At 40.9% G+C, this 144,179-nt stretch overlaps 5 protein-coding genes and 2 long non-coding RNA genes across 21 annotated transcripts; 2 read left to right on the forward strand and 5 right to left on the reverse strand.

Annotated features, from left to right (window-relative positions):
• Positions 1 to 15,444: 15,444 nt before the first annotated feature.
• LOC133745434 (uncharacterized) lies at positions 15,445 to 20,156 on the reverse strand. 8 transcript variants are annotated; one of them, XR_009863618.1, is made up of 11 exons: positions 19,371 to 20,156; positions 19,012 to 19,231; positions 18,768 to 18,869; positions 18,501 to 18,585; positions 17,627 to 17,822; positions 17,488 to 17,552; positions 17,213 to 17,346; positions 17,037 to 17,129; positions 16,164 to 16,794; positions 15,907 to 16,032; positions 15,445 to 15,810 (listed from the first exon to the last, which is right to left on the reverse strand). It is a non-coding gene; the product is annotated as an uncharacterized LOC133745434 (long non-coding RNA). The 8 variants fall into 8 exon arrangements; XR_009863617.1 differs by having other exon boundaries at positions 15,445 to 16,032; XR_009863613.1 differs by having other exon boundaries at positions 15,907 to 16,794.
• A 34,624-nt stretch (positions 20,157 to 54,780) lies between these two features.
• LOC133746170 (sterol 3-beta-glucosyltransferase UGT80A2-like) lies at positions 54,781 to 58,529 on the reverse strand. 5 transcript variants are annotated; one of them, XR_009864002.1, is made up of 7 exons: positions 57,920 to 58,524; positions 56,745 to 56,808; positions 56,338 to 56,395; positions 56,052 to 56,229; positions 55,384 to 55,557; positions 55,201 to 55,302; positions 54,788 to 55,076 (listed from the first exon to the last, which is right to left on the reverse strand). XR_009864002.1 is itself a non-coding variant. In XM_062174333.1 (5 exons), the coding sequence occupies exons 2-5, from the start codon at positions 56,753 to 56,755 to the stop codon at positions 55,033 to 55,035; spliced, it is 291 nt and encodes a 96-aa protein (XP_062030317.1). In that variant the 5' UTR covers positions 56,756 to 56,808; positions 57,920 to 58,529; the 3' UTR covers positions 54,781 to 55,032. The 5 variants fall into 5 exon arrangements, 1 of the variants encoding a protein (XP_062030317.1); XR_009864003.1 differs by lacking the exon at positions 56,052 to 56,229 and having other exon boundaries at positions 54,791 to 55,076; positions 55,384 to 55,552; positions 57,920 to 58,519; XR_009864001.1 differs by lacking the exon at positions 56,052 to 56,229 and having other exon boundaries at positions 54,795 to 55,076; positions 57,920 to 58,517.
• A 15,170-nt stretch (positions 58,530 to 73,699) lies between these two features.
• LOC133745254 ((-)-isopiperitenol/(-)-carveol dehydrogenase, mitochondrial-like) lies at positions 73,700 to 74,689 on the reverse strand. The gene has a single exon (XM_062173313.1). It carries the CDS (start codon positions 74,648 to 74,650, stop codon positions 73,835 to 73,837), a length of 816 nt encoding a protein of 271 aa, XP_062029297.1. The 5' UTR covers positions 74,651 to 74,689; the 3' UTR covers positions 73,700 to 73,834.
• Positions 74,690 to 77,669: 2,980 nt separating this feature from the next.
• LOC133746286 (uncharacterized) lies at positions 77,670 to 81,283 on the reverse strand. The gene is made up of 3 exons (XR_009864050.1): positions 81,111 to 81,283; positions 80,917 to 81,020; positions 77,670 to 77,960 (listed from the first exon to the last, which is right to left on the reverse strand). It is a non-coding gene; the product is annotated as an uncharacterized LOC133746286 (long non-coding RNA).
• A 6,888-nt stretch (positions 81,284 to 88,171) lies between these two features.
• LOC133743449 (uncharacterized) lies at positions 88,172 to 97,267 on the forward strand. 4 transcript variants are annotated; one of them, XM_062171388.1, is made up of 12 exons: positions 88,172 to 88,320; positions 88,585 to 88,726; positions 88,904 to 89,021; positions 89,344 to 89,440; positions 90,722 to 90,828; positions 91,359 to 91,481; positions 91,598 to 91,751; positions 92,367 to 92,427; positions 92,529 to 92,908; positions 93,826 to 95,440; positions 95,813 to 96,214; positions 96,671 to 97,267. In XM_062171388.1, exons 2-11 carry the CDS (start codon positions 88,599 to 88,601, stop codon positions 96,069 to 96,071), a joined length of 3,042 nt encoding a protein of 1,013 aa, XP_062027372.1. In that variant the 5' UTR covers positions 88,172 to 88,320; positions 88,585 to 88,598; the 3' UTR covers positions 96,072 to 96,214; positions 96,671 to 97,267. The 4 variants fall into 4 exon arrangements, with proteins under 4 accessions (XP_062027372.1, XP_062027373.1, XP_062027374.1 ...); XM_062171389.1 differs by having other exon boundaries at positions 88,189 to 88,320; positions 88,575 to 88,726; XM_062171390.1 differs by lacking the exons at positions 88,172 to 88,320; positions 88,585 to 88,726; positions 88,904 to 89,021; positions 89,344 to 89,440 and having other exon boundaries at positions 90,732 to 90,828; positions 91,351 to 91,481.
• Positions 97,268 to 99,609: 2,342 nt separating this feature from the next.
• Positions 99,610 to 112,699, forward strand: LOC133743160 (isoamylase 3, chloroplastic). Its single transcript, XM_062170987.1, has 25 exons — positions 99,610 to 99,825; positions 99,898 to 100,107; positions 100,346 to 100,400; positions 100,499 to 100,567; positions 101,046 to 101,200; positions 102,520 to 102,613; positions 102,811 to 103,047; positions 103,421 to 103,525; positions 104,214 to 104,318; positions 105,283 to 105,417; positions 105,492 to 105,578; positions 105,764 to 105,818; positions 106,076 to 106,139; positions 106,954 to 107,053; positions 107,408 to 107,508; positions 107,886 to 107,937; positions 108,347 to 108,409; positions 109,263 to 109,352; positions 109,437 to 109,509; positions 110,208 to 110,287; positions 110,641 to 110,745; positions 110,823 to 110,921; positions 111,015 to 111,076; positions 111,486 to 111,594; positions 112,288 to 112,699. Exons 2-25 carry the CDS (start codon positions 99,914 to 99,916, stop codon positions 112,396 to 112,398), a joined length of 2,400 nt encoding a protein of 799 aa, XP_062026971.1. The 5' UTR covers positions 99,610 to 99,825; positions 99,898 to 99,913; the 3' UTR covers positions 112,399 to 112,699.
• A 5,836-nt stretch (positions 112,700 to 118,535) lies between these two features.
• Positions 118,536 to 119,773, reverse strand: LOC133745804 ((-)-isopiperitenol/(-)-carveol dehydrogenase, mitochondrial-like). The gene has a single exon (XM_062173939.1). It carries the CDS (start codon positions 119,622 to 119,624, stop codon positions 118,785 to 118,787), a length of 840 nt encoding a protein of 279 aa, XP_062029923.1. The 5' UTR covers positions 119,625 to 119,773; the 3' UTR covers positions 118,536 to 118,784.
• Between the last annotated feature and the right edge of the window lie 24,406 nt (positions 119,774 to 144,179).

Consider the following 144,179-nt stretch of genomic DNA (forward strand, 5'->3'; position numbering starts at 1 on the left):
TTTGCTTCCAAACTGATGTATTTTATCTTTTCTAACATCGATTTTTATTTTCAAACTGATGTAATTTCTGTTTTTTGACATCAGTTCTTCATCAGTAACTAATGTTTTTTTCTTTTCTTGACATCAGTCTGTAAATTCAAACTGCTGTTATATCCCTTTCGTGTTGTATTTGGTACTAGAAAGTTGATCCACAAATAACATGAAATTCAAATATTAGGTAATTGCATTAATTTCTATCCAAAATTAGAGCTTGAGGTAGCTTCAAAAGTTTTGCACAATAAACCCTAACCTACTTTAAGGCTAGTCTAGAAGATACCACTACTGCAATAACTACATGCAGTATAATTTGTTCACAATTCATCCTGATATCACTACATCTACTGCAGAATGGTCAGCAAAATCTAGTCTTACTCAAAATCATATTGCTCTGCAGCATTGACACATGACTGTGAACTAAAGAAACAAGTTCATGAAGAGCATGGACGGCAACCGGCTCCAGTTCATGCAAAGTAGTTTCTTGCTTTAGCTCCTTTCCTTCAAGATCCTGCCTCTCACTTGCCCGATCCAAATCCTTGTCATTATGATCTGGGTAACATATAAAATCATGGCTGTCAGCAAAAAGAGAAATGCCGCTTGCATAAACATGCACTTCATCTTATATGTTAGCACATTCCAAAGAATAGTTTAGACAAAAATTATCCTAGTTTACTTGAGTTGATTATCACGGTACCAGAAACTAACAATTTCCAGTGCTCCATTTGCCTTTTTACAGGTGTTCCAAACTATATTCATGTGATCATGTCTATTGCATCAACTCCCAACCAAAAAGGCCGTAAACTAATATTTTTTCTTATGGTAGTTATGAAGAAAATAAAGGGTACAATTGAAAACCTGAAGTCGTAAGAGAGGTACTTCAAAAGGAGTGTTATGGATGCTATGGTCACACATATAATGGAGCAGCTTTAGGCAGTAGAGGATGATAGCGGTCGATCGTTAGTTGTTACTATAACTTTCACTTCTGCATGTCTGCACGGAGGCTGTAAGAACCAAAGCATAAGAAAGCAAGTTATATATTTAAACAAAGCAAATCTCAAGTGGGAAGCACTAAATTAATATCAAAGAACATTGGAATTATGAAAGGTTAGTCAGATATCAAAACTGTCATCAAAGATTACAAGAATAGTATGGAAACAGCAGAATAGATAAACATGAAGAGAACAAGGAGACTTAAATTCTAAACTACTGAAAAATACAAACATGATGTATATGACAGTACATCACACACCTAACCCCTATTGCCCCTGAACTGCATGTTGTGATAGTCATGAACAAGCAATTCATGAAATGTATGAAATACTAATGCGTTTTGGGTTTTTCGTTTTGCAATGAATAATTTTCACAGCAACCTCTGTGCGTGAAAGCTACTTTAAGTAACCTAACACCATATGCACATCGATTATGTAGCAATGCAGAGAGCAAGTATGGTATAGGATTTCAAATATGTTAGGTTATCCATACAATACAGGCCAATACGATTTGACAGCACGATCAATTTAATCATACATACAATACAAGAGCAACTCACCAATAGTTTCAGAAAGGAGCTTTAAGCTTGAAGAATCAGAAATCGAACACAGAAAGTAACCTAGAATTTCTGCATTACTGCTTGAGGAAGAGAGCAACCAAGAGTTCGAGGCTATTCGACTAGAAACAGAAAATCATGGAGATGTTCATGAGAGATAGATCGATTGAAAACCCAGACAACTATTCGACTGTCAGTTCATCTTACCGATTTACTGTCGAGGAGAGCGAGGGACGTCGACGCCTCGATGGTCAAAGAGAGGGGCTGAGAGGGAGAGGCCCATGGAGAGAGAAAGGAAACTTAAAACAGATTATATAAATATATCTAATAGGGTGGCAAAAGCTTAAACAGCTACTGACATACCTCAGATTGTTCAGAGAATCAATGTCCAATGAATACAACTCCTCAACCTGCAAGGTCGTACCAAGGCATATTGGCATAAATGAAAGTGAACTAGCCACTACACCAATTTTTCAATCAGACGACAGTTTTTCACTGTCGTCTGAGTATAAGGTTTGCTGTTGTCTATCTCAATGCCGTCTGATACATGAATCAGACAATACCAGAAAACTGTCGTCTGATAAAATTTAATACAACAGCAGTTACTACCCAGTCTGTTGTCTGAACACCACAAAGAACAACAGCAATTTGTACCAGAACTCTTGTGCAAAGTAATTTCAGTTGGCAGACCCTGGAAGAATATTGACGTGTAATGAATATTTAGAGAACATTGATTTGTACAAAAACTGTTGTCTGAATGAAGCTTGTAGATCAGCAATGTAATTGAATACTATTGTCTGACTTTGAACAAGACAACAGAAAAACTATTAAAGCTATTGTGTGTCATTGCTTCAGACAACAGTTTTTTCTTTCTTTTTTCTTTATGTTCGTTTGTTAGACAATGGTTTGCGATTGGTATTGAATTGTCTGAGATAGAAAAGAAGATATACACAATTGAACAACATATCCTTGATTCCAAAAACCATTTCATTCCAGTATTCGTCCCAACATTTACACAGGAATTAACCTTGCCCAAGTGCCTATATCTTTTTCATTAGCTTAACAAGCTTTCAAGTTTCATGAGCTTTACATGATAATAAAAAAGAATACAATTTGCTCGATCTCTCAAGATATAGTTGTAAGCAAAATCACTACAAGCTTGAAGCCTATTCCTTTGGTGTTGTACCACTAAGATAGTTGTAAGCAAAATCACTGCAAGGAAAGAAAAGTAGATGCAATTAATAAATTGTCAAGGTATTGAGAGCATCATGATCAAATACTAAAGCTCTTATAAAAAGTAGATTGACACAAGTCAATCAAATAGTTTATGTGCACTCGGGACTGATAAACTGGAAAACCCGGAATTGTTATAAACTACTCAGAGAAAGACAGGAGCCATGACCAGCATTTTTGTAGCAAGCATTTTAATAAGGACATGCATGAAGTGAAGGTCCAGCTGTGTCTTTGAATGGGTCTCCCACTCTGCAAAACAAACAAGAGGATATCATTTTTGAGAATTCAGAGACTGGTAAATGATTGACAGAATATTAGATAAATCATAATGACGAAAACAATAAGAACTTGGTCAAATCTACTGCCACAGTACCACTAGACATCTCCAAATTAACAGAAAAAGGAGGACAACAGGACTTACATGTCTCCTGTAATTGCAGCCTTATGACAATCACTTCCTTTGCCTCCGGATAGTATCCAAATATCCGGAACGCAATACCTGCAAGGGATTCAAGCAATAATTATTCCTTCATGATCTAATTAATATGGAAGCAACAACAAACTTATCTCCACTCCATGCCCAAATTTATAAAAACATAATTGACCCACCAACTGCTATAGGTGAAATAATAGCCAAGGCACCAGGTTTTATCATCTCCCTCAAAGATGCATATGCTACAATAGCAACACAACGTGCATAATCTGGCTTCTCCTTATATTCCTGCAGCAACATGTTAGAAAAGGCATTACTAAAAGGAATGCAAAACATCAAAAATTCACACTGTACCTTGAGCAATAGGTGAATAGGCAATCAAAGTGATCCCAAGTTCGTCACAGGTAGCCTTACCTCCATTCTCCTCTGGTGCCTTGTATATGAGACTGTAATTCACTTGCTTTGATGCTAGTGGGATACCTCTCTTTTTGAGTTTCTCGTATGCATCATGCAATCTCTTTTCTAAAATAAGGAACTTTATGCATCATGTTCTAATTAATTAAGGAGGGCATGCAGTTTCGTAAAATTGATATCTTTTCAGTGTGCCAATATCTTCTATACTTACTAAACTAAAGAAGAAAATAAAATAGACAAGATGCTTATAATGTAGAGAAAGTATTTCATTGTTCGTTCTGCTAACTTATATCAATAAGAACAAAACAATAGACCTGTCTTTCTTTGGAAGAAGCACAAGATAATATATAGAAGTCATAGAACCATGACAACTACCAAGAGCACTACCGTCAAATTCAATCAATCTAATGCTTTTATACATCAACAAACCCTGAAAATTTCACACAGCCACTCATCAATATCAACCCGATTATAAGAAAATAAAGAGGAGAGAATACCAACATTAACAATCGGAACCAGCACAAAATCTAAATCAGGAAGGAAGAGAAAGAGGGATTGGGTACTTTTTCGTGGATTTTCCCTGGCTTCCACTGCCTTTATCCTTCTTCTGAAGGAATTGTTGAAGCTGATGATAAATGTACATGGACCAAATATTAAAAATCAGATCGATCATTTGTCTCTCTCTAGTCGTTTCTATAACAGTTAACAAAATGAAAGAAAACACCTACAGGCATTACAGGATTTCCCTATCTATCTAAACTATACCTAATAACAAATATACTTCGACAAGTTACAGTTCAAGTGTGTGGCAAATGAATTAAACCCTTGAGCTCTATTTGCTAACACAGCAGCCGAATTACGAAAGCTAGTGTGCTTTGAGCCAATGTGTATGTACCTTTTTACGGCCAGCAGGGAGCAGATCGGTACGGCTCTTGTCCTTGTCCATCCAATCCACTCCGTTCTTGCTCCCCACTGTGACTCCCCAGAATCACCGCGGCCACGTCTCAATCACCATTAAACTCCACTTTCTCCACCTTCAACACAAACACCATTACATTTGCATAAACACTCGATTTGTTCATTCATAAAAATGCACAGAAATAGCAGACAACCATAACTTAAGCTGAGCTTCGTGCTCAAAATCACAACAAATTAGGTTTCAATTCGATTGGAACGTAGCATCAATATGAAATCTGATTCAGAAGATCTAGAACCTGATTCGCAAACTGAATCAAGGAGAAAGGTGTACCTGGATTTAACATCAGCTCGATCTCGTGGTTTTGGTGCGAATTGCTAAATTGCTAGTCTCTTAGGCCCTTCTCTCTTTCTCTTCTCTCTTCTCTCTGGTTGGGACTGTGGGGACGTGTGGTTGCTTCCCTTGGATCCAACGCAACCTTCGTTTTCCCTTGGTCCGATGATCTCGATCGATGGAGGGGTGGCTGGGGTTTTATTCTTCATCGCTTGGGCTATCTTTTGGTGGTGGCGGTGTCAAAAGTCGACGACCGGAAGTCGAGCTTTCCGGCGTGACAGATAGAAGGTGAGAGGAAGAGAGAGAGCAGAGAGAAAGAGGCATGTGCGGCTGAAAGAGGAAGAAGGAGAAAATGAAAAAGACTAGGGTTCTTTTCTTTAAATACTAAGTCGTGAAATGCAAAATTTGGTAGAATGGAGGGAAGTGAAAATTGAAACTTTGGCCAAGTCTTGAAGTCAATTAACTAGGGCGCCAACATGTTGAATCCTAAAATTCAGACAACATCAATTCAAATACATTGTCTAAAAGAGAGTGGCACAACAGAAGATTAAAAACTGTTGTGTGAATCAAAACAATCAGACGACATCTTTGTCAACCATTGTATTAATAGTCATTGCATAACAGAGAAGTAATAACTGTTGTGTGATTAAAAACAATCAGACAACATCTTTTGCCAACCATTGTGTTAATCAATCTTGGACAACATCAATCTAATAACTGTTGTCTGAATTGATTGATTCAGACAACATCGGAAAAACAAACCATTGTCTGATTTACAATTGCACAACAGCAGCGTAACAACTGCCGTCTGATTCGAAAAATTGGACGACAGAAATTTTTTTGTTGTCGTCTGATATGTGTTGTCTGATTCCGAAATTGGTGTAGTGTAGTCACAACATAATACTTTGACTAAAATCCCAGGTCATCTATTTGGTTATGAAATAAAAACTATTCATAATAAATAGATTCAATCCATATTCAAACATGATGAATGTTGTGGAGAGTAAAAATAGATATGTTTGGGACTTACTCTGCACTTCTCTCATAGGAGCAAACTGTACAATGTCTCTGGTAGCCACACGGCCTGTTGAACTTGATAATGTAAAAAGTGATGCTGATTCGGATAAGAAGACTACAAGCAAGAGTAGGAAGACCAACTTGATGTCGAGGTTGTTGGCTGCTGAAGAGGCTGAGAACGGTGATGGTTCCAACCCGATGGGGAAGGAACTAGTGCTTTCTCAAGTCTCTATGTTTTTAGACATCTGGTTACAAGCCTTTTAAGTTGGAGTAATCTCTATGAGCTTTTCTAAGATACTTTTATTTGTTTTTTGTACCACAATTAAGTGATGATTGACAGATTAGACAAGATGAATAATTTTTCCTTAGGAAGCGAGGTTGTTCTTGTTTGGTTCGGCTTACTTTCCAGCGAGCGTCCCTTTAAACTCATTAGAGTTTAGTGTTAGCTACCTATCTTTGCTGGATTTTTTGTGTAAGTACATATTAGACTCTGACCTATTTTATGACTTGGTTATCTAATGAAATCAACTCTGACCTAAATCCTAAAAAAAAAAAAAGAAGAAGAAGTTGTTGCCTTGTAGGACGCACCCTTAGGGTTGTAAATAGGCTCGATACAACTCGTGTTCGACTCGTATTCGGCTCGATTTTAGCTCGTTCGGTTCGTATTCGTAAGATAAATGAGCCGAGTTTGAGCTCAATATTAGGCTCGACAAAAAAACGAGCCGAGCTTGAACAAGGATATATTCAGCTCGTCTAGCTCATGAGTAGCTCGAGTTTGTTAAAACTCGACTCATGAAAATTTATAGTATAAATAAAAAAATAATTTTTCTAATCTTAAATCTTTAATTCTTTTTATTACATTCATTTTCAATTGGAAGAGAATCTAAGAATTTAAGTAAAATATATTACAATAAACTCAAAAGTGTTTTAGGAAAACTGAATTAGGAGAGAATTCAATCTGACTTTCATTGATAATATGGGCCTCTTTATATAGAGGATTACAAGCATATATAGAGATAGAGTTGTACATGGAAACATAATCGTACATTGATTGGATATCTCCTAAGATTCTCCGAAAATATCTCTAATATAAACCCTATTTCAACTAGAGCAAGTAATCTCGAGTTTGGGCCAGACACATATTCTAGATTTACTTGAACACTCCCCCTTGTGTCGCCCAAACGTGGTGCTTCTCTCGTTGCCTCAATAAAAACTTTGCCGAGTAACAAAAACCCAGTGGGACAAAAATAACCTCGGTAGAAGGGGAAAAAGAGCACAACACACCCTTCACGTTTCGAGACCATACATGTAGACACCTTCCCCTGATGTCTGCATCTCCCCCTGACGACTACGGTCATTGGAGTTCGGATAACTTCCGCAAACGATGCTACCAACATGTTTCTCGAAAGTGGAATTTAGGCAATGACTTAGTGAGCAAGTCTGCCATATTGTCCTCAGATCGAACCTAGTTCACTTTGATCTTGAGGAGAGTTTGTTGTTGCTGATTATACTTGGTGTGGTCGCTTTTGATGTAGTCTTGCTTCAAAACAAGCAGCATTATCCTATATGCTCGTAGGCTCATATGTGGTAGACTTCAAATCACAATTGTTCGAACATGCGTAACTATGAATCCAATCCATATACATTCACGAATCACTTCGTGAAGAGCAATAATCTCTGCATATATTGTTCGAAGATATAGCAACTAGGGTCTGTTCTGTAGACCTCCAAGATATCACGGTCTTTACCCATAGTGAACACTTAACCAGTTTGGGAATGACCTTTGTATGGGTCAGAGAGATACCCAATATCAGCAAAACCTTCCAAAATACATGTCATTTTGGGATGGGGATAGAGGACGCAGGCCAGTGTTAGCGGCGTTCCTGGTGTGTGATGGGTCTGAATCCATCATCTCTCTGTAGGGATAGAACAAGCTCATATCAATCGTACATCTCAAGTAGCAAAAGATATCTTTTACACCAATCAAATGGCGACGCGTTGGCGCAGAGCTATACCTTAGCTAACAAGTTCACTGCAAATGAGATGTCCGGTCTTGTGCATTGAGCTAAGTACAATAATGCGCCTATTGTACTCAAGTAAGGCACTTCTGCCTCTAGCACATCTTCGTCATCATCCTTCAGACGAAGAGGATCCTTTTCAGGATCAAGACTATGGACGATCATGGGGGTGCTTGAAGGTTTGACCTTGTCAAAATGCCTAAGCATCTATCGACACGATGCTCAAGTTCCAAACCGAGACATAATCGTGTTCTCCCATAATCCTTCATCTCAAAATCGGATTTCAAGTGTTCAGCGGTTTCCCTAACTCTTTAAGGGCTTCTAATGAAGATCATGTCCAACATGAACCGCGATGGAATCCGAAACTTGTTATGGAAACGCGTGGGCATATCCCTTCCCAATCAAGTAGTCACTTTAGTGAGCGTTTCAATCTTATTGTAAACGCGCTCCGTGGTCTAGAGCCACTTGACTTGGGTAGATGATGTTCACCATGAACCTTCATGTATATTTCGTATCTAGATCCCCATATAGATACGTAGTGACCACATTTGTAAGCTGCATGTTCAGTTATTTGGAAACTACCAAACTGACAAGGTAGTGGAGTGCAATGACATCCATTACGAGAGAATATGTCTCATCGTAGTCGATTACAGGGCGTTTAGTGAGAAGCCTTGCGCCATAAGGCGAGATTGCCATCTCTTTTTCTCATCACGCTTTCTAACGAAGACCCATTAGTCAATAGGTTTATGTTAGGAGGTGTTGGCATCACTGGCTCAAAAACCTTCCTCTTCGTTAGAGAATCCAACTTAACCTGGATCGCATCTTTCCATTTAGGCCAAATCTCTCTATGTTGGCATTCATTCATCAACGGAGCGTGGTTCGATATCATCTGACTCAACAAACTCATGCGCAACGAAATACGCAACTACATCATCAATTATGATGGAGTTTCTATCCCACGTCTCATGTACACTAGTGTAAGTTTCATAGAGCTCTATATTCTCAGGAATAGGTTCTGACGTTGAGGTGTCCCCCAACGATAACCATAACCCGGAAGATTCTCATGAGACGGATTTTGAGTGTCGATGATCAAAGGTTTGGAGTGTGCCAAAGCATCCTTCGAACCCACGGGCCTCCCACGCATCCTAGCTGGGGCCATGACCTGTAACGCCAGAGTGCCACTCTCTTTGGCGTTGGCGCCATGCCTACCTCCGTGTAGGGTGGTGCTACGTCCTCTCGTAGGGACATCCATCCTTGCATGCATGTTTGCAGCATATTTGTGTGATCTCGTCACTTTAGTAGGGATCGAGATGAGACATAGTGGGGACAGACCACGACAATTCCTGTCGTTCCTGCTGAACATCTGTGTTCTGATCTCCCCCTAACGGCGGGAAGAATTTCTCATCAAAGTGACATCCGCAAATCTAGCGGTAAGGAGATCGCCATGCAAGGGCATTAAGTGGCGGACAATTGTTGGAGTCTCAAATCCAACTGAGTTGCTCATTCATCTATAAGGACCCATTATAGAGCATTGTGGCAGTGCAATTGGCACATAAATGGCACACTCAAATATGCGTAAGTACGATATTTGTACCCAGTGACTAGCTGTAACGCAGAGGTAGATTGAGTGGCAGTGGGTCGTAGACGAATTAGCATAGCTGCATGCGATATTGCATCACCCCAAGCGGATATAAGGAGGTTGGTGCGCATTACCAATGTCCGAACTACCATCGTAGTGGTTTCTGCGAGACCATTTGGGTGTGCTCATGAGAATATGATGTCCAACATCAGTCCCAAATGCAATAACCATCGAAAGTCTTCGATGTAAACTCACTAGCATAGTCAAATCCAATTGACTGAATAGGATGATTCGGGGAGTGAGTCCGTTGTCATATGATATGTGCTAGAAGTGTAGTATAAGCAGCATTTACAGGTGGACAATGGCACAACACGTGACCAGCGTGTTTGCGTATCAACCAATATCATGAGATATTTAAACGTCCGCAAGTTGGTTGAATCAGTCCAGAGAATCCCTACGGATTCTATGTAAGAACATAATGAGTATTTTCATATCCTTTGCATAGGACGGTCTCAGTCCTAGTTTCCCTAAGGATTGGGCTTTGTAAAACGAGCGAGAGGCTTTAGAAGTAACCAATGAAGATTTTGGTTGGGTCTGAGCGTCTGAAACGCTATTTGAAGCAAAGTTGGTAATTGCAGCATCACCTGGGGCGCCATCACCATGATGTACGCCATCCATGGCATCATGGATAGGGACTATGCCAGCCCTAGGCTGGTGGTGGACGGAGGCGGTGCCCTAGGCAGCAGCGTCGGTCACACTTAGTCCATGAATCAACTTTTTGATTCATGCTTCATTTCGCTCGAGAGAAAAGATGTCCATGTGAAGTCTTTAGTAGACGGATCATCATATCATGACCAGGATGACCTATCCTGTCGTGACAAAGCCAATATGTGTCTAAATCCAAGAGATCTTCTCTCATAACTTTATTGGATTTAATAGCTCGAATAGTGACATAAAGTCCACTAGAGAGATACATAAACTTCTCTAAGATGCGCCTTTGTTCGCAATCATTAGGGGTAATAGCAAAGGAACTCATTTCCGTTTTCTACATGCTTTTTCGCATGGAATCCGTTGGCTATCCATAGGTGCGATTTTCCCTAGGAGCGTAGAGAGTTTCTGTGACATTAATCAAGGTGCCATTTGGCAAGGGGAACTTGGGCTATTCCATGTCCTTGAATTAATACTGATGGCCCAGCCATTGTAGTCACAAAGTAACATGCTCAGAATTAAAATGGAGTCATAATGAAAAGAACTCGAAATTTTATTCATAAGCCAACGGAGTTACATCATTGTCTCTTTGACCAAAGAAAATCTAATCCAGTAAACTAGCTAATGCAAAACAATGGCAGTCGTCTAACTTCTTTCGGTAATTCCAATGCAAATATGACCAGGTGAGTAGAGAGATGTCGGTGGAGCAAGGCTCACTTAAGTACCACTTATCTCAAAACCTTCCTAGACATCACATTTTCATTGAGTACGCCTACTTTGAAGAAAGACTAATACCATTGGCATCTACTACAAAAATATATGGCAATTGCCTATTACATCTCTTGGAAAATAAAAAGACTTAAACAGAATTGGTGATCTATTGATCCCAGCCAGATTTGTAGTCTTCAACCCTTCACTATAGATCATCTTCTTGATCTTCTTGTTCCACATAGTGAGCTTCTCTTGCTTCACAATATGCTTTGTAGGCGGTGACAATTTCTTCACGAGCTCTACAAATGTGTGCCCAATGATCAGACACTCCACATCGAGAACATACATCTCTTTGCTCAAACTCCATTGATTGAGGCGCTTTGAAAACGTCATTTAGATGGCTCTTAGTGTTGGTGGCGCCACCAACATGGCCAGAGGCATTGCCTTCCTCTCTCTTACCACATTGACCTCTTCGGTTCCGTGTTCGCCTATTTTGGCGATTACCTTCCCAAGTAGAGCGATTATATGGACCAGAACGTCCAAATGTATTCCTAAGATTAGGGTTTCGCTCTTGGCGCCCTCTCTTTGGGGCGCAACTATAATTGGATTCCGGAATATGCTCTGTTCCCACGGATCTCGAATTATAGTTCTTCACAAGGATGTTGTCATGATTTTCAGTGACATTCATAGCTCCAATGAGCTCATGAAACCTTGTGATTCGTCTTGCAGAAACATCGATTCGATAGTTCTTAGCAACCATCAATGCAGAGACGGGGAAGGTAGAGAGAGTCTTCTCAATCAACATCGCATTTGTGATCTCTTTACTACAGAATTCTATTAAGGATTTAATGCGAAGTGCTTCCGAGTTGTAGTCAAGAACTGACTTGAAATCACAGAAGCGGAGGCTATGTCATCTCACTTCTAGGTCAGGAAGCAGGGAGTCACGGACGTTGCCAAATCTTTCATCGAGTGAGACCCACAGCCTTCTGGGGTCTTCTTCATTCATACACTCGTACTGGAGCGAATCATCCATATGACGAGTCATTAGGATGATGGCTTTCGCCTTATTTGCCTCTAAGGCTGCTCTATTTGCTTCCAAAGCTTGAGCTTGCTCAACAGTTAGCACGTCCTGGGTAGGCTCGAGAATCGTATCCAAGATTCCATCGGCTTTGAGATGCTGGCGGATATCACGAACCCACCTGTGATATTCAGAGCCAGTTGTTCCCAATGGAGCAAAGTCCAATTTGTTCAGGTTACTCATCCTGAAAGAGAACAAGAAATTAGGGTTAGTTTCGGAGCAAAAAAGGCTACCACGAAAACAAATAAAATTTCTGAGCGTAGTTGCTTCCAAGAAATTCGATTCCAAGAGGGGTTGGATTAGATCGAAACAATGATGTTTGCGGTCGATCGTTTTATCTCAACAAACTCTAAGTTTGGAGAACTCTACAAGCTCCAAGCTTGGAGTGAGCACGAACCCCCACAGTTCGGCTTAAATAGGTCTCTCCTATGATGAAGAAAGGGGGGTTGAAGAAAGGATGTTGCAAGTCCCCAAAAAAGAAGAGAAATTGAATTAAAAAACTCTAAAAAAATGGGAATGTTTAGTAAAAAATACCTCTAAATAGGTCGCCGGAAAATTTGACCGGAAAAAGTGGTCAGAAAAAGTCGCCGGAAAATGGCCGGAAAAGTAGTTGACCGGCGTTGACCGGAGGGCTGACGTTGCACTGATGCTGATGTGGCAGTGGGTCTTGCTGCTGACGTGGCAGTGGGTCCCTGATGTTGACGTGGCAATGGGTCCCTGATGCTGACGTGGCAGTGGGTCCATGTGATGACGTGGCAGTGGGCCTGCGTTAGTGGTCCTCTGCCTTGGGCTTCTGGGCTTCTTTTCCTTTCCCTTTTTTTTCTTTTTTTTTTTTTTCTTTCTTCTGCCGGTTTTTGACAGGCCGGTTCACCTATTTCCGGACCGGTTTTTGGGGTTTTGCTTCCGGTTCCGGAATCCTGGGGTTGAGGCGCTACTGGTGGAAAAATTTGGTAGCAATCGGAGGTCCGGAAGGTGGTGAACCCTTGCAGGGATCCCTCTTTTTTCTTCTTGGAGGGCTGGTTCGATACTTCCGGTGGCCGGTTCGGTAGTTTTCCGGCCAGTTCTGGTGGTTCCGCCGCCGGTTCTGGAATCCTGGGATTGAGGGCTTTAATATATGCGGCGGTGGCGTCTAGAGTTTGAAGGCTACGAATTTAGGGTTTCGTGCTGATAACGTGTTTTAGGAAAATTGAATTAGGAGAGAATTGAATCTGACTTTCATTGATAATAGGGGCCTCTTTATATAGAGGATTACAAGCATAGAGATAGAGTTGTACATGGAAACATAATCGTACATTGATTGGATATCTCCTAAGATTCTCCGAAAATATCTCTAATATAAACCCTATTTCAACTAGAGCAAGTAACCTCGAGTTTGGGCCAGACACATATTCTGGATTTACTTGAACAGGATTTGTGTGATGGTTAGACATCAACTTTTGGATTATTATTTTAAATTTTCTTTCTTCCTTTTTTTAATTTTTAAATTTAAAGTCAAATGAACCCAACCGAGCCTATTTAAGCTCGAGCTTGTCCAATAAATCGAGCCGAGCCGAGCTTGAGCATGGAAAAAAAAAAATCAAGCTTTAGCCAGGCTCGAACTCGATAAAAAACAAATGAGCCGAACATGATCACCCTGGTATTCGCTCTAGCTCTACTCATTTACACCCCTACACACCGGTCGCACCCTGTTCTCTATGTTAGCTCTTTATTTTTTTTTATCGAGAAACTTAAATATACCCGACCCGGATCAACCCAAGTTTCACTTCTAGCAGACGAGATGAAACCCGGGTCAACGGTTTCAGAACGGGGAACCAAAATAATGAAAATAGTTCACGCCTGCTAAAATGGAAAAATATGAAATTTCAGAAAAATTGGACGTTGCAATTCCTCATATTTTCACTGCTGAAAGCTCAAAATTTGAAGCCCTAGGTTTTCACTCGGTCCACCATAGTCATCTGCATCAGTTAGCTCCAACTCTCTTCGTCTTTCTCTTCATTCACTCCTACAATACACTAATCCATCTCTGCCATCACTCATTCTCATTCTCTGATCCGAAGCTCTGAAAATGTAATACCAAATTGTTCTACTTCCTCTTATCATTTTCTGATTTCAACAGCACAAGAATAATATCTTTACGAAATCAACGTAATTGTAAGAAACTACTATTGTTTTTTGTTCTAGATCTATTTTTTGTTGTTGTGATTTTAGTGGTTCGTGTAATAGGCATTGATTTTGGAAAGGTGTATGAGTAAGTCGAATTGATGATTGGAATTGTTTTGAATGTGGTTGTAAACTAGTAATGGATTTTCAGTTAATCAGGATATTGAGTGGAAATGCATCATGCTTCAGTGACGATTAAGGAACAGTTGTTGCTAAAAGCAATCAAAGAAGAATGCCCCTGGGAGAGTCTCCCGAAACGGCTCCAAGCCACCTTGTCTTCGAAAAGAATGGCACAGAAGGTTTGTTTGATGCAATGCGCGATTCATGCTTCATTGTAAAGTTGGACGGATGTAACATAACATAAGAAGTTTAGACTTTTGGATATACTTTGCTTCTGCCACCGACTTAGATTTGTAACAAGAAACCATGAGATATAGCACTTCCAGATTCCGGTATGTAGAGTTGTTGTTGTTGTTTTTTTTTTTTCTTTTTTAATTTTTTTTCCCCCTGGAAGTTTCAATACAATTCTTTGTAATTTATGCTTTTGATTGTGACACTGAATTTAATAACTAGAATGACGTCACTACTTAATTAACTACGTCTCTCAAGTTTCATATGAAATAAGATATCATTCATATTCTTGCTTACGGCAGTGTATGCAGTCACTAGGCCAAAAAAGCTAACAGACAACGGACCAAATTCGTTGTGTGATTTGGACGATTTCCGTTGTGTATCGGAGCGTTGTGTGATTAAAAATCACACAACGGTGGAAACCCGTTGTGTGAATTACAAACAGTCAACACTTATTTGGTTAAAACCGTTGTGCCTTCTCTCGGCAGATGGCAGCCACAGTTGCCGCGCAGTCATGCTGCACATGTCATTGGCATCATTCACACAACGAAAGTTGTTTCCGAGCCGTTGTATGAAAGGCAATCAGACAACTGCATTTTATTTTATCTGTTGTATGAATTATCCTCACACTTCACTTTTGGAAATTTTATTGTTGTGTGTTAGTTTTAGATAACGTATTCTAGTTATTACAGTTGTGTGATTGTAAATCAGACGACGTATGTTTGTTAGAACCGTTGCATGTTATATAAGGATTCATTGTGTGAACATCCAAATTGTTACTTCAGACAACATTATTAACATTAGAAATTATGTTGTGTGATAATCGTCTTTTCTCGATTTTGTGCATTGATAATAATGCTCCATTTTACCTAATAAACAGTGACTAATTGTAAAGAAAAGACACTGGAATATATGAAATGAGTAATCCAACTCATACTATTTGAAGAAAAGCATTCAAATGTTAAAAGGGAGGATTTCCCAATCATCCAAGCCAACATTGAAAGAACAAAAACATTCAACTGCATGCCCATCTACTTGGGACATCAAAAGCTATTACAAATACAAACTATTTGTTACAAAACATGCCACACAGTGCATGAATATTGTACCAGCAGAGAAGCACAAAAATGATGCTTTCCTTCAGCAACAACCTACTTCCTCTTATGCTTTCCTTTAGCTCCTACACATATGCCTTCATGACATACTTTGCCTATTTATTTCGCATCATATATATCTATATCTGCTTGGGTATATTGACTGTTGCCTCTCCTCTTCCACTGAATCAATTTATTATATGAAAGTGAGGCATGGACATAAAAGAGTCAATATAAACAAAGTTAAACAGACTACATTTATAAACTACACTTGTTTACCAAAAGAAGTCAAATTTCTCAAGCAAGGCTTCCCAAAACATGCAATTGTTTACCAAAATTGAAATATGGTAAATATGTTGTGAACCTGGAAGACAACCAAACTTCGAAACCTATCAACAACAAAGACTACAAGTACAACCACACAAAGAATCAGACGAACCCCAATTTCAAGAGACTAAACAACAGCTGCACTGCAATATCCTCAATAGATAAAAAATAGGTGCAACAGAAACACAACTAATAGCAAAAACACTCACCCATTATCTTAAAGCCCCGATTCCACTGTCAAAAGCAATCACTACAAAACAAAATCTTATTATTCTTTCAGTGACTCATTCACAGACATCTAGCTACATTTAGAGCAATAAATATTATATAGCTTTTCAATAACCTTCCTATGTATGATGCTATCATCCACAACCAGAATATGGAACTAAAAAGACATGGGAACTAAAACATCAATTAACAAATGATTCAACCATTCTGCAATTTCAAATAGGCATTCTGCAATTTGTGGTTTGTGCACCATATGCATCATAAGCATCGCCGAAAGTTACAAAGTCATAACTCAGCTCATCTAATCCGGGTGTCTTTGCCTGCTCGATTTGACATATGTAATATATGTCTTCATTCCACCCACATATTTACCATATTATATAGCAAGATGGTTTGTAATTCTAGCTTACCAATCATATGTATACATATATAGGGGGTTCAACATCTCCACAGATTTGCAATATATATATGCAGATTATGCGCTACCTGTACATTCTGACCTTCTAATTTATTTTCAGCTCAAACATGCACCATATGCATGTAACACAAACTCCTTATGCAAATAACCAAACTCAAAAGGTTTCAAACAAAAAATAAGAAGAACTAAAAAAGCTAAAAACAAATTCAAGAGTAAAAAAAAATAAAATTAGAAAGCAACTCACCCAAATAGGCAAAGAAGAGCCAATCGATGCATGCAGAGCGAACAACGAAACCAGAAAGCAGCAACAGCAACGGGAAGAGAATGAATGACAAAAGCAAAAACAAAGTTTTAAAAAAATGATTAGACTTGAATCCACCAAAATCAAAACAAAAAGAATATCATTCCAATACAAAATGGAACACTAACTACTCACCGTAATCAACAAATAGGAAGCCCCAAGAGACATGGCTATCTTGTCAAGTTCTCCCATGACTTTGGGCCTATATCGAACTGCAGACCCTTGCATCTAGGAATTAAAATATGTATTTGAGATACAGAACTAGTAATCACAAAGAAGGTTCATATATGAGTAGAATGTATAATCCTTACTGATGGAGCAAGTTCAGTTTACGAATAACAAGATTTCGAATTTCTTCACGAGATCTTCTCAATGCTGCTTCTTTGTGCAAAGTAGCAAGTTCATCCACCAACCTCATGAAGCGAAGCGATGAATTAAATAATACCTATTATAAGGGAGACTTTATAAGTTAGTAGTCTTAATTGCCTATTTCATTTGGAGGCTAGTAAAAATAATTACTTCCCACATGCCACAACAACCATCTAGAAAATAAATGCGAGGCCCAAATCATGATTGTGTTGTTTACCTTTCCACATATGGTGTATTCCTAATCCATGTTAGCTTTATAACTGTTTCAATCTGTTTGAGAACCTACAAAAATATGAACGTTAATACTTATTAAAATTGTAAAGTCTCAACACACAAACAGAAGGACATATGCTCACTAGTAAAACAGTCTCATCGTCATCAGCTTGCATCCACTTAAAGAAAAGATGGAAAATGCGCCTGAAATGAGCTAGTAACACCAGACCAACACCATTAAAAAGCGGCTCTACGTAACGAAGCCATGCAACACAACGCTCCTTATTCCTAGGCTGGCGCTCCACGTGACTTAACATCTCATCTAGAATTTTATCAAACCTATAGAAAATAATGAAAAGACTGATAATTGATGGGATAAGAACATGCAGTAACAAGACAATAAAAGTATGTAAGCTGAACTCTCATGGTTGAATAGATTACAGGGTGCAGACAAGAATTTAAAGTATTTTAACAACATTGGATTGCATGACTCTGTTCAAATGAAATGGTGCATGAAGTTATCAAATTGGACATGATGACCCAAAAAAAGTATCCTTACTGTACTGTAAAGTATTTGGTAAGGATTGCCAAAGTAAAAGAAAATGCAGTTTACAGGAATAAGAAAATTGTTCAAACATAAGTGGAATCTCAAAAGCAAAAACTGAATCTAGCCATTAAGAGGTGATATTTCATTTTCCCATATAAATTTTTCCTTCATGCTGTCAATTTTTCTATAAAAACTTCACCGTCTAGCAGTATAACTATAAACCTCCAGAGTTAAGAAAAGAACTTGTTGCAGCTTATGACACTAATAAAATGCTATCAAAGTGACTTAACAAGTTACCTACATAAAAAAAAACAAAAAACAAAAAACAAAAAAAAATGCCTAAAGCACCTAATATTGCAAAGGTTATTTTACTTGTTGCCAAAAGTTTACAAAGTCAGGTGCAAAAGTTTAAAATTAGAGAAGGGAATAAAAAAAAACATAGATAGATATAGAAACATATAGACAATTACCTGATTTGCTGAAGTGCATGATCCACTTATTTCTCCACTAAAAATGCTTTAGGCTTGCTACATAAGAAGCAACCACTCATAACCCCTGTAAGCAAAACTCAAATACATTCACCTACTAAGAAGCAATCCAAAATGGATGCGGTATACAATGAAAAGACATATCTTGCAAAGTTGTAAATTTGCATAATAAATTTGTACCATGCATAATGGCTTTCTTGGCTGCCTAGTATATACATGAAATCAAACCAAGTAAACAAACCAACTCACATGATAATGCAACTGAACGTAGATATTTATCCAAATCCTTCTTAGCATATTCTGCTGCTAATGAACCTCCTATGCTCATCATGAATTGCAAAATGTGCACACCTGAATGGTCAAATTTCAAAACATTACGAAACAGCTCTCAACAATACTTCATTCACAGTACTATATCAGACCTAAACAGTGAGCATACTAAACAAAACCAAAGCATTAAGAACCTCAATTTTCTTTAAAAATCCAAGCTTACATCCAGGAGTAGAACCTAAGTGTTATCCATGGTGTGCCTTAACCCCTTATCCTCTGGTGCATCAACTTCAATTTTGAAACTCCCACTTCCCTCACATCTGAATTTGGTTCACTGACCTTATTGTCCTTGTTCCTTTACTGCAATTTATGTGCTTGAAAAGGATAATTTCATTGCTTTTGAAGCTTCCAGCCAAAATAATGAAGATAATTCTATGCTTGCCCTGCATAATATAAAAGGAGAGCATAGAATCATTCAACCATTCTGATTCCACACAAAATTGCAATGAAGAACATCATTTCTAATCACAAATGAAAAACCCAAAACTAAATTGAAAAAACCATTAAGATCCAGAAACTCACCAAATGATGACGAACAACTGCTGGAGCTGTTGAGCCTCAACGATGAGCCAATCAAATTGGGCTTCTCTGCAGAAGGGGGCGAGCTCCATTGAAACCGGTGAATAATCGAGCTCTGGTAACGACCTTTCTGGGCTCAAAGCCCTAACTGCCGTAATCGGACCCCAGCTCAAAGCCCTCATGCCACAGCTTGGATATACTACTGTTCTTCCGGCCGATTCGGAATCGTTCCCCAACTCGAGGCTTCATAGCCCAAGAAGCTGCTTCTCTTCACTGCTAGGAGAACGAGAATTGAAAACTGAGAAAACCTTAAATGAAATCGAAGTCACTTCGGCTTCAGCGATAGAGATAGTGGAGAGTTTGAATCGATCTCTGAGAAGCTCACTCACTGAGTCGGAGCGAACAGAGGGGAAGACGAGGCTGGAGAGGTGGGCTGTCCAGATGCCAGGTCAGAGACGAGCTTCAGAGTATGGTAGAGTACGAGGGGGTCGTGAATGAGTTAGAGAGAGCGAGTTAGGGTTTTGATGATTGAAGAAATTGTAGGGGCGAGAGTTGAGAGTTTGATAATTAGGGATGTGAGGGATGCAAGTTTCAGTGGAGAGAAGGTGAAATCCACTGGACGCTCAGGCTAGGAGATGGGTGCTTCGATTGGATGCTGAATTAGCTTTTGAGTCAGACGCGAAGATTGGCTGTGGACGAAGAGGTAATCAGTGACTTGTGTTTCAGGGAGAGAAGAAGACTGTGGGAGACATGGTCTTACAAAATGGCAAGGTGTATTGAGTTTGCCCTGATGGGAGACATGGTTTGTTTTCTATTTTTTATAATAAAATCAGACAACACAAAAATGATGGTGTGTTGTGTGATTGTATACACTTTAAACTTTCAGCTGAGGGACACAAAATGAAAACTCCCGCCTACTATGTGTAACAAGCTCATTTTTGGCGCTCGGATGGCTTTCCCATTGACACAACAGAAAAAAGTCATTCCGTTGTAGGAGCCTGCAAATCATTTGCCAAAATTTGGTCATTTTGGGGGGAATGAAACTCATTTTGGGACACATTAATCTTTTCAATGTTATCTCCCTCAATTGGACAACACAATTAATATACATGTTGTGTGACAATTTCCAAGTTTCGATCCTACAACACATATAAGTATTCTGTTGTGCAAAGTAGTACTTTGGTAGTGCATTTGAGTCAGAAATTGGAGCCAAATATGAGTAAAGGTAGAGGGAAAATGTCCTGCTATTTTTTTTTCATTCAGACAACATAACATTCTTTATAACTGTTGTGCAATATTGCTCTATCTGAAATTTATTGAACAGTAGCATCTTTGTACAACGAAAGTTTCTTAAATGTGTTGTATGAAGTAATTCCCATCAACACACAACGGAAATTTTTTTTTCGTTGTGTAAAAAGTGTTGTATATTGAGCTTATTGGCCTAGTGAGTTGTTGACAACCATCCTCCCTTAAATAGATTAACTGCCAAGGGTCAGTGATGGAAGTTTGAAGTGAAGGGACCGAATGTGATGGGAGCTTGAAATGAAGAAATTAGAGTGGAGGAATTGGGTAAGATTATTTGATTGATGGGTTTGTGTGATTTTTTCCAATGTAAATTAAAATAGAAAAGACCGGTGACATTTGTAAAATGGTAGTTTTAGCCATTGTATTCACTTTCGGTCTTTCTAAATGTACCCGGTAAATATCATAGTGCATCTAATAAACTTTTTACACCCAGCAAATTTTTTATTTTCATCATTATTTCTAAATGCACCAGCAAGTAGTCCTAACACTACTAGAATTATGCTTATAGGCACTACTAGAATAATGTCATTAGATAAGCTTGGAAGGTTTTTTAAACACATCGTGAGACTCAACTAATCCTTGCGGATATCATGTAACTGTCATCTCTAAGGAAAGTTATCTGATATGCAATCATAACCATTCAAAATGCAGATACGATTTCCTGAACTTCTTTCCTTAAACGTTATAAGATAGCAATTAGTTTAGTCCCACAATATATGCATCAATCACATGCAAATTGATATGATATGAAAATTAAAAGCTCTCTAAACCTAGACCATATTTTCAGAATTATATGGAGGAAAAAGAATCATGTACAATCAATGCGCCTAACCCTAATTGATTCCTATTAGGAAAAATCTTTTTAACAAAAGATTGCCAATTAAAATAAACAGACCTAAATCAATTAGGTCTTCAAAGGGATGTGTTTTAACTGGTGGAAAATATCTTTGGATAATAAAACTTAAGAATAGAAAGATACTTTCCAAAAACAAACTTCCTAAAACCTAGAACTGACTCGAGGATTGCAACAAAGGTTGCAATCCCAATGCATATGCTGACTCATGAGATGCATTTACCTGTAACGTCTCTGAGATCAGTATTAGGCCCTTTTCCAGCTTCTTCAGTGATGAATTGTCATGATATACTTCACTAGCTTTGTATGGGAATGCCAACAAATAACATGTACAAAATCTTGTACTTACAGTGGCTTTTTTCAACTCTATTTGTTTTTCCCATGTTTCTCAGTTATACTGCATTCTGTGTGTTTGCTAAGGCAAATAAAGCAGAATAAAGACAAATGATGTTGTTCAAAGTTCTATGTCTTTTAGGCACCTAAAAGATAGAATGGTGAGGTGCAAGAAAAATTTAACCTTTTACAGTTTTCATGCATGTTCAAATTACCTTTTTCTTGTCTGACTTAACATGGATCGATCAGTGAATATTTGAAACGGATAAATTTGTATCGCCAAAGAGTTTGGATATGGAAGGTTTCTGAGAGGCATTGCTATCAGAAATGATTGGCATGTGTGCTTACAAATATACCATAAGTTCAATAACTGTCTTTTTCCTCATATTTAGTCAATCCTTATCCCATATCCTTCCTTCCCTCTCATTTTTGGAACCTACTTTATATCTGTTTTAATTAGTACTCTGTTTTGTAGTTATGAATAGGAAAATCATTACAATTACCATATTGAAGTTGTTTTGCGTGTATCTATCTTTTGTTGTTGGGTGGCACCGTGGCAGTATCTGTTGATGTATTTTATATCAAAACTCATTGTAAATTATTGTGTTGTGCAGAGATGGTTCAAACATCATCACAACTTTGGACAAAAACAGCAAAGCTGAAGAAGCGAAACCGAATAAGACAGATAAGATCTACAACAGAATAAGAGCTCCAATTAATTTTTTCATGTATGTTGCTATTTTGGTTGTTTACTTGTAAAATTCTTAAGTAGAATAATGAACGCTTTTTGTTTGGCTTGCTTAGAAAATCCGAAAATAGAACTGACTAGTTTTGGGAAGGGCTATTACTTTGAAAGCTCAGTTCATTATGAGCTGAGAACTTTAAAATTTGCTAAAGCTTTGGTTTGGTACTGGTGTTTGACACGAAAATCAGTGCGGTACAAACTGTCTCTTTTGAACGCGCGAGCGTGCCAGCACCGTGGGGTGCAGTTGTCGGGGCGTCCCTTGACCTGACTTCTTGATCAAACGATGTGGACGAGGAGAGCACCAACCTCGTCACAAGGTTCTTTTCTCTGCCTTCCGGAAAGGACTTCTTGTCTTACTGGTAAGGGCTTTGGTTGTGGTCTCTTGCGTTCACCGAATCGATACTTAGTGTTGTAGACTAAGCACAGCAATCACTGGGAAGTTGGGAGAAAGCACAGGGTTTGCTAAAGCGTGACTTTAGCTTCGCTGGGTTGCGAGGGCGTTACCCTTGCTTCGCTGGGTGAGATAGTATCGGTAGCAGTGGTACTGGCAGTCGGCTCTTAGGGAGGCTGAGACTGGAAGTACGGTCGCCGGGTTGGTTTGGTGGCGCTGACAGTCGGCTCTTGAAGAGACTGGGACTGGAGCGTGGTCACCGGTAAGAGAGGTTGCTTTGGGGAGGCTTTGATAATCGTAGAGATTAATTGGAGAGAGTCGTCGTTTTCTGTATCGTCTTTAGCCTCTATATATAGGCTGCTGCAGATTTTCCTTCCTAATAGGAATGAAATACTATATTTTAGGCCACAGTTATTGGCCTGAATCAAATCAAAACTCTTAATACTTTTGATATCTATCGTAAGCAATAAAAGATTAACTCTGTCGTAGCAATCTTCTAGGCAAGGTTAATTACCTTTTGGAGTCCTGGACGTAATCTTCCTCTTGGATGCAGTAGGATATGCACGTATCTTAATTGTAAATATGTCGTCGCGAGGACTCTGTAGCTCGCGGCATGTAATTATATATATATATATATATATATATATAGCCCACGTACCCTTGATTCACGAAGCTTGTATGTATATCTTACTTAGTTGGCCCACCACTTAGCAATCATATATACTCCTTGATTATTGCAATTAAGGTGGTTGATTCCTTCCCCAACTGTTCACGTCCATTGCATGGGAATCTTGTGCATTGTTTGCATATATAGGACAATTGAATCCTTCCTGAATTGGTCCATGTCTACCATATTAATTGTCGCATGAGTGCAGCTTGCACGTCTCCCCTCTTGCGCAATCTTTAAGCAGACAATTAACCAATATTTGATAATAAATTAAGGAATATCACGGTATGCTCTGAGATTGCTTGATCTTCAAGTAGGCTTTATTTAGCCTTTAAATAATATATTCCGAACTTATCGCAAATAAATAGCTTGGGCCACGGATCTTGGCCCGGTTTTCTTCGAGTCCCCTTCCGTCGGGAAAAAATATTAATTTTGGGTTCAAACATTTCCCCCCAGACCTCGAAGTCAAAGTTCCCCGTCTTGACTGAAGAGGTCTTGAGTCAGCACTAGTCTTGCAATAAAGTTGCTCTAAAGCCACTTGCACTCGCTTAATTGAAAATTGATAATTTGAAATCACTTGACTGATTCCATATAGGCCTCTAATTAGTATTACAAGAATTGAAAATGAAACCTGTCTTTCAACTCAAATCAACAATACAACACTCTTTTACAGTTATCATTTCACAAAGTCACAATAAGTTTTCCATGCATCAACACCACACCGAAAACTAAATCATAAAGACAATAGAGCATACATCATACCACCTTAGAACACAACATCATGCTAAGGTCTAGCCTCAACTAACCCACACACGAATTATCACCTGTCATTGTAATTACAATCAAAGTGGTATAGATCCTCTACTACCACAACAATGACCATACCCACACATAAATCAACACATAACATTACACACATAATCATTGTCACACAGACCACCACCCAGTACTGCCACACAAGTACAACCAGCACTGCCACACAGGCTGCTACACAAGCACTGCCACAAAGGCTGCTACAAGCACTGCCACAAAGGCTGCTACAAAAGGCACTGCCACAAAGGCTGCCACAAAAGCATTTCACTACCTAAACAACATTATAGTGAAACCATTCCAACTCACAAGGGATTTGTTTCACCAATCAAAACTACACCAAGGTCTCAATCACCATCAAAATAAGGCATGCACAATCACTCATCAATTCCTACCATCTCATAACCAAAATCACAGTAAGGTTTAGCCTCAGCTAACCTACACATATCAAGCAAAAATCCAACACCTCACAATCATAAAGATGTATCACCAAAACAATTCATTCTCAAAAGCACACCAATAAAACAAGTCACCCAGTGATCTAGTTAGAATCATCTGAGTCAACCAAACACAAAACAAATGTGCAGAAATCCAATGCTCCACTAAAATCGAAGAACTAATAAATGCTAAACACCTCCCATTCTGAAACATCTCAAGGCAATACCTGCCCAACGAGTGAAGTCAAACTAAGTTCAGCAGCTACACCAATTGAAGTCTACTTATGGGTCCTCTGCCCTTTCCAGGACCCACCCTACGTACTTGACGCACTACTGCTCTCTGTAACTATCTTTCCCCCCTTTCTTGGAATTCTCCGTAGTTGTCATCTCCTTCCAAGACGTCTAGAGTTCCTGTATAATGCCAAAGCACTGGCAAGGATGAGTGCTACATGATGCAACTGAAAAAGAACCACTCCCACTTTGATCACTAGACTCAGTTCCCCCTTGGGACTTCCGAGTCAAGAACACTGGATCTATCGGCCAAACAAACCGATACAACCACAAGAACCTGGCCTCATAGTCCCTGACACTCTCAATCCCTTGAACTAGAGTAATTGATGTCAAACTCCAAATTCTCCATCACTGGAGCAGAAAGGCATATGTCCCGGAAGAGTTCCACGAAACCCTCCCAAGTCATGGTCGATATATTCCTAATCCTAAACAACAACTGAAACAAGTTGTACTACCTTCTCCACAAGATAGAACTCCTCCTAAGAGGAAACCATGCCTTCACCCCTGGCCCAGCCTCTCTAAAGATTCATCACCTAGTGGACATAGCGTCACCACAAAACATTCTCAAAAACTACACTAAGAACTCAAATCTCACACTAGGTTAGCATAGATACCTTGGAGTCACCTTAAACACATAATAGTATGCCGAATAAAATGCTCCACTAAGACACCACGCTATTAAACAAGATGACTATCCCTTGATAAGCACCTTCCACCCAATACCTCTATCGATCCAACTTAGGGAGACACAACTACAATCGACCAAACACTTGTACCGACTTTACATACAAGCATAGTTCAAACGTCATGACCCCAATAACCAAACGACTACTCCGCACAAAGGATACGATTTTCCATGAAAACCATCCTCGACTACTCCATCAGAGTCTAATCTAGAGGTTCCCATTCCTCAAAAGACTACAACTCAAGAAGCTACTCAAAGCTCCTACACTTCACTTACAGAGCAAACCTATGCTCTGATGACTTAACTTTCTAGACGACACCTAACACTCCACATACCCAATGACTATATCAATACTGAAGAGCATCAGATGGGGATCCGCTGCAGACGGGCCATCACTCGGGTAGTACTGACAATCACCAAATATGTACCTTACGCTCTGATACCAAACTGTCACGCCCCGAATTTTGAATAAAGGAATTCAAATCCGAAACGCGAGAACAAACACAAGAAAACACACATAGAAAATTATTCATTTAAACTAAGCAACAAACAAACTAAACTCACAATGTCAATACCGACTCGTTCTTTAGAGTCACATATTACATTACAATAGTTTACAAATTAAACTGAATATCTATTCAACGTGTAACCACTCTCACCAACTCACTACACAGCGGAAGACTACAAGTAAAAGCGCCCTTCTACACCACGTGATGGAAAGTCCACCTCAGCTTCGATAACGATCACCCGATATTCTAACCTGCACAATAACCCCTACACCATAGAATAGTGCACCGGGAATGTAAACAACAAACCCGGTAAGCTTTTCAGCCCGTATGAGTAAACTCAATAAAAATGACTCACGTCACTCGTGCTTATAATTTCTCAATTCGTGAGATAATTAAAGCAACAACATTTAATTTCACAAAACACAACCAAACATACAAAACCATCCTTCAATATCTTGCTCACGTAAGTTAACTCATATCAAAATCAACATGCTCTGACTCTCGACTCAAGCATCCAATTTCACAATACTTCAACGAATCAATTAAACTCAATTATGTTTTAAACATTTTAAAACACAACGAACTACAAAATCAACCTTCATTTAACTCAACAAAAGTAGTAGTCCCCTCAGTGACGTTTCAAATCATTTTCAGTCTGGACAACACAACCACGAAATCACACTTCTTTCCTCTCAACATAAAGCACTTATCACCACAATGACGTGATAAAACATTTCTTGACTCACCACGAGTCTCAACCACAACTGCACTCACATCATTAAAGTAAATAAAACCAGTAATCCCTGCTTAGAAAATTATTTCAGGAGATCACTACAAACACACAAAAGAAATCATATAAATCCCTGCATATAGTTTAGTTCAGGAATTTACATTAAAACAAACAATACATAAAGCAGTAATCCCTGCATATAACTTAGTTCAGGAGATTACAATAAAACAAACAATACAAAAGGCAGTAATCCCTGCATATAACTTAGTTCAGGAGATTACAATAAAACAAACAATTCAAAAGACAGTAATCCCTGCATATAACTTAGTTCAAGAGATTACATAAAATTCGACAATTAGAAGGAAAAGGAAAATAAATGAAGAAGTCAAACAACTCACAACAAAACATTCAAGTTCATTTTCAAAGTGTATTCATGATCACGAGTAATCCAACTCGCTTTTTCATGTCATACTATGGTTTTCAAAGGTGTATTCATGATCACGATAACTCGCTGTATTCATGTCATACAATAATTTTCAAAGGTGTATTCATGATCACGATAACTCGCTGTATTCATGTCATACAATGGCAGACAGACTAGAGCTCTAACTAAATCGTAGCCTGTCACCTCGGCCGAGGTTCAAACCTACGATAATGATTGCCTCTGTCACTACTTGTGACCCGGATCCGTAGACCCGAAAACATTTAAAGTCCCACGTGACTCAAAACTTTACCGAACTCAACTACTCATTCAACACAATAAGCAACAATTCAAAACGATATTCTGAATAAATCACAATTCATTCATATCACAAAATCATCTTTTAGTTCCAAAACCATATATTTTCCACAACATCACATTGCACAACAATAGTAAACTACACACTCAATTCCACCAAGATATATATTTCCGACATAAGTAAATGCTCGAAATAATAATCCAAATAAAGTCACCATTATTTCTTCACCCCAAAGCCACACCATCCAATATAAATATTCCACGTAAATATATATATACGTAGTCATTCACGCAGGAATGACCACTAATACCAACTATAGTTTTACAAATTATTACTCTCGAAAATCATTTTATATCAAAACCATGTTTTAACTTACCCATGAACCGTTGCCGATCAAGTTCATATATTTTAAAACAAATAATTTATTTTGATAAATATGATTTTGCATGTTAACAATTAAACATACTAAATTAAAACATATCTACTTAATCAACCGAAACACCGTGAGATTTACTCACCTCTAAATCCAGCTGCGTCTTCAATACAGCCCAAAATCACAATCACAACCTTTCGCTCAACCAAAACCGTTAATAACCTAAACAAATACGACCTTAACTTAGCAACCGATTCATAAAACACACTTAAATAACGATCCCACGGTCGGATCCTCATCCGTGACCACACAAAGTCATCGGAACAGCTCTACGATCAACATATCACAATTTGAAGTAAATCTGACGGTCGGATCCTCTCGGATCGCAAACCGAAGATAACGCGTAAAACCGTAAATCTAGCATGCATCAACCTTTTTCCAAATTAACCTTATAATATATCAAAACGACCGTATCGATGCGTAGATGTATAAACTGAAAACAGAACACAATTTAGATGTCCTACGCGCCGCCACAAGCGGTGGTTCAGATTGTGGTCAACCACGGCGGTCAACGCCGGATCAACCACCTCCGATGCCAAAGTCATCAACTACTAACTTGTTCAAAATGAAGAGATGAGCCACTTTCATACCTAGAGAAAAGTGAGATTCGGTCTAGATCGTCCTAGATCAAGCTTGGAAGTTGGATTAATCCCGTGCGTCTGATCAGATCCTAGATCAAATCAGGGACGTCTAAAAAGTCAAACCTTGATCTAGCGTTCTACACTCAAAATCGTGATGAAAGATTTACATGGGGATGATCAGGAGGAGGAGGACAACCCAAAACTGAGGAGGATCGGCCCGTGCAACGCAGGCAAGGCCGAGATCCGATCGGGTCGGTTTCGCTTGGATGGGCGTCTTCGATCCGGGTCTGGGGGCAGCGGCTCGGCAAAGCGACGGCAGAGAACGGCTGGGCGTGGAGCGACGAGCACAGTAAGGGCCGGGTCGTGGCCGGAGGACACCGGAGCAGAGAGAAAACGCCGGGTCGGGTCGATCGGAACCCGAGGGTTCTGAGGAGAAAGAACGGAGAGAATCTGGGGAGGAAAATATAATTTCCGAAACTTTTGAGATTTATGAAAATATCTCAGATTTTTCCATATTTATAGAAAAATCTCAAAACTTCAATCCTCCATAACTTCTTCATACGAACTCCGATATTCGCGTTCCACATGTTCACGAACTCGTATCGACGCGCTCTACGACTTTCGTGAAAGAAGTTTTCGGAGAAACCCAACGTATAAAAAGTCAACCATTGCCACCCCCCTAAAACCATATTCTTCGATTAATAATTCGTCCGAAACACTTCCGCTCCATTCACGAGCCACGAAATCGTACAAACGAACACTTTACTAATTCCCGGAAACCATTAGAAATTAATAACGAATTTCCGAGGTCTTACATTCTACCCTCCTTAAAGAAATTTCGTCCCGAAATTTAAGCACGCTACCCAAAAATCAGGTAAGGCTAACTCGTTCTCAAATCCAGTCCACGCTCTCCTGTAAGTAATGCTCTCGTCATTAAGCCTCCACCCGATATTGAGCAAGTCAATATCCCTCGACCCAAGTTGCTATGTAGTCCCGTATGGAAAAACAAGCCGATCATCCACAATGGTTGCATCGACACCCTTTCCAACAGCACCACGATCAACACACTGGATCCATTGTAGTCATCATCTTCATCATAATCACCTCATGTGTTCCGCATAACCAGAACACTAGGAGATAAGACAAACCTAATCGTCGAATCTCCACCCTTCACCACCACGCAATAGGTCTAACAGACCTCGGTCTTAACTTCACGCTGAAGTTAAAAACACATGTCATTAACATAACCTCCATCCAACAATTCTCCATAGCTTTCTAGAACAGTCTTAAATCATTGAAGTAAGACATGTCTAGATCAACAACAGTTACAGGTACAATACCTAGCATCACACCATGGCTAATGCACTCTACCACACCACTTGGTTGCAACTAAAAACATCTGATGAATTTCATCCCTGTACACAACACCACAACAACTGGTGCAAATCGTGAATACAATTCTAGAGCTAGGGATGCACAAGGAAGACGCGATAGCCATTTGTCTCTAAATGAGTTTGAATCACTTTCTTCAAGTCTTGACTCAATAGACATAGGAACTCAATATAGTGATAACCCTAACCCATTCCATTCTCATTATCCTCATCATGAAATGAGTTCTACCTCAGAAAGTATTTACGGAATTGGATGAAGCTCACAAGGTGGAAGCACATATGGCCTTTTTGATCATTCTTCATCCCAAATGTCGTATGCTTCATACAATGAAACACCATATTGGGTAATTCCACAATATCCGATATATGGATTGCATGTGGGAAGAGATCAACACACATACATTACCCATGTGATGAAGTACCAAAATCATTTCCAAAATTCATGTACTTGGGAGCAGTATGCCACTATTGTATGATACTAAATGGGACCAGTTCAACCACATGGATCGAACTACATCGTAGTAGCTCTTATTACTAATACTTTATATTGCTTTTGTTGTACTTGTTCATTTTCATTCATGGGGTTTTTGTATTTTTCTAATTATTAGTGAAAAAGGCGTGATGGCCAAACCTCCCACTGGGTTCCAACCATTAAAAAAAAAAAAAGTAAATCACATTCACATTGTCAATATACAGAACAGTTATAATTACATATAGATAAAAACACTAGTTTAGCAACTTACTACAGTTTTAGTTAATTACTCGTCTATATTAAATAGGGGAATTTGATTCTACACCCAAATTCACACACCCCTTTTAGAATAAACTCATCCATAAGAGTGTTTTAATATACACCCAAACCAATTAATTAGGTTTATTGAAAATAAAAAAACCTATTAAATAGGGTAAATATTAAAACCCAATGTTGTTAAGAATTACTGAAGCTGCCATTATCAAATTCCCCATTCACCTATTAAATAGGATTAATAGTCAAAATCATCTAGCAAATATTATGGAGTTTGATTGACGTTATTGTTGGTATTACCTTCATTTTAGGTTTTTATCAGTACTTAATTTTAGGTGTTTACATTAATGTCATTATTATCATATAATGATGAATTTTTGGTATGTTTCTTCCTATATATAGAAGCTAGTGAATTCATTCGTCATTTTTTCTTTGGGTGGAGACCTTTCACAAAGTTGCATATGATTTCAAAGGATGATTTCAAACGACCTATTCATGAGGTTTATTTCATCATTTTCTTATGGGTTAGAGACTTTCTTTCAAATAGGTACATATATCATATTCGTAATTCAAATTACCTATTCATCAGATTTATTTAGTATAATATATTTGTTAATCTTTTGATTTTGTGTAAAACTTGAATTGGATGGATTTTTAGTAATTAGAAATTTCAATTTATGAATCTGGTACAAAACTTAGTTTCATTCATTCAAAATAGAATCGTTGTTTCTAATTACCTGATACTTAGATTGCTTTAATATGTAATACCTATGATTTAGATGTTTGTTTTTGTAGTTTTAAATTATTTGTGTGACTCTATATCATAGGTTGTTTATTCCATAACCTATAGTATTGACAATTAATATACCTATATTTTGGATATATGTATATAAATCCTAATAGAGTTTTACCTTTGAAATAGATCTATGAAGGTAATTTGCAATTGTATAAGGAATCGCAACATGCAGGGCACTAGTAGTTGAGAGATTTATGAAGACTACATTGCAAAGTGCTAGTCGAGATGACGGATGAAGTGTTATAATGTTTTTTATATTAGGTTCGAAAATGTAAAGTTTATATTTCAATTGTAAAAACAAATTTAAAATTGTTTATTTCAATACTGGATGAACATCATTTATGGTTGTACTCATTGTCCCTATTTCAATAAATTTTTAGGTTTATTCCTTCAAAAAGAATGTGTATTTAAATTATCTTGATATTAGAAATAAACTTCTTAATATTGTAAAGTTCAATTTCAATTGTAAAACAATGAATGATAATAATGAGTTTGCTAAATTATAGTGCAAAAACTCTTGCACATTCAAAATTATTCAATGTGCCAAAATTAAGGGATAATTATATATTAAGCAAACTCTACAGTTACACATAACTATTATGTGGTCCTTGACCACCTCATAGAATCAGGCACCTATGTGGAGAAAAATGTAGGGGTGGAAAAAAAAAATCTTAAAGCAATCAATCTACATCAAGTACATTTTACATGGGCTAATTACATTAACTCGACCATTTTAGAAAATTAATGAATATTGAATGATTGTATAACTACACCTATTAGAACGGATAAGCAAAATAGCATAACTTAATGAGAGGATGTTTAATCATGTCGAGAAAGAGAAATATTTATATAATAGGAATATAACAGAATCTGATGATACACAATAGCAAATATATAGATGACATCGGAAAGGAAGAAATATAGGATAATTAAGGCAATTAATCGTTTCAAATAAGAGAAAAATCAAGGATTAAATTGATTGTATTAAATTCTAAATATTTAAATTTAAAAAATAGTCAACAGCTATATATGAGGAATATTTTATTTATTCAATCAGAAGGGCAAAAAAGTCAAACTAAAAAATGTGAAAAATGTTAATTATAGATTTAAAACCTATAAGGAAGGTTCAATTATGTGAATTGGGTGTAGATTAAAAGAAAATATATGGATGAGTTTTTCTTAATAGGAGCTTTGTTTTTTGGGTTTTTATCTAATTTTCTCTATTAAATATCACAATTCTGTTATTTATGTATAATTTTAGAGAGGTTATATTGTAAATAGGTTTATTATAGGTTAGTTTAGTCTATAAAAAAGTTTCATTCAAAAATATCATTTTATAAATGCAATTAATGTGATTTCTTTATTTTTAACCGAAATTTCCACCAAAATCGAAACTTTCTCCAAAATTTCCTTAAATTTGAAGTACCGAAATCGAAACCGAAACCGAAATTTGAAACCTTGCCCCCAGAGGCCCAGACAAGGGACTAGAAGAGGTCTTTTTTGACCGCGAAGGAGTAGCTTTCGCGGCCCTTAATATGCTGGTCGCGAATTTTTTATTTGTTGCGCTTACTCTCTACCTCATGAAGTCTTCAAACTGCTCGCGACCCTTCGCGGTGATGAGAATGGGCTTCGGTTATGAACGCTCGCGAACTTACTGACACAGGTGCGCACCTGTAATCATAATGCATGCCCACTTTTATAGAGGCCACGTGCTCCTTGTTTATATATATATATGTGAGCAGCGAACATACATAAATGAATCACCAGTCTTCCTTCGCGAGCTGTTCGCTTCCATTTCTTCGCGAGATGCATGCTTTGCAAATATGCTAAATGCACTGTCTGAGATCATGATTGAATCATGGCCGTCCACGTTGTGATACGCGGCCAAGTGAATCCAACACCCTAGCACATGGAGGTGCCACACTTGCTGCACCGCTACAATCAAAACCGCATTGGCTTTACTCAAGCTTACTTAAAAGCATCAATTGGCTATACTGGCTCTATGTTTTCCTATGCCGTCAACCCAGATGGAGTTTTGATATTTAGGCCACTTAGCATCTTCTTGGAATGACACATATCCCAGGAGATTGACATATATATATATATATATATATATATATATATATATATATATATATATATATATACACACACACATTAATCTCCAGACTTCGATTCCCCATGGCAAATTGCAGTGCTATGTATGTCAAAGCCCCTTCGCTGGCCCTAAGAAACAGAACGGTAGCTACGCGATGTATGTATTGATTCAAAACTGTAACTTTTGATTTCACCACAATTGGTAAATAGCAAACACAGCAGTGTGTTTTCTTATCGTTAAGCCACAAGCTGGCAATAAGAAAATTCCATCAAACCTATATTTTGCTCCTGCTGCAATTATAGCCACTGTAATTGGCATATACTAAAGCCACTTGCTGGCTTAGCTAGATCGTCTTCCAATAGTGCTTCAGCCATGAATGCAAAGCAAAATGTGATATAACAGACTACTGTGAGGAAACTCTGAAAATTTCTTGGTAGCTTCACTTCGCGAGTTCATACTCCTCTTATGGCATTCACATTTTGTTTCGTATCCAATTCAGAGACTTCACGTAGCTGGAGTCAACAACCTGAGATGTCTACCATCCTTCAAATATTCTTCTTGCATCTATCTGCTTCCAATGCCACTGTGAAGTTTGGCTTAAATCGTGCCCCAAAATGTGTGCCCCTCCCCCAGCGTGAGCTAGGTGCATGTTAAGCCTCTGTTCGTTGCACTTGACCAAGGAGGATTGATATTTTCTGGTAATCTCTCAGGGACACACTAACATGAGGATTAATAGTTCTGCCCCCCAGGTCTGCACATGTCACTTCCACAGAACATTTCTCTCAAGCATTCCATCAAACACCTTGTGGGCATATATCATATTCTCAGAGTTTTTATGAAAGCTCAACAGAATGACCCACGAAAGATTAATTCACCAGCAAACAGAGTCCCAACAATGAAATAATAATTACTTCCTGAGGATTGCGCTTGGTTCTTCGTAGAAACAGTGGGAGATTACTCCGGATTGGACATGTAGTCCCCTGCAGTTCGATTTTGCTTCTTCTCGCCGGCAGAGGAAACCCTCCCTGAATCCGCTCTGGTATCGAAAGTCTCCCTATCGGCTCTGCCTGGACGTTTGCCACTGTGGTTGGCATATTCTCCATTAAAGACCACTCAATGGCCCTTAGATCGACCTCGTCTCAGTTGAATCTTGTTGGTGCGGTTTAGGCGAAGTCGATCAGCGAATTCCGCTTCCTGTCTCGCCAGAAAAGTGTTTGCGAAGTGTTCCTCGCAAACATTCGCTTAATATTTGGCCTAGGGCTGGGCGTTTTCACCCGAGAGACCGAAAACCCGACTTGATCCGGACCGAAACCAACCATTCGGGTCGGTTTTGAGACACAAATTCCTCGATCGATTAACGAGTCATTCGGGTCGGCCTCGGTTTCCATATTCACAGAACCGATTAGGCCCGATCCGGACCAATAATTTGTACATGTCTACATGTCGAGTTTTAGTTGGTTCCCAGACAAGCCTAAGGAGCACAGCCTAAACTCATTTTCAGGCAATCACCCGAAGTCTTCGACCTAAAATCCCCAATTCCCCATTTCGATTTCATTTCAGCCGTCCTCTTCAGTCTGAGAAAACCCTATTCCCATTTCTTCTGTTCTTCACTCTCGAGTGTCGATCACTCATCACTGTGTCTCGATCAATCACCCAAGGATTCATCCACTGGAAACACACTACAAACCCAATCTGAATCCCAATCCGAATCCAATTCAAATTCCGATTCGGAAAATGCAAATTCGAATTCCAATTCTGATCCCGACACCGAAATTGCCGAGAATGCTGTCATCCCTGCAAGTGCTGGTGCTGCAACAGACCAACCAACTTCTGCTGGAACTCCATCTACGATGACATCGTCCCGACCACCAAAACCCATAAAGAGAGAGAGGAAGAGTACATCCACAGGGTCGATGGAGCTCCACAACTTTGCATAGTTTTCCAGGTTTCACTTGTTTTGTGCAGCTCCAGTAGCTTTTATCTGTTTAATTGATCTGAATTAGTCATTTCTATTGTACTGAGGCTGAAAATGAAGGTGTTTGTCATGTGGAATTCTGAAAATTGGAAGCAGGTTACCTAAACTCTGAAAGCTGGAAAAATAGGTTTTTTGGCCCGGAAAACCGAAAGACCGGACCGATTGTGTTCGGATCGGTTTCTCATCGGTCCTAGCATGCTTAAAAGACCGATCTGGACTGAACCGACAATATCGGTTTCGGTCTCGGTTTCCAACTTTTTCAGAACGGACCGATCTGAACCCAGCCCTATTTTGGCCTCCTTCACGACCACCTCCTTCGCGGCCATTGCCTTCGCGGGTGTATGGCCTCGCGGCTAGTCGCTGATGTCTCCGCGACGCATAACTTTCTTTTTGTATTCTTTTCTTTTTGTATTTTTGTATTTTTTTTTTTTAACTAACTAAAAGAAATATGCAAACTGAAAATTGACAGAAAATTAAAAGTAAAGAAAGAACGAAGCTAGCAGCAACATGTTTGGCTAACCTCTAGAAGGCCATGGGGGAGGCCATCTATGCTTCACTCCAAGCTCCGATGCATCAAAATTTATCGCATGAAAACCCCTCTTGCGAGAGCTTGTAGGAAAATAACAAAGATACTTTGCGTCGAAGACTTGGTAGAAATTTGGCTCGCAGGAAGAGTAATCTTGCCCCCCAAGTATCTTTGTTGGTTGGCGAAGCATGATCTTCAATTGCAATTCTGGAGATGATGGTGTCCCAAGATCGGCTTTGTCGCCAACTACCATGTCATAGAACATGGTGTCTCTAGAATAAGCCACGAATTGGCTTTTGCATTTGACCACTTGTTGGTTTGAATCCTCATGCTCAAGAGCCTCACAGAACTTGAACTCCTGCATATGATTTTTGGAACCAATAATTAAATTATAATTATCATCATATTCATCATAGATTGGCTCCATGTTGAGATCATATTTAGAATCACCGAAATTTGATGAATTGATCTCCTCTGCAAAAATAGGCATATCAAACATTTGTTTGCCTCTATTTTCTTTCCAGGCATCATATTGAGACGCCTCTATGGATTGTATAGTATCATCATAGAAAAATTTATTTTTCAAGAAATTTGGAGTTGAATAATTATAAACAAGAGTTAACTTGTATTGATGATACTCAAATTTACAGTCACGAAGGACAAATTGGCCACTAGAATAATTATTCTGGCCATTCTTGCAAGGTGGGTTGCAGATGTATCCTCCACATATATCAAAGCCACCGTTTGGCCTTGAAGAATATATGAAGAACTTCAAGTTGAATTGATTAATAAAGCCACAGATTGGCTTTTGTAGACCACACCTTAATTGATAATTAAGTTGGCCATGATTGTGGCCACCTTCACCATTGGGCGTGCCAAAATGTTTGACACGAAAATCAGTGCGGTACAAACTGTCTCTTTTGAATGAGCGAGCGTGCCAGCACCGTGGAGTGCAGTCGTCGGGGCGTCCCTTGACCTGACTTCTTGATCAAACGATGTGGACGAGGAGAGCACCAACCTCGTCACAAGGTTCTTTTCTCTGCCTTCCGGAAAAGGACTTCTTGCCTTACTGGTAAGGGCTTTGGTTGTGGTCTCTTGCGTTCACCGAATCGATACTTAGTGTTGTAGACTAAGCAGAGCAATCACTGGGAAGTTGGGAGAAAGCACAGGGTTTGCTAAAGCGTGACTTTAGCTTCGCTCGGTTGCGAGGGCGTTACCCTTACTTTGCTGGGTGAGATAGTATCGGTAGCAGTGGTACTGGCAGTCGGCTCTTAGGGAGACTGAGACTGGAAGTACGGTCGCCGGGTTGGTTTGGTGGCGTTGACAGTCGGCTCTTGAAGAGACTGGGACTGGAGCGTGGTCACCGGTAAGAGAGGTTGCTCCGGGGAGGCTTTGATAATCGTAGAGATTAATTGGAGAGAGTCGTCGTTTTCTGTATCGTCTTTAGCCTCTATATATAGGCTGCTGCAGATTTTCCTTCCTAATAGGAATGAAATACTATATTTTAGGCCACAGTTATTGGCCTTGAATCAAATCAAAACTCTTAATAGTTTTGTTGTGAGTCATAGATTTTTAGGATTACTCCTATTAGGAATAGAATTATACTAGTTGTATAGAATCAGGATTATTCTTGTGACTTGATTACTTTCCTTGTTTGTCCAGAATTAGGGTTGTATAAATATGGCTCTGTATATTGAATGAAAAGTGTGTGAGAATTCATCCTCAAAAGCTTCTTAGTCTCTAAAGCTTCTTATTCTCTAGATATTCTTAATTTCAACTTGGTATCAAAGCCAAGAATCCGATCTTGGATTTTTGGTCTTGGTTTTGTGTTCGTTGCTTCCGCAGTGTAAAGAGAGAAGATTGTTGCAGTTCAAGTATCATGGGTGGTGAAGAAAGTTCCAAGCAGATTGTGACTTCTGACGTGCAGAATGTGGAGGTATCTGTGAATCAAGAATCTTCAGGAGGGGGATTTGGGGGTGCCAAGTTGAATGGCACGAATTATCGTACTTGGAGGAAGATGATGACTGCTCATCTTTGCGGTCTGGACAAGATGGGATATGTGAATGGATTGATTCAGACACCGGATGAAAAAGATGTGGGATATGCAAAGTGGGAAACTCACAATGGTGCCGTGATGTTGTTTGGACCCAAAATGAGCATTTTTGCCTGACAAGGCACGTCTTGGAGAAATTGAGCCAAAGTCAGTGGCTCAAGCTATATATTGTCGACAAGTTCGAAATATATATTTAGAGGCTAAATAAAGCCTACTATGGAAGCATGAAAAGTCAACTTTAGCACATTTTCCTACTTCGGCTAGGAGAAACCGAGCTAAACAGAAGGAGCGGCCGCCTGACCAAATGAACTCTAAATGAGCTGAAACTCTGCAGATCCATTTTAGATACACCAAGGATCATTTCGTATGAAGAGTGCCAGAGCTAGTTTTGAGTGGAAGGCCTTCAAACAATCAGTCCAATTTTCTGCAGAAGCAAAACTGGAAAACTGGACCTGTAAAAGGTCCAGCAGCGTTTCCGGCCCAACCACATGAAAGAAAGCTCTGAAAATTTGCCACAATGATCTACACTCATTTTGGATCATTTGATGTGAAGAGGTCGAAGGCCCATTTTGAGTTCTTGGTGGAGATATAGCTGCAGCAAAATTGGAGCAGTAAGTGCTTAAACCTAACATTCCATTAGTGTTTAAGTGCTTAAACCTAACATTCCATTAGTGTTTTAAGTGCTTAAACCTAACATTCCATTAATGTTTAAGTGCTAAAACCTAACCCATTATGAGTTGTTTAAGGACAAATAGTGTTGCTTGGTAGCCTATATATAGAGGCTACAACAAGTATCAAAAGAACAACAACACAATTCAACAAACATCTCTAAGATTATCTAAGTTCTCTCTAGAGCAACCTCTCTAAGAGCAACTCCTTCTCTTTCTCTTACCGGTGATCATACTCCTAGTCCTCGTCTTCTCAGAAGCCGACTTTCAGTGCCACCAAACCCTCTGTCAACGTACTTCGGTCCTAGTCTCCTCGAGAGCCGACGGTAGTGCCGCGACCAAAGAACAACAACACAATTCAACAACATCTCTAAGATGATCTAAGTTCTCTCTAGAGCAACCTCTCTAAGAGCAACTCCTCTCCTTCTCTTTCTCTTATCGGTGATCACACTCCTAGTCCTAGTCTTCTCAGAAGCCGACTTTCAGTGCCACCAAACCCTCTGTCAACGTGCTTCGGTCCTAGTCTCCTCGGGAGCCGACGGTAGTGCCACGACCACAACGGTTACAGAACCAGCCAAGCAAGGGTAACGCCCTAGCAACCCAGCCAAGCTAAAGTCACGCTTTAGCAAGATCTCAATACTTCCCGGTGATTTCGCTCTGCTCAATCTGCAATATTGAGTATCGACTTGTGAACAAGAAGAAACTTCAGCAAAGTCCTCACCACGAGGCACAAAGAATCCCACGACGAGGTTGGTGCTCTCCTCGTCTACAATCGCTTGATAGAAGTCAGGTCAAGGGACACCCCCGACGACCGCACCCGAACGGTGCTGGCACGCCCGCGCAGAAAAGAGACTGATGACCAGCTGCAACAAAAATTGGAGCCAAACAGATGTCTGTGCTCTATAAGGCCATGACGGATGAGGTAGTACAGTTGATCATTGGGTGTGAAACTGCAGCAGAAATTTGGAGTACTCTGAAGCAATTGTATCTGAATGACTCAGATTTTGCTCAAATACATGAGCTCCATACCAAGGCGTTCATGATGACTCAGGATGGGCGGCCTGTGGCAGTATATTATGCTGCCCTTAAAGGCTTATGGCTAGAAATTGATCAAAGACGTCCCAACAAGATGAAGAATGCTGATGACATAAAATTACACAATGAAGAGAAGGATCTAATGAGGCTGCATATTTTTCTTCATGGTCTCGACAATAAACATGCTAGTGCAAAGGGTGAATTGCTCAGACGTGGAACTCCACCTACCCTTGAGGATGCCTTTGCATATATACGCAAAGATGAGACTCAACTTGATAGCACCAAATCAATCCATTCGGAGTTATCAAGTCTCACTGTCCAAACCAAGCCTTCACCGTCAAAGTATGTACCACCGCCTCAACAACTTCGACCACAACAAAGTTCTCAAGGAGGCACATGGCCTTACTGTACTTTCTGCAAGAATTATGGGCATTGGAGGACTAAGTGTCATCGATTGAATGGGTATCCAAATCAACAAAATACCTAGAATAAATCAGGACCTAACCAACAGGGTCGTACCACTGCTGCAAATTTAATTCAGAATCCGGACTACCAAGGTATGGAGGAAAAAGATCAGAATTCGGGTAATGCTTCAGTCTCTTTCATTGGAAGAGGTAAGTTTGGTAAGGCTTTATTTGTCTCTGACTTTGTTGGGGAAGATACTTGGATTATTGATTCTGGTGCATCTGATCATATGACTTACAATAAATCATTTTTTACCTCTCTCTCAATCCCACCAGTGTCCAAAGTCACTAATGCTAATGGTGAAGCCTTTCCCGTATTAGGAATAGGAACTGTGAGAGTCACACCAAACTTAGAGCTTAGGAATGTGTTATATGTTCCTGATTTGTCACATCACTTAATCTCTGTTCCCCAATTAAATACTGAATCTCATTGCTCTGTGACCTTTTTTCCCATGTATGTGGTATTTCAGGATCTTCAGACAAGGGAGATAATTGGCCGAGGGGATTTTAGGGGGAGGTTATTTCATCTAGATCGAATGTATGCAGGGCTAACACCAGGGAAGAAGGCCCCAGTAGCTTTGATTTCGAGTTCTGAGCAGCGGTTGAATGAAATATGGTTGTGGCATCGTCGTCTTGGTCATCCTTCCTTTAGTAATATGAGAAAGTCTATGCCCTCTTTGTTTTTGGGTATTTCAGAGTCATCTTTTAAGTGTGAAACTTGTGTTCTGGCCAAAAGCCATCGAGTTAGCTACCCTTTGAGTATTTCAAATAAAAGTCTTGTGCCTTTTGAATTGATTCATTCTGATTTATGGGGACCCTCACGGGATCCTACTCCTTCTGGTTTGCGCTATTTTGTATCTTTTATTGACGATTGTACTCGTGTTTCTTGGATTGCTTTACTAAAGTCCAAGGATGCTGTGTTCCCAGCTTTTAAAAATTTTCAAAAAATGATCCATACACAGTACAATGGTCAGATCAAACTCTTTTGGTCTGACAATGGGGGGGAATATATGAGCAATGAGTTCCAGGAGTATCTTTGTACACAGGGTATACTACATCAAACCACATGTCCTCAAACCCCAGAACAGATGGTGTGTCTGAGCGTAAGAATCGTCACCTTCTTGAAATTGCTCGTTCAATTCTCTTTAGCGCGAATATGCCCAAATATTTGTGGGGAGAAGCAGTTCTCACTGCCTCTCATCTAATCAATAGGATGTCGTCTAGTGTTCTCCGAAATCAGATTCCAGTTGAGGTCCTCTCGTCCCATGTATCTCTTCCGTCTTTCCATAATCTTCCTGCCCGAGTCTTTGGATGCATTGCCTTTGTTCATATTCCTAAGAACCAACGCTCGAAGTTAGAACCTCGTGCCTTGAAGTGTGTTTTTGTTGGGTTTGGGACCCATCAGAAGGGATATAAGTGTTTTCATCCTCCTACCAAAAAATTCTATGTGACGATGGATGTTACATTTTTCGAGGATGCTTGCTATTTTTCTCCCACTCACCCTTCTCTTCAAGGGGAGCAATATGTTTATTCCGAAGAGATGGTTAGTGGCAGTGGCAGCAATACAGAGGACAAAGATGGAAATACGACAGAAGAAAAAGAAACAGAAAGAAGGGAAAAAGGAAAAGAAAGAGCAAACAAAGAAAACGAAAAAGAAAGAAGGGAAAAAGAAAAAGAAAGCGCAGACAAAGAAAACGAAAAAGAAAAAGCAAAAGCAAAAGACAAAACAGAAAAAGACAGAGAAGAAACAGAAAGAGACGGAGACAAAAACGAAAAAGAAAGAGCAGAAGGAAGAGACAGGAACGCAACTGATGGAGGCGCCGAACCAGAAGGAGATCGACTGGCGGGCCGGAGTGGGCGGCCTGGAATGGAGGAACGACCGCCGGTTTTGGGTCGAAGGCATGACCGGCGAGAACTGGAGAACGCCTCTGGTTTGGACGCCGATGGTGATCTGGAGATGGGGAACGACGCTGACGCCGGTGATCTGGAGACGGGGAACGACGGGCGGCCGGGAATGGAGGAACGAACGCCGGTTTTGGGTCGAAGGCACGACCGGCGAGAACTGGCGAACGACCGGCGAGAACACAAGAACGCCTCCGTTTTGGATGATGGACAGAACGATGTCGTTTCAGATCAAGGACAGAACGACATCATTTTTGGCAACAGTGAACCCGACTTGGAAGACAGAACTTCTCCCTCTTCTTCATCTCTCCCCTCGAGCCAAATTCTCCAAGGTCCTGAAGGTCAAAATGAGGTAATACCTGAACCCAATTTGTCTGTTTTACCTTCTCGTTCTACTCGTGGTAAACCACCAAAGAAATATGAACCTAGTCTTAAAGCTAAGTCTAGGTACCCGGTTGCCAATTACGTATCTACACATAGGTTGTCCAAGTCATATGAGTCGTTTGTGCATCAGATTTCCTCCGTATCTATTCCTAACAAAGTGCAGGATGCTCTAAGAGATCCAAAGTGGTCAAAAGCAATGGAAGAAGAGATGGAGGCTCTACAGAAGAATAACACTTGGGAATTGATAGGGTTACCTAAAGGAAAAAAAAACAGTCGGATGTAAATGGGTCTACACAATTAAACATGATGCAGATGGCTCAGTTAGTAGATACAAGGCGAGATTGGTAGCAAATTAAAGGGTTTACACAGACATATGGTGTAGACTATGATAAGACGTTTGCACCTGTAGCCAAGATCAATACTATCAGAGTGCTTCTCTCTTTGGCGGCTAATCTGGACTGGCCTCTCAAGCAACTTGATGTGAAAAATGCTTTTCTACATGGAGATTTAGCTGGAGAAGTGTATATGAGTCTACCTCCTGGATATGAGACTGCTGATAAAACGGATGTTGTGTGTAGGTTGAAGAAGTCACTCTATGGTTTGAAACAATCCCCCCGTGCATGGTTTGGGCGCTTTACTCAGGCAATGAAGCGGTTTGGTTACAAACAAAGCAACTCGGATCATACTCTCTTCCTTAAGCATCAAAAGGGTAAAGTAACGGCGTTAATCATCTATGTTGATGATATGGTAATTACAGGTGATGATCGAGAGGAAATTAGGAGGTTACAACAGCAGTTAGCTTCGGAGTTTGAGATGAAAGACCTTGGTGACTTGAGATATTTCCTTGGGATAGAGGTAGCCAGGGGGAGTAACAGCATCTTCTTGTGCCAACGAAAATATGTTCTAGACTTGCTGTCAGAAACGGGCATGTTAGATTGCAGACCAGCTGATACACCAATTGAACAGAATCACCGGTTAGCGGAGTACCCTGATCAAGTGCCAACGGATAGGGCTCGGTATCAAAGGTTAGTTGGCAGATTAATTAATCTATTTGGGTCACACTAGACCTGATTTGGCGTATGCAGTAAGTGTGGTGAGCCAGTTCATGCATAACCCAAGTGAAGACCATATGGAGGCAGTCGTGCGAATCCTGCGGTAGTGCCGGGGTGCTCCTGGGAAAGGCATTATGTTCTCAAAACATCACTGCCTGGAGGTGAGTGGTTATACTGATGCTGATTGGGCTGGTTGTATTACAGATAGGAGGTCGACCTCGGGTTACTTTACATTTGTTGGAGGGAACCTTGTCACTTGGAAGAGTAAAAAACAAAAGGTGGTGGCGAGGTCTAGTGCAGAAGCCGAGTATAGAGGTATGGCACATGGAGTATGTGAGTTGTTATGGTTACGTAATTTATTGCGTGATTTGGGGTTCAAGCCAAAAAGAGCTATGGAGTTGTTTTGTGATAACAAAGCAGCTATTGAAATTTCACATAACCCAGTGCAGCATGATCGTACAAAACATGTGGAAATTGACCGACATTTTATCAAAGAGAAGCTGGACGCCAATCTGATTACCTTCCCATTTGTACCAACTGAGGAGCAGTTAGCAGATGTTCTGACTAAGGGTGTGTCAGTCAAAGCATTTCATGACTCACTTGACAAGTTGGGCATTCGAGATGTGTATGCTCCAACTTGAGGGGGAGTGTTGTGAGTCATAGATTTTTAGGATTACTATTAGGAATAGAATTATACTAGTTGTATAGAATCGGGATTATTCTTGTGACTTGATTACTTTCCTTGTTTGTCCAGAATTAGGGTTGTATAAATATGCCTCTGTATATTGAATGAAAAGTGTGTAAGAATTCATCCTCAAAAGCTTCTTAGTCTCTAAAGCTTCTTATTCTCTAGAGATTCTTAATTTCAACTAGTTTTGATATCTATCGTAAGCAATAAAAGATTAACTCTGTCGTAGCAATCTTCTAGGCAAGGTTAATTACCTTTTGGAGTCCTGGACGTAATCTTCCTCTTGGATGCAGTAGGATATGCACGTATCTTAATTGTAAATATGTCGTCGCGAGGACTCTGTAGCTCGCGGCATGCAATTATATATATATATAGCCCACGTACCCTTGATTCACGAAGCTTGTATCTATATCTTCCTTAGTTGGCCCACTACTTAGCAATCATATATTCTCCTTGATTATTGCAATTAAGGTGGTTGATTCCTTCCCCAACTGTTCACGTCCATTGCATGGGAATGTTATGCATTGTTTGCATATATAGGACAATTGAATCCATCCTGAATTGGTCCATGTCCACCATATTAATTGTCGCATGAGTGCAGCTTGCACGTCTCCCCTCTTGCGCAATCTTTAAGCAGACAATTATCCAATATTTGATAATAAATTAAGGAATATCACGGTATGCTCTGAGATTGCTTGATCTTCAAGTAGGCTTTATTTAGCCTTTAAATAATATATTCCGAACTTATCGCAAATAAATAACTTGGGCCACGGATCTTGGCCCGGTTTTCTTCGAGTCCCCTTCCGTCGGGAAAAAATGTTAATTTTGGGTTCAAACAACTAGAAAACTCAGTTCATTACTTTAAAATTTACTTTGTTTGGCTTGCTTTTACTTTATTTGTAATTGGACATTTTGAAAGCTCAGTTCATTATGATGGAGGTACTTTTGAAGGTTAATTAGTTGAGCTGAGTATAGTATCCAGTTTGTTGGGTTAGTTGAGCTGGGAACTTAGCTTATATATCTGTTGGGGTAGATTTGTACAGAGGCTGTTAGGATTGCTTGATTAGGTTGCATCTCCTCTGTTTACCCCTTCTGAGTTCAGGAACTGGGTCCAAAGCTTCAAGAAGCTTTGTAGCGTCTTTCCTTATTCCCCGCAGTAAGGTTGGCCAGCTGCGGTGACATGCTTCTGGTGATGGTGAGGTAGAAACTTCCTATAGCTTTGATAGATGAACTAGAAATATATAAAACGGCTTGCAAGAAGGCATGTAGCGTGGGAGCTGGAAGCACATGAGTTGCAAAAGGTGAGAGCTTTGCTGCGGTGAAAGGTTTGCTGCAGTGAGAGGTTTGCTGCGTATCATCTACTGCAGTGATGAAGGAATGGATTTTTAGGGATGGATTCTGGGTTTAAAGGTCGTGTAAGGCTTTGAATTGGTTTTGGGTTGGAGGCTGAATGCTTGGCTTGTTGCTTGAGGCTTGCTTGTGGGATGTACTCCCTGGAGGTCTCTCTATGAGGTTTCTCTTCTCTCTTTCAGAAGGTTGTGAGTTGTATATATATAGAGGGAAAGTCCTGAAAGAAGGAGTGGACGCGGGCCCGATGTTGCACTATGTTATAGCACCATGATTAAAGGGATATAGCATTTCCGGCTTATAAGGCTTTTGAGGTTGCTGCGGTGGCTTTATATAACAACAAGGCTTAAAACATGGAATTGTGTCTATGTAGTGTAGAATAAGATAACTACTGTAGGGTAAAAGAAGTATTCACGTTTGTGTTGCTGAAAAGACTATTAGGTAGATAATTGTGTTTAAGCTTATGGGTTTGGATTCTCTCATCTTTTGCATGCTCATGTAAGGATTTAAATTGTCGGGCCTGGATTTTGGTCCCCAAGTCCAAAATCTCCAACAACTGAAATCGATAATGGGCCTCATGTACTTCTGTAACCTTCCACACCACACCCAATCTTGTACGCCCCAAGAGCATGATTGCGGCTTGGGTCCACGTGCGTGGCATGACACTTACTAAAGTATAACGGAAAGTGAATTAGAATATCGAGAGTTCTTTCTAGCATAATGGGCTTTAAGCTATTAAAGCCCATAATGTGTAGTTTTGCATATCTATATTTTTGTATTGTGCCTCAAATATTTATTGGGCATGAATATTGATTTTTTGGGTATCAACATTAGCCCCCTTGATTATGTAGGCTATGCAATGACTATGAAAATAGGCTACATAATCAATAAGAAAGTAACCCAAGGTAAGCATGAAAGTCAAGTCTATAGAAGCATGAAATTTGAAAGAGTGTACATGCATCGAGAACTTGAAATTTTGGGTGATTAGATTTAAGAATATGTGGAAATTGAGTGCATGTTTTACCATAATTGTGATAAAATAAGTAGGCATGAGGTTGAGTAAAAGTAAAATTGATAATGAATTGGTGTAAAATAAGAGTGAACTTGAAAGTAAAGCATGTGCGCGATTGAATGAAGAGTGAGAATAATATGGTAAAAGCTAGTAGAATAATTGTGAACACAAGAAGATGATCAAATCTTTAAACATAATGAAAAATGCGTGAATGGTCAAGTATAGCTTGTGGAAAATAAGTAAGCAATGAGCAAGTGAGGATAATCACGAGATTTAGAAAATAATTGTTCTTTCGAAAATGAGTATTAGATGAACGAGTAATTTGGCGAGTGAGAATAATAAGCTAAAGAAGAGTAGAAATGATTTTTGACTTCAAAGTTGATGACAAAGAGCATAACAACAAGAGTATTTGCAAAATAATTGACAAATGAAAAGAAAGTTAAACAAAGTAGGTAAGTATGTGTGTGAAATATGATACGTGGTAAGAGTAAAGCAGGGTGTGCAAATTGAAAATAGTGAGCATATAAAGTAATTTAAAAGATAGAATAGGCATTTGCATTTGACTTATAGATATGCTTGATGGTTTGCGTCACACAATGTGTAAAAATATGCATTTTCTTTGCTTGGCTTATACATGCTTGATTATGTGTAGAATGAGAGTTTGTTTTATGCTTGACTTAAATTTGCTTGAGCTTGTGGCAACTATGCTTAGGCATGTGCATTGATAGTTTTAGCTTAATGTTGCCTTAATCATTTAGCGGACCAAGGGAGAGTGCGTGGACTTTGAAATGTACATGCTTAGGAGAATAGGCTTGGCATGACTCTCATATGATCTATGATAGATGCTCGGCCTTGACAAAGAGATGCTCGGCATCGTTGATTTAGCAAGTGCTTGGCGTGAGCTTGAATAAGACTTGGCATGTCTCTTTTGGTCGTGAATCCGCTTGGCATTGTGTTTAGCTTGACGCGGCTCGGAGTATGCATTAGCTTATTGTACTTATGACTTAGCATATGAATTAGTAATATGAAAGTGTGATAAGTGTTCTCTTAAATATATTGATTTAAGAGAGAGTGCATGGGCATGAGCTTCAGGAGGTAAGCTGAGTACTCATGGCAAGTGCGGGCTTGAATTTTGAGTAATTGCTTACTGCATCATGGAATTTTGAACAGATTGCTCACATTTATGACTTCCATTAGATTCTGCTTTAGGATTGTATATGAATTATGAACATTTTTATGACTTCCATTGGATTCATAAAGCATGATTCAATTATGTGCATAATTGAGGCATGCAAATTTCAATTGACAAGCAAGTAGCTTCGATGTAGGTGTGGATCTTCACTGATTGCGGTGATCACCGCAGCAACTGATCGCCTTAATTGTATAGCCCCCAAGTGTCAAAGCATATTATTCTGATATACTGGTTGTTTTTAGAGTGTGATGATGAATACTGCCTTTTGCTTGGAATTGGCTTGACTGAGCATTGATTGCTTGCTCTAATGGTTTTGGCTTAATTGAGTATTGGTTGCTGCTTGATTGAGTATTGTCTGCATGCATTAATCGTTTCCTGAGAAATCTTACACCGATTTGGAGTTAGCTCAAATCATGCTGGAGTTGTCCAATCATGACGCTCCGTTGATCCGGCAAAGTTCCTTAGTAGAAGCCTCATTAATTAAAGCGATGTCTCCCTAACATAAGGTAAATGATTAGCATTTTATTCATATCAATGAATTGACCAAGTAACAAGATGGATCATTTGTGTGCACTTGAGAGGCGAGAAGCATGAGAAATGTTGCACTTCAAGTGACAGGAGTGTGATTAAATTGATCACATATAAAAAAGGGTACAATGTAATTGTACGTTCATATAGTAGGGCTATGATGATTTTAGCTAGCACCACTACCTGGCATGATGTTATTTAATTCGAAATTCCCTCATAATAAAGAAAGGAAATGATTAATCTGGAGTGAGGCAGACATGCTCTGATGTTGCCATGTGAATTGTGTCTATTATGCTCCCGAAAATATGCAGTCATTGTGATTCAAGAGGATAATTTCAAGTATGAATGGTTATAGTAATTGACATGTCAGTGCATGTACATTTAGAAATATAAGCAAGATTATTGTAAAGGTATGAACCTAGAATAATGTGTGTGTTCTGCAAGCTAGTCATGTGAAGCTAATATATTAGCATGGAGAGCTAGGTGTGCATTAGCATATAAAGGTGTGAACCAAGAGTAAAATCATAATCATGCTGGTCATGTAATTAACTTATAGATGTGGTATTTGATAAAATTACATGTGAGGAGGCAGCATGACTATGCGCATAAGACAAGTATATCATGCACTTTGATATGTGGCACTATACTAAAGCATAGCTGATTGTTTAATGAGCAAAGCATGGCAGATATATACTATATTGCAGCATAGCAGATCGTGTCTAGTGAATAAATTTTATATGTGGCACTATACTAAAGCATAGCTAATTGTTTAATGAGCAAAGCATGGCAGATATATACTATATTATTGCAGCATAACAGATTGTGTCTAGTGAACAAATTTTGAACCTTTAAAATAAGAGGCATATAAGTCATGCTTTGACTTTAAAGAACCGTGTATAGATTGAATACTCATCTGTTTTTGCTTATAGCAAGCTGAAAGTTTTGGAGTGTGCGTTGTCCGATACCGGGCCAAGTTCTCGGTGGTTCATGGCTGGTGGCTTAAAAAGCGATGCTCGGTGAGTGCCCATCGTTAAAGATGGATTGATGGGGATGACCTTGCCATCATGCTCGGCGCCATGAGGAGGAACCGTTGGGTCTGTCCGGTGCCAGCGTATGGAGGAGAGGATCGAATTGGGATGTTATGGTGGCCCATAGCAGTTGGGGTAAAGAATGATTATCCTTCCACTCATATAGTTTTCCTGGAGAAAAGAAGCTTATTTTGGTTTAACTATTCGTGTATTGAGTTGTTGCGGGGACAAAAGGTGCGATATAGATTGCTGTGATCCTTTCCCCTCTGCTTCAAATCTCATTTTATAAGTTCAATTGGGATGTTATGGTGGCCCAGAGCACTTGGAGTAAAGAATGATTTTCCTTCCACTCATACAGTTTCCCTGCCTTAAAATCTGGAGAAAAGAAGCTTATCTTGGTTTAACTATTCGTGTTTTGGGTTGTTGCGGGGACAAAAGGTGCGATATAGATTACCACAGGGAAAAATGTGAGATATGGATTGCTGCAGGGGCAGGAATAACCAAGAAGAAAAAGGAAGTTTACCCCCACTTCTGCAAGCCCCAATATAAAATAAGAATGGTAAGATATACACTTGACAGCTACAAATTGTGCTATAGAGTCTGGGTTGGACATGTGCGCATGTTGAACACAACAGAAATTGTGAGCCAAGGTATGCTCTTGCAACACGTCTAGGCATAGGAAAATATAGCTCATATATAGTTTTATGAAATATGCTGTAGCTTTGAAAATAAGGAAATTGATCATAGTGATGACCACCAAACAAAGAATACATGTCTACGTGTAATTGTGCATGTTAGTATGTGTTATGTAGTACATATGCTTCATGCTTGGTGAGCTGTCATAATGTTTATGTATGCCGAAGGGATAAGCTAGTATCATGATATAATTAAGATTAAGAAGCTGAGATAGCTTAGCTTTGTTTTAGTTGCTTTGTTCTCGATTTCCAAGCAATCACAAGCAAAGTGAGTGCCAAAGTGGAGTTGCAGGGAGGAGCTACTGCCTGCTCGATTCTTATATAGCAAGTGATGAGTGCTGCCATATGGCCCAAGCAAATAAATATAGACTTGCAGATTGGTGTAAATCAAATTCATCATTGCTTGACATGCAAACTTTTAGTATACATTATATGCATGCGCACTACGTAGTGCTGAATGACCCATCATGTATAATTGAATATATATATTAGTTAATGGTCAACTAGCAAATCATGCTTATATATGTAGTGCTACCAAGGTGTCAAGTGCGTGGTCCTGTTTTCAGCCTCAAATCAAGGGCGGCGAAGGGTGCCACAAATCCATTATATATAAAAAACAGAGAAGGCACCAAGATGGGCAAAGTGGCAGGTGTATGTATCGTGCATTGATGGGTGGCCTGAGATTATAATTTATAAGCCATATTCTTGTGTCGCCATGTGAATTGTGCCTCTTATGCTCTCGAAAATATGTAGTCATTGTGATTTCAAGAGGATAATTTCAAGTGTGAATGGTTGTCCATTAGTAATATATGTAATATATATTACTGTAAGGGTGTGCATCTAGAAGATTATATAAGCTGGACATGAAGATAGGCAAACTAATGTTTGTATTGATGATGCCATGTGCATGCATGAATAGGCTAAGCATATTTGGGAGCTGCCAAAGAGCTATATTGCATGGTCTAAGTCATGGTAATGAATAATGCCATTGATCATGCATGGTCTATATTGATGAGCTCTATGTATGTGACAAGTCATGCAGCAAGCTGAATACAAAGCCATTGATCATATATAACTCTATTTTAAATTTCTAAATGGCGGAGGGACATACAGAACTTATAGTGTTGTAATAATTGAAACAAGGCAGCCATGCTATGAGCATAGGTAATAAGATGCATCCATATATAGTATGGAGAATGTGTCTGCTGTATGACATTAATGATATATGCATATATGCGCAACGTGTGTGTCATATGTAGTGAGATCAATTAAGTGAGTCATTTATGAACAATGTCATGCCGATGAGTTTGTGCATATATATATGACATATCTTAGATAAATCACATGAAGCTGCAACTGCTGAAGGTGCACCTCGATAAGAGTAAAAGAAAAACAACAATACATGTGCTGTGTTTGTATCAAGACTGACGAAGTGCACTGAGTAGGCACGTGGTGTCTATATTTTCATTTATATTAATAAGAAGATAAGAAACAAGAGGCAAGAGGCAAGTGCTTAGCTTTTAGTGACTGTTGTGGGCTAGCTCTTGAATAAGAAGCTTCAGATTCAGAATATGGCGGAAAACCAGTGGCTAGAAATCCGGCGGCAGATTCAGCAAGCACCCAGGGATCGTTGATGCGGTCAGATAAGGAGGAGGGCCTAGTGTTGTGCGGTGAGGCCGCTAGGCCTGGGTAGTGCAGATTTGCGAGGGGAGCTGCAATGGTGATGACTGGTTTCTGCATTTAACGGTTGGCAGACAGTTGCTGCATTTAGCGGTTGGCTGTGCGTCAAAGACCTTGGCGGTGACAAGCTGCTGCATATAGGTTGGTGGTGATTTGCTCTAGTTCGGGAACTGATGATGAAGCTTGACGGATGGTGGACGTCGCTTGGCTGCCGTCAACCTGTATTTGACGGAGAAGATCGATGAAGCTTTCGAATTGGCAGGAAAGAGAGTGGTGAAGTTCGGTGTTCGAAGACAGCTGCGTCAAGACTGATGTCAGTAGTTGGCTAGATTGGCTGTAGAACACTGAAGCCTTTGTCGAATTGATGATCTAATTGATTGTATTCATTTATTCTATTGAAGATGATGACAGTGATTAAAGGAGATGAATTTGATTCTTGCTGATTCGTGACAGAAGCAACTCTGGGTGTCCAGAGTATTGCTGGGTGCGCATGGTGATGGTTCGTGGTAATGGCTTCCGGCCGTCACTGGATGACGCAGAGACCAAGTTGACTCGTCGGAGGTCAGCGGATACCGTGGTGGTGGAGGTGAGGCATGGTGGTGCCGGAGAGTAGGTTGCGGAGGTGAGTTGCGGTGGTGACGGAGAGTAGGTTGTGGAGGAGACCGGAAGTAGGTGGTGGAGGAGAGAGGGAAAAGCCCCGATCTATTTTCTCTCTCCTCAAACTCTCTGTAATTTATAGCTCGATGCCAAAAACATTACTGGAGTGATGGGTGAGAGGAAATAAGGGATGTAAACCCAGTTCCCCAGTGAAGTCGCCATTTATGTTGGGGTAGATTTGTACAGAGGCTGTTAGGATTGCTTGATTAGGTTGCATCTCCTCTGTTTACCCCTTCTGAGTTCAGGAACTGGGTCCAAAGCTTCAAGAAGCTTTGTAGCGTCTTTCCTTATTCCCCGCAGTAAGGTTGGCCAGCTGCGGTGACATGCTTCTGGTGATGGTGAGGTAGAAACTTCCTATAGCTTTGATAGATGAACTAGAAATATATAAAACGGCTTGCAAGAAGGCATGTAGCGTGGGAGCTGGAAGCACATGAGTTGCAAAAGGTGAGAGCTTTGCTGCGGTGAAAGGTTTGCTGCAGTGAGAGGTTTGCTGCGTATCATCTACTGCAGTGATGAAGGAATGGATTTTTAGGGATGAATTCTGGGTTTAAAGGTCGTGTAAGGCTTTGAATTGGTTTTGGGTTGGAGGCTGAATGCTTGGCTTGTTGCTTGAGGCTTGCTTGTGGGATGTACTCCCTGGAGGTCTCTCTATGAGGTTTCTCTTCTCTCTTTCAGAAGGTTGTGAGTTGTATATATATAGAGGGAAAGTCCTGAAAGAAGGAGTGGACGCGGGCCCGATGTTGCACTATGTTATAGCACCATGATTAAAGGGATATAGCATTTCCGGCTTATAAGGCTTTTGAGGTTGCTGCGGTGGCTTTATATAACAACAAGGCTTAAAACATGGAATTGTGTCTATGTAGTGTAGAATAAGATAACTACTGTAGGGTAAAAGAAGTATTCACGTTTGTGTTGCTGAAAAGACTATTAGGTAGATAATTGTGTTTAAGCTTATGGGTTTGGATTCTCTCATCTTTTGCATGCTCATGTAAGGATTTAAATTGTCGGGCCTGGATTTTGGTCCCCAAGTCCAAAATCTCCAACAACTGAAATCGATAATGGGCCTCATGTACTTCTGTAACCTTCCACACCACACCCAATCTTGTAAGCCCCAAGAGCATGATTGCGGCTTGGGTCCACGTGCGTGGCATGACACTTACTAAAGTATAACGGAAAGTGAATTAGAATATCGAGAGTTCTTTCTAGCATAATGGGCTTTAAGCTATTAAAGCCCATAATGTGTAGTTTTGCATATCTATATTTTTGTATTGTGCCTCAAATATTTATTGGGCATGAATATTGATTTTTTGGGTATCAACAATATCAAAGATGTAGCAGAAAAGGACTGAATTGTTTGAAAAGAATTCACATTGAAAACGCTGTGATTTTGATTAGATATTCCATGTAGACAATCACACCAATGAACTTAAGGTTCAAATAATAGCTTGGAGTTGATCATAACTGTGGTGTTAATAAGACATAGGGTTCAAAGTTTTGGTGCCTATAATGGAAGGGATAGCTAGGCTCAGACATTAACTCTTGCTGTTTTCTCTGTATCACTACACCAAAAATCTTATCAGACAACGGCAGAAAACCGTTGTGGGATTTGGAGACCCACCGTTGTAGAGTGAGTTGTTGTCTGATGAAAAATCAGACAACGGTGGAACACAGTTGTGTGAGAAACACACAGACAACAAGTATGTGTTATAACTGTTGTGTGATAGCTCGGCAGATGGCTCGGCAGATGCCAAGCGCTGCGCAGCAGCAGTTGAGGCGCTGTCTTCAGACAACAGTTCCAGTTTTAAGCTGTTGTATGTTAAGCGTGTCAGACAACATTTTTTTATTTTGTCTGTTGTCTGATTGATCTTCAAACTTCAATTCTTGGACTATATCTGTTGTGTGATTAACTTTAAGACAACAGAGTTCAATTGGTTCTGTTGTGTGATTAACTTTATTACTCTATCAAATACAAACATTGCAAACCATCAAATGATTCATATAACCAATACTTTAAACTTCAAGCATTGTAGTGCATGTCCATCTACTTGGGATATCAAAAAGCTGATACACATATATATTGTTCCAAAACATGCCACACATGGTGCATGACAATGTACCAGTAGAGAAGCACAAAAAAGATGTTTTCCTTATCTAAAATATACCAGCAACAAGTGCGCTACTTCATGACTCGTGCACATATGTGTTGACAACAAACTTCCCCCACTCATTCCGCACTTGATCAATATCCACTTAGGTGTATTGGCTGCTGCCTCTCCTCTCCCACTGAAATCAGTTTATTATATGAAAAGGATCAGTTAATCATTTTGGTGAATGAGGCATGGATATAATAACACACTTAATAGAAATTGAGTCAAGTGACTATATTTATAGCTATATATGTTGATACCTTGGAAGGAAACAATGACATGTCTTTATCCTCAATGATATCTCTCATGTATCGCATGATAAAGTACCCGCACTCCTTGTTGCTAGGTTGGGCAGGAATGCCCTAAACAGAAGCAAATGAATGAACAAGTGAAAAGTCAAAATGAAATACTGTTTTTTGAAAACCACAAGTGGTGAAACTTACAGCCAAATTTTTCCAATGGAGTGAACTCCGGCTTTGCTTATTCTTTGCATCAGCAACTACAGTCGTTTTCTATCCTGTTTCTTGCATTGTATATGTATGTTCAAGTCTAGTAATACTTCCATCCTCCCTCTAACTGAGGGTCTTCTTAGTTGGTCAAGGTGGTATATATCTACCCTAGAAAATCATGTATCTTCAGATTTAAAGTCTAACCAAGAATCTGAGCAATGGCAGAAGACACACTATTGCACTCTTTCTCAATATGACATCAAATTATGACTCTCTTTGATATTCAATATAATGACGTTAGCTCGTACATTCAGAAGCTAGAGGAGAGACCTAGTAGACACTGATTATGGAGTCTACTCATAATGGCCAAATTAGGTTACCAACAGGAAAACAAAACATATGAACAGTCGGGCTGATCTTTAACTCATGGAATGATGAGGAACAGAAGATTGACAACTCAATAGATATTAGCAATTGTTAGTCCCTCAGTACCTAGTGCACAGTGCATTGAAGAAAACTGTGACGCTATATGAAAACAAAACCTCAAACTTAATCTCTGTATACCATTTATCAGTCAACTTATTGTACCAGTAACCCCATGACCTAATATCATGTCAATTCATATAAAGTTTTCATCTGAATGAAAGAGATTTAAATATGACCTTTAGGTTTGGGAACAAGATGAGGACTCCATCTATACCCATAGGGAACGTCAGGAGGAGTACTATAGTATCCACTTAAATATGTGGTACGTCTCAGCTTCAGCATTTTCTTCCTAAACTCATTTATCATGTCTCGAATTCCTAGCCAAATTAATGCATCAACTATTTGATATGATAGCTGGAAAGAAAAGAAAAAATTGTTCAACAGCAAAATAAAGAACTGGCCAACAAAAGCACCAATGCAAATCAAAATCAGTAAGATATTTAAGTTTGATATGAGACTCACTCTATATCCAATATGTTGCTTGACACGGGATAGAGGATGAGGGAATTCACTGGTAGGCCTAAGAAAAAGTAAGCATATTATCAAGAAATATAATATACAAATCTGATATGAAGATAGGAAGCTACATACGAACATAGAGTCATGAAAGAATGTGGAAAATTATCCTTTGTTAGGATGAGGCACTTATTTGAGTATTTAATCCTAAAACGTCCCCATTGAAAATGAGAAGGGATAAAGAATAAAATTAATAAAATTTACCAAACTTTAGAAAAGCTATATATATGTGATGAACATTCCCTATACTGGTATCCATTATGTGTCTTTAAGAAACACATAGCACCAAAACAAACAATGGACACAGAAAGTCTAAAGCAATAACAAGATAATAGTTAATTAGAAATACTTACGTCCATGGCATTGTGAAAAATATATGAAACGGTATTTTTAGTGCCTCAGCAACATGAGAGTGCCCTGGACCACGATTTGCAAAGATTAAGAGTCCACAAAATAATTTCAAACCACATAAAAATAAAAGATCTTTTGGTTATTATTATTTTCCAATAGAACATAAGCATGAAGCCTTTTAAAGAAGTTCAAGACATTGAGCTAATTAGCCAAGCAAGGGAGTTTGGTTCCAAAGGAAAGGTCGTAATTTGAAGAGAATAAAAGCACTATAACTTCTGGCAGAGTTTAGTTCATAGATATATGTTCAAATTTTGATATAAATTCCAGCTTGTTACCATTTATGGACAAACCAAAAACAAGTGTACGGAGCCGAACAAAGAACATTTCAAAATTGATACAGAAGGACAAGCATCAAGACAATGCAAATTTTTAAGTACAAAAACTTTAAGCATCCAATAAAGAATGGCATATTCCCAAAATCCCAGTAGATTTGTAACATTGAGTTTTATTTATCAAGAATTCATATCATGTGGCTCACTGTAGAATTCAAAATCCCAGGAAAGCCATCATTGGATATTTCATTAACAGATTCATATGTGTGAAGCTTGTGATTCTCAGCAATTTCCAGAATTATGTTAGAGACTACCAAGATAGCACTTGGAATTTGGACGGTGAAGTAGATATCCATTTCAGAGGTGAGCTGTATGGAAGGTGCTTAGTAAAAAAATAACTTCAATGAGAAACTTACAGAAGGTGCAAACTGAGATTCTCCTATACATATTTGGTTCAATCTCACAACCAATTCTAGCATAAACACCCCCATTGCTGACTCTATTGATTGAAGCCTTTTGAGACAGTTAGGTGCACATTTGTGTGTTCTTGAAGGAACATACAAGCAAAAAAGCATGAATCTTCAATTCTAACATATCCAAGTTTATTTCCGGCACCAAAATACATCCAGAATTACTCAATAAAGCAGAACAAGAAAGGCGAAAGTTAATACTTTACACGCTATGAATAAGTCTGATAGATCACAGTTGGTAAATACCTTGTCCTTCGTTAAAAAGAACATAAGAACCTATCAATCACCAAAATTACCAGAACAAAAAAAAAAAAAAAAGACTCATCATGTAAGCAGGATATCCAAAAAGAAAAAAGTTCAAAAATATTCACTTACATTCGGCAAGAACTTTTGGATCTCCACCTAAAGGAAAGAACTCCAACCCAGCAGTAAGGACAAAATCTTTGAAATTTGCATGAGTTGCTAGCCTAACCCTATGGCCATATATATTCCTGCAAAGTTGAGTAACATCTCATCATTTCACAGATAAGGTTCTCAGATATCACGACCAAGAAAGCTCTCTTTATATATTCTCATTCCTGGCCTGTGAACTTCAATTCCATATAAATAAAATTTCTCAAGTACTCATATTTATACAGCCGACATAAAGATGAATTGAAAATAACTAATAGATCATGTAGTCAATTTCCAAACCAGCCTTTTTTAATAGTGAACACCCAAGATTAACAACTCAGGGGCGAAATAATATCGCCTAAGCAACAGCTAAGTACCAAAAACCATCAGATGGTTTAATAATTGCAATGCACAGGAAGAGAATGAACAAAGATAAGGAGATAAGGTAGAGGGAGAGAGAGAGATTTAGAGGAAATTAGAGAGATGAAAGACAGAGCACTCATGGTAATCAAGCATCAATCATTCAGAAAACAGTCGTCCTCCAGAATCTTTTTGCGAGAAATCCGTTACAACTTTGTACTTAATTATCCAGTTTAATAAATTCACTTTTTTTACAAAGAGATAGAATTAAAAAAACACATGTTGCCATATCAGTTGGAGGGGCGCATTCGTTGTTCTTTAAGAGTGTGTTTGGATGAGGGAAAATATGATGGAATTTAATTGAAAGTGAGGATTTCATAATTCCTACAAGCTAATTCCCTCGTTTGGCATTATCAAACTGGAAATTTTAAATTTCTCTGTGCAAAAAAACGAAGGAATTCATCATTTAAATTCCCCACTTCAATTTCCACCAAAATAGGTGTCATTTACGAATTCCCTTGCAGTATTCAATTTTCATTTCCAAAACAAGGTTTTTTTCTATTTTATTTTTTTATTTGTTTTAAACTTTCTTAATTTATTACACATTTCAAATCCTAAATGGATACAACCAAACAACAGAAATTGCAATTAATGGAATTTTAGATTGATGGAGTTAAAGATTCCATCGTTTATAAATTCCTATGGATTTCATAATTTTCTCATCCAAACGCACCATAAAGAGGATCCCCCAGAATATTGAAGTTAGATTTTGCTTTCAGGATATTCAATATCATGCAACTGTTTCTACAAGAACTTCAAAAACATAAACAGTAGCTATTTTCGATTGAACCTGCATCTCATTACTCAACCTAATCAACAGTAGCCAGCACTAGATCACCAACATATTACCATTGAAGTGAACAATTTCTAAAGAAAGTAGACACAAAATCATACAAAATTTAACTGAGAAAGCCTAAATAACCTGCAATTTCTTTCCGAAAAAGAGATGGAGGCACTTGGAATACATACAGAGATTGAGCGACGGGACTTGGCGGGAACTGCAGGGGAGAATAGCAACGACAATTGTTAATGTCTAAAAGTTCGGCGATGGCTGAACCTTAGTTAACGCTGATCCGGTGAGCGGATCTATACTTGTGATATTTCCAAAGTCCCCCGTTACCTGTCAAGTAAAATACAAAGGGCGTTAGAGGGAGACCGCGCTGGGCGGTCTTCGACTCTCCGATGCCTAAGTTAGTCAATGTATTTATGTTGACAAAGTAACAATAGGTAAGTATTGAATGCGTAATTAATGAGGAGAGAGGAGAGAACCTTTTATAGGTGAGGAGGATGTTGATCTTCTCTTTGTTTTCGATGTAGGACTGATAAGCTTCAGTTCTCAGTAACGGAAGCTTCTGATGCCATCTTGGCACGGCGCGTCGTCGCCGATCTGGAGGTGATCCGACGTTGGGGTTGTAGCCCGCCTGGCGGTGTGTCTGCATGCCATTCCTTTGGTTGGAATTAATACCTTTGGCGGTACAATGAGCGTAGCCCATTAGAGCTAATTATGCTTGCAAATGTATATGTATGTACAAGTCCCCCAAGTCCCCAGTCAAGGAGGGCCATCTTGGTTGGGGAGTTGATCGGCGGTTTGAAGCGTTTCTTCCGCTAGACTTTGCAACAGCATAATTAGCGTCAGTGCGTTGTCAACCATGGATTTATTGAGCAAACGCTTTATACCCTTTCGGGTGGGCCCCTGTAAGGCCCCCTAGGGAGTCCCCCACTCCCCGGCTAAGATGGACCTCCGGCAGGTCGGTAATTTGTTTGTTGAGGGGGAGCTGCACGGAGCAGAGGGTGTTGGGTAGCGAGTCCAATCTTAGTACCCAAGTGACGGGGGTCAACGTACCTGATCAGGGTCGTCGCAGACTGTTGACTAGTCCCCGTGTCCCGTAGGGACAATCTGACTAACGCCGCGTGGCGGTCGTTGTCAGAGTGAGGCGTGGCCTCGGGATCCGCCGCTGGCGGATGTCCCCCCGCTGGTTTGAAGCAGGAAACAGCGTCCAGTGGACGTGCTTGGCGGTACGTTATTGAGCGGTACCGCGCGGAATAAAGTACGCGACTTGCCAGATGAAAGAGGGTTCCGCTAGCGGTGTGTGGTGTAGCGGGAAGTGCCCCGTTTGCAGGATGACAAGGGAGAAGTTCTGCTGGCGGGGTTTCGCTCAGCGGAGATGTCGTGACGAAGAACAGTGAGAAGTGCCGCTGGCGGGGTTCCGCTCAGCGGAGACTTCGTCACTAAGAACAGTGAGAAGTGCCGCTGGCGGGGTTCCGCTCAGCGGAGACTTCGTCACCAAGAACAGTGAGAAGTGCCGCTGGCGGGGTTCCGCTCAGCGGAGACTTCGTCACCAAGAACAGTGAGAAGTGCCGCTGGCGGGGTTCCGCTCAGCGGAGACGTCGTCACTTGGCGATGTCTCCCTAGGTGGTTGCTTCTATTAGACGCTTTGTCTGATGGTGGCCGACACGTGGCAGACTGCCAGAGGGTTAGCGTCCGGAGGCGTGATCTCTGCAGCCCGGCCGTTTTCTCGCCATTAATGCGAGTAATGATGGATTTTGTAACCGAGGCGTCGCCTCGATTAATCCGGAGAGTTATTGTGGACGTGGGACACGTGTACGGCTGGTACGTGATGTCGTTTTTTACTCGACGGCCCAGAATCCCTTGATGTTGACATAAAACGGGGGGAACGGAGCGAGATTTGTCAGTTTGCCAAAACTTCAAACCCTACTCATCTTCAAGCTCTGCTCGTCCGAGATTCAAGAAAGAGGCTGCTGTGATTTTGCGGAGTTCTCGTGCTCGGAAAGACGAAAGTTTCTGTCGTCGGAGATTAGCGCGCACCACGACCCCAGAAAGTTCACCACTGAGGTTAGTATTCTGGTTCTTTGTCCTGTTTGATTGGTGTTGTCGATTTCTGGGTTATGTGCTAGTTCTGGGATTGGTGTCTTCTTTGCTGTCGTGGGAGGGTATAAAGTTTGATGTGGGGGTGTTGTAAGGTGTTTGACAGAGAGTTGGTATATAGGGTTTTGCTAGATGGCCGAATCTGGGTTAAGTGTGTGTTCGTGTTTTGGTATTTTTCTGGGTAGTTGTTGTTGGTGTTCTTGGCTAGAACTGGTGTGGGGATAAGTTAGATCCGTTTTTGAGCTAACTGATTTGGGTTTTAGGGTTTTGAATGGCTAGCGTCGTAGAGATTTCGAGCAGTGAGGACTCCGGGTCTGACGTGTCGTTCAGCGCGGCGGATAGAATTTTTATTGACTCGTTGCGTCCGTCTGCCCGTGCAGGAACCTCACTGCCAGAACCGCTAGAAGTTGAGCCGCTGCAAACCATTCCCTGGGAAGTAGTCATGGGTCGTGGGTCGCGTCCGGAGAGTTCTAGGGCGGGGGAGGCTGCCGCTGCGCAGGATAGACGTGAGGAGCGGTTGGCGAGCAACAGCGCCGCCAGTGGTTCCGCTGAAGGGGTAGATGTGACGAGTGAGGATACCGAGTCGGCATGGGTTCTCCAGGATGGGACCCCCGTTGATGAGGCTGGAGGGAGGATGAATGTCGTCGCCGTCAATCGGTTGAAGCGGGTGTATCGGTTGCCTGGCGTGGTAAAACTGCGTCCACCGACGGTGGATGAGAAGGCGTCCATTCTTCCAGCGGGGTTTGCCGCTGTGCATGAGGCCATATTTCGTCAAGGGGTGACATTGCCGCTCGTGCCCAATCTACAGATCTTGGTGTGCGAGTTCGGCCTAGCTTTTGGATAGATCTGCCCCAACATGTGGCGGCTGATGTTGGCGATGAACTCACTGTGGCGGCTGTCCGACTGCGAGGGGCCAACTGTGGCGGAGGTACTGCACTTCTACGAACTGGTGTACGTGAAGCGCCAAGGTTGCAGAGGGCAGGTGAATTTGAGTCGCCGCCAATGAGCGCCCAAGCTGATTGAAAACTTGAGGGATTCGATGTCGTACTGGCGGGGAACCTTCTGCGTTGCCACGGCGGGTTGGGAGTACCAAGCGGAGTCCAACGAGGGGGAGCCGACGTTTAGGATTAAGTCGGAGTTTCAGCCGATACGAGGTTGTCTGGCGGTCTCCGCTGAACACGTCTGGTTTTACGTTACGTATAGCATTTGTACCGTATGCTAACCATTATTCTTGTTTTGTAGCGGGCTTGCGGTATACCCTGACTCGTGAGGAAAAGTGTCGCGTGGCGCGCATCAGAGGCTGTTGGCGGAATCGAAATTTGCTGGACTTCCGCCTGCTGACCGGTTGGGAGTTGTTGGTCGATCTGCAACTGACTCGCGCCGTTGGTAAGACACCTCCACCAGACAGTTCCTTTTGCTAGGTTGTTCGAGGTTGACGTTAGCATTTCGTGTTTGTTGTAGAGACTCCGCCAGGGAACAAAGCTAGCCGCGACGCTTTTGAAAAGGCCATGGACCGTGCTGAGATCAACAATTTCCTGGAGGCCATGTACACCTCAGGGCAGGCGACCCAGGAGACGGTGGTAAACTCGGAGACACTGGCGCTGAGCCCATCCGAGGTTCCGGTGGTGTTGCCCATGCCGCACCACTCCCACCTTGGCCCCGACGGCCTGCCAGTTGTCCAGGCTGGTGCTACTGTGGAGGGCGGGAAGAAGGGGCCCGCTGCCCCTGCTCCGCAGAAAGAGAGGGTGGTTGCCCTCAGGCGTGGCTCACAGAGGGCGGGGCAACCGGCGGGGACTGCCACGGTGCCGGCTAGAAACACACGGGTGCTCCAGCGGAAGCGCCGGCAGAACGACTCCGTCGAGGAGGATGAGGATGAGGATGAGGACGAGGTCATCCGAATCCGCCAGCAAAAGAAGGTTCGACAAGCTCCGCCAAAGGCCCCGGCGGTTCCTGAGATAGAGGCGATTGTGAGCGATTTGGACTCCTTCGCCGCCTATGCCGAGTTCATGACAGACAGTGAGCGGGAGTTTCTCTTCCATCTCTGCGAGCGGTTGGGCTTTGGCGGTCTAGCGGGGATTTCGCGCCCAACGGCGATTGACAAGTCGCCCTTCAGCTCGGCCTTTGGTCACCTGGCGGTTGGGCTGAATGACATGTTCCTGGCGGTGTCGAAGCAGCCCCGGATCGAGGTGCAGCTCAGGGAGGAGGTCAAGAGACTCGAGGGGGAGCTTGCGGATGCCAAGGGCAGGCTGGCGGATGTGGAGCGGCGCCTGATGAAGGCTGACTGCGATGTGGCGGACGCTCGCGGTAAGCTGGAAGTCGCCATCCGACGGGATGTGGAGCGAAATGATCACGTCTCCAAGCTGGAGCAAGACAAGGCCCTGCTGCAGGAACGGGTGGCCGCTAAGGAGAATAAGATTGATATCCTGCAGCGGGAGTCTGCCGCCAGGCAAGGGGAGGTGAAGAAACTAGAGGGTGAGGTGGCCCGCCTGCAGGACGAAGGGAGCCGCGCCGCGGCCGCCGCTGTGGAGAAATTTAAACAGTCGGCGGAATACAAAAAGGCGATGACTGACGCGGCGAAGGCGGGCGCCCTAGCCAATGTGGAGATGCTGCGCCAAAAGGGTGCCATTGACTGGGCAAAGGCGTCTCAGCCCGCGGTGCCGCAAGCGCAGAATGTTCCGCCGGTGAAGAATGCCCCGCCAGTGCAGAAAGTCCTTGACGCTGGCTCAGGCAGCGGAGAAAATACTGCTCGGCCGGTGGATGGTGGCCAGCGGACTCCGCCCACCCAGTCGGATGTGTCCCGTGCCGGTTTTATGGCGGCGCATACTCGGGCGGATGGGACTATAGAGACTCCAAGTCCTACTGCCCGAGTGTCTGAAGAAACAAGCCGGGCGCAGCCGCCGTCGCATGCCGCCCAAGAGGATGCGGAAGCCAACCCTTGAGATGCTGAACTTTCCTCCTTTTGCTTGTTTTTGTTTTTTTTTTTTGTAGCCGCTGAGGCTGAATATTGTGTGGATGTAAAGAATATTTTTGGGTGGGGAGTCCCAGCCCTCAATATATGAAATGAAATTGGAATTTTGGCTAGTGATGATATGCTTGTACCGCTAGAAGCTTGACTTAGAATTTTCTTTTGCAATCAATGAAACATTAAAGGAATTAAGATTGGTCCAAGTGCACAACGTAGCGGACGTAGTCCGCTGACGATTACTGGCGTTGCCAGTTGCCCTCAGTGCTAGACTTGGTAACAATGGTTTGAATAATTCCTCGTTTCATTGATAACTGAGGGATCAGTGTTTACAAAAGTGGGGATGTACCCGCTGGGTAGCTTCCCTTAGCTAAATATTGAACAAAAATTTAGCTAAGTCAAGATGCTCCTGGGCAGTGACATGATTACTTATAGTAATACCGAAGGTGTTCGGTATTCCAAGGGTGGGTAGTTGTGACGCCACCCTTGTCCATTAAGTAGAAGGTGCCAGGGCTAACGACTTCTACTATTTGATATGGACCTTCCCAAGTTGGGCGGAGTTTTGTTGGCGGTGGAATGACTTCCTTCATTACCCAGTCCCCCAGTTGGAGGTTCCAGGCCTTGACCCTGGCGTTATAGAAACGTGATACCCGCTGCTTGTTTTGCAGGTTGTGCAAATGGGCCTTGTGTCGTTTTTCCTCTAGGAGGTCCTTGTCCAGGTTGATGCTGTCACTGTTGGTTGCTGGTTGGTAGCCTTCGATCCTAGCGGTAGGTTGAGTTACCTCAATAGGCAGGACAGCCTCAGTGCCGAACATCATACAAAAAGGAGTTTCACCAGTGGCGGAGGTCGGAGGTCGGAGTTGTCCTTATGGCCCATAGTACCTCTGGTAGCTTTTCCGCCCATAAACCCTTGGCGGTGTCGAGTTTCTTTTTTAGCAGCTTCTTGATTATCTTGTTTGCTGCTTCGACCTGGCCGTTGGTTTGGGGGTGTGCGACAGATGCAAAACTCATTTTGGTGCCAAGGTTGGCGGTGAAAGAGATGAGTTCCCTGTTGTTGAACTGTGTGCCGTTGTCTGTAATGATTGTATGTGGGACACCATAGCGGCAGTAAATGTTCTTCCAAAGGAAGTGAATAACTTTGGCGGTAGTTATTGCCGTCAGTGGTTCTGCCTCTATCCACTTGCTGTTGTAGTCGATGGCAACGATGATGTACTTGAACTGTCCCTTGGCAGTTTGGAATTTTCCCATCAAGTCGAGGCCCCATGTAGAGTGAATCCATGGACCGATGATGATTGAAAGTGGTTCCGCCGGTGCATGTGGGAGATCAGCAAACTGCTGGCACTTGTGGCAAGATCTTGATACCTGCCGGGCGTCATCACCGAGCGTAGGCCAAAAGTAACCCTGTCGCATTGTGCGATTGGCCAGGGATCTGGAGCCCGAGTGGTTTCCGCACTCCCCGCCGTGGATTCCTGCCAGCACGACCTTTCCCTCCTCGGGGGTTAAACAGCGGAGGTTGGGGTGAGTGAACCCCTGGCGTTAAAGTTTGCCATTCTGGATATTGTAGCGGGTCGCCCGCCGTTGAAGTTGTCGTGCCCTGACCTTGTCTTCCGGCAATGTCCCGTTGCGCTTGTATTCGATAATCTCGTTCATCCAGCTGGGATTGATATCAATGTGGAAGATCTCCGCCAGTGTTTTTGTGATGCTAGGCTTATCAAGACATTCCACCCATGTGTCCGCTGAACTTTGGTGTGGTTGGGCGGTAGCCAATCTTGCCAGTGAATCAGCCTGGGCGTTCTTTTCCCTGGGGATTTGTGTGATGGTATGAAATTTGAATTTTTTCAGCAGTGTTTTGACGTACCCCAAATATGCCGCTAACTGCTGGTCCTTGGCTTGGAAGCTGTCGTTGACCTGGTTAACAACTAACTGAGAGTCGCTGAAGATGTTGACGCTGTCAGCGCCTGAGTCAATGGCGAGTAGTAGGCCGGCGATGAGTGCCTCGTATTCCGCCATATTGTTTGAAGCTTTGAAGTTGAATTTCAACGCGTATTCTGCGTTCAGTCCCCCGGGTCCTGTTAAGATGATTCCGGCGCCGCTGGCCTTGGCGCTGGCAGAGCCGTCCACAAGCAGGTTCCAAGCTGACTGTAGGGGAATTGCCTCCCTAACGGTTACCACTTCCGTTCCGGGCACTGTCTCAATACCGGGTTCAGGTTGACGTTCGGTGAGTTCAGCAATGAAGTCCGCCACTGCCTGGCCCTTCATGGCAGTTCTTGGCTTGTATTCTATGTGGAACTCACTGAGCTCAATGGCCCACTTGCTGAGGCGCCCCGAGTGCTCAGGGTTTTGCATCACTTGCCTCAACGGTTGATTGGTCAACACATGGATCGTGTGAGCCTGGAAGTATTGGCGGAGGCGTCTGGCGGCAACGATAAGCGCAAGGGCCAGTTGCTCCAAGGGAGGGTACCTTGTTTCTGCTCCATTCATGCCTCTGCCGGCATAGAACACTGGGAGCTCGTCTTGGCCTTCCCGCCGAGCAATGGCGCAACTTACCGCCGATGCCGAGACCGCTAGGTATATGAATAGTATTTCTCCTTGCACAGGGACGGAAAGGAGAGGGACTGCCGCCAGGTATTCCTTCAGGCCTTGAAACGCTGCCGGACATTCCGGGTTCCAGTCGATGACCTTCTTGTGAGTTGTTTTGAGGAGTTTGAAGAATGGGGCGCACTTGTCAGTGAGTCGAGAGATGAATCGAGAAAGGGCGGTTAACTTGCCCTGGAGGCACTGGACGTGTACCTTATACTCAGGGTCCGCCAGGTCAAGGATGGCCTGGACCTTGTCTGGGTTAGCCTCGATGCCTCGCTCGCTGACGATGTATCCCAAGAATTTGCTAGCGGTGACCGCAAAGAAACATTTTTCTAGGTTGAGGCGCATACCATAGGCCAAGAGAATGGTTACTATGACTTTGAGGTTTGCCACATGTCCGCTGGCCTTTATGCTCTTAACCAGCATGTCGTCCACGTAGACCTCGATGATTTTTCCCAGATGCTCAGCGAACATGGCGTTCATCAACCGCTGGTAAGTTGCACCGGCGTTCTTCAGACCGAAAGGCATTACATTGTAGCAGTATAGGCCTTTGTCAGTGGTGAAGGTGGTGCATTCCTGGTCGCTGGGGTGCATCTTGATCTGATTATATTCGGAGAAAGCGTCCATCATGCTGAGGAGCTCATGACCGGCAGTTGAATCGACTAGCTGATCGATACGAGGTAGCGGGAAACTATCTTTTGGGCATGCTTTGTTGAGATTTTTGAAGTCGACACACATCCGCCACTTGCCGCTGGGCTTTTTGACCATTACCAAATTGGAGATCCACTGGGGATAGATGACTTGGTGGATGAATCCAATGTCCTGGAGTTTGGCGACCTCCTCTCTGATTGCCCGGTATTTTTCCTCATCAAATGCCCTCCGTTTCTGCTTGATGGGATAAAAGGAGGGTTTGATGGTCAACTTATGAGTGATAATGTCAGGAGAGATACCTGGCATGTCTGCGTAGGACCACGCAAACACGGCTGCGTTATCACGTAAGAATTGAGTGAGTTCTGCCTCCACGTCTGGGTCTAGTTGGGCTCCTATGCGGACTGTCCGCTCAGGGTGTTCGTCTGAGATGCGGATAACCTTCAACGACGTGTTCGGGTTGACCGGCTCCTTTTTTACATATTTCTCCTCTTCATCCCTAGGATCCTCAAAGATGTTTGGTAGCGGTGTCTCACCACCCACCGTCAGAATTTCATGACGGCGCGCTGACCGCGCTATAGTCGTTGAAGAACATTCTCGTGCCAGCTGTTGGCTTCCCCTCACACAGCCCGTGCCATTAGGTGTGGGGAACTTCATGAGAAGCATGTATCCAGCGATGATGCACTTAAGCTTGTTGAGCGCCGGCCGTCCGAGGATGGCATTATACGAGCTGAAACAATCAACGATTATGAATTCTGTATGTACCTCCGCCATACATGGACTAGCGCCAATAGTTAATCGCATGTAGTCAGAACCGAGCGGTTGCGTGACGTCACCGGAGAAGCTGAGCAGTGGCTCATGGTCCTGGAGCAACTTGTTATTCCGCTTGAGGTGGCTGTAGCAACCGCTGAAGATGACGTTGACAGCGGACCCGCTATCCACCAATATTCTCCCCACTGAGAATCTGTCGAGAACGGCGTCGACCAGGAAGGGGTCATCATGGGGTAGATGCACCCCGCGCTCCTCCTCCTCTGAGAATGTAATAGGTTCCCAACCCGCCTTTGGGAGTTTGGCGGATCTCTCGTAGCGGATATTGCAGACTTCCTTCGGGTGATTAGCGCGTGCATAACGCTTCCTGGCCCTGTGAGACATGCCCGTGATTGGGGCGCCGCCGTCGATGGTGTTAATGCGGCCCAAGGTCTCGACGTTGGCGATCACAGGTGGCGGTTGGCGCACCCTGAACTGCTCCATCTTACCTTCACGGTATAAGGTCTCAATGGCCGTTTTCAGTGCGTTGCAACTGTTGGTATTGTGGCCGCTGTCTTCATGGTACTTGCACCACCTGCCGGTGTTTCTAGGTTTGCCCGTCTTTGGATATTTTGCTGGGGGTGGTGGCGGGATTTGATCCTTGCACTGATTGTATATTTCCTCGTACGAGGTCGTGAGGACCGTGAACACTGCGTACCGCTGAGAAGACTCTGTTTGCTTGTTGCGGTTATCCTCCTGGGTTGGGCGGTTTCCCTTGTTGTGGTATTGGTCCTTCTGCCGCTTGTTCTGGTAGTGGCCCTGTTGCCATTCCCTCTTCTTGTCAGTTGGCGGTGCGGCGGGTGCTTTATTAGCGGTCTCATGCTGACTGGAGGTGGGTTGTGTTGTCTTTGCTGGCGTCGCCGGTGGCGGTGGGGCTTCTCCATATGTAATGAATTCCGCCTGGGCGTGAATGACCGCCTCACTCATAATATGGTCATATGCCGCATTTGGATGGTTGTAGTTGAGGTGATAGAGGAACGGTCCCTTGAGGAGTCCCTGCTTGAAGGCCGCCGATGCCATTGATTTGTCTAGATCGCGGCACTGAGATGCTGCCGCTCGCCACCTCGTGACGAATGCCTTCAGTGATTCGTCATCTCCCTGCTTGACGCTGAACAGCTGACTTGTATTGTGATGTCCGGCGGACAATAAGATGAACCGAGAGAGGAAGGTATGTGATAGTGCATGGAATGAGTCAATGGATCCCGGCGGACACTCGAAGAACCAATTCATTGCCTCTCCGTCCAGTGTTTCGCTGAACAAATGGCACAGGGTGGGGTCGTCAAATCCCTTGTTGTTGGTGACCTTCTTGAAGGTGTCCATGTGGACGAAGGGGTCGGACGTGCCGCTGTAGTGTGACATCTTTGGAGTTTTTGCGCACGCCGGTCTGATAGCTTGCAGAATTGCAGCGGTGAAGGGCCCTGGTCTGGACGTGAAAAGTGGACTTTGAGTTGGCGGCAGGGCGCCCGACTCCGCCCGGACCAACCTCTGTTCCAACTGTTGCATCCTCTCCAGAATTTGGGCTGTTGCGTCGCCGGCGGATCCGGCGTATGTACTCCGCTGGGCCGGCCTACGCCTTGGCGCAGACGGATTGCCCTCAGTTCCTGCCCTAGCCTCCGAGCGGTTGGTGCGCGGCACTGACTCCGCCTCCTGCTCTAACATTAGCTGGGGGATGGGCGGTGGTCCCATCCCCAATAGTTCAGGTGGGTCCAGCAGAACCTGCATCTGTATGACTGGTTCTGGTACCAATGTACCAGCGTTGGGCTGACTACGCCTTGTGCTGTGCGAATGCTCGCTCTGTGCCGGATTGGCGGTTCTATCCAACGTCCTTTTCAGGTCATCAAAACGTGACATCAGAGTAGCCACCTGTTTTTGGGCTTCAGTCTTCTCTCTGCGTTCCTCTTCACGCTCTCTGTTTGCCTTGTGAAGGTCTGCCAGTGCCAGCTCGTACATGGCGGCGAGGTCCTGGCCTGGTGGGCGGCTGCTGCTTGGATTCGTCTCACCGCCGGGGTTGGCTGGGGTGTTGAATAGTGCGCGGTTAACACCTACCGCTGGATTGGATGGTTGGGGGATGGCGGATTGGTCTGCCTGCTCCTCGGCGTTTCCCCAGCTACCGCTATTCATGGTAGTTGTGATGGGATGACCTTTTGTTCAAAGATTCCCACAGACGGCGCCAATGTTAATGTCTAAAAGTTCGGCGATGGCTGAACCTTAGTTAACGCTGATCCGGTGAGCGGATCTATACTTGTGATATTTCCAAAGTCCCCCGTTACCTGTCAAGTAAAATACAAAGGGCGTTAGAGGGAGACCGCGCTGGGCGGTCTTCGACTCTCCGATGCCTAAGTTAGTCAATGTATTTATGTTGACAAAGTAACAATAGGTAAGTATTGAATGCGTAATTAATGAGGAGAGAGGAGAGAACCTTTTATAGGTGAGGAGGATGTTGATCTTCTCTTTGTTTTCGATGTAGGACTGATAAGCTTCAGTTCTCAGTAACGGAAGCTTCTGATGCCATCTTGGCACGGCGCGTCGTCGCCGATCTGGAGGTGATCCGACGTTGGGGTTGTAGCCCGCCTGGCGGTGTGTCTGCATGCCATTCCTTTGGTTGGAATTAATACCTTTAGCGGTACAATGAGCGTAGCCCATTAGAGCTAATTATGCTTGCAAATGTACATGTATGTACAACAATACTAAGAGGATTTGAATTGCAATTACCAATTGTTGAAAGTAGTGATGCAGAGGCCTTGAAATGGTTGGAGAAGATGGTCTGCTGCAGATTCTCTGCAAATAAGGCAAACCAGCTACGCATAGAACAAAGTAAGATTCTTTCTATCAATGAAAGCAAATAAGCAAAGCGAGATGAGATTTTGAAGCTCATACAATAGGTGGTGCTTAGATTATCACAATGTAGCAAAATAGGAAATTGAATTTGGGCACCGAGCTCATACAATAAATAACCCAACCATGTTGTTTCGGCACTAGCATGGGCAAGAGATCTATACTCGGACTCGGCAATAGAGGATGTTGACAATTTGCTGGTCGGTGGTGGACCAGTTTTCGTGCTCGGGATTGGGAACGGAGGTGGCAGGACGGCCATCAGTGGCAGTGGTTGTGGTGGTGGCAGAGGGTTCAGGAATAGAGCCATCTACATAACCCCACAGTTTGGCACCATGAAGGTAAGGTTTAATCTGACGTAGCCAGACCATGTAGTTTGTGTCATTGAGTTTGGTAAATTGGGCAGTGTTTTGAGAGGGAGGATTAGACGAGGAAGAAGCCATGAGAAAAGAGGATGAAGAAACTGAATAGAAGGAGGAACATGAGGTAAGCTGGACACCCTAAACCTCTGATACCATGTAGAAATTCATTCTCATTGATTTGTGCTTTTACATTCTGTACAATATATAGCAGTATGTATTTGACAGTTACATGAGGCAATAAAACTACAATTATAACAATATCAAAACTGATGCATAATATCAAAACTGACCCATGATCATAGCCATAACATTACAGCCATATCAAGTTGTAGATGAGCTATTGAATGGGGAAGATTAATTATCTTTAACAACTTCACACACTTCCCATTATATCACATAATGTCACTGAATCTAATAAATTTCTACCTGCTTCAATATGCTTATATCCTATCGCTGTCAATGCTGCAGCTGCGTTCACAATTTCTTTATGAAAATCTTGAGCATAAGAATTATGAAAAATGAGTTTGACAGATAGAATAAGTTTGGCACCAAAGAAAAATAATAATACCTCAAAAAAATCAGACATTTTAGATTAGCAGGACAAGATGTTACCAGACTTGTGATCCAAGAGAGCAAAACAAATTAACAGGTTTCATTGTCATGTCACCTATAAAATCAAACTTTGTTCATTCCCAAAATGTGAGATCAATACAATAACTATCATCACATTGAGTACTACAAATTTTTCAGCCATAGTTTGAAGTCAAAATTCTACGATGTAAACAAAGTTCATGTATGCCTTTCCTGCACAAGTAGACCTATACAGTTCTTAAGTTGCTGATGTCTCTGCCTCTCAACCTCATCTATCACCATTACATCTGAGCTTTCATAACCAGTTCCACCAAACTGCTTTATCACAGCTTGAAATTTTAAAACCAAACAAGAATCAAAAGCTTAACCGAATGAGCTATTCTAGAATTCAAACTTACAATTTCCAAACATTAAGAAATAAAAAAGAACTAATTCGTTAATCTTTACTTTTACATAATCACACACCCCTCCCCCCCCCCCCCCCCCCCAAAAAAAAAGAACCAGCTGAATTATTGAGCAAAAACAGACACATCCACCTAAAAAAAAAATTGATATTCAAACTATGGATCTGCCAACAAGTAAAACTCCAAGTTTAGACAAACATTTGTAGTCAAAATGGTTCTCTAAGCTTGCTATAGGCCTATATGCATAGTCTCTCTGCTACTTTTCTGGGTTCTATATCAAAATTAAAAATAAAATTAGAAAAATGAAGAACAAACCTCTTGCCTGTGAACACTAAAACGCAGCCAAGGGAACCGGTTCTTCAATCCACTAGAAGAGAAAGTTAGGGTTTATGTATATACTATGAATTAAATTTGGTTCCTTGAAAATTGTTGAAGTAGAAGTTATCTGATGCTTTGCAAGAGTCATATTTTGATGAAGTGATCGAAGTCGATCCGGCTCCAGTCTTATAGTAGAAGCTTGCTGCCATACCTTATAGCCATGTGAGAGGGATGGTATTGTTGACAAGAGATGTCCTAGAGGGGCAAAAATTGTAAATATTGGAAACTAAACCTACAGCTTCAGCATTGGGCCACCCACAATCGGTGCCAAGCCTCATAACAACTCACTGATCCGATTAATGGTGACAAATTATTCTCAAAAACCACTCTTTCCAAATATTGGCCCAAATCAGTGTTCTATGTGCCATTTTCTAGTACTGTAAAATATCCCTTCTAAACAAAACCTAGGAAAAATCTCCCCCTTCTCCCTTTGCATGAAATTTAATGAAGAAATGAAATATTATATATGAGATATATGTCAATGACTTATTTATAAGAACTCATTACTTTACATGTCGAATCCTCATTACTATGTAACGAAGTGAATTAATTCGTGTCTTTGTGTGTGTGTGTGTATATTAAGCTCAACTTTAGTCGAGTTCAACTTATTCGTGCAATTTTTTTTCCTTTTCCTCTTTTACACAGAGTTGTTTCAATACTACTAGCACAAACCATACTTTTGACTAATTAATCATAATAGCACTGCCTCTAACAAGTAACAAGCCAGATTTGATGTCAGAGGTCTATAAATATTGCATGATGGTGCTTAACAGCAACTTGAAGATTCAAAGTAATTCACCTCCACTCAATTTGTTAGCAGTTAAAAACTGAAACAACAATTGGCAGAAGCAGGGGATGAATCCCACCGGTGAACACCCAGATACACCAAAATCAAAGAGTGAAGACAACTGCGTGTGATTTATTCCTATTACAAAGAGGCAAAACTCTTTCCATGTAGGTTTTCCAGACAAGTACGTACACGACTAGTACTCGATAGTGATCGAGCTGAGATGCAAATCAAGTAGATCATGGTTTCAATAATGATAAGGACTTGAGGCCAAGTCCACCATCAACCACCAAATTATGGCCGGTGACAAACGCCGAGTCCTCAGACGCCAAAAACACCACCGCATCCGCCACATGTTTCTCCATCAGCGGCCCATCTCTTCCGATATAAACCGCTGCCATCATCTCCTTCAGCTCTTCCGCCCCAATCTTAAAAGCCTCCGCCACCATCGGCGTCCCCACAAAACCAGGCGACACGCAGTTCACGCGCACACCAAGCTGTGCCAGCTGCACGCTCGCCGACCTCACCAGCCCCAGCACCGCATGCTTCGACATCGTGTAGTCCGTCAAGCTCTCCGCCCCGCAGTCAGCCAAAAAGCTCGCCGTACACACTATGCTCCCCTTCACCCCCTTCTCCACCATCGCACGCCCCGCGTGCTTCACACACGCCGCCATTCCGCGCGCATTCACCGCCATCACCCTGTCGTACCCGGACAGGTCGAGCTCCAGCACCGTCTGACCCAACGCGCTGCTTATCCCCGCGTTGCTGTACATGACGTCGAGGCTGCCGTAGTGCTTGACCGTGAACTCGACAAGGGACTTGACCTGATCCTCGTCGGTGACGTCGCAGTGGACGTAGGTGCAGCGGTGGGAGCCTATTGATGCAGCCAGTACTTCTCGGCCCTTGGCGTCTTGGACGTCAGCGATCACGACTGCGAGAGCGCCGTGGTCTGCGAAGTGGCGCGCCGTGACTGCTCCGATACCGCTGGCGGCGCCAGTGACGATAGCAACCTTGCCGTGGAGCTTCTGCAGTTTTACTGGTATGGGATGTGTCATCGTGTTTAGCTATATATAGTAGTAGTAAAGCTACGTGACTATATCGCTGGCGGAGTGTTATAATTTATAGAGAGTGGAGTTACGAGACAATTACACATCTACCCCTTTAACCTCGATGACTACTTTTTAATTTGGACAAATGATACTTTGCATGAAAAGAAAAAAAAAAAGCAGGAACATGTGACCAAAAAAGAAGAAGCAGGAACACGTTCCTCTTTCCCTTTCAACAATCAACACTGCACGTTTTATTCACTTTTTTCCTTTTGTTTTCTGAACAATTTAAAAGTCCTGTTCTGAACTGCACATTTGTTTACGACGTACAGTACCCGCTAAAGCTACAAATCCGTATGCTTCTCCGAAAAAGAGAGAGCTACAAATCCATACGTAACCATGCAAGCTAGAAATGTATAGGCGGGCGATTAGTCGGACTGTTTGTCGGTGGAGTGGGCGTTGATCTTTGGTTAGGTTGATTCGATTTTGCTCACTGAGTTTATATCAAAGTCTGGGTTTATATCGAAATTTGAATTCATCTTGAATCGTTTTCAAGCTCAGTACCCATCTGGATCCCACTACAATCCTTATTCTATGATAAACCATGTGTTAAATGTAATAAGATAAGAGAAAATAATCTTAAAACAGTTTCACAAAGCGCAGTATTGATCTGAGAACCATATATTGATCAGATTTCAGATCTTAGTCTCCCCTAGGAGGGACGAACACTACTAGAAAAACCTCCATCACACACGGATGAGATTCCGTGTGAAATCAGAGTATTCTATATGGAAATTCGTGTGAAAACATCAATACACACGGTACAACGACGAATTAATAATTCGTCCGTATTACTTGCGTTGCTCATAATACTTTCACACAGATTTGTCAGTACTCAGTCCGTGTGAATGCATTTTGTGGGTCCCACTTTAATTACAACTCCATCAATTATGTCCCATCACCAAAAATATATGTGTGTATCTAATATATTTATTAAATTTTACTAAATTATTCACATATTTACATATTTATTCTTTGGTCCCTCAAATTATTGTTCTTTAATTTAATTTTTTCTTTTCTTTTCAGACGGCCTCCATTTGCGAAGCTCTTCTGACCCACGACTCCCAATGTTTAAAGACCGGATCTTCTTTGCGCCATTCAACAACAGCTCCAACTGCACCTTCTGTCTTTTGCCGTTTTTTTGTTCTTGGTGGGCTATTTTTGAAGGAACCGAAGCCTTATTGAGCCATACAAGGTTTGGCACAAGATGGTAAACCTCTCCAAGTTCTAGCTTGGTGCTGGGTGGCAAGGGTGTATATGGGTTGGCCTTGTGCACCAGATTGTAACCCATGTAAGCGCCAGATGTGATTTCTTCGACTGTTGTCACTACAGTCACCATGAAGGAAGAGGCCTTTTAATTCTCAATACCACCAAATCAAGACCAGCAACGCCCTTCAAATGATTCATAGAAGGAATCGTAAAGACCTAGAAACCAAAACCGTAATTAAATCCATAAGCAACTGAGATTGAATTTGAGAAACTAAAATCAGTCATACACTCGGAACAATTACGAAGAGGAATCAAGGTAGCGGATTCATTACCGTACGTTGGAAGCAGAAAGCTGAAAAACATATATCAGCTTTGTTGCCGACGATAGATCTGAGAGAAAGAGAGAGAGATTAGATTACTGATTAGAAGAAATAAATTTGACAGAGAAATTCAGAGAGAGAGAGAGAGATGGAGTACCATGGTGTTCCGAGAGAGAGAGCGAGATTTGTAGCTCTGGGCTTCTCGGCGGCTTGGGGATTTTTTGCAGCTGCATCTATCGAGACGAAGTAACTTATAGCTATGTCGTGATCTGAGTGTCTAGTGAGAATGTAGTATACAAAGAATTTATGGAAAGAAAGAAATGAATTGGGATATTGAAATTTCCAGAGAGTTATCGAAAAGACTTCACACAAATATTTGTGTGAAACAAAATGTTTTTGGAATTAATGTGCTGTGTATAAATATGTTTATTAAATTTTAAATAGTAAAGTAGTTTTTATTTTATTTTGAAATAAGATTAACACGGATTTTTTTTTTGTATCAACTCTAATTCATACGGAAGTCTGTATGAATGTCTAACACAAATAAAATAATTTTTAAAACATAAATAAACATTCACACGGAAGTCTGTGTGTGACCATAATTAATACGGATATTTGTGTGAATTTCACACGGAAAACTGTGTGAATTTTCGCGGTCCCACTTTACTTTTCATTTCACACGGAAAACTGTGTGAATATAGTTTTGCACAAGGTTTTAAATATCGGTATTTTCATATCTATCGGTACTTTGAAAAATGGAGATATCCGATATATCAGGGATACAGTGTACGAAAATATCGTTTTTGAAAAAAGTCAATTTATTAGAAATTTAGAACTACATATAAATACATATGAATGTCAACTTCATCTACATCCAAAAAGAGACTCTAGGCGGTTGAAAAGTCGCTCGCTGGTCTACGAAAATGCAATAATCAGACCAAGACATATGACCCATATAGTGCGAATTGTAGTGATGAACATGATAGTTATAGATCTCTTTAGAGCTGCCGACTGTTTCCCCTATAAGGGGGATAATAAGGATGAACCCAACTAGATGACTGATCATATACTTCTCCATATTGATTATATCCATAAGCATCATAACCAAATTGATTGTTGCATTCATGAGATTCATTTGAGATCCCATTGCGCTCTGTGCCTAAACTGATAGAGTCAAAACTTAAGGCAATTGAAGAAACATATGTCACAACCCAACCTTGAGTCATAACTAAAGTGGAGGTTAAAAACTGAAATTAGAGTAAGGCTTTTTTTTTTTTTTTTTACGAACCGAAGTAAGAACAAATCTGTGATCACAGCAGAAACAAAAGGAAACTGGAAGTTTTCAACTCTAGCTTAAAAGCATGTTTCTAATCCTTCACTGAACAAGACTTTTTAACAAAGTTCCAAAGGAACACTTCTTGCAAAGCCTTTCTAAAATCTGAGAGAAAAGTAATTCATTTTATAAGCTCAAAAAGAGCAACTTGCTTTCAACGTTTTTCCACTACAAAAGAATGCTCCAGGTTAACACTTCAGTCACTTACAACATATGTACATTGCAAAAGCAAAAAGAACAAAATTCTGGAATGAAGAACATCCAGCACCAGGAGCAATCATTTAAACAAGAAAAGCAAGGCCCAGCACACACTTCACAAGCAAAACAAAGCTCCAAACATTGTCTGCTCAAGACAATTCTGGTATCTCACTACCACGCCCACTCATGGACTTCTTTCCTGAAAACCACAACAAGAATATAGGGAATGAGCTTCACAAGCTCAGTAGGTACGACAAAAGATTAGTATAGCAAAGATTCTAATTTAGAATGCACTTAGAAAGTGAGAAGCAAATGGAATTAAACCTTAAAAGTTACTGTTGAAAATCTTTGGAAAGAAAACAATGACACAATTGATATAAGTTATAACAAGGCTCATCTTTATAACAAAGACACAAACTAGCTTAAAGCAGTTCCATAAACAACTGAACCAAAAGAGAAGAGTACACATAAAACCAAAACTGTCCTGGTAAACATTCAAATATGTTGGGAAAAGTAAAACTCGTCTTAAATCCCAACGAAATCCTTGAAAATCCATCTGTTTGGACCCAAAATGAACATTTTGGCTTGACAAGGCACGTCTTGGAGAAATTGAGCCAATATCAGTGGCTCAAGCTATATATTGTCGACAAGCTCGAAATATATATTTAGAGGCTAAATAAAGCCTACTATGGAAGTATGACAAGTCAACTTTAGCATATTTTCCTACTTCGTCTAGGAAAAACCGAGCTAGACAAGGAAGGAGGGGTGGCAGACTAACCAAATGAAATCAAAATGTACTGAAACTTTCCAGATCCATTCTAGACAGCCCAAGAATCATTTCTTATGAAGAGTGCAAGAGCTTTTTTTGAGTGGAAGGCCTTCAAACAATCAGCCCAATTTTCTACAGAAGCAAAACTGGAAAACTGGACCTGTAAGAGGTCCAGCAGCATTTTCGGCCCAACCACATGGAATAAAAATCTGAAAATTTGTCAGGATGATCTACACTCATAGTGGAACATTTCATATGAAGAAGTCGAAGGCATATAATGAAGTCTTGTTGGAGAAATAATTGAAGGAATAAAGGGGCAGAAACTGACCTAAAACCAGCTCAATATTCACATGTTCATGTTTCCTACCCACATGAAGAAAGCTAGATGCTTTTCTCTTTTTCCTTGGATATATTTTTCTTCTACAATCTCTTTAATAGATCATCACCACTTCCATGTTGCTGCACCTTCATGCTTTGCTTTCATTTCATCTTTTCTCTATCTTTTCCATATTTTACAAGTGAACTTAGATCTACTTTCATTATTTTTCTTCCACTCATCATTTCACTCTTCTTTTTCTTCCCTATATAAACACCTTCTCCTCTCATTCTAACACACACACACACACATTCACATACAACAACAACATCTCTAAGATGATCTAAGTTCTCTCTAGAGCAAACCTCTCTAAGAGCAACTCCTCTCCTTCTCTTTCTCTTAGCGGTGATCACACTCCTAGTCCTAGTCTTCTCAGAAGCCGACTTTCAGTGCCACCAAACCCTCTGTCAACGTGCTTCGGTCCTAGTCTCCTCGGGAGCCGACGGTAGTGCCGCGACCACAACGGTTACAGAACCAGCCAAGCAAGGGTAACGCCCTAGCAACTCAGCCAAGCTAAAGTCACGCTTTAGCAAGATCTCAACATTTCCCGGTGATGTCGCTCTGCTCGATCTACAATATTGAGTATCGATTGTGTTAACAAGAAGAAACTTCAGCAAAGTCCTCACCACGAGGCAGAAAGAATCCCCACGACGAGGTTGGTGCTCTCCTCGTCTACAATCGCTTGAAAGAAGTCAGGTTAAGGGACATCCCCGACGACCGCACCCGAACGGTGCTGCCACGCCCGCGCAGAAAAGAGACTGTTGACCAGCTGCAGCAAAATTGGAGCCAAACACCATCCTTTTCCAGTTAGAGCCCATTGCTCGTATTAAGGCCACCGAGCACACCCCGTACAAGCGGATCCTGATCAGGTTTTGGGTCTTTCACCCTAGGGAGGCACAATCCCTACTTAACTTTCCCCGGGCCTAACCAAATAAAATGATTTAAACCAAATCTTCTCTTTCCAGAAACCTTTTGTCTCTCAAACCAAACTGAACAGTCAAAGGAATTCCGATAAGAACTTAAAATCTCTTTTCTTTTCACAATCAATAGAGTTCTGCCAAGATAAGGTTTAAAATTGAACTCTCAAATAAAATGAGAGAATAGTCAAGGAATGAAACCTTGTTTCTGAGTAATCTCATAAATGGACAGTAGTCTCAAAACTTAATAGCAAGCATGTTAAAATACAGTTCCTGTACAAAACTTAACAGCTTTTGCCAAACAAAACAAATTCGAATTCAATCCAAAACAACAATCTTTTGAATAAAATCCCTTACTTGTTGTAAACATAATTGAAAAGAACAAATCCCTTTTTCAGACAAAACTTTCAGTTAAAAGAGAAGGTGATTAAACATAAAGTATAGACAAAGCTCTAATGGGAAATTGGTATTTGGGTTAAACAGATTGGAAGTAAAAAAAAGAGTTGATTCACAACCTTAGTAAAAACAAACATTTGTTAACAATCAGTTTTTGATAGGTATTCTTGGATCTGCAGCAGCTATATGTATAAATCTTTAGCTGCATAGCGTTAAAAGAAGAGAACAACATCAAAATATAGTTCTCGTGTGAACTTTGAAGAGTTCCAGCAATTATAGCACAAAAGGTAGTTCCATGTGGACGTCCAAAAGCCAAGAATATAGCTTAAAAAAAAAAGCACAACTGCTCCTTCATTCAAATCAGTGACTAATCAACGTGAGAAAATTGGGAGAGAAAGAGAGATGCTTCCAAATATCATTGTCAAAACTTTTGCTCAAAGCCTATTTCAGATAAAACTAAAAGAACAGAGGTAATGATCATATAAACAAGGCATCATTAATTCCTGCCAAAACAAAGAAATCAAAGTTGCACGAAGGGAAAGCATTCCCTATCAAACGAGATTTCCACTTACAAATCAATTATACCCAAAACAATACTCTCATAACAATTCGTAAAGAAAACATTCCATAGCAATCACACTCACTATGTACACACCAGATTAGAAACTAAGCTATAAGAAAGTTTTGTTTTCCCTACCTCAAGCCTTAGTTCAGCGGCTAACAAAACCTCAATCCACTGCTACAAGCGGCAACCCAAAATCAAATGCTAACACCCACTCTATAATCAGCAATTCCAACCACCTAAACCAAATGTTCGACAAATTATACCCAAAATCAAAGAAAGGCTGAAACAGAATGAATGAGTTTTAGAAGATGGAAAATTTCACTTACTGGAGATAGCTGCAAGTAACCAAGGAATTTCGATTCGAGGTCAGTGGGTTTCACAGCAATCTCTCTGTAGCTATTGCAAAAGTGCAGATTTTGACCTTTGGGTGAGTGAATAGAGGTCACTCTTTGAGGTACAAGGCAAAAGAAGTGGTGGAAGAGGAAGTAGGAATGATGTTTATCGTTGAGAAAAAGAAAGGCACAAGAACTCGTAGCACGTGTTGTCCATCTAGATTGTGACTAGGCTTCTATACCCCAACAGATAAGTCTAAAACAAAATAAATTAAATAACCAACTAAAGAGATAAAAATCTGAAATAAAAACCAAATCCTAGTCAGAAAACAAAACACACAAAAGAGAAGGACAAAGAAACAATTCGATAACATATCCTATTTAAAATCTAGGTCGTCACAACATCAGATGGGTTACTTTGATCATCAGTTGCACCTCTAGTCCTCCTCCCATATCGGGTCTTCTCTTGAGCACCATGACCAGCTGTTCTCACTCCGTGGTCTTCATCTTAGGTGGCATGATCAAAATTACCTTCACAGGTAAATTATTGTCCATATTCATATCTTTCACCTCCACCACCTGTTCCGCTTCCACCCTTTCCACCATCATCAGAACTATCTGGAGTTGTTGTACCACCCCACGCATCATCACTATCTGAATTATCTTCTGGGTTTTTAACAACTTCTTCAGATAAGACTCTCTCTACGTTGATTCAAGCATTAGTTGCAGTTTCTACAACTTGTGGAAGAGGTCTTCCAGCTTCATCATCGAGGTGTGCAGGCATAATCCAATCATGAAGTGGATCAATGCCATTATCAAGCGGCTCGCTTGCAACATGAAGTAGATCTATATAGTTGTTTTCATTGACCACATTATTCTTTGCCTGTTTATCTCGCAGCCGCAGCTTCATGTTGTAGTAGCAGTATACAAGCTTTTCCAACTTCTGATATGCCAAACGATTCCTTTGCTTGGTATGAATAATAGCAAATGTACTCCAATTTCTCTCACACGCAGAAGAAGAAGCCGTTTGTGCCAAAATACGCAGTGCAATTTTCTGCATGTTTGGTGCAGAATACCCACATTGTGTCCACCAATCAGCTGTAAAGCTACTACAATGAGTTACTGCTATAATAGATCAACATTTTCTATTAAAGAAATTAATACATTGTGTCCACTAGTACCAAATCTCTCCTCACACAGATTTGCATTTAGAGAATTACTTCTCACCCAAAATTGCCTTGAGGGTATTTATCCAATTCTCCTCACCTAGATTCGCCTTGAGGGGATTTTTTTTCCTCACCTAGATTCGCCTTGAGGGGATTTTCTACTCACCTAGATTCACCTTGAGGGGATTTCTCCTCACTCAAATTTGCCTTTAGGAAATCTCTCTTCACACAGATTTTCATTTAGAGAATTACTGAGTTTTTTTTAATTTTTACCTCAAATTTTACAGATATTTCTTCACTTTATCGGGATATATCGCAAATATCTAATATATCGGGGATATTTGACGATGTCGAAGAAATTTCGCAGAAACGGTGACAGATAAGATATTTACCCCCTTAGATATATCGGTTCGTCGAAAAAATGAGATATCCGGGGATATATCGGAAATATCGCTGAGATTTAGAACTTTTGCACACAAAAATTTGTGTGTTTGCAGTGTTCTATATACAGAATTTTCTCCGTGTGAATATCTATGTGAACCAAATCTGTGTGTGATGGGGGGTTTTTCTAGTAGTGGAAGACGACATGCTGGACATGGCCACCATATTGAGATCAAGATCGAGAGATAGAGAGAGAGCAACTACGATTTAGTTATGAGGATCTGGTTTGTTGAATCTTTAAAGTTACTGGGATTGATCTAAAAATAGGGAATATGATGAACAAAACAATTTGCTTAACATAAAATCTTTAAAAGAAAATGAGTTTTTTTTTTTTACTTTTTATTTTTATTTTTTAGGGGGAAGACGTCAATTTTATATATGAATGAACTAGTTCATACATGGAGTAGCTACAGCGCTACTGATAGCTACAGGGACAGGCCCCTGCCATACAAGATCTAGATCGGAGTTGAGAGCTAAACTAGCTAGTCCTGAACTATAGAAAATGGAAGCAGAATTTGCTGCCCTGAACTTCTCACTTAATTTTTGATTTTGATTATTATGACTATTTTATTTTTTTTATTTTTTTATTATATAATTATATGTTATACAAATAAAAATAAAATAAATTAAATTAAAAACCGCTTAGGTTCCCAAGCGTCACAGTCCTTGTCACCGCCGAACTAGCGTCTTGCGATTTTTAGAACATTAATTTATAGGGAAAATGATCATTTACCCAATTTCAGCTTAAAAATTGTCCACTTGCTCCACCAAGAGTTTAAAAACCTCATTTACCCAAAACACTCTAAGGGATTATTTCCCCTTTACACAATTAATTCTTTTTTATTTCTTTTTATTTATTTTTGAGACTTTTTTGCCCTCTCCTTCTTTCTCACTTAGAGGGAGAAATCATCCTCCACCTTGCCGGACTTTGGTGACCAGCGGCCGACCGCCGACTCCGGTGACCGGACTCCGGTGACTAGTGGTCGGCCTCGGACTCCGGTGACCGGAATCTGGTGACCGGTGACCGGAGACAGGAATCCGGCGACCGGAGAATACCCAGTAACCATATTATTGCCCCCCAGTAATCATATTATTGCCCCCCAAAAAACATATTATTGCCTCCCAAATATCATATTATTGCCTCCAATAATCGTGTTATTGTCGTCCAGTGAATTGTATGAAGGGTGATTCTAGTTGGACCTCCAAATTTGCTATTTGGACCTCCCATACTTAGTACACCTCAAATTTACTTTTTATAATACTTAAAAGGCTAAGTAGACCTCCTTATTTTTACCAAAACACCCTTGAACATAAGATACAACAATATGTTACTCTACTCTTTATCTCTATCTGCAACATGAGAAGAAGAATGAATCAAAATCACATGATATTGTTCTCTTATGAGTAGGTCTCTCCTCCATCAAAATTAATAAGAGGTTCTCGATCTTGATATGTTGCTGGAATCCTTTTGATTTTGCTAAAAGAAGGAATTTCAAGGGTTTTGGATTGGAAGATCGAGTATAATACTCAATGAATTTAGTTTAAGGAAATTCCAAATCAGATTGTTTTGAATTTATTTTTGTATTAAATGATGGGCCATGTATGAAATTATTGTTTTTTTTAGGTAAATTTTAAAACTATATGTCAATATAAGGAAATTCCGGAAAAATAAAAAATTATTTTCATTGAATGTTATATTTAGGGAGGTAATTTAAAAAAGTAATCCTCCCAATGTTAGATCTTGAAGCTTTGGGCCGCGATCTTCTGCTCCAGCACCAAGCACCGCTGCCCCATTGCCCCCATGCTCGCAAGCTTCAATGCCAGATCCTGAGACTTGCAGCGCCGGCGATTCTTTCTCCGCCTGAAAACGAATCTGGAATTGATTAGGATCGGTGGGATGGTACGTAGAGCAGATCATGTCTGTTGGCCGGTGATGGTTCTTTTCTTGCTAGCTGGGGGTTAGGATCGGTGTGTCGGCGTAGATTCGGTGGTGGACTGGAGTTGATGGGATTGTGGTGACGTTGCTTGGCTCGGCGCAATCTGGCCCGATATAGGTTGGATCCGATCGGAATTTTTCGATCTGCATCTGGGCTTTTGATTCCGGCATGGGGAAGGGAATGGTTGGAGACGGTTTTCCACTGCGTTGCGGGGATGGAATGAGGTTGACGGCGTTCCGGCGAGGAGAGAAGGAAAGTCTACGGTGAGAGAAGAAATCGGTGAGAGAGAGAGAGAGTCTGAGAGGATAGAGTTAAATAATAGGGGGCAAAATTGTCTCTAGATGTTAGATTGGGTAAATGGGGTTAAAAAACTCTTGGTGGAGTAAGTGGGCAATGTTCATGCTGAAATTGGGTAAGTGGTCGCGACCCCTAATTTATACTAATACCCCTACTGATAGTTGGAATGGTTCGACTAAGACAATGTACATACTAAACCTATAAATCCATACATAACCGCAAGCTAGTAATTTATATTAGTTATTTATTTATTTATTTTTTCAATTTTGAGAGAGTGGAGATTTAAATTTGGAAATATCATCCACAATTGGGGAGCAAATTACTAAAACACTATTAAGACACATATATTTTGTTTCAAATTTTAATTTCACACTGTAAAACATCGTGGCTCATAACCCAATAACCATAAAAAATTCACAAACCATTTTTTTTTCTTGTTAATGTAATTTTTTTTAAAGTTATTGTGAAACAAATGGTGTAGCTTATATGTTAGCTTACATTGTTAAATACTCTTTTCTGAATTGATAAGATGAAACACGTGAATATATATTCTTTATGATAATTTTAATAATATACAGGCGGTAATGTATCTTCTATTGGCTATTGCATTTTTTTTTTTTTGAGAGTAATAGTCAATCATTTTATTGATAATAATAAGAAAATAATAAGAAGAAAAATTACAAATTATAGATGTAGAAACTACATCAAAATAGAAAATAAAAACAATACTAGATGCACTAAGGCATCAGAAATAAAACCTAGCAAGGATACGAAGGAATGCAATTAAGCATTTGATGAAGCACTGGACTGAGCCCGAACTATGTAAAACGGTACCAATAGTATGGTCGACCATACTTCCACGCACAAAAATACGTCGAATAGAGGGTACCCTTCTATCAAGGTAACCGGCAGTAGTGTGACCGACCTTGCCTACTCCACGCAAATTAATTCGTTGAGTAGAGAGCAATCTTCTACCTAAATAACCAAAATACCAATTCCACCATGAAGCAAAAACTCGGGTTCTTAGTAAGTCTCCCGGATCCCAAATACGAATCCAAAAATCAGCAGACCCGCACAAAATTGGTAGGACCCCCAAAAGCAAGGCCCAATCAAGATTCCAGTTTATGCAACCGGGAGGAACATAAGTCCAGGCCCACAAGATTTTCATCTAGGCACCAAAACAGAATCTGGTCTCGACCCTCGCCATTGCTCCATCGTCCGTCGCTGTGGACAATCACCCCCAGCTTTTGCACCACCACGGACTCCGCCTCGCAGGAGAAGAATAACACTCCCCTCTGCAGCTTGGTAAAAACACAACAGCCAAACCCTCCCACTTGAAATCTGTCAATCGATTTCGCCACCACTGACAATTGTCCGCCGCAGCCGAGAAAACGTTTGAGAGAATTCAGATCTGGTCCATACGTTCCCACCGCCGTCGCTGAGTGCCTCCGCCACCCAAACTCATGGCTTGATCTCCAATTCGTCAACAACCTCCCTGGATCCCAGATCCGGATCCGACCCAACAACTCCTCTTTCCTAAGGAAAGGTCGCCGGCCACTTGCCCAGATCAAACTCAACCTTGATTCCTAGATCGTAAAAACCTGAAGAAGAGGAAAAAAATCACGAACCGCTACTGTAGGGGAAGTCGTAGACCACGCCTTCGAGGAGCAAAACGGAAGAGAAGAAGAGACGGTTTGCACCGCTCGCGAGGTATACGACACCAGGGTAGATGCCGCCATTGTACGCCATCAAAGATGGAGAAAGTTGTAGAGACGCCCACCCATTGGCGGCGTTCTCTCGCTATTGCATTATTTATTTTTTACCAAATGTCCGAGCAACAATCACCAGCTAGCCAAACTCCTAAAATAAATTCTATTGAAAAAAAATTATACTCTTAAAAAAAAAAGTGCTCACTATTTTTTAAAAGTGCTCCCTTTTTTTTTATGAGAATAAATGTCAACTCCATTAATAATAAGAAAGATTACAAAAGACATATGTATAAACTACATCATAAATGAAAAATACGAAAATAAAGCAATGAACATAAAACCTAGCAAAGATACGATCGGATGCAAAAATGCATCTGAGGACGCATCGGGTGTAAACCGTGCTATGTGAAAAGTTACTAATAGTATGACCAACCATAACAGGGTAATCTTCTATCAAAGTAACCGGTGGTATGACCGACCAAGCAGATTCCTCGTACATCTTACGTCGAAAAGAGAACAATCTTCCACCTATGTTACTGATAGTGTGACCATCCACAAAAGGGCAATCTTCTAACAATGTAACTGGTGATGTGACCATCCAAACATCTTCCACGCAAAAAATACGCCAAACAGAGATCAATCTTCCACCAAAGTGACCTAAGAACCAAAAGGATGAAAACCAAAAGACAATCAACCTCAAAACCCAGATCCAGGCCAAGTGCCTTGCCCAAATCCAGACCCAGATCCGACCCAGATCCCAAATCCGGATCTTCAAACCAATCTGCACCACCCGGTCGCTCAGCATCCTCAGCCTGGGAAAGCTGCGGCCAATCGACTCAGCATCCGGCGCTCTGTCGCCCGTCACACGCCTCCCAACGTCGCTCATATCAACCTTCCAGACGCGAATCCAGAACCGCCGTACGCGACCAAGACTCGCCTCCATCGTACGACGCTCGTCCACCACCAGAAGTGGAAAGCGATTCCACCATCCGAGCCTCCAATGGCCTCGAGAATCACCATAGTAACTCCGGCGCATGGAAGAGAAACGAGGCAAGCAACCCTCGCTGCTACGCCAGATCCCTACCGCACCACCGGAATCACCCAAATCCTCCATATTCATGAAGGAAGATTCAGAAGCAAACCACGTGGGCGGCTGCTCTCTCCCCTAGCAAAGCGCTATGTCAATTTTTTTTTTTTATTACAAAAGAGAGAATCTTAAGTGCTCCCTAGTTGTAGGAATGTCTATAATTCTATTTTTTGAAAGTGCTCCCTCATGTAACTTTCCTATATGTACAATATATAAGTTTGACTTTAGTTTTTGCAAAAAAAAAAATATAATTCTATTACACACCAACGACGTCGTTTGATCTTTTTCTTTGCCCTTTCTTTCTGAAACTTTGAATATACGACCCGACCCGGATTAACCCAACTTTCAATTCTAGCGAGGGAGATGAAACCCGGGTCAACGGTTTCGGATCGGGGAAAACCCAAATAATGAAAACAGCTCACACCTGCTACAATGCAAACAGATTGAAATTAAATTTCAGAAAAATTGGACGTTGCAAATTCCTCAGATCTTCGCTGCTGAAGAACCTCAAAATTTGAAGCCCTAGGTTTTCTCTCAGAGTCCACCGTAGTCATCATTTGCATCCAGGTACCTCCAACTCTCTTCGTCTCTCTCTTCCTTCACTCCTACATCATTTCCATTACTCCTCCTCATTCTCCGATCCGAAGCTCCGAAAATGTAACACCAAATTGTTCTACAAAATCAACGTTTTTTGTTCTTGGATCTGTTCTATTTGTTGTGATTTGTAGTAGGCGTTGATTTTGGAAAGGTTTTAAGAGTGAGTTGAATTGATGATTGGAATTTGTTTTGAATGCGGTTGTGGACTGGTAATGGAATTTTAGTTTTGATCAGGATTTTGAGTGGAAATGCATCACGCTCCGGCGACGATCGAGGAACAGTTGCTGCTGAAAGCAATCAAGGAAGAATGCCCCTGGGAGAGTCTACCGAAACGGCTCCAAGCGACGTTGTCTTCGAAAGAAGAATGGCACAGAAGGTTAGTGTAGCCAATGCTATTTGTTTTGTGCAAACTTTCGGAGCAATGCTTACGGAAAGTACATGGATTCATGCTTCATTGTAAAGTTTGGACGAATGTAATGTGATTTAAGAAGTTTAGACTTGTGGAGATACTTTGCTTTTTTGCCACCGGCTTAGATTCGTTGACTCCGTGCAGGGTGATTGAGCATTGCATAAAGAAAAGACTGCAATGGAGCAGTTGCTTTGCTCGAAAAATGTGCAAGGAAAGTGAATATTATGAAGACATGATGCGGTACTTGCGAAGGAATCTAGCGGTACGTTCCTTACATGGGAAAGTTCATTAGAAATCATTTTGTTGAATTATCCTGAAGAAACCATGAGACCGCACTTACAGTATGTAGATTTTTTTTTTTTCCCTAGAAGTTCCAATACAGTTCTTTGTAATTTGTGCTTTTGATTGTGACACTGAATTAATAACTAGAATGACATCACTGCTTAACTTTGTCTTTCAATTTTCATATGAAATGAAACTCTACTAAGGGATACAACTCTTTTTTGACCTACATGTAGTATGATGTTTTCTTTTACTTCAAGTATAGGTTTCTGCAGTTTACATGTTGGTTTTGTTATTTGCAGCTGTTTCCCTATCACCTTGCAGAGTATGTTTGTCGTGTAATGAGGGTGTCACCTTTCCGATACTACTGCGATATGATTTTCGAAGTTATGAAAAATGGTAATAATTTACTTGTTTTTAACACATCCTTTGTGAACTACTATTAGTTTACATTTTTTTTTTTACTGTCATTTGTAGATAGTTTCTCTGAGAAAGAGAGAATAATGCATATATTCTCTATCCAGAGTACAGTTTGTTGCCTAATTCTGCTTTCTAAGTTTCCACATCCTGCTTATGCAGTCTCAATTTAAATTACTTAAGACATAAGTTTCAACCTTAAAATAAGTATGAAGATATATTTTTAATATGGATATAATACTTTTCAGCTTCTCTGCTGGTAATTTATACAGAAACTTGTCATTAGTATGTGAATTTGGTGGAAGATGCTGCTTAATTGTGTATTAGCGTACTCAGTTAGAAATTAGAAGAATACATAAAAATATTATCAATCTCCCCTCCCAACAGAATCCAAGACTAAATGGGCAGACTAGAATTAGCTGTATTCTATGCAATACAATAGTATGGTAGAAAGTAATATCTTATTGATCCTTATGATCAAAGTTATATACTCTATAACATAGGCTTTATCCAATTAAGAATACTCTTTCAATCAAATAAAGACTTCAATTATTTCTGTGTCTAGCTTATAGGAAAGGAGTTGGTTGATGCATAGTAAACACTAGTATGTGTCTTCTTATTCATATAGGTAAATCGAAGGATAGGAAATACAGATGGTAACACACATTGAAGAGGATGATCTGACTAGAAGGTTGAATGCAAATTTGCCACTAATTTATCTTTGTAGGAGTCTTATTATGTTTCATTGAACCGATCCTTGTTAACTACCAAAGTTTATTTTTAGATGAGTCAGGATGAAACTAGGAGTAGTCATGAAAGCTCAGTGTAGTACAATTGTACCAGCTAAAAACTTAAACTTGCGACCAGTGAGGAATTGCAGCTTGCAGAAACTTGAAATTGATAATCTTGTCGTTTTGCCCCCCTAAGCTTAAGAAGTAAAGATGTTACATGATGATTTGGGATTATGGACTAGATTAAATGGGTCAGGCATCCTAATCTGGATTTGTATAATATGAAAAATATTCATTGGTAGCAAAACATATGTCCGCATTTAAATAGATTGGTGTAATTTCTATTTTTCTCATAAGAGGTCTAAGATTTAACAAAGAATATGCCCGTCAATGGTGTTGAATTAGCTGACTGGGCTTAACCAAGTTGAGCAATGCTCTAAGAATATGTTTTATTATTTTTTCTGTAGATAAATTATCTATCGAGGCTTTTAACAGTTGATCCTCCTTCTCATGCATGTCATATTATTTGCAGAGCAACCGTATGATAGCATCCCCAATTTTAGTGCTGCAGATGCCTTGAGACTTACAGGGATCGGAAGAAACGAATTTATTGATATAATGAACAAGTGCAGATCTAAGGTATTAATTAATCAAATTTGCTAGTCTGTTTGTGGGGTACATTGCAGTGCATACATGCCTGGTATGTGAATACAGATATTGCATGGGTACCCACACGTCAAAGGTATCGGGTCTAACATGACCTGAACAACATTTTGTACAGATAAAAAATTGAGAATCGTTTGGCATGTTTTAGAGCTACTTCACCTGGTCTCAAGATCATTATTTCACTTCAATTTTTATCTACTTCATGACATCCAAGAGAAAAAAGTAAATGCCTTTGAGTCATTAACTGAAAAAAAAAAATTGAGTTTCATCAAATCATTTTTACTTGTTCAGCTAAAAGTTGCTAACCTGTTTTATTTTTAAAATGAGACTAGCGTAGACTTTAGCTGAGGAGGTTGAACCTCATTTATTAAAATAATGTAATTTCATTTATGAATTTCATCTGTCACTAAATTAATATTGGAGATGGTTCAAAATTTATTGAGATGAAAATTTGGAAGGACTTCGTGTTGTCTTACCTGTTTATCTTATTTTGAGCTATCCAGAAAATTATGTGGAAGCTGAACAAGTCAATTGCAAAGGAACTTTTACCTACACAACCTGTGGATTTTGCTATTGAACCGTGGTGGGGAATTTGTCTAGTGAATTTTACACTGGAAGAATTTAAGGTGAGAACTAAGACTAATAATTATTCTAAACCTTAATCTTTGGAATATTCAGTGGAATCACAAGACATTGGTTATGGTCTTTTGGCCAAACTCATAATAGTTCCCTTCATTTGTAGAAACTTTCAGAGGAAGAAATGGCTACGATAGATAAAGTATGTAAAGAGGAAGCAAATTCTTATATCCTATTCGATCCTGATATTATTAAGGGTCTTCATCAACGAGGATTAATATACTTTGATGTTCCTGTGTATCCCGATGATCGTTTTAAAGGTGAGTTGTATGGATTACCAGTTAGAATGCTAAATAGACTTTCTGACTTTATCTCTGTTCACTGCCTGATTGAATTAGTTTTAGGCTAGACTGAAATTAGATTCTGAAGGCCTAAACAAACTTCCTAAGAATGTTTTATGAGCAATACTTATTGGTTTCATTCTTTGGTATTCATCCAATATATTCAGGTAGCACTTTTTTTTTTTTTTTTTTTTTTTTTTTTGGGGGGGGGGGGGGAGGATGAAATTCTGTTTTAATTATTTAAAAAAAGACGCTCTGAAACTTAAAATGTTTAGTCTCTTGCATTTAAGTACATTTCTTTTTCCCAACCTAAGTGCTAGCGATCAATTAGCCCAGCTCAGAGCTTGTGAACTTTCTGTTCACTGTGGATCCAGTGATTTCATCTACTCTTTTCTATTACAATATGCTATATATCAGGACAAATTCCTTATCTAGGCTTTCCTAATGTTTGACTTCAAGCCTGAGATCATCGGGAATAATCTGTTTCTCCATTTTTCGTAATTGTTTGTCAATATACCATCATTTGTTAAGGAATTAGACTTCTATTTTGTTGTGGACTGTAGCCATGGATTATTAATAGATATTGTGGTCCAGTTTCCAGGCTTGAAGGATTTGTTTCCAACAGAGAGCAATCTTATGAAGATCCTATAGAGGAGTAAGGAACTTGTTTTAGTACAAATGTGGCTTGTTTTTCATTTCAATATTCTATACTGGCAGTGGAACCAGGATAACAATACTCCATATTTTATTATTCAGGATACTATATGCAGTATTTGTTGTTTCAAGTGAGAATGCAACTGTCGCTGAGCTGGCATCAACATTACAGGCTGACCTTGCACAGCTGCAGGCTGCTGCATCTTTTGCATGTCGATTGGGATGGGCCGTAAAAGTATTTGACCCAGCATCTGTTCTTCAAGATGCAGGTTTACCGGGATCTCCTAGAAACAGTCTTAGTGATGAAGATCCATCTCATCGTAGTACGGGCTCAAGGAATATGTTTGCTGATGGTGATGCTACTATACAAGGTGATGCTTCAGGGAGAGAAAACTATGGGCCAGTTTCTTCACAGGATCGCGTTGCATTTGTTGTTGATGCTAACATAACATCCTATCTTATGATGGGGTCTGTTTCACCAGGTTTGTATCTTCTTCTGAATACCAGATTTGTTTATGGCACTAATTCTATAGATAAGGAGGCTTGTATCTGCAGTTGTGGTTGAATGAACAAATATAGAGCTGTAAACTTCCCTCAACACATAAACTGATCTAAATGTCGGGAAGAGGCACTAGCACTATTAGATGCAGTAGACCACAAATACATAAAACACCTGGTATTTGGTTTGCCTCTTTTTCCTTTGCAGCTGCTTGACCTGATCTATATGAGCTCTCAGCAGCTACTTCATATCTTACAATGTCTTTCATGTGCTGGTCTTCCCATTGTGGCATTAATTTTACAAAACCTTCTTTTACTTTTTGCTTCACAAATTTCCTGAAATGCACCATAGTGGTGCTAGTTATTTACATAAATCTTTCAAAATTCAAACAAACTGTAAGAAAAGGGTGGACTTCTCAAGCAAACAAGGTTAGGGTATTCTCCTTTTGCTAGAAACCTGGCTTATAAAAGTAGAGACAGGCTTTCAGAAACTCTACCCTTGGTTTCATTCAATCGACTTCTATACAGTTAGCATCCTTTCCCAATCTTTTTTCATGCACTTTGAAGTTATTTAAGCAAGACTTTTCTCGAAGAAAAGTTATTTGAGCAAAAGGGCATTATTTCCGCATTTTTTTGTACTTTTAAGCTCATTAAATGACAAATAGACGTGTCTGTATATTTGGTGTTGTTTTTTATGACACCCTCCCCCTCTCCTCCCAAAAAAAAGAAAAAGAAAAAAAGAATTAGGACGCCCAATGATAGAGCGACTGCTAGGCGGACTCTTGCCATTTCAGGCAGCAAATAAAAGTAGTATCTGTGCTTCCACCAGATACTGCCATGTTTTAAATGTTCTCTTAGGCTTGAATTGTATATCTTTTGAAATCACCCATAATTGTTTCAGGTCTGAAATCTCATGCTGTGACGCTATACGAAGCGGGAAAGTTGGGTCATGCTAGCATTACAGATCTTTGCAAGGATCTTAGTACGCTAGAGGGCACCAAATTTGAAGGAGAACTGCAGGAATTTGCAAATCATGCATTTAGCCTCCGTTGTGTTTTGGAATGCCTTCAATCAGGAGGAGTTGCAACTGATGTGAAAGCTGACGAAGTTTGCAATATGAAGGATATGATAAATTTCAATGATGATGAGGCTGCGATCATACCTAACATCCCTCTGACTGATCAATCAGGAGACCTTAGTACGCATGAAGACGCAATTGATGATGATGGTTCTAAGAAATCAGGGATGCCCCAGGACAGTTCCGTTTTGGTCGAACATGTTAATAATATTACAAGTGAGGAAGTAATGATTGGTACTTCATCAGAAGATAGCACTTGCTTAAATGAAGTCTCTAAATCAGATTCTAATCTTCAAAGTTGTGAGAAACTGATGCCTGATGAAGGTTCAGATGTTGGAGGAGAACTGTTTAAGAGGAAAAAGAAATTCCGAGTGGATATCCTTCGCTGTGAAAGCTTGGCGTCCCTTGCACCAGCCACTTTAGATCGGTTGCTTCGTCGTGACTATGATATTGTTGTGTCTATGGTTCCTCTTCCGCCGTCGTCAGTACTTCCTGGACCTACAGGTCCTATTAATTTTGGTCCTCCCTCTTATTCATCGATGACTCCTTGGATGAAAATAGTATTGTACTCAACTTTGGGCTGTGGACCTCTATCGGTTATTCTGATGAAGGGACAATGCTTACGCTTACTTCCTGCACCACTAGCTGGTTGTGAAAAAGCCCTTTTATGGTCTTGGGATGGTTCTTCAGTTGGAGGGTTGGGAGGCAAGTTTGAAGGAAATCTAGTAAAGGGAAATATACTTCTACATTGCTTAAATTCAATTCTTAAATACTCTGCTGTACTAGTGCAGCCCCTCAGTAGGTATGACCTCGATGAATCAGGAAAAATTGTTACTATGGATATTCCATTACCGCTGAAGAACTCTGATGGTTCAATTGAATGCATGGGGAAGGAATTGGGACTGTCTGAAAAGGAAGCTTCAGAACTGGATTCTATGTTAACTGCTTTGGCAAACAAGATAGAATTGTGGACAGTTGGCTATATTCGCGTATTGAAACTTTTCAGAGAAAGAGATTCAGACCACTTTGCACCTGATGATGAGAAGTATGAATGGGTCCCGTTAAGTGTGGAATTTGGGATGCCACTATTTAATCCAAAATTGTGCAATAATATTTGCGAAAGAGTGGTATCATCACAATTACTTCAAAAAGATTTATTTACCAAGCATCATGATGCAATGCAAGGCTTACGGAAAAGTTTACGTGATGTTTGTACAGAGTACCAAGCAACAGGTGCTGCCGCAAAACTTCTTTACCAGAAAGAGCAACCAAAGGACTTCTCACGGCATCTCATGAATTATGCGAGTGGAAGGTGGAATCCTCTTATAGACCCTTCTTCTCCAATTTCAGGAGCCTCGAGTGATCATCAGAGACTAAAACTAGTTAGTCGACATCGTTCCCGAACTGAAGTTTTGAGCTTTGATGGAAGCATTCTAAGGTCTGTCTCAAGCTGTTCTATTTTGCTCTTGTTTGTAACTTTCATTTTGATGAGTTTTTGAGTTTGTGTATTCTTTATAGTTTGGGCACATAGATACCTCCGATTAGAACTCTTGCAATAATATTGGATATTACCTCTAAAATTCTGCATATGTTTTGGTAAATACGAAATAAGTGTTGGACATTGGTGGAGGAGTAAAACTTAGGTGTCAATGGTGTTTACACCCTTTTTTTGTATTTTGCTCATTAAGTTTTATGAATCATGGATGAGGAATAAACAATGATCTAGTTGGTTATGGATATCATTCAGATCTGTGTTGTGAAGGTATGTGTATTAATTTCTCTAACTTCCATAATATTCACTGGTACTCAGATCATATGCTCTATCTCCTGTTTATGAGGCTGCCACAAGGCCAGTAGAAGAATCCACTTCAGTGAGCACTCCAAAAGTTGAGCAAGAAGAATCTGACAGCAAAGACGTCGTCCTTCCTGGTGTTAATCTTCTTTTTGATGGCTCAGAGTTGCACCCCTTTGAGATAGGTGCTTGTCTACAGGCTCGGCAACCAGTCTCATTAATAGCAGAGGCAGCAGCTGCTTCTGCATCTCTGCAACAAACTAGGGCTTCATCCTAGAAATGCGGTTCAGTGGCATTTATAGACTCATCATGTTACTAACAAGTAACAAGTGACTGCCATGTCCTTCATGCTTATTGTCTGGCTCGTCTCCTCATCTTTGAGGTTGGTAAAATGTGCGTCCGCTCCAGCTTAGTTCAGAGGTAAACAATGTCATTGTTGTTTTTTGTTTTTGTTTTTGCTTGTTTGTCTGTTCCCCCTCCCTAGTGTGACTTTAAGAATTTCTGGAACTCTTTTTAATCTTGATTGTGCCTGACACAACTCTACAAATGACCTCATAGTTATGATTTTATATTTAATTTGTAGATTAAGTTCTTATGGGGGAATATGCATGCAACCTCATTTGAAAAGAGTGATTTTAAAACTTCTTTGCTACAATTTAGTGCGAAAATGTTGAGATGAGTATCTGAAACATTATTTTATATCTGTGAGGTACTGCTGACTGGAAAGTTTCATTTTTAAAACTGATCATACTCTCCTAGTTTTCCCTTTCATCTTTCATCACATTTATCCTAAATCTCCCTTTCCAAGTATGAATGTCTTTTTGTCTATTTGTTATTATCTCTTCACTTGTTTGATCACCTGTTATATTAATGCAGGTAGTTGATTTGGTACAAAACTTTGTCTGATCATGGATACACCCCTGGTTTGTAACTATAATGAAAAAGAGACTGAACAGCGTTTTGGTCAAGTATACCTTGATCATAAATGATGCTGAGCTCATGGTTACTTATATCCACCATTAAAGAAAACACACATTTTTTTTTTTTTTATCATTTTATGTTCGTAATTTTTTTTTTTCCCTTTTTGGGGTGGGGGGAGATAGATATCATGCTCGTGTGTTGTTGCACAATTTTGATTGATTAATATGTGAAAACATTCTTGGGTAGAAGGAGAAAGAATTAAAGAAATGAAGGCATTCTGCGGCAAAACTGCTTTCAACTTGTTAGGTGACAGTTTTCACTGCTTTTGGTAATTTCACTCTTGTGGAGAAACAATCTACTGCAGTGCGCTTGTCTTTTTTTCTCTCACTTCGAAGAAATTTTCTGGTGACATTCCTTTTCCCTCTGGATTAAAGAAACAATTCCCTAAATACATTTGACGGGAGTGGAGGGAAAAGGGGAAATTGTTAATATCTAAAGTTGGAAGCAAATGTTTATTTATTTGGTTGCAATTTAAGATTATTATGTTTTTGATGAGCACCCAGGAGAGAATTTGCCCGTATGTTTGATAAAATGCAATGAAGCAGAAAATATTCTTATAATTATTTAATTGGCGATTTGTAGTTTGTAATAACTAATACTCAAGATTCGATTTGCTTGAGGGCAGTGAATTTGAAGGAGTATGGATGTGTAGTGTGCCTCTAGTTAATTGGTGCATTTTTCTTCTGGCAGGATAATGTATCTCATCTTTGTGTAAAAGTTTATATTACTCTACGAATTAAAACAATCTTTGTCAAATGTCAGCACTATGAATCTGTGATGCCTTTTCTTCGGGAGTCAAGAGTACCTGAATTGTAGGCTGTCTCAACCAAAAGAGATTGAATTACAAGCTTAGATAATAAATGTGAAGGAAGAAACCAAGTGAGAGTGAGTCGGTATTAGTCTTCTTCATAACAGGGTATGTCCTGCGACCGCTATACTCGTCTAAAGTGAAGAGAAGCCGAGAAGGTCCCCCCAAAACCATTCATGTGACTTGATCAAATGGTGTTTCTCATTTTTGAAAACCTTCTAGATGGTTCCCTTTAACAAATCACATGATGCGATGTGACATAGCTGGTGTTGCTAGACCTAGGAGTGTTGTAACCGGTCCCGTTCACCTGGTCACTAGCTGACCAGGGATTATATGGTCAGTGACCATCGGATTGAAATCGGACAGTTGACAGTTCTCTAACTTTTTAAAAGATAAAAGCTGTCAACCGTCCAATTTCAATCGGACGGTCACTGACCATATAATCCTTGGTCAGCTAGTGACCAGGGGAACATTTCTGGTATTGTAACAGCTTTGGCTGACTAGTTCTGTTTTGTTTTCTTTGGGCTTTGTACCCCCTTTACACCAAAAAAAAATAAAAAATCACATGATGCGATCGGTGAGTATAAGTAGACATACATTAACATATGGTAAACTCTTTTAATAATTTATGTAGCAGTCATGTGATATTGTGATAGTCTATGTTAATAAAATGAAGACATTATGCAGGTAAATACAAAAGGCCCACAAAAAAAAAAATTAAATTAAATGGACCAATGAACAATGTGTACTTTTTACGTGAGTTAATGATATTAGCTTGAAGAATCACGTATACACAGTAGTCCGAGACCATACAATAATTGTTTTTTCTAATAAATCTTTTAGCTTTTTTTTTTTTTTTTTTTTAAAAAAACCCTTAACCCACCCCACCCTTACATATGTCAGTGAGAATCGAACCCATGACCTATACAATATTGGAATCTAATAAATCTTTTGGCTTTCTAATAGTTAGACAAGTTAACAATTGATCATTTGCAAAAAGTAGACTTATGCCATTAGATCAACTAGTAAAGATCAGTCAATATGATTTAAAAATATGGTGATTCAGCATTATCATCTTTATATTCTACAACATTAAAGCTCTCCACTGTGTAATCCCACTGCTAAGACCAAATTTAATGGTTCCTAGAAGTGTCAATGCCTACCACAAAATAGAATTCTCATAATCACTCAAGTCGAGAAATGAGAGATTTATAATACATATATATCTCATTTTACAATCTACACTCCATGTTTCTTTTTTTGGTAACTTATATTTTGTCTTCACTAACTTAAATTTTGTCTTTTAATGATAATTTTGACCAAAAGGAGTGTGAATTTTATTCTCCTTCTATATCAATATAACAAAATATTCAAAAAATATATCAATATAACAAAGGTGTACCAATTCGTTATAATAATATACCAGCTCCTTACAGTCGTGCTCTAACTTGAGATTAGTCCGACTTAGTGTATCAATAATTCAATATATGTAATTCACTTACATTTATATCAAAACTAATTTATTTAAGATATCACATAGATTAACCAAACAAATGTCTACCTGAAGTTATAGAAGAGAATTCTAACTCAAGATTTATTTGAACCAGTTTACTAATAAATGAAGTAAGTTTACTTCTATATGAGAGTGATAATACACTAGGATGATAATCTATCCCACGAGATAAACCACTAAACAACTTTATCATCTCTCAACGGTGGCAAAATTTAGGGTCTTCAATAATACAAGCCGAAGTCCAACCGCTAACAAAGATATTATATCAAATCAATGCAGAAGATCCAAGCAACAAAACATAAAAAAAATAGAAAAGGAGTAGAAGAAGATCCAAAGCAAAAGAATACAAAAATGAAAAAAGGTAGAGAAGATCCAAGAAAGCCTAGCTCTTGATGATATTTTGCAAGAAAGAAAGAGATTGCCAAGAGCCACGTGTCGAAACTTGACCCCATCTCCTCTCGTATCCGTTCACGTGGCAGACATGAATAAGCACCAACACCCACTTCATTGCCCCAGAAACCATCACTCACTTCATTCCCACTTCTTCTTCAAGATTCTTCAGATTCTTATAGTACTTGATTGAATCACAAAGCCACCTCCTTTTCTCTCAAATTGGATACCCTTTTGCCTCATTAGTACTCTATTTACACGCATTGGGAAACTGCGCCAGTTTTTAAACAAAGAAAGATCAAAACTTTAGCTTCCAATCTCCATGGTTGAATCGTAAAGGTAGCTCCTTTTCACTGAATTTGCATACCCTTTTGGCTCTTCTTTGCCTCTCAATGCTACTCTTTCTTGCAGGCCAAGTGCTGCTTTTATGAAACTGTGCCATTATCAACATCATCATAGTCAGAATAGCAATCGAGAAAGATCAAAGATGCTCCTGCGTACCCCACATTTGTACGATTCAAATGTCTCCAAATTCCCGCTCTTTGCATCATCATCACCATTTTCGACAACTCAGGCCGGTGCTTCATCGTGTATAGTAGCTCCCCCTGTTCTTGATGTTGGGTAATGTTCCTTTTATTGGCTTGAAGTTCCAGTTTTGTTGCTTTTATAAGCTTTTATAAGTTTTTAAAGGAAAAACTTGATGGGTTTTGCTTTAATGAGAATTAAGCAATTTAGTTAAGTGTGTTGGTTTTTAGTAATGTAGTGATGAGTCTTGTTATGCATAGTGAAAAGTGGTGTCTTATAAGATGGAATGATGTGAGTAATTGGGTTGATCTTGATTTTTGGATGGTTTTATTAGGTTGAAGTTGAGTAAACAAGCAACGGGCAGCAATCAGCAAGGGCTTGTGAGAAAGGCATGTTTAATCTTTCTGTAATGCAAATGAAGTTAACATTTGTTATTTGGGTTTTGCACTGTTATTGATTGTATGGCTGGACTTTTCGCATAGGTTAGACCCGGGATCATGTCATGCATAGCACGGGTAATGCGTACGGTCAGGGTGCTCAGGGAAGTGTGCTAGAGGTACTGGTTTTGTCTTCTGTATTTCTGTTTGTATAATAAATTATTAGACATGAAGATTAATACATACCTGAAAGACTGAAAGCAGTACACTAAGACATCTATCACTTCATTTGTTGGAGAATATGGAATCCCACATAGGGAATTCTAAGCCTTTGGAATGACCAATTGGTTTTGGTTAGAAAATATGCTCTTCTTTCTATTATGTTTGAGAACAGGCTAGTCATTTCAACTATGTGCGGGGCATAATTTGTGCTCCACGCACTTTTTATTTTTGTGCCTGGTACAACATGCAGTGGCATGTGACAGAGTTTGTTAAAGAATGCAGAATCCCATATTGAAGCTTCTAAGCCTTGTGTGAAAATATACAAGACCTTGTACCTTCCCCCCATTTCCAATTTTGTTCTCCTAATCCCCTTTTTTCACCATGTTTGAATGGACATAATTCACATTTTCACATTTTCACTGCTTGTGTTTATAGGAAGAAGCCCAACTGGCAGAGACCAGCCAGTCATGGAAAACTTTTCCAGGTCAGGCTTTTCCGCTGGGTGTATCAGAAGTTGATACTGGTGTCAATTTTGCCATTTTCTCACAGCACGCAACCGCTGTCACACTTTGCATTAAACTTGCAGAGAGGTGCATTCTATTTCCATTTTTTATTTTTTGTTTAGTTAATATCCAATTATGTACACAGCTACACACACATGTTTCTAGATATTGAATATCAGTTTTTATCAAATTTTATATGTCCAGCTGCGGCGTTAAATCATTAGGTGCAAGTAAGTTTCAAGTTCAATTATTGGGTTAGATCAGATTGTAGAGAGAGGTTTTCTTTGGCCATTCCTGACTTCCTGCTTTACATTCCTCTCAATCACTGAATCATCTTCTCATTTTTTTTACTAGGATTGTGAATAATCATTTCAGTCTGCGTCTCTTATTTGAATTCTTTCAACTCTGAATCACCAATGCTCCCATTTTCGGCCATAACTTCCTTTTGGATTCTTCCAGTCATCTCTTAGTACTTCACCTTCTGAGGAACTTGACTGATGAAAAATTTCTCAAAGTTCTCAGACAAGTCTCCATGAATTTGTCTAGGGTAGTTTGTTACAAGAATTGGTCTGCTTGTTCTTTGGGGACATTTACGTGTAAAACCTTTCTCCCTTGGTTGACAGAATATCTTGCTATCAAGTTTTTGAGTCATTTAAGAAAATCTGAAAGGATGTACCCATTAAGTGAAAAGCGGTTGGTGGTTGATGGGAAACTAATACTTGTGACCCTTCAGAAAAGCTGACCTTGGTTTGTTTATCTCCAAATGGTTTGCTTAGAGAGTGCTCATCAAATTATGCAAATTTGGGTTTGGGCTAGAAATTTAGAAATTGGTGTTCCTTGCTGCTGTTAGTTATTGCACATTGGGCTAACAGAAAGGCAATTATCCTGTCAACTTATTTCAAATTTTCGATGTGGAAGGTTGCAAAGATATGACAGTGGCCTTTATTCGAACAAAGTTAGATACTGTTTACTAATAGGAAACAGGGTATAGTAGAGTTTCAATTCTTCTTAGAGTCTTTGTATATGATTGGAGGGGGCTTTGACCTGAGTCTTGGTCAGTTCAGATTGTAGTTTTAGTTTGGATTTTCTAGGGCTTTATTTTTATTTCTTATTTTTTTCCCTTCAGTTCAGACTGTATTTGTACTTTAGATTTTGTAGTATTTCTTTCATTCTTTGTTTCAACCAAGAAGTTGTTTTTTTCATGAAAAGCTGCTTCCCTAAACTATATCTTTAGATTTATGGATATAATTCTTGTTTATTGCCTGTTGTTTCTAGCTATGACAATAACGCTTGTAAATTATTTTATAGCTATAAAAATGGATATATTGGTTTATATGTCCATCGCTTCTTTTCCTTCCCTTCTCTGTTTCCTGACTCTTTGTTTTAACGAATATAATTTTTGTCAGGGGACAGTTTGGAGGGCCAGATGGTGGAATGACTGAGCTGGCTTTGGATCCTAAAGAGAACAAGACAGGTGACATTTGGCACATATCTATAAAGGTAAACATTCGATTTTAATTGCTAAATTATTACGTCGCTTTCTGCTGTTCTGTGTTTTACATGGTGTTTCCCTTTAACATACATTAATCTTTTTCTCCTTCTCCATCTCCCTCTCTTATTTTTTTCTTATTGAGAGTGGAAGTCTATATCTATTCCTTCGTCTCAGTTGTCATGATGACGAAGTTCTTCATTTACAGGATTTTCCCCGTAGCAATGTCCTTTATGGTTACCGTATTGATGGACCTCAAGGTTGGCAGCAAGGGCATCGGTTTGACAGCAGCATTGTGCTAATAGATCCTTATGCGAAGCTAGTTGAAGGCCGCCGGTATTTTGGAGATTCCAGAGAAAAGTTATCTGGGTTTCTTGGTACTTATGATTTTGATAGCTTGCCTTTTGATTGGGGAGACAACTACAAGCTTCCAAATATACCCGAGGTAAATAAATTGCCCAATGTGGTTGTCAACTTGTCATTCAGTAGACAAGATAAACAGTTCTGTTGACAATTGGTCAATCAGATGGAAATTGATAGGTCCTTTCTTGCTCTTCAAATCACCCTCACCTCAACATCATATCTTATTCTTTGATGAGCAAACCCCTTTTTTTTTTTTTATATATATATATATATTTTTAATAGAGCTTTTACTCTACTCGTGGGTCCTATGAAGTAATTTTCATCTTTTAATGACAATATAAAGTTTCTACTGGTCAAATGAATGTTTTGATCACCTGTTGTGTTTCTGAGTTGAATGCAGACTTCAAAAGCATCTTATTGCACCATAACCTGTTTGTTTGCTGTTGTTTTTGCAGAATGATCTTGTTATATATGAAATGAATGTTCGTGCATTTACAGCTGATGAATCCACTGGTCTGGATCCAGATGTTCGTGGTAGCTACCGTGGTCTGATTGACAAGGTAATCATGGATTGTGGCTATGAAAAACAATATATTCATATACTGAGCCACGTTTTCTATGCAATTTCAATACCTCCGTTTGTTTCCAAGAAAATTTTAAGAGGTTTTATTTACAAAGAAACTATGATCACTTGATGTTAACGAGCTACTGCTGAAAATGTAGATAGTGTATCAGGTTTGGTCATCCTGCCTTTCACCGGTCCATTAATGGTCATCATGAGGATTCAGTTTAAATAGATAGAACCGACAATATGCTCAAGTTACTAAAGCAATGTTGAAGCTCCCAATCTATTTATAAAGTAATGCCCATAGATTTCCCAATCTATTTATAAAGTAATGCCCATAGATCTAGGTCATATAATTTCAGTTCTTGCTAAATGGTTATGGACGGACATGAATGTCATGAGACAAGACTAGTGAACGTCTATCCTTTCAAATGAAATGATCCAAGGGGGACCTAGATTCTAGATTTTGAATATTCTGAAAGAAATGTTATTTCATTGTGAATACGTGTAGTTCTTTCTTCCATGAGATCGAAGTGTGGCATGTTGAAGACAAGACATGAATACTATACTGTCTAATCATCTGTCCTTTATCATTGATTGCTATGATTTGCATAGTATATAGCTGTTTATTTGCTTTGGTGTGCTGCATTTCTCTGACTTCTCCCCTTTGTTTGAATTCTAAGATTCCACACCTTCTAGAGCTCGGCATCAATGCTGTAGAGTTGCAGCCTGTCTTTGAATTTGATGAGTTTGAGTTTCAAAGGCGTTCAAATCCTAGAGATCACATGGTAAGTAAATCAGTTTTTCATGCTCTTGCATTGATGAAAGGCACTACTTAATTGAAATGGAGTGAGTTACAAGTTACAATAAGCAAAACAGAGCTGCTTCCATGCAAACTTTAGAAGCTATTTGCTTATGTAAAACCAAATTTCCACCATATAACAGGTCTATGCAGGTTCACTTATATATGCAAGGAATAATTTTTTTGCCTCAGGGTATTATACCACGTCATTGATTTTTACTGTTTCATGGTTGGATGATTTAATACCTGAACAAACCACTACTTGATAACATATGAAAAGTTATAGATTATAAATAGACAATGTCAGCGTTTAACAGGGAGAACTAGGTAGGTTGCTTCCATTGGTAATTCTATTCACCTCCAAAGTATAAGGATCTCTCTCTCTCTCTCTCTCTCTCTCTAAGCTAATACGGAAATAATGTATATAAATAGGGAACGGATACGTCCAATACATTAGAAACTCTCTCTCTCTCTCTCTCTCTCTCTCATTGATGATCTGAGATTCCAATGAAAATCCAGACGACGATTATCTTTGTGAAATATGTGATGCTATAAATGGAATAAAACTATAAGGGATAGAAATATATCTTTTCAGCTATTTTCTGTGGTTAGGACATAAATTCAATGATGTATTGGAGGAATCCAGCTACTGAATCACCTAGTTATTCTCATAAGGTGTTCAAGTCTTATAGTCCTTGTTGCAAAGGGATGTAGTTACTGTCAGATTGATGTGCCAGGTGGTTCCAAATGAAATTTAAGCTGGTTATTCAAGATGTTGCACTTGGATGGTCTTTCCATTTGTTCTTGTGCTTTCTAATACACTAGTAAACTCAAATTGAATATTATTTAGTCTATATTCTGTTTTCTCACTTTTTAAAGCCGGTGAGCATTAAGTTTCACCGTAACCAAGTGGTCTAATTTATTTTTCCCAACGGTTTCTTTTGCTCAAGATTAATACGTGGGGCTACTCAACAATAAACTTCTTTGCCCCTATGAGCCGTTATGCGAGTGCTGGTGGAGGACCCCTTAAAGCTTCCCATGAATTTAAAGAAATGGTTAAAGCCTTGCATGGTGCTGGGATAGAGGTAAACTTTTTTTTTGCATGTGTGTGGAGCAAAGTGCCTGTAGTTGCAGTAGTAAACTGTCTTCCTTTGTGCAGGTCATTTTGGATGTTGTCTATAACCATACAAATGAAGCTGATGATGCCTACCCTTATACCACTTCATTTCGTGGCATAGATAATAAGGTGACGTCTCACTTCTCTTATGAGAATTTTAGTTTTTATTCTTGTGGTTTGAATATTTTTCCTCAATGCCGAAAGATGTTAGGCTGAGTTCGGTTGACATTTCTACTCGGACAATATTTTTCAGAAAAGAAATTAACATATCCTATCAGATTTTTCTTGTTTGACGATGCATCCTTCCTCTATAGGTTTATTACATGCTGGACCCAAACAGTGGCCAATTACTGAACTTCTCGGGCTGTGGTAATTCAATTGTCTTATCTGTCTCTTCTTACCCCTCAATTTTCTGTTTACTATAAAAATTATTATGTGGCTTATTATTTTTAGTTTACAATTATATATGTTTTGCCTTTGATAGTTGGTGTTCTCCTTTTGGCACTACCAAGGAAAAGACATGTGTTTGATATCAATGATATTGTTATGACATGTGAAAGCAAAACAGGATTGCCTTCTCATAAGCATATGTAATTCTCATAATGTTTATTCTTTTGGGTCTCCAGGGAACTCATTTAACTGTAACCATCCTGTTGTTATGGAGCTCGTTCTCGAGAGCTTAAGACACTGGTAAGTACACAATTCAGAGAGTTCAGAGCGCTTACTTTATTGCTAGCTGCATTTTCATTTGTTTTTGTGTTTGTTTTTTCTCTTTTCTTTCCTTTTCTCAACACCAACATATAGTTCTTAGCTTTTATTATGCAGCCACCTGCTCACTCTTTTGGTATCTTTTATTCATCTGGTGAATGGCGTTAATTATATTTCTACTTGTTATTTTATTTTATTTTATTTATTTATTTATTTATTTTTTAAAGCAACACACTGAAGCGTGGAAGTTTTCATTTTTGACTTTGTCAAGGGGAACCCAAAGGCTTCCTAGGCCCAAGATAAACCCCTTCGGCGCATGTGAAATGCTCCAACTGTGCATTGCAGCACAGTGCCTCGCCACTTTGACAGCTTCGGGGTTCGAACCTAGGTTGGGGAGCACACCCAACTAGGCAAGAACCACTAAGCCACTTGCAGTGGTTGCGTGGAAGTTTTCATTGTAGTCAGCCAACTGTGATTAACTGATAAGGCAATAACAGTCCACCATCTGGATCAATTCTGGCCACTAAATTCTTTCATTATCCTTGAGAAGATTATTGGACATAGATTGTTTATTACTCGAGTGGACCTTTCATCCACCCTGGCCTTTTGTGTTTTTACTGTTTCATAATTATATGCCTAAAACTTATTAAAACAGAGTTAATATTTTGGCCAAAGCTTATCTAAAATGATTAAATTTCAAATTCTATTACATCTATAGTCTTTCTTTGTTGATTTTGGTTATGAATCGCTAGCCAATATCAAGCTTCTTACATTCTCTTTTGTTACACATTTTCAGGGTCACTGAATATCATGTGGATGGATTTAGATTTGACCTTGCTAGTGCTCTTTGTCGGGGAACAGATGGAGCTCCACTTGATGCGCCGCCACTTATCCGGGTAAGTTATTTGTAGAAGTTGGATACAGACATGCACATATGCATGTATACTAATCACATGTATATCGTTGGGGATTGACAGATTTTGCTAGTTTATATTCTAATACTTTCCCACATGTGAATCTCTTCCCACCACTAGGGAGTCTAACATGTGGAATCAAACATAAATTTGGAGATCATAATTGGGGAGTTGTATAGTTATAAGTTTTGCACATTGTTATGAACACATTACATAGTGCATTATGATGTATGTTCTCTAGCAGTTGAGTTTGCCTTCTATTTATTGCATTAAGATTCCAGAAGTGCAGTTGGGAGGATATACTTAGTTTTTTGTTTGGTTTGTTTTTGGGACCAGGCTATCGCAAAAGATGCCATTCTATCGAGATGTAAAGTTATTTCTGAGCCTTGGGATTGTGGAGGTCTTTATCTTGTTGGAAGTTTTCCAAACTGGGACAGGTAATCATGTTACAAATCCTACTTATTATTAAAATATAATATGTGTAGAATTTATGGAAATGACATGAAATTTTTTAACTGAACTTTACAAAATGCTGAAAAATAGTAATGCATCGATTAAGCAACAATTAGTTCTGTGATGAAAAACACATATAAGATTATCGAGGCACCAGACCTTCAAAGAAGCAACCATTTCAAGAGTACTTGACTGTCACTAATCTATCTAAAACTGATGTTCAATAACACATCTCACTAATACATAAAGAACTTAGAAATATTGAAATTAGTTATAAAAGAGTTTCTTCAAATAGAATTTTGTGTGAATAAGAAAGTTCGAATGGCTCATCTCCATTACTTATGAGATTCCTTAAACGCAGGTGGGCCGAATGGAATGGAATATATCGTGACGACTTGAGGAGATTTATAAAGGTAGTTCCATTAGATGACAATGATCCAACTCAGATGGGTCTACAACTCATTCATGTTGTTAGTTAAAGTAAAATATCCAAGAACTAAGCAATGGATGTCAGGAATACATAGACATTCGGATTGGAAGGAATCTCCTCTCAAATGAATTAAGAAATATGGGCTAAATCTGATGATAAAGGGTTTGGATGTATTTGGATGAGTTTTCAGTTTTAGATAAGTGGATACTGTTTAAAGCATTATCATAAATGCGATGACAATTACTGTTCAAGTTTTGGTGGTATAATAGTAGATGGTTGTTGATTTGTTCTTTCTTTCGACAGCTGTGAATCTAGGCACATTGAGTTATAAATTGCATATGCACACATATGTATCCTGTTTTCAGATCTTTTATTAAGTTCTGTTTATACAGGGAGACTCAGGTATGAAAGGAAGTTTTGCAACTCGTGTTTCTGGATCTGCTGACCTTTACAAAGTAAGCATGGGTGTTTCATAAATTATTGTTGAATAGTGGCTATTACCTTTAATTTCATTTCTTGTTTTATGACTATCAAACTTGTTAAGTGGGCTCTAATCTGAATTTTATATTCCCACGGGATAATTGGTTCGAGATTAATAAATTCAACAACACTGACCATGGAGATGGGATCATTAAGGGAATTAAGAAGTAGTGCCTATAGTTCTATTGTCTTGGCTTGATGTTGGAGATAGATGCCCAAGTTACAATGAAAAGGAATTCATGTTAATGTAGCTGCACATATTTCTTTTCCACAAATTATCCTTTTGTATCACTAGCTATCTTGACTAAAACTGGCAGAACACCAGATACCCTCCTTACTAGGATGCTTTTATAGAGATTCAACGCAAGTACCCTCATGCTCATGCTTAACATTATTGAATGTATATTTTTCTCTTCTAGTTTCTATAGGACCCCTAAATATAATGTTTAAAGTTTCTCTTTTCTATAACTTTGTATAATTGGAAGTAGCAGTTACCTGATGCTGCAACCTAGAATTAGTAATATTAAATTTCTTTTATCTTTTGATGCTACCTAGCAATTTCATAATGTCAATGTTGGATTATTCTACTTGGTTCTTGATCAAAATCTGTGATATGTTTCTGGCTTTCTTGGAAACATACTATTATCTAGTAATGAACATCTAGCTTGCATCTCATTATTAATTACTTCAGATTTTTTTGAGCTCAGAGTCCATCTGTTTTTTGCATTTATTCTTTTGGTGCACCAGGGTTCTTATTTCAAGGAATCTGTGTTACTTCTATATTGATTGCATGCTTATATGTTCTAATAGTTTTCACTCGTTCCACAGACGAACAAGCGCAAGCCTTATCACAGTATTAATTTTATTATTGCACATGATGGGTTCACACTATATGATCTCGTTTCATACAATTTCAAGGTACTCTGTCTTTCCTAAGATATCAGAATTTGCCATTTATTGCAGTCTAGTCATGCATTCTTCTCATGATTGTTAGTTTTGTAGCACAATGATGCTAACGGAGAAGGAGGAAATGATGGAAGTAATGATAATCTGAGCTGGAATTGTGGTTATGAAGGTATGCTAAAATCTGATGCTTGGTCCCTCATATATTCTGAACGGATCTTAGCTTTGATGTGTTATTTTGAAGACTGAAATATTGTTATCAAAATGTCAAGTCTATGGGACTAAAAGTCATAGGCGATATTGTTCTCAAGTCTGCAGAACAAACCTTTTGTGGACTGATGTATTGTTTCCAAGTCTGGATCTTTGCTTTCATTTTCCAATATTTGTCTATTTGTAAGGGCCGTGGTAGTGTGTATGAATTTCTATTCACAAATATTGGGTATGAAATAGCAATTACCAAATATGATTTTGTCAAATAGCAGTGAACTAGTGGTTTACATGCATATGCACTAACTTATGAGTTACGACAAAATGTCCCGATTCTCTTTATCATACATTGTGCATCTATTGCTTCAAAATAGGAGACAGACTTACTTCTGCAAATGGGACATGACAGTTCGTTAGTACCACTTGCCATGCTTGACATCCATATATAGAATGGTTAACCTTGGGGCTTGACCCTTTGGTCTTAGATCCAAGGCAGTATTCGACACAATTTGTGTATTGAACTAAAACTGCTTAATTGTCAGGCAGGAAAGTGGGTTAGAAAACCCAAGATGCAGCATTAATTTGTAGTTATCTTTTTCATTTTATATTTTCATATTTTCCATATGGTGAAATCTTTTTACTTTATCTATATTTAATTTCCAGGAGAAACCGATGATTCTACTGTTAAAGCTATACGCTCCCGGCAAATGAAAAACTTCCATCTGGCGTTGATGATCTCTCAGGTAAACATGCTCAAAACCAATTTCGTGTGTCATATTCATGCATATCTTACGTTTTGTTTCAGTTTTTCTTGTTTAGACATTACCTAAATATTGTGAAGCTGAGATATCTGTTTTCAAAAATTCTGATTTTACCTGATATTTCTGATTTTGTCAGTATTGAAAATTGTTATACCTCCTGGTCCTCTCAAGAGTCTTCTCCTGTCTGTTGATTGGCACTAAATAGATTTAAAATTCTCCTCTTATCATTCTTTCTGGGATTCTAGCTGCATTTGATTTCCCCAAAAAATTTGAATTGTTATATGCCACTACCAAACATTTAGTGTTGAATTATTATTTTGACTCCATTTTTCCAGGGAACACCAATGATGATGATGGGAGATGAATATGGGCATACTCGACATGGAAATAACAACAGTTATGGACATGATACTGCTATTAACCATTTCCAGTGGGGACTGGTAAGTTACTTTAGTTTTGGCTTTCGTTTCAGCTTTAGCATAGATGAATGACATGGAATAATCTCATGGCATGGCAGTTGGAATCACGGAAGAATAATCACTTCCGGTTTTTCAAAGAGGTGATAAACTATCGAAGAACACATCGTGTATTTGGCCGTGATAGATTTCTTGAGAAAGTAATCTCCTTGTTATTCTTGTTTTGCTCTTTTGACTCATTCAATGATAAGCATCCTCTTCTCCTAAGAGTCACTAAACTTTGATTCGTGCAGAGTGATGTGACATGGCATGAAGGCAACTGGGACAATTATGAGAGCAAGTTTCTTGCATTTACGTAAGAAATTACTACTGTCTTCAGTATTAAAGATATCTGATACAGTAATCTGGATTTTTTAAGATATTGTATGAGGGGAGTGTTGTAGAGTTGTTTGTGTTATTGGGCAGCACCTTGGTACCACGATCTTGCTAAATGAATTTTTTTTTTTTTTTTGGGGGTTTTCTTTCTTTTGGAGAAATGGTTTATGATTGTCCTGAAGTCAGTAAGATACTTTGTTTTCTTTCACTTGGATTGATCCTAAACAAAATTTTAGATGTCCTTTCATTCTGATAACTCCTGAGACTGGATACCCGCCGGGGGGGGGGGGGTGGGACATGAGATTAGCTATGGTCTTATGCCTAAATTATACTACAACAGCTCACTCTGTTTAATGGATAACATATCTATGGAAATACTTCTTTTGCAGGTTTCATGACAATAATGGAGGAGACATCTACATGGCATTCAATGCTCATGATTATTTTATTGAAGTTCCGATCCCCTCACCACCAGAAAAGAGGATTTGGTTTCGTGTGGTTAGTTATTTCCCACCTTAGTATATATATCTAGCTTTGTAGCTGCCTTTACTGCTAACCTGCATCGTCTTCACTTGCGATTCTTTCTTTTTATACTACCACCCTCTATGTTTTTGTTTGTGACCATGCAATTGCTTTTGCCCTTATGCTGTCGTGCATAGTAATCAGCTTAGTCGGTATTTATCAACTTGTGGAGATGAAGTTTCCTGATCTTATTTTGTGATTATGGAGATACAAAGAGAATAGAAGTATGCATGTTCAAATTTTGTCCAGTGCTTCCTATTACCGTACTTTTATCAAGTTATCATCCATGTTGAATATCAGAAGGGGTTTTGAGAGACCAAAACCAATTTGGTGCTGCATGAATAGTTCTCTGTTTTTCATTGAATACCTTCCATATTCCATAACCTTCAACCTCTTTTTCCCCTTTCACTCTGATATCTTTATATTACTTCTTGTATTTCATACTACCTGTAATGTATGAGGTTTCTGGTGTACAGTACTACAGATACTGTAACCTTTCACTAAAGTAAGCTAGCAGGTATATTCATAGATGGACTTTAGGCTACATGTATGCCAAATAAAACATAGATGGGCCTCCGAGAATGCTCTGCTTTCTTTTCTTTTGGTTTGCCGCTTTTCAGTTACTATTTTTTTCAATACAACTCGACTGATAACAAGTGTTGTTGGCAGGTCGACACTAATCTCGAGTCTCCCAATGACTTTGTGCTTGAAGGCGTCCCAGGCACTAGAGGCACTTACAACATGGCCCCTTACTCCTCAATTCTTCTTGAAGCAAAATGATCAGACGACTCGGAAGCTGCTTGCTGATGAAGTTTTCAGATCATGTGAACGCTGGTTGAAGGACTGCTAATTCTATCTGGGACACATTTTACTTTGAAGTCCTTAAATTCTAGAAATCCACTTTCATATCACTGGAACAATAAAGTAGTTTTTATGTTGGAGTAGTTCAGAACTTCTGATCGCAAATAAGAAACTGTCGGCTTCCACCTTGTATATTCAGAGGGAGCTAGCTGTGAATGCTTGTAATTACTCTTAATAATCACATAACCGATCAGTGGGATGATATAGGTTACCACAATAATACCAGAGGCATGAACTACCTTTAGTCACCAAATGTCATATAACCTCTGTTAGTAATTTATCCAATAATCAACGAATGAAACACACTGACGTCTTTTCAAAAGTATTCGTGAAAATCTTAGAACACGAGATATATATAATACCTGAAAATATTTTTATGAATATAATACAAGATGTATATAATACATTTTTAAGAGTATATTCATCTCGTATTTTATTAACTGTACATATATGGAGTTTTCCATATTTTCATGATTTGTCGGTTGGCATATGGAGTTTTCCATGTTGGGAGCCAGTTCCAGTTTTCTCAATATCCTTTGTTTTTCACAAGCATTTCATTTCATGAATGTGTTGCGTATATGGGTCTGCCAGTGTGGAGGAATTTGAATGTTACTTCCTTCTCTGATTGTGATCCATGCACGATGCAAAATGACTTAGCTGCCTGACATCAACAAGTGAATGACAGGGAAATGGTGATTCATGTGTTATGCCCATCTGCCTGACATCAACAGCCGTAGCCTTCCATCCACATCTGTGCTCGAACTCAACTGGAAAGAGTTTGCCTTCTCTAAGCAAAGAAGGAAACCGTTGTCGAAAGCCAGCTCTAAGTTGGACGACAACCGAAAGCCCAAAAAAGCTTTGATGGGTGATAGTTCTGAAGACCTAGATTACACTTTCCACTAGGTTTCGCCCCATCGTTTGTTGTACACTTTCGTCTGCTCTAATAATTCTCACGTATCATACACACACTTTATATGTGATTAACATATCGATGATCGATTCCATTATACATATGATGGTGCATAATGACATCGTGTAAACTGTAATATGTCTTCTAACCACCCACCCACATACCTAAGAAATATCTTTGTGCAGTTACAATGACACCACGGCCTAGAGCTAGCTAGTGTTTTATGGCATGTGAAATGTGTGACTTTTTTCAAACGAGTCATTACCATTTCCAGAAGCAAAAGCAAAAAATGCAAAGGGTTTCTAGTTTTCTCATTTGGAATGAAAAAGTTTCAGCTTACTGAGTGACTCTGTCTCCCTTGCTTTTGAGGGTTTTTTTTTTTTTTTTTTTGTGGCTCTGATTTATGATTTTCCATATTAGAGAAAAAAAAAAAAAATCTGGTCTGCTAGGGTTGAGAGTGCAGCAGCCGTGGTTGGTATGCCACCTCTAGTATCTTCTACATTATCATGGAGGCTCTTGTGGGTTTGTGCCTGCTCGTTTCTTTTTTGTACCTTGGCAGTGATGGTGGCGGACTTGCAGAAGGCCCGGTTTTCGGCGCAGAGGTCTGCCATGAGGTTGGTGGTGGTGGTGAATATTGGGGTTTACCTTAAACCGAGAGCATGATTGCGTTTGTAGGATGCATAAAAACTCAGCAGTGTACTCGGTCACAGTTCTAGTGCATGCCTTGGACGCACTCGATATATATACAATACACAATCTATTCATAGTTGTAACGCCCCGATTTGCACCTCTTCAAATCGAGTACGTTACAGTGCCACATTTTCTTAGAACTTAAGCTAAGCTTCTTAACTCAAATCCTAAGAACCCTCAAGGCAAAGAAGAAATTGAAATTTATTTGTAAATGTAAATCACGAAATTCAAATGTAGAAGCTTTTATTGAAAATGAGGTGAAAACTATAAAACAGTTAGAATTTTTTATTTTTTTAACAATTACAAGTCCTTTGAAAACAATTATCGAATATTAGTCCAGTTCAAGTCCGAAGGATTTGCAAGAGAGGAATTTTTTTTTTTTTTTTTTAAGAAGGGCGGTGCGGCTGCCCTCAAGTCTTGATTAATAAAACCGAAGAATACATAGGGATGACATGGTGCCTAAACCCCTGATTACAATATGCATCAAGAGAACTTCATGAGATAATAACAAGAGTCTCAACTAAAACAATGTATTCTAGCAAGCACCAACTAGCGAAGAGTGCTCTACTGGCTACTCTATTCGCTTTACAATTGTGGTGACATACCGGAAAGATAACTCTATTAAGAAGAAACATCATTACAAATAACGCAGCTTTCCCACTATGTTGCCACTGAAATCCAATGACACTTAGTTTCATCCTGCTACTAGGAGGCAGCGACCATTTGACCAAGCAAGGAACTCGCCGTCTACCTAGAGCAGACACGTTACCGCCACTAGGAGGTTGCGACCATTTGCCAATGCAAAGAACTCGCCGCCTACCTAGGACAGACAAGGCACACAAGGTGCACAGACCGACACGAAGCCCAACTCGTCCTACCAAACTATGGCAGTGACTTATTACCAACAAAACATCAACTTGAAAATAAAAACTAGTAACAACAGCCCACCAACGAGGGCCCAACAGCACAAACTCGGCCCAACCAACTCTCATCCCAGCAGGGGACACCCACGCTGCATGCCACCACACCCGCCGCCAGCACACCAGTGTCATCCACCCTCCACCGCGCCGCTGCACCGCATCACCACGCCACCGCATCAAAGCAACACGCAGACGCACTGCAGCACCACGTCGCAGACAGCTGTAAACCAGACCAGAAAACAGAGCCCAGATCCCAAGGAGGAGCAGATCCAATTGGAGACCGTTTCCAGTAGATCGACGCCCAATCAACAACCCCGATTTCCGGTTATTCCCTGACACCAATCGCCGCCGGCCAACAGTAACCCAGCGGTGCGCCTCACCTGCGCTCACCAACAATCCGAGAGGGTTCGATCGAGATCGATCCACCCAGCCCGAAAGCCACCACCCTTCTATCTTCCCTGGACCACGCTTATGCCAGAAGATCCCACCGGTGTGCACAGATCCGTCGAAGGCCCGTCCGACGACAACGCCATGAAGACGTGCCGCCGGACGGAGCATCACACTCTCTCAGAAACACCAGGCGCGTGAGGCGCGTTCTCTATAAAAGATTTCAATCCTTTTTTACGAACACTCACAAACTCGATAAACAATTTAAGTTGGAGAAAAGGAAATAAGAGCGAGAACTTGTCATGAAAATTTAAAGTACATGGTAACTAAGCCACACCCTGCGTCATCCAGCTATCCCGTCTTAGTACACAGTACCTGCATCCACAAACTGTTGTAGGGGTGAGCTTTCATCCTTGCTGCTCAATAAGACTCTACCCCAGGTAGGTATAAAATAATTAAATAATGGTACCAGCAAAGTAAGAGAAATGATGCGTATGATAAAATGTTCGAAATCACAAACCTTAGTTTGTTTATAAAAATATAGTAGAGCCCAAAAGAATGAAACAGACCTGATGACTGATCTCGATGCCAACTACAACCTTTCCACGATTAGTATCGTTTACACCGACAAGGTTTAGCGAGAATGTCCACTTACGCCGTATTACCTAGAAGCAGTGCCACACCTCAAAGGATGTTATACACTTTTCAGTCCATACAGCCCCTCCCAAGGTTTAAGGGATCGAAGCCCAAGAAAGTCACTATGCTCCTCTCACTCTCAGGTCATTAAACAATATCTCATAGAAAAATCGAAAACACATTTTTCATGCATCCTTAATTTCTATAAAATTCATGAATAAAAGTTACTCACTGAGGCGAGTTCATAATCCCCTATCTGGAATATTGCAGCTTTATTTACTTTTCTAGGCCAACACCACCACATTTCACGTTTCGGGTCCGACAACAATTCATTGTCATTCCAATATTTCTAATTAATATTTCTAATTGACAGCACTAATAAGATCATACCAATTTAACTTTTTTGAGGTAGGGCCAAATCGGCTGCCCTTAAGCCATAACCATTGATGAAATCATAGAAGACAAGGGGGGGACATGGTGCCTAAACCCCGTATGACAATAAGCTTTGAGAGAAAATCCCGAAATAATATCAGGATTCCCTACTAATCCTGTGTATTCTAACACGCACCACTTAGCAAAGAGTGCATCATTGGCTACTCCATTTGCTTTACAATTTTGGCGACATACCGGAAAGATAACGCTCACGCGGAGCCATAATACAATAATATCAACTTTCCCACTATGTTGCCACCGAAAAATAAATTCGGTAACACTGAATTTCATCCTGCCACTAGGAGGTTGCGACCATTTGACAATGCAAGGAACTCGCCTCCTTCCTAAACCAGACATGGCACTCAAGGTGCACAGATCGAGACAAAGCCTACCTCGTCCTACCAAAAATTGATAGTGACTTATTAATGGCATAAAGCCAACAACTACTAGAAAATAAAAGCAACACTGAAAAGAAAAAAACCAACAAACAAGAGCCCAAAAGTTTGGTCCAAGCCCAAACAAAAATCAAGACTGCAAGGAGAAGGCTGCGGTCCATAACCCAGACCCACAGTTGCCTCTGCACACCTACCACCACCGTCGCACTGTTCTTCCCCCCGGTAAGGCCTTCCCTGACGTGCCTTCAACATCGCACCACTATCCAAGGTCGAAATAGACTACCCAGCCCATCTCTCATACGAGAGCTCGGACCATCGCCGAACCAACCAACCCAACCAGCGCCATTCTGTCTCAGACCAAAAAAATACCAGATCCGAACTCTTCCTATCTGGGATACTAACACCTGTTGCACAGTGATCTCGAGCATCCACAGACCTCGTCTCCCTTCCACAGTCACACGACCGCATAGCCAGAGAAGAGGCTGGGGACGGCGCCGATCGATCCATCCGTAGCCCACCACTGCACGCCACATCGATTCAGCCTTCGCGAAGATCTCAACCCAGTCGACCCCATCAAACCACCACTGCGACCCCAACTCCTCCAACTTCCTTGCCATCATCTTGATCCGAGTTAGGACTGAGGACATCACCCCAAGCCAATCAGCCACAAAGGCTTTTGAAAACAAACGCCGTCGGACGGAGGAAGAAATTTTTGTGAAGAAACCCTAGCGGGAGGATGAGACAGAGAGAAAAAAATATGTATACCAATTTAACTTTACCAAGAAATTCGAACGGACATTTTTCCTAAGCTTTCGAAATTCCAATGTATCACAGACATGTATATGGACACCCATATTCATATTCAAATTCAATCAAATTCATGATTAGAAACCAACCCAGAAAGGCATCCAAATCAAATATCTTTACAATTGGTTTGGTCCATATATGTATCAAAAGGTTAAATCTTGGAAAACACTTGACAGTACGCCAAGTTCCTGATTTATAATCATGTCCCATCAACCCATTGTTCTCTTAATATACCAATTGATATCAATTAAACCAAAGCCAATGCAGTTCCAGGGAACGGCATAACACTAAATTAAGTAGAGAACCCACACTTATAATCCCTTTCTTAGTTTCCCTTAACTCTTACCAGGTTTAACACCTCTACTCGACTTAGATTAAATTCCATACAATCAATAGCAGAAACAAGTTCAACAACAGAACTTTACGACAATTACCAAAGACAGCTATTTGCTTAAAGTTTGGTGTACAAACCCATATAGGCATATACTAGTTCACCACTCAGACACTTAACAATCATGCTTGATCCCAGTTTGATTTCCATTCAATTAATTCCCAATTAACCCAACTCTCAACGGAGAATTACATATTTGTTCTAAGGATTTCAATTTACCTTGAAAAATCAATTTGAGCTTACTAAGTTCTTCAGTGCTCATCGACCTGCAAACCATGCTCTCTGGACTTTCAGCCGAGCTGATCCAATTCCTCTCCTTCCATGACAAGTGCAGTAAACACCCGCGCATCAATTCTTGTTCTAGAACTAAACCAGCGTCGGAATCGATCCAAAGGGTCGGAACGAACCACTAGTCTTTGTCTTTTGAGCGTTCTTAGCTTAGCACTCCTTAATTATAAATCTTACTATATGAAAATTACTCTGCCATATATCTTTAAATATATATATAAATTGGTGGAGAAAACTCCCCATCATAAGTTCATAACCAAAATAATCAAGATTGAATACACCTACGGAGAGATAAAACTCTCATGTATTCTTATTACAGAGAGATAAAACACTAGTTAATTATTGTACAACTTCCATGTAATATTACAGGGGTTTTCCCGACAAGTAGACAAGTAGTATCATTATTCAGTTGAGACTAGTATAGCTTAGAATATATATGTTATTCAGTACTACTTCATAACTATAGAATCTCCGTTTTGTCCTAGTACTGATACGGCCTGGGCTCCAAATCCACCATCAACAATCAAATTCTGGCCGGTGATCAACGCCGAGTCCTCAGAGGCCAAGAACACCACTGCATCCGCCAGGTCTTTCTCCTTCACCGGCCCATATTGGCTTCCTGTATAAACCGCCGCCATTATCTTGCTCAGCTCCTCCGCCCCAAGCTTATAACCGGCGATGAACATCGGCGTCGCCACCAGACCCGGCGACACGCAGTTCACGCGCACCCCATGCTTCACCAGCTGCACACTCGCCGACCTCATCAGCCCCAGCACTGCGTGCTTCGACATCGTGTAGTCCGTCACGCCCTCTGTCCCGCATTCCGCCACGAAGCTCGCTGTGCACACTATGCTGCCTTTGACTCCTTTCTCCACCATCGCGCGAGCCGCGTGCTTCACACACGCAGCCATCCCGCGCGCGTTCACTGCCATCACCTTATCGAATGAGGACAGATCCAGCTCCAGCACAGTTTGCACCGACGAGGAGTATATTCCCGCGTTGCTGTACATCACGTCGAGGCGGCCATACAGTTTCATAGTAGAGTCAACTAGGTATTTAACCTGGTCCTCGTTGGCAACGTCGCAGTGGACGTAGGTGCAGCGGTTGGAGCCGATCGATGCGGCCACTTCTCGGCCCTTGGCCTCTTGCACGTCGGCAATCACGACAGCAAGAGCGCCATGATTTGCGATATGGCGAGCCGTGACTGCTCCGATGCCGCTTGCTGCGCCGGTGACGATGGCCACTTTGCCATGGAGCTTTTGCAGCGGTACTGGTATGGCCTCAGTCATAGTGTTGAGCTATAGTAGTATTAGAGCTTCATGTATTAGCAGAAGACTGTTATATAAAGCGCAGAATCATGAAAATTACACAGCAAAGTTGCAATTTAGAGAAATTGGACTTTGTTTTAGTTATCAAATGATTGATGGGAGGACCATGTTCATTTTTTCCTTGGACAATAACTCAACGTTTTAAATTCACTTTTTCTTTCTATTATATTATCTTTCAAAATAACAGCAGTAGTTGTTGAAGTGTTTCAGCAATGATTTAAATTTCAAAGTTAGGTATGTAATGTAGGCATGTAGTGTCTGGTAAAGTTAAAATTTCATAGGTGACCGGCCACAAGTTGTACATTACTTATGATTTTCTATAGGCATGTAGTCATAGATTCATAGGTGACCACAAGGCACAGTTTTAGCTGCAGAGGTCTGCCATAAGGTTGGTGGTGAATACTGGGAGTTTCTGACTTGATATAAATTTACACAAGCGTACGTATCGTTGTCAAGAGTTTTATTTTGTGCTCGATGGTTAGAGATGAGAGACCATTGTTGGGTTGTCGTTGAGTACTATAATTCCTTCAGAATCAGGATTGTTGGTAGAATTGGAATTAGTAGTAGTTTTGGTGATTTGGAATTTGAATTGAGTTCGCGAGATGTGTCTTATATACGTGGTTGATGTTGCTTGCATCATTTTGGAACGATACGTTACGATTCACAAGGAAAACTGGATTTGAAGTTTATTCATTTGAACACCATGGGTTGATGACCTGACCGTGACTTGTGAATATAGTTTTGTTCAAGTGAATGAAATTGAATTTTGTGTGCCTTTGGTGATTGATTTTAGGTGATATAGTTAAACGCAATTTCGGATATTGATTTTAGTGACTTTGTTAGGTATCCATAGTGGTTCAAGTGAATTACTATGTGATATGGAGTTTGATTCGATTTCTGAATCGCTAAATGTTAGGGATTGAATTGTGGTGAGTTTTTGTTGAAGCAATTGATAGATGGAATTATCGAGATTCTATAAGAGTTGTAAGAGTAACTCTAAAGACGTGGGTTTTTCCTAGCTAACTCAGGATGTGTTTAGCTTTATAAATCCCTAATCCTATCGATGAAATTGTTTGTGTTTGGTTTGACTCAGAGGATACTAGCTAGACCTCGATGCGACTTAATTGATTGTTGGATTCTTTTTGAGTGATTGTTTTTATTGCATCATTATGAAAGATGTGTGCAGTAGAGTTGTTTATGGTTTTGGAAATAGTATTGGGTGACCAAGGTTCGATCCTTGGTGTTGTTGTTGGTTAAACAAAAAGAAAAGAAAACATGCACACCATCTTATTGATTTAATATTACAAAAAGGAAATTGGAACTACGCTATACTAAGCCTAATCAGTAGCTCCGGATGGGTTGAGGCTGAGCTCAAGAGAAACTGGAGATCCACGATTGTAACCGCCTGAGCCACCGAAATAGTAATCATATGCGCTACCTTCCTCGGAAGTAGTCTTCGGGTTACCATAGACGTCCTCGCCGTGCACGGGGAACAGAGGAAGAGTTTCAAACTCCTGGCGAACTCCTCCTCGTTGTTCCATGGAAGATTGTCCTCCTGTTGTGCCAAAAGAGTTGTACTGGTATTAGTATTGAAGGGTGAGGAAGATTATGAAACAAAATTTAAGTAAATAAATCCTTCATTACCAGTAGAAGCAGTGGAACCAAAATTGAGATCAATGGATCCACCAGCACCAGTAGAACTAGTGGACCCAAAATTGATGTCAATGGATCCACCAGCTGGCCCAAAATTGATGTCGATGGATCCACCAGCACCAGTAGAACCAGTGGACCCAAAATTGAGATCAATAGATCCACCAGTACCAGGAGAACTAGTTCCCATGGGCACTTGAGCAGCCTGATTGCACCTCTTCATCTGCTTCTCTCGAGCCCTGACATTCTAGAACCAAAAATAAATGTTCTTGCCCTCAACATGTCCATACTGGTTCAGCTGGAGACAGATCTCGTGAATGTGCTCTGTAGTTGGGCACTTAACTCCCTTGTCGTAGTAAAGATCCTTGAGGATCCTTATTTGATCTGGAGTAGGAACCCACCTGGCACGGCTTCGCCAGAAATCTGTGTTGGCACTACTCCCGGCTGCTTGGTTGTTTCCTCCATCCTCGATTTGTTGCTGGGTTTGTAGCTCCATCAGTTGCAGAGTTCGTGGTTCCATGGTGATGGGTTGAGGGGATGTGAAGATCGAAGAGTAAAGTTGTCGAGTGTTTGAAGGAGTTGTTGTTAAAGGGATTAAGGATGATGATGGTGGGTTGGAGATCTGAAAGTTCAGAGGAAAGATGGGATTGAATCAACTAGATGGGAGAGAAGATGAGAAGAGAAGGATTGAATCGAAGAAGAAATGTTTTGAGTTTTGAAAGAAGAGGAAAGCTGAAGAGTTGGGAGAGAGGGGCTGGAACTCAGGAGAGATTTTCGTTCCTTTGGAGTGAACAGTTGCGCCCTCAGAATGCACCTATTTATAGAGCGAGGTGAGCAGATCTCCACCGTTGGATGGACGATTCCTGTGATTCATTCTACGCGTTGGATTAAAGTCGCCCTGAAACCCGGAAAAGTTGTTGGCGCGTGGAGAGCGTGTAAGGGGACCGAGGGAATCTCGAGGCGCTGTGGCAGACAGCTGTAGCCGAAAGCAGATTTGACTGCCGTAAATCACGGAAGGGATAAGCCGTGACACAAGTGGGCCGTATTTGGGCCTGTCTCGGATCAAGGCATCACTGTAGCTGTGGGTGGAGGCCTGATGGGCCGAGTTTCAGAAACAGTTTTGGATGAGTTGGGCCGGATTTCTGTAACAGTTTTGGATACGTTGGGCTGGGTTTCTGCAACAGTCTTGGATGTTTTGGGCCGAATTGTTGAAACAGTTGAAACAGTTGGTTTAAATAAAAGGATTGGTATGGATAATAACGTGAGCAGCCGTGCTCGAGTGGTTGAGTGTAAAGTTCGTGTACAAGAGGTCTGAGGTTCGAACCTCGCCTCTCGTTTATTTTTATTATGTTCGTTTATGACATAATAAGTATAAAATTTGTACACATTATATTAAGCACAGCTTGTGCTCCAGTGGTTGGGGACGAAGGTTTCGTGCAGCAGGTTGAGGTTTCGAACCTTGCCTCCCCCGTTATTTTATTTATGTCGCTTATGACATAATAAATATAACACGTGAGCATATATTAATGAAGGCAGCTCTTGCTTCAGTAGTTGGGAGCAAAACCTTCGTGTTCGAGGTCGGGAGTTCGAACCTTACCTCCTACAAATATTTTTGGATCTAGTATATGCTTGATATACGGACGCATATACGGTATGTACGGTATGCATACGTATATACGGTTTGTATGGTATGCATACGTATATACGGTTTGTACGGTATACATATGTATATACGGTCTATACGGTATGCATACATAAATACGGTATACCTACTGTATGTACAATTTCATACCGTAGTCGAGCTGAAAGTTGGTGGCCCGATTGGTAGGCCCAAATAGTAAGCCCAATTGTTCGGCCCGAATGGTAGGCCCAAATGTTAAACCCAAATTGGTTCGGGCCGGTTCGAAATGTGAATGGTTCGGTTTCTTCGGCCCAATTGGCCAGCCCTAATGCTTAGCCCAAGGATTGAGCAAGCCCAAGTCATCATCACTGGGTGACATGTTTTGTTGGAGTGCTTTTGAGAATGATTTGTTTTGAGTGATGCATCTCTATTGTTGTGTAGAATAGTGCATGCTTAAGTTTTATTATAGAGATTTACCGTGATGCTAATGGAGTAGCGAAACGCTTTGTGGGAGTCTTTTAGTGCTTGTATGCCAGTACAGGGTGATGATCTATGAGATAATCTCTGTGAAGATCTAAGTGATGATCTATGTGATGATCCACGTGATGATTTTGTGTAATTGATGTGGAGTGATGTTGAGCAGTTGTTTTGTGAATTTACATCGTGATGAAAGGATTTAGTGGCTATAGGAATGTATTTTTATACAAAGGGCTGTGGCTTTGTAGATTACTACAGTTTTGGGAAAGATGGAGATTCGATGGTTAGGTTAACCGTAATCGAGAGCAATTAACTTGCACTTAAATTTCGGGACGAAATTTCTTTAAGGAGGGTAGATTGTAATACCCCGAAAAATCCAAATTAAATTCCGTGGATTTTTTAGAAATGATTTCACGATAGTGGGAGCGAGTACGAGGCTCGGAGAAGTTGTGGAATTAGTTCGAACGATTAATTTTCGAAAACGAACGTTATTTAGGGGCTCGCGAAAGTTGACTTTTTATACGTTCAAAATTTGGGAAAACTTCCTTCATGAAAGTTGTAGAGCTCGTCGACACGATCGCGTGCATATGCGGAACGCAAAAATCGAAGTTCGTATGAATTAGTTATGATTTTTTGAAAATGTTTCCAAATTAGTATAAAGCTTCCATTTTCGGAAATTTCCGAAAATATTTTCAGAATTTCCAAAAATGGAAGCTCGGAGCTGCAGCCCCTCCCCCGACCGGAAATCGCCTTCGATTTTCTTCCGGCTATTTCTTCCTCCTCCGGCCACCGATCCTCACCAAACTTCTTCCATTGGCTTCGTATGGTCCTTGCGCACCTGTCTGTGGCAGCCTTGCACGGCGGCACGGCCCCTAGCGGCGGCGGCGGCCCGGTTTCGATTTAAGCTCGATTTTGGTCAACGCCGGTTTTCTCCTAGCTCCGGCCACCAAAACTTCCGATCCTTGGCTCCATGAACTCCCCTCAACCTGCTGATCATTATACTAGGAGGATTGCACCTAGAGTGACCGGTTTCACGTTCGTCGGAGCTCGGTAAGTTTTCAATCCGAAACGAAAATCTTTCGATCGGTATATCTCGAGCTGTAGTGCATCGTTTTGACTGATTCTTGAACCAGTGAGTTCTCCTTGATGTTCTTAACAACTCTCTAGAAGGGATCGAAGCCTGAAATTGAAGTTTTGACGTCGAAATCAAGCCTTGCCGGATTCTGCAAATTTCGCCGGATTCTGGAAATTTTCCGGCCACCTTGACTGTTTTAGGTAATTTCAACCACTTCCGGTCATTTTCAGCTTACATGATAGTTATGAAAGTTGTTAAGCATGATGAGAGGAAGAGGAGCAGCCCGGCCCCGACACCATTGGCGGTGGTCGGCGGCGGCTCTGCCCTAACTCCGGCGTCCCTTTTCCGGCCACCTCCGGGGGTCAAAAATATAGTTTCTGTGCATTTTTAGATTCTATATTTCAATACGATCATTTCGATATATTATACGCAATTTTTGGATATCGTATGATTAAGTTATGAATTTTTAAGTTTCGATCGATTTCGATCGTTAGATTTGTGATCTGTGAAGTTAGGACCGTCAGATGGACTTGTAGTTTTGATATGATGATCTTATGACTGTTCCAGTGGCTTTGTGTGTTCATGGGCGAAGATCCGACCGTTGGATCTTCGTATAAATGCAAAACAGTGATTAGGGAGGCGATTCGTGAGAATCCGTCCGTCGGATTTTCGTATAAATTTGTGAAGATGTTAGTAAGGACGATTCAGGAAGATCCGACCGTTGGATCTTCGTGATGATTTTTGGAGGGTGATCCTAAGGGCGATCCGTGAGGATCCGACCGTTGGATCATCATTTAATTTCGATCCGACCGTTGGATTGTCGTTTGAATATGTTTTTGAGTTATTGGCTAAGTTAAGGTCATGTGTGATTAGGTGATTGACGGTCTCCCTTGGGTGAGCGGTTTTGGTGTGTATTGTGTTGAATTGAAGACGCAGCGGGAATATCGAGGTGAGTAAAATCGCACATGGTTCATTTACGAACCGAAATTCAGTGATTGAATTCTATAGTGATTTTGTGAAAACTGTTTTAAGAAAATCAATATTTGTTTTAAATTATATGGACTTGATCGACTACGGTCCATAGGTAAGTAAAATGTATTTAAAGTATAAAAATGAATTTATCGATTTTTAAATGCATGTGAACTATAGTTGGTATTAGTGATCATTCTTGTGTGGGTGACTACGTATATATATATTTACGTGGAATATATATTGGATGTGTGGTATTTGGTGAAGTGTGGAATTGATGCGATTGATTTACAATTCGAGCATTACTCTCTAGAAGATATAATTTATCTTATAGGTTGAGTTGAGTGTGATAAAGAGTAATTGAGTAAAGTGCTATAGTTGAGTCGTTGAGATGAGTTAAATGAGGAGTCGAGTGATTTGAGGCAAATATTTTCGTAAGGGTGAACCTTGGCCAAGGTGACACTCTACGATTCAGTTAGAGCTCTAGTCTGTCTGCCTTTGTACTGCTTGGGGGATAACCTTGAGTTATCGTATGCCCTTGAGTACACTATACTGCTAGGGGGATAACCTTGAGTTATCGTATGCCCTTGAGTACATCATACCGCTTGGGGGATAAACGAGTTATCATATGCCCTTGGGTATGACATACTGAATGGGGTGATTAATATAATTAATCATAAGCCTGTAAGTATGATATACTGAATGGGGTGATTAATATAATTAATCATAAGCCTGTAAGTATAATATACTGCATGGGATGATTTATATAAATAAATCATAAGCCTGTGAGTATATATTGAGTAAACAGTTGTTTGTTTTTGCGTAGTCATGTTGAGACGTGAGTATAATATACGGTATGAGATGATTAATATATTTAATCATAAGCCTGTAAGTATGATATACTGAATGGGGTGATTAATATAATTAATCATAAGCCTGTAAGTATAATATACTGCATGGGATGATTTATATAAATAAATCATAAGCCTGTGAGTATATATTGAGTAAACAGTTGTTTGTTTTTGCGTAGTCATGTTGAGACGTGAGTATAATATACGGTATGGGATGATTAATATATTTAATCATAAGCCTGTGAGTATATATTGAGTAAACAGTTGTTTGTTTTTGAGTAGTCATGATGAGACGTGTGTTGATTGATGCTTGAAGTGACGTTGTGCACTTCAATTATTATGCTAAGAGATACTGAAATTGAATTGTTACTTTAAAATCGTGCAATTCCTTGTTTACTCATACGGGCTGTCAAAAGCTTACCGGGTTTGTGTTGTTGCAATCCCGGTACACTATTCAAATTGTGTAGCGGGTAATCCTACAGGTCAGGAGAATCAGGACGGTGATCGTGCGAGTTAGAGAATTTGTTTTAGTTTTACAGCAATTGTAATTGTGAGGTGAGTTATGCTCATTTGAGCCTTACAATATAATGTGGTGAGAGTGTGCTGTAATAAACAAATTTGAGATTTGGTTTATGTAATATCGAGCGATGTGAGGTGTGGTTGTTTTGAGAAAAAAATTCAGGTTGTATTTATGTGAGTTGTATTAATTCATGTTTCGGATTTGAATTTGTTATTCAAAATTCGGGGCGTGACAAGTCTGAACTAAAGTCACTAAACAAATAAATAATAATCTAAGGCACAAAGCTTTAGCAATGCTCGGTTTTGGTTTTCACTAAAGTCTAATCAAAACTAAGAGTCTAGTGGTGATTACTTACAATGAGTCGGAGTTCAATATTTTGAGAGTTGATTTTAGATTAACAAAAAGTAATGAATTGTAAAGCAATCAATAAAAAAGCAAAGAAACTGTACATACTAGGGAAGTCTCAACTAAGTTTGGCACTATCGGCTGGGCCCCATCGGTACTCCCATGTACTATACCATGGGCCGGGTTCACGACCCACCATGGCGAGGCCCATTTGGGATGCCACCCCGGGCACCCAGGGCCCTGGGCAAGGCCAACACAGCCCAACTATTTACACAACAGGAGGACTGATATGGCATCAGAAGAACAACTGGTGTCCCACATCGAAGATGGGGGAGACTTCCTTCACATGCTCGAGTATATAGGCATTAGCACAACCACCTTTTACGGGTAATAACTCCTTTGTCTACTATTTACTTACTATACATCAATATTAGCTTCTCACTCAAGCATCGAAGAGGTGTAAACCGTCCGGCACGGTTTACTCCTCTAAGCGTGTGTTCTTGGTACAGGATTTAGGAGGCGCATCGGTACCCCAGACGGTATAGCATTCTGTGTGAGGTACCCGGAGAAAGCCACCAGAAACATTGGCGCGCCAGATAGGGGACTAGGATCATGACTGAGCCGGGAGGAACGGCAGGAGAGGGTAGAAGTGTCGCCCGGGCACTGATATTCTCTCCGGGTACTTCATCAGCAGAAGCGCCAGGTGTTGAAGAGATTCATGGCCCCGGTTCCTTGGACCCGCATGTCCCGGACCAAGTGTCTCCGGTATCGGAATTGGAATCCATGCGGGCGGAGATAGCAGCTTTCAGGGAACAGTCCAGGATCGATCGGGAACAACAGAGTACCGATAGGGAAACAAACCGCCTTACGCAACAGAAGATGCAGGATCTGGAAGATGAAAACACAGCGCTGGCTCGAGCACTGGACCGGAGGCACCAGCACAACGAGGCGCTCACCCAGGCCCTGGCTAGGTCATCCCAACCAGCGGCGGGCGTGAACGCCGCCCAGCGGGTAATCCAAGTACCGGTAGAATTATTCCCGGAAAGCTTGAGACATCTACCACCACCACCGTTACCACAGCCAGCACCGAATATCCCCCCGGTAACCGACGCAAACACGGCATTACTTGTGCAAATGAGCAACTCTTTGCATGCTCTGCAGGCAAGGGTGCAGGCCACAGAAAACAGGGACACCTGGAGGGCCCTGGCCACCTACGAGGATCGCCCGGGTCCTTTCACCCAACAGGTTAGAGGAGCCATTCGAGCAGATATGTTGAAGCCACTGAAGATTGACTACACGGGGGTTGGAGATCCCTACCAGCATCTACAGGCCTTCCGCTCGCAAACAAGTGCCAAGGGATATACGGATGAGGTGTGTTGTAATATGTTCCAGGAAACCTTGTCAGGGGAAGCTTTAAGTTGGTTCTACGAACTGCCGGTCGGTTCTGTAGGGAACTTCAAGGAGTTGGCTGACAAGTTTGTAGCTCGATTCATCTTACGCACCGATGGGATACACACACCAAAGGGCCTGTTAAAGGTCCAGCAGGGAGAGAATGAAACCTTGAAGTCTTTTGTAAATCGGTGGCAGGCGGCTACCGCCAAGTGCCGGGACCTTAATAAGGAACTGGCCGAGCTGGCTTTCAGGAGAGGCTTAAGGCGCGGAGAATTTCTCTATGGGATTAACCATAATCCTCCAGCCAACTACGACGAGCTGATGGCCACTGCCATCAGACACGCCCAGGCCGAATTCGAAACCTATGGGGACACACCCAGACCAGAGCTAAGGGTGCCAACCTCAGCCTCAACTGTCAGGGATGAGCCACGAAAGAGGGAGTGGGCCCATAGTCATGACAGGTCACCCCATACCTCGAGCAAAAGAGGCAAAGAGTCCTCATCCAGGGCTAACAGCTATGGGACCACTCACCACCAGCGGGAGCCAGGGGTACAACAGGCCCCGCGAACACCACCACCCCCCCGGTATGAGGTGTTCAAAATCCTTAACGCTTCATACGAGACTATTTGGAACGAAAGTAAGGATGAGATACCGGGCCCACCTCCAAGGAAGTTCCCGAAGAGTAAACTTACCCAGCACGATACCGGAAAGTTCTGCACTTATCATGAGGATGCCGGACACAATACCAATCTATGTGTTGCTTTAAAAAATACTATCGAGTCCCTTATCCAGAGGGGCAAGCTCCAACGGTACCTGCCTGCTAAGGAGATAGGGGCGGTGGACGTGTACGGCCAAATTTTCACGATCCACGGTGGAGGCCCGAAGGAATTACATCCTCAGAGGAAGAGGCGAAATTCTAGTTTCGGTCATCCGGAAGTTTTCAACTTCCACAAGGCCCCGCGGCAAGACGATGGTACCGGATGGACATCGGTGACATTCCTGCAGGAGGAGGAAGCCGATCTGAAAATGCCCCATGATGATCCCTTCTTAATCACACTCCAAATGGACCATTATATAATGTCCCGGGTGCTGGTGGACACCGGGGCCTCAGTTAGCGTATTATTTCGCGATGCGTACAAGGCTTTGAACAGAGGCAGAGCCAAGCTATCGCAGGATAATGAGCCGCTCATTAGCTTTTCAGGGGATATCGTCCAACCACTCGGATCAGATTACCTATCGATCACTTTAGGCGAAAGCCCAAATTGTTCAACCATCAAAACAGAGTTCATCGTGGTGGACTGCGTCTCATCCTATAATGCTATCCTAGGCCGGCCGGCACTTTGGCGCCTGAAAACCTTCATTGCAGGTCACATGCTGATGATGAAAGTGCCAACCCCGGTCGGCATCGCTACGATCCGAGGTGACCAGGCCGCAGCAAGGAAATGCTATTCATTGACCGTATCTCGCGGTAAGGGAAAGTCTGAGATGTTGCCCGTGGCTACTAACCCTCTGACGGACAGGTACGAGGATCCCAGGGACGATACCGATTCAGATGAAGAACGGCCCGGTGCCGTAGAGGACATTGAGGAGGTGGTGCTATCAGAGCAGTTCCCGGACAGGACTGTTAAGATAGGTACTAAACTGTCTCCGGTTATCAGGGAAAATTTAATCTCGTTCCTCCGCTCAAACTCATCTGCATTCGCCTGGTCATATGAGGACATGCCCGGTATACCAATGGAGATAGCCACGCACAATCTTAGTATTATCCCTTATTCAGCACCGGTAAGACAAAAGAGGAGGGCTTTCACACACGATAAGTACCGGGCTATCCAGGACGAAGTAAAGAAGTTGATGGCCATCAACTTTGTCAGGGAAGTCACTTATCCCCGGTGGTTAGCCAACGTGGTCATGGTGCCAAAGAAATCTCAGGGATCATGGCGCATGTGTGTGGACTACACAAACCTCAACAGGGCATGCCCCAAGGATAGCTTCCCGCTCCCGCGAATTGACCAACTAATCGACTCCACTGCTGGATACCGGTTACTCAGTTTCATGGATGCGTTCAGTGGGTACAACCAAATTCGAATGAACCCGGCAGACGAGGAGCACACTGCCTTTACCACAGACAAGGGTCTCTATTGTTACCAGGTCATGCCTTTCGGATTAAAGAATGCAGGTGCCACTTATCAGCGACTCGTCAACTCTATGTTTGAGGATGTTCTCGGTACTATCATGGAAGTTTACGTGGACGATATGCTGGTAAAAAGTTTAACTCCGGAGGACCACGTTACCAACTTGTCAATCGTCTTTACCATCATTTTACGCAATGGTATGCGGCTTAACCCGCAGAAGTGCATCTTCGGGGTCGAGGTAGGAAAGTTTCTCGGGTACATCATTAGCCACAGGGGGATCGAGGCCAACCCGGAGAAAGTGCAGGCTATATTAGACATGGTATCCCCAACCTACCGGAACGAAGTCCAATCTCTTACAGGCAAGGTGGCCGCCCTGTCAAGGTTCATCTCCAGGCTGACGGACAAGTGTACTCCTTTCTTCAAACTGCTAAAAACCCAGCACATCGAGGTAATAACCTGGACAGCTGAGCACGATAGTGCTTTTATTGGCTTGAAGGTGTACTTATCAGCGGTACCTCTACTTTACAAACCTGTTCCGGGAGAAATGCTCTACATATATCTGGCGGCATCTTCAACGGCTGTAAGCTTAGCTCTGATTAGGAAGGACTCTGATTGCGAGTACCCGGTGTACTATGCTGGAAAGGGGTACACTGGTGCAGAATCCAGGTACCCGGACATTGAAAAAATAGCACTGGCCCTCTTGGTATCGGCTCGGAAGCTTAGGCATTACTTCCAAGCACATTCAATCACCGTTTTCACTAATCACCCGCTGAGGCAAGTTTTGCAGAAACCGGAGACATCGGGCAGGTTAATTAAATGGGCCATCGAGCTGGGAGAGTTCGATATCAAGTACCAACCCCGGACAGCTATCAAGGGCCAGGCAGCGGCAGATTTTATTTCTGAGGCGATTCCCTCCCATAACCCTTCCCTGGAACCACATAAACCGCTAGCCCCGGATCCGCCTCCACCAAGCACTTGGCGATTATATGTTGATGGCGCATCCAACAAGAAAACAAGTGGGGCCGGTATCCTGCTAATTAGCCCGGACGATCAAGTCTACGAGTACGCCCTCAAGTTTGCCTTCAAGGCATCCAACAACACCGCAGAGTACGAGGCACTCATAGCAGGCCTGCAGATCGCCCGGGAACTAGGGGTGCAGCACCTTAGTATTTTCAGTGATTCCCAGTTAGTAGTAAACCAGGTCAGCGGTAACTTCGAGGCAAAGGAACCCCACATGTCCTCTTACCAGGCTCTGGCTCGGGCATTAGTGCAGAGATTTACTTCCTACATTTTTACTCAAATACCGAGGGCAGAAAACGACAAGGCAGACGCCCTTGCTAAGCTTGCATCAACTTCCCCAAGCCCTACCTATGGGGCCACTAAAGTCGAAATACTCGAGCGACCTAGCACTTCTAAAACTGTGTCAGAAATTTTCGCTGTGGATAACACAGCTTCGTGGATGGACCCAATTTTGAAATACATGGTCGACGACTTAGCACCGGATGATAAGGTCGAGGCCAGAAGACTGCAATTGAGGTCAGCTCGGTACACGATCATGAATGGCAAGTTATATCGGAGAGGCCACTGCTTCCCCAGTCTGAGGTGTGTAACGCCGGAGGAGGGTCACAAAATAATGACGGACATACATGCTGGTGTATGCGGTAACCATGCCGGAGCCCGGTCTCTCGCACATAAGACCCTAAGGGCAGGATATTTCTGGCCAACCATGTCGGCCCTAGCCCAAACAATATCCAGTTCTTGCCACAAGTGCCAAATGTATGCAAATATCCCAAGGGCACCGCCCATTGCCCTCTCCATCCTCCTTGCACCATGGCCGTTCTGTCAGTGGGGTTTGGACTTGATTGGTAAACTTCCCACAGCAGTTGGACAATTCAAATACGCCATCGTCGCTGTGGACTATCAAACAAAGTGGGTTGAAGCAGAACCTCTTGTCGCCATAACCACGGAAAAGGTAAAAAATTTCTTGTGGAAGAACATCTACTGCAGGTTTGGAGTCCCGGACACCATAATCACGGACAACGGAACCCAGTTTGACAATGATGAGTTGAGGGCTTACACAGAGAACCTGGGTACCAGAATTTTATATGCATCCCCGGCCCACCCCCAGACCAACGGTCAGGTCGAGGCTGTCAACAAGATCATCAAGAAGATATTGAAAAAGAAGCTCGACGATGCCAAGGGACTTTGGGCTGCTAAACTCCCGGAGGTGTTGTGGGCTATCAGGACCACGGCAACAGAGGCCACCGGAGAGACCCCATTCTGCATGGCTTTCGGAACAGAAGCGGTACTCCCTATTGAAACACAGGTCCAGAGTCCCCGGATCGAGTATTTCGATGCGGGTACCAACTCGGAAGGCCTACAACTCGATGCCGATTTGCTAGAGGAACGAAGGGATGTGGCGCACATGCATAACTTGGCTAACAAGCGGAGGATAGCTCGCTATTACGATGCCAAGGTACAATCCCGGACACTGAAATTGGGGGACTGGGTCATGAAGCAGGTCTACCCAGAGCCCCGGGGACTGGATCCATCCTGGACAGGCCCTTATGAGATTATTGAAGAGGTAGGCCCTGCAACCTTTTTCATCCGGGACATGGACGGAGTCGTATCCCGGCATCCATGGAATACCCAGCGCCTGCGGTACTATTACAAGTAGCTCCCGGAGCATCTTGTCCTAACTTTTGCTTTTTGGCCATACAGCTATGGCAAGCTACCCATCGGGTACTCATTCTGTATTAACCACCATGTGGTACTTGAATGGAAAAATGAATTATTCAGACCATTTCTAGCATTTTTTTACCTACACCGGGCATTCCCGGACATAGCTGTTGTCAATTACTCTATTCCGGTAATAAGTGATGCAAGTAAACGCTTAAAGCAAGGTATAAAATCCTCGAAATTTTAATCCCTTTCCAATTCCCATTCAAGTTCAAAAAATTACATTCACAAAAGCCTGGACTACCAAGCACAGGAATCACGCCATTGTTCAAGAAAGGGATAATTTCAAAAAAAAAAATAGTTAATAGTAATTTCCACTACTGCTTGCCACCGGTACTTTGGGATCCACCAGCACCGGACTTGGTTGCCACCATCTCTTTCTTCTTCTCGAGAAGGCCCCGCCTGAATTTGGCTTCATCCAAGTACCCGGCCGCCACCCACTCCTTGAACTTCATGATAACAGCCTTGTCTTGGGCAGCAGCAAGCATCGCAATAAGCTCCTCGGAAGCCTTGTACTCCTCCACGGCCTCGCGCTTCTCCACGGGAAGACGCTCCTCCAAGTAGTCTGCCTTCTCCTTCCATGATGTGGCAGACTCTGCAGCATCCTTCTCCGAGTCCCGAGCATTCTTTACCTCATCCCGCGCCTCGGTGAGTTCACCCTCAAGCTCCGCGATCCGCTGCTTTGCCGCGTCCATCTCGGCAACCAGTGGAGTCAAGGACTCGATCTTTTGCCTCAAGGAGTCCCGCTCCTTCTCCAGCTTGGCCTTCTCACCATGCAGATACTTCACCTGCCCGGAGAGATTGCTAACCTCCTCCTTCAGTTGAGTATCTTCCTCGCTGGCATCAACCGCGTACACATTGAACAGGGCCTGCAAACACACCGGTTAAAATATATATACAAAAGGTACCGGTCGCAAGAATGAAGCAAACCCATACCCGCATCATAGATTCCCGGGCGAGACGGCGATTCTCCTTGGGGGTATTGTCCTTGGCCCGCACCCGGTCGAGGTCAATATCCTTCAGATCGCTAAGCATGGACCGCACAAATTTTTCATCAGCAACCCCGTACTCACTCAGCAGCTGCTTGATGGGCTTCTTAGGGATTACCGGAATGGCAGGGGCCAGTAGACCAAGTGACGGCGACGCGTCGGGTACCGGAAGTTCTCTCTTCTGCCTCTTCGCACCGGATCCTTTAACATCCCGGCCGGTATAGGTAACCTCCTGTTTATCACTTCGGTGCCGGTGCCTGTGTGACCTCTTCTTCTCCCCTGGAAGCAGGGCCTCGTCGCTCCCAGTGGACCGAGAAGAAATGGACACGGCGGGCGGTACCTTCTCCCTTCCGGGATCAGCTATGGTGATGATGTCAGCGGCAGAAGGCTGCTCGACTTGAGTCGCGGGAGCATTGGGATCAGGTTCCCCATACCCCGCGTCAGTGATCTCCAGCAGGGTCTCTTCAATGGACCGACCCGTAGCCTTCGACCTCAATGTGCAGGGCGTCTTCTCCCTGGTTCATCAGCATATCCATCAACTGGTTATCGTCCATTCTGTCCTCCTCTTTGCCTTTCCGGGGTTTCCTCTTCGGTGCTTTCACTGCAATCAGTTCCATAGTTAGTAAAAAAAAAAAAAAAGAAAAGAAGCCAAAAGTTTTTTTTTTAAAAAAAAAAAAGCCTCACCAGGGAGCCATCCTAACCCTAGCCTATAAAGTATAGAGTGCCGGATAAATCTATAAGAGCTCCTCTCTTTCTTATTCCAAACAGCGTATACCCGGGCTATCCTCTTCCTTTCCACCTCTGATAAAGTGTAGGCCTGGTCCCCGATTGCTTGGAAAGTGCCGGTCAGATGCCACTTCTTATTTTTAATCTGCCATCGCCCACCAGCTAGAAACACTTTATTCCTCCACCTTTTGCTCATCGACGTGGGCATGTCGGTAACTAATGGTTCGTAATCCCTAGCGGCAAAGGTCACCGTACCCGCACAGGACAGCTTCCTTGAGTACAGGATCCTGTGTACCGCGCGGAATTCATTTACGGAAGGCCACCCTTGTTGGCACAAGTCCCACATGGCCATCATACTATATATTTGGCGAATAGCATTCGGGGTCAACTGCCCCGGTGACAGGTTCAGCATCCGCAATAGATACTGTAGGCACCGGGGCAGCGGTAGCGATAACCCTTGGTGGAACTGGTTCTCGTGCAGCGCCACCCACCCCGGGGCAGGATTCGCGGCCATCTCTCCTTCCTTAAGGGGCCTAAGCTCTACTGCGTCCGGTATCCCCCACTTCAGTCGCATGGCGATGATCTCCTTCATCGTCATACTTCTCCCGGGTTCGTCGCATACGGTCCCGTCCGTAAGTGTATACCTAGGCTTCGGTATGCCCTCCGGGATTGCCACCGTGACTACGGGGGCCTCCACAGATCCATCCTCGCTCTCACCCTCGTCTGACTCCTCACTGCTCTCCGAGAACACCCCCGTCGAAGAGCCGGTATTCTCTGCTAATTGACCTACTGCAGCTAGGTACCGATCGATATCCACTTCAGCTTGCCTGGCAGACGACTGGTATGACGATCCCGTATCCCCACCCTTGGTTTCTGATTCCATCCTAATCACGATACCGGAAACCTCAAAACTCGCTATATCTGGAATCAGAAGCACAAGGGTTAGCCTAACCAGATCTAAGACCACGTTGAAGCGTGGATCACTCCCCACTTCAAAGCAAAACCCAGAAATTCAAAGCAAAACCCAGAAACTCAAGAAAACCCAGAAATTCAAAGCAAAACCCAGAAATTCAAAGCAAAACCCAGAAACTCAAGAAAACCCAGAAATTCAAAGCAAAACCCAGAAACTCAAGAAAACCCAGAAATTCAAAGCAAGCCCAGAAATTCAACGCACAACCCAGAAACACAGGCAAAATCGAAGCAGCCCAAACCCACGTCAAACAGAAACACAAAACAAAAAAAAAACCAAACCACATTCTCTTACCTCTTTCCGGCAGTCGCTAATCTGGCTAAAAGCTTTCGTCTTCACTCCTCACAGCCACAGCAACAGAAGCGCAAGAGGTGAGAGGGCAAAACGCGATTTCTCAGATTCTCAGAATTTCGAAGAAAGTGAGAAGGGAAACAGTCTGTTTCCCTCTTAAATTCAATCTCCAAAGCATCAGAGCCGTTGAAACCGAAAAGCCCACAACCACAGGATCACTACACGTGTCCCACGTCTCGAAAACCGTCAGTTGAGGGGACGGGCATTTATTGCACAACTCAGTATGCCCCACGTGGCTGACATGCACCGCCTACCCCATCGGGTACCAGAAGGCTCCAACTCTCTCTACCCCATCGGGTATCAGAGCCAAGTCCTCTCTCTACCCCATTGGGTACCGGAGAGTCAATTCCTCCACCCCATCGGGTATCAGAGCCAAGTTCTCTCTCTACCCCATCGGGTATCAGAGCCAAGTCCTCTCTCTACCCCATTGGGTACCGGAGACTCACATCCTCTACCCCATTGGGTACCGGAGAGTCAATTCCTCCACCCCATCGGGTATCAGAGCCAAGTTCTCTCTCTACCGCATCGGGTATCAGAGCCAAGTCCTCTCTCTACCCCATTGGGTACCGGAGACTCACATCCTCTACCCCATTGGGTACCGGAGAGTCAATTCCTCCACCCCATCGGGTATCAGAGCCAAGTTCTCTCTCTACCCCATTGGGTACCGGAGACTCACATCCTCTACCCCATTGGGTACCGGAGAGTCAATTCCTCCACCCCATCGGGTATCAGAGCCAAGTTCTCTCTCTACCCCATCGGGTATCAGAGCCAATTCCTCTACCCCATTGGGTACCGGAGGCTCAACCCTCACCCTATCGCAGCGTGTAGATTAGCTACCTACAGCGTAACCCGCTCAAGATATCCCTTGAACAGGAACTTGGGGGACTCCCTATAGGCTAACTAGTGCCAAACTTCCGAGACAATAATAAGTCCCCACCCAAGAAACATCTTGAACGGGAACTTGGGGGACTTGTACATACTAGGGAAGTCTCAACTAAGTTTGGCACTATCGGCTGGGCCCCATCGGTACTCCCATGTACTATACCATGGGCCGGGTTCACGACCCACCATGGCGAGGCCCATTTGGGATGCCACCCCGGGCACCCAGGGCCCTGGGCAAGGCCAACACAGCCCAACTATTTACACAACAGGAGGACTGATATGGCATCAGAAGAACAACTGGTGTCCCACATCGAAGATGGGGGAGACTTCCTTCACATGCTCGAGTATATAGGCATTAGCACAACCACCTTTTACGGGTAATAACTCCTTTGTCTACTATTTACTTACTATACATCAATATTAGCTTCTCACTCAAGCATCGGAGAGGTGTAAACCGTCCGGCACGGTTTACTCCTCTAAGCGTGTGTTCTTGGTACAGGATTTAGGAGGCGCATCGGTACCCCAGACGGTATAGCATTCTGTGTGAGGTACCCGGAGAAAGCCACCAGAAACAGAAACTAAGAAAAGTGTAAACAATATAAATGAGAATGTCGGGTGCTAGAGAGGCTCATTCACCCAAATCTTATGTGTCAGAAGCTAATCTAATGTAGATTCAAATTTCCTACTTTGGCGGTAGTCATATCCAAGGCAGTTCAAGGCTCAAGGACCATATATATATTCACATTTTGCACATTTTGGTATTAATGTGCCGGTTCAAGAGTCACACTAACTGAATTAGAGAGAGATAGAGCCGGTTCAAGGGTCACTAACTCACTCTAATTTGCGTAAAGCTCGGGTATTAGACTACTAAGCAATTTGCCTATGCAATCACGCAACATGTGTAAATCACCATGCTGATAACCCCTCAAACACGAAATTCAGGGTTTCTAGCTTAGGAATGAGAGGGAGTCAAGTCTCTAACTCCGACATAGACATTCTCAAAATATACACCCTAGAGTTGACTAGGCTCCAAAACATGCATTTCAACCCAACAATAATTGATATAAGCATCCATAACATGCATTTCAACCCAACAATAACTGATATAAGCATCCATAATATAAAATTACATCATTATATTAAATTAAACATATTTTAGACAAAATTCTGGCTAGGGCACATAACCCTAGCTCCCAACAAGAAAATTACTCACAACTCATAATCATAGACATCAAATTTACAAAACTCAAATAGAAAAGAGAAGAGAAGTGTATGAGAAAACAAGAATAGTCACAAATAGCTAAAAAGCTAGCATGACTAATCTTAAATTATAACTCCTACAATTACCCAAGTCTTGAATCTTGATGATGTAGAAGCTCTTGATGAATCCTTAAAGATTTGGGTGAATAATCCTTCAAATTCTCAAAAGAAAACTAAATAGAAATAAAAATATACAGTTTGTTAGGTTTGAGAATGCGGCAGCCGTGGTTGGTATGCCACCTCTAGTAGCTTCTACATTATCATGGAGGCTCTTGTATGCCTACTCGTTTCTTTTTTGTTCCATGACAATGATGGTGTCAGACTTGTAGAAGGCCCAGTTTTAGCGCAAAGGTCTGTCATGAGGTTGGTGGTGAATATTAGAGGTTTACTTTAGACCGGGAGCGTGGATGATGTAGTAATTTTCTACAAAATAAATAAAAAAGGATTAACTACATATTAATTGACTTGAGAATTAACATATTTTAATGTTCTAGATTCAATTACACGTAAAGAAATGTGTGTAGTCATTTACTATATAGACTGGGAGCGTGGTTGCGTTTGTAGGAAGCGTAAAAACTCAGCATTGTCCATTGGAAAGAACTTGTCCATCATCAATTGTTTTTATCATAGCTCCAAGATGACACATTTGTGAAGTAATTAGTTTCACTTGCGTTGTCGAATTCCACCAAGAGTTTCATGCTTTTGTCGAAGTCACTAAGTTAACGAGAATAAGCCTGGGTCATACCCCTAGTGACGTAAAATTGAAAGATGAAAACCTCCCAATTTGGAGTCGAAACGAACATATGTTGGAAATATTCTTCACCTATTTTGAGATGACTTTCCCTTTTGTTCATCATCACCAATTTACAAGTAACTTCGATAATTGCACGAAGTCAAATGTCGAACTATTTCCACTCCTACTTACGCAACTGATGACTTCACTATTACTACGAGATCCGTAATCTCCCAAATTACCCGGAAATAACCAAAGCACGTTTAGCTAGAAGGACATTTCCTTTCTCCACTACGAGCAACCAATTAGAATCAAATGCCATGATGATAGCAAATTCTCAACGCTCATAACCATGGAGATGCATCTAGCTACTGTACATACCTCAAAATTTTTTTTTTGGCATTGTACATACCTCAAATTGAAGCTTCATGTTTTTCATACCGAGGCACATCCTTTTCCAATGCATATTTTGCTTACTTAGCCGTGGCACCATTTCTTATCCCACTTCACAACTTCCTTAAATCTTTGTACTGTGCACGAAGTGGACGATCTTTGGATGGCATTAAATGACATATAAACTCGACAAAGTGAAACTGAATAATTTTAACTACGAGTCCACGAAATAGTATAATCGGGAATAAAAGTACTTTCAAACATGGAAGCAAATTCAACACAGTTCGATACATTAAAAACATTCCCGGCCGACTTAGAACAAATGAGGACCAATAAGAGCATCTCCAATGGCTTTTTCTTTAGGTTTGGGTCAAATTTGAATTTGACATATGACATGGCAAATTTGATATAGCAACATTTTGACATCCCTTAAGCTCCAATGGCTATGTCAAATTTGAAAATTACTTTAATATATAAAATTCTATTTATGTTGTTTTTCCTTTTTTTTTTTATCTTGTAAATCAATTGAGATGCAATTGAGATTATGAGACATTTGAGATATGGGAATACATATAATCGAAACATAAACAGCTTTTGAACATAAACATCAAGTGCACCGCTGGAAACCAACGAACTGATCCAAACAAACAAATCTAGAAGGCTGCAATTTATGCTAGCAGTCTGCACAAGTCCTCTTTCATTTAAAGAAGTCTGCATAAGTCCCATTTCATTTAAAGAGAAGTCTGCACAAGTCCTCATCAATTTAAAGAAGAAGTCTGCACAAGTCCTCATCAACTTTATTAGCCACATGTTAGGTAATAGAAACAATTAAGACCATGTAGTTAACAGTCTATCTATTCTGTCTTTACCAAGCTCACCAGCATTGAATGTCTGACCACAATGCAACATGACAACAAATTGAGATGTAACTTAACTGATATTCCTTCATTCTCAGTGAGGAACAAGATATTGCAGAAAAAGAACAAAACAAATATGTGCAAATCTGGTAGGAGGTTCGATATATAAAAATCAAAAGAGCTTATTAGTGAGGCATTTAACTCATAAATATTATCACAGTCCTTACTACAGACCAACAAAAAAAATCTAAAAAGTGGACTATCAGTTTGATACAAACTCCATTGAATTGACCTCAGTCTCTCACATAATTGGATACCACAGGGCTATAAGGCAAATGCATATATGTACACCACAGTTTTGGCATATTTCACAACAAATGAAGGAACCAATTATCTATGTGCTTACTGCATGCTAACAGGTTCACCCGAGTCATCTGCAATCTTGTGCTTACTACATGCTAACAGGTAATTTATGATCATGAGCCAATTAAAAGTCAAAACCAATCTTCATATTTAAATTGAGCTATATATTTTGCCAAAAAAGAGAGAGCTGTATATACATGGCAGTGTATGCGCATGTAGTCACTCTCTTTTTATTTTTATTTTTTATTTTGAGCATTCCTTTTCATTCTGCAATGTGTTAAAATTCTGATGCAGGGACGGAATAAAGCGGTTCCAAATGGTAATTGTAAGATTCAGAAAGCTCTCAAATACATATATCAACTAATGAACTCCTTACTATTTCAATTAGTTGAAGTCCTATTTAAACATAATGGACTAGAGTAAACAAATACCAAGCTATTGATACAAACTAAAGAAATAAACAGAGACAAACTGCAACTAGATGCCACTGGATACCACAGGCCTTGTTTTGTTCTGCTAATTGCCTTAAACAACAAAACAAATAAAGATCACCACGTTCCATATACTTACTGATATACAAGTCTTTAGGCTATAGCAACTCTGTTCTCATCTACGAGCAAAAGTCTTTAGGCTCACAAATGTGCTGGACACCCTCAATTATCTATGGCAATATAAAACAAATGTGAATGAGAAACCAATGCCTCAAAAAGCAAAACATAAAAATAGCAAAAATCACTCACAAATAGCAAACTCTATTGTCAAACATTAAGCCTTCATTCAGATCTCAATATAAACGTTATTAAGAGTTTCTGCGAGTCAATCTCAGAGTTATTGTCAAGACATATTCTGAGCTTTGCCCTCTCTCATCTCAATTTTGTTCCTATATGTCTAACTTCTCTGCTACCAATCCTAAATCTTTTTATTTTCTCTAAACTTATTACTACATCATCTACAACTCACCCTAATCATTGTAGCAATCACCTATCAGTCACCCTATATCAGAATTGTGAACACTGAAAGTATAAACTTTAAATTAGTAAATATAAACTTTAACTCAGATTTCAACCTGGAATTGTTTTGGTTCACATATGTAATTGATTGAATCCGATAATATCATACCATTTGCGACCAGGAATTGAGCCCTGGTGTCTTCTTCTTCCCTTCTCTTGTAGAGCAGTAATCTGCAGATTCATCAATTCTTCATCTGATGATGAATTGGCAAGATCCCAAAATTCTTCATTTGCAGCATCTGAAGATGAATCTGAAATTTTTTGATCCGTATATGATCCTAATATTCAAGAAGAGAAAAGAAACTTGTAGACCCATTTGGCAAAAGTAATCGTTGGGTGTCCATCTGGCAAAAGACCCATCTCTGTTGGAGATGGTCTAAAAGTGGACAAAATCAAATTCAATAATTGAATTCAGATGTCAAGTTTGAGTGAATGGATCAATACTCAGGTGGTCAACAATTTCGAATCAATGTTAAATACTGAACAGTTCTAAATAAACTCTTGAAAAGAGATGGTTCCAAGGTTAAGGGAGTTATATTCAAAGAATATAAATAGATTAAGAGGACTTGAACCGGAGCCAAATGTAAAATTTGAATGACGTTAGGAAATTCATCACAATTGAAATCAAAGCAAAATGATTTCAAAATTTCTTTTCAAGATCAAATTGAAAATACAACAGCCATGTAGAAATGAGTTGCGCGCGCTCAAAGTAATTTTTAAATCATTTGTCAGCTTTGCAGTAACTATTTTGCACAACGATTTCCGTGAGCTTCTTTTGTAATTTTTGACTAAAGGAGTGATCAAACTTCAACCCTTGCATCTGTACTTCATGTTTGCTACCTTTATTGCTCCATTAAAGCTCTATTTTCTCTTGAATTACTTCACAAAGTACCCAAAAAGGTAACAGAGTTAAAACTAACTTTTTCAAGAAAATAGTCAAGTAATATGTAAATTATTGAACATGTTGTTGCATTTTACACTCCTATCAGGCCACTTGTTTATCCCACTATTGACAAAATCAATTCGATTAGAGTGCGACCATATCTATGCCAGTCGGTTGTTAAAAATAGACTGGGCGTGGGTTGGTCCGGTCTCATGACAGTTGGAACCAAGACTGACAAGTTCAGTTCAACTCGGGTTGAACATTGTAAAGATCTAAAATCGAGTAAAAACCAAACAAATCGGTTTCAATTCAGCTTTCGGGTTTTGGATTTTCTCACTGGAATTGATATCTAAGTCTTGAACAGATATGATTGAGATTGTTTCAAATCATCAACCAAGATATCACGAATTCAACCCAAAAACTTCATTCTTTCATTAACCCAATCAATCAAAGTTGAAAATATAGAATCCTAGATCTCCATATCGTCAAAAACATGATGGCTGAGGGAAGAAGAATTTAAAGAAGATATATAATATTTGGTTCGGACGATGAAGAATAGAACAAAAAATGAAGAAAAGAAAAGAAGAACGGAGGAAGAAGTCAAGGAAGAAGTGCATGCGCCAGAAGAGAAAGATTGTGTTAGTAGAGTAGGTTTTGTTTTTATATAGAAAAATAAGGGGAGTGAAATTTGCACCCCCCCCCTTATTACAATTTGCACCCCCTTCTTAATTTTTTAACATTTTCTGATGCCATCTTACATGTTTTCCCATATTACCCATCTTCTCCAACTAACTCAAAGTTGCATCCCATCCTCTCAAACACGCTTTGTAAAGAGAGAACAAACCAGTTGCAGAGCCAAAGCTTCTGCAGCAATCGGAGAGGGGGCCAAAGCATTAGAAGCACAGTGACACAGACCGATCGCCAAGCACAGTGAACGACGACGACGGCCGAAACAATCAAAACACCCATCCATCAAAACTCCATCAAAACTGAAAACCAATTATACCAATAATTTTCCCAACTTGTTTTCATTTGATATCAGAACTTTCATTTAATTTCTTTTCCTTCGATTTCTCAGCATCCAAACAAAATAGTTATCTTCACAACCAAAGACCTTCAAAAATCCTGACTCACTTTCAAAAACAAAACAAAATCTAAACTGCATTTACCGTAAAAATTACTAACTCAGCTTCCAAGAAACAAAATTTATTGCAACCACCGACATGGAAATTATTCCACAAAATATTCTGAATAAGTTAACAAGCTGATGCTTAATTGAATTGTCGGGAAACGAGGGAGCATAGGCTTCGGAGGAATTGAGAGGAGGA

This window comes from Rosa rugosa, chromosome 4 (genome assembly GCF_958449725.1).
Source record: "Rosa rugosa chromosome 4, drRosRugo1.1, whole genome shotgun sequence".
Taxonomy (NCBI): domain Eukaryota; kingdom Viridiplantae; phylum Streptophyta; class Magnoliopsida; order Rosales; family Rosaceae; genus Rosa; species Rosa rugosa.

What these genes read in the sequence shown, in the direction of transcription:
- LOC133743449 (XM_062171388.1), top strand. Translation starts at nt 88,599, where the DNA reads ATGCATCACGCTCCGGCGACGATCGAGGAACAGTTGCTGCTGAAAGCA. An exon ending in TGAACAAGTGCAGATCTAAG is followed by an intron (nt 90,829 to 91,358) that starts GTATTAATTAAT and finishes TGAGCTATCCAG; the next exon opens with AAAATTATGTGGAAGCTGAA. An exon ending in TTTGATGGAAGCATTCTAAG is followed by an intron (nt 95,441 to 95,812) that starts GTCTGTCTCAAG and finishes ACTGGTACTCAG; the next exon opens with ATCATATGCTCTATCTCCTG.
- LOC133745254 (XM_062173313.1), bottom strand. Translation starts at nt 74,650, where the DNA reads ATGACACATCCCATACCAGTAAAACTGCAGAAGCTCCACGGCAAGGTT.
- LOC133743160 (XM_062170987.1), top strand. Translation starts at nt 99,914, where the DNA reads ATGAAACTGTGCCATTATCAACATCATCATAGTCAGAATAGCAATCGA. An exon ending in ACTGAACTTCTCGGGCTGTG is followed by an intron (nt 105,819 to 106,075) that starts GTAATTCAATTG and finishes TTGGGTCTCCAG; the next exon opens with GGAACTCATTTAACTGTAAC. An exon ending in ATGCGCCGCCACTTATCCGG is followed by an intron (nt 107,054 to 107,407) that starts GTAAGTTATTTG and finishes TTTTGGGACCAG; the next exon opens with GCTATCGCAAAAGATGCCAT.
- LOC133746170 (XM_062174333.1), bottom strand. An exon ending in AGCAACATATTGGATATAGA is followed by an intron (nt 56,230 to 56,337) that starts GTGAGTCTCATA and finishes TTTTCTTTCCAG; the next exon opens with CTATCATATCAAATAGTTGA. An exon ending in TCTTGTTCCCAAACCTAAAG is followed by an intron (nt 55,077 to 56,051) that starts GTCATATTTAAA and finishes AACTGATTTCAG; the next exon opens with TGGGAGAGGAGAGGCAGCAG.
- LOC133745804 (XM_062173939.1), bottom strand. Translation starts at nt 119,624, where the DNA reads ATGACTGAGGCCATACCAGTACCGCTGCAAAAGCTCCATGGCAAAGTG.